Genomic DNA, 144,179 nt, shown 5'->3' with positions numbered 1-144,179 from the left:
CTTCCTTCTTTATCTCAGGGAGAAAGAAAAACTGGCAGTCTCTACCATTAAAGGCTATAAAAGTATGCTGTCGGCAGTCTTCCGACACAGGGGCCTTGACTTAGTTTTAACAACAAGGATCTTCACGATCTCTTGAGATCCTTTGAAACTGTTAAGGTTCCTAGGCCCATGACTTCCTCCTTGGAACCTAGATGTGGTCCTAAAATTTCTTATGTCAAGTCCTTTTGAACCTATGTCTTCTGCTTCTCTCAAGAACGTGACTAGAAAGGCTTTTTTATAACTCTCTGGCGACAGAATGAAGAGGGTTAGTGAAGTTCAGGCTATTAGCAAGCACATTGGCTTTAGGGGTCCTAATGCTGTTTGCTCCCTAAGTCCATTTTTCTTGCCAAAAATGAAAATCCTTCAAACCCGTGGCCCAAGACGTTTGAAATCAAAGGTTTGACGGAGATTCTTGGACAAGAATCAGAGAGAGTCTTGTGCCCTGTCAGGGCTCTCAAATTCTACTTAGCCAGGACGAAAGAAAGCCGAGGCCGTGCGGACAATCTGTGGTGTTCGGTTAGAAGACCTGACTTGCCTATGTCCAAGAATGCTCTGTCATTCTTTTTAAGAAGTACCATCAAAGAGGCTCATTCTTCCTGCCAAGAAGAGTGACATGAGGCTTCTTAAAAGTGAAAGCTCACGAAGTGAGAGCCATCGCGACTTCGGTGGCTTTCAAAAGAATATGTCTCTAACGATCTTCTGGGTACCACCTTCTGGCGGAGTAATTCAGTTTTAAGCCATTACTTACGAGATGTGAAGTCAACTTTTGAGGACTGTTCTTCGCTGGGACCATACGTTTCATGAGACACAATGTTGGGAGAAGAGGGCAATACTCATCCTATCCTTTAGGTTAGGTGGTATTTTTAATCTTGGTTTTTGTATTCTCGGTTGTTGGGTGGCCACCGATGTGGACGTCCCAATCTTTAGCCTATATTAGGTTCAATGGCTTAGTTAGGCTCGGTCAGGTGGTTGGTTGTTGCTCTTTTTCCCTCTCAGTATGGTCATATGATCTAGTCCCATTGTGGTCTCGCCCCCGTGGACAGGTCATCTAGATCTCACCAGCTTTATAGGTCCCTACCTTGCTGGAGAATCTAGTAAAGCAGAAGCAGGCTTGGGTGACAGTAACCTCGAAGTCAGCTATGCTAACAGGTAAGGAACCAAGGCGTCAATCGCCTACATTTATTTGTTTCCTAAATCCTATTCTGTCTCTACCCACCTCCAATGGTGGGATTCAGCTGTATATATATCTGACAGGTAAGTTTCATGAACAAAATGATATTTTAATGATAAAATAAAGTTTGTTCATACTTACCTGGCAGATATATATAATTATAGTGCCCACCCACCTCCCCTCAGGAGACAGTGGCACTAGAAAATCTGAATAGAAAATGGGAATGGTTCCCGATTCCCGCCACCCAGCGGCGGGAATGAGTACTAACCACCTGGCCACACTGCGTGTGCCGCAAGTTTTTGAATTCTGTCGGATTTCGGAGAAATACAGCTGTATATATATCTGCCAGGTAAGTATGAACAAACTTTATTTTATCATTAAAATATCATGTTAATGAGGTGAAGTGTGCCAATAATTCAGCAATCTCTTTTCACTTCATTCAGGCAGTTTCTGTATTTTTTTTTCTTTTACCTCTCAGTATCAACTCTGCAAGGTAACAAAATATTCTCTTTAAAAGTTTGTTTTTCTACCACATGATCCTCTTCCTCATTTCTTTACATTAACTGTTAGTGATGCAATGAAAATTATTTACTCCAGTGGCAATTTGCCATCCACAGTGTATCTCAGGGCAATCTACTTTGCTCCCTTTGATAAAAATTATGAAATGGTGTAGACATTGCCTACACATTTTAAGCTTTTGCTGAGCTTTGAAGAGTAGCTAGGCTGTCGTTGTAGGTGGTCGACTGTTAATTCCACTGGATTAAATATTGACTGTCTCTGATGAATGTTCATGAGTTTAAGTATGATTATATGTGTTGATTCTCATGTATTGTGCTGTATACTTGAGGAAGTAATTCAAAATATTTCAAAAATACGTTGTGGTATTAGTCTTAGTTTTGTGACAATACAACAAAAAATCTCTTATTTTACATATGTTGTAATACCTGATTTTTGGAGTTAATAGAGTTGTGAATACAGTTCGGCACAAAGGTAGTCATTCAAAACTAGAGGAAACTTCATACCTTCTTGGTTAGTCCATTGTGCCACCTTCAACACCAGTTTTCTTTCATTAGGTGCTTCTTCATTTTTTACTGTACTGGAATGTTGATGTTATCAGACATCTTATATACCTTGGTGAACTACTCAACCACACTCTTAACTACCCTTGTACTGTGGCATACCATTCATAATCCCAGAAACTGGTCTTTCCATTTTCCACCAACTACCTTAACAGTTGCTTCCACAAGGATTCTCAGACATACACAAATCCCTTCCACTGCCTTTTTTTTCTCCTCCTTATTCAGCAAATCTTACTCAGTCATCTGAACAGTCTACATTTTTATCTTTTATTCTTATAACCATGTGCTTATTAATCTTTTCTTTGCATTAACTTCCTTATATAGAAAAGAATTTTACTCTCCTGAAAGTACTTTCTCTCCCTTTTTTATTACATGTCTCTTATATATACATATATATACTGTATGAAGGGTAGCCAAGGTTGGACAATTATGGGGCACTTTAAACGTTCAATTTAGCATCATTGCTCCGTTACTGACATGAAGTGAATTAGGTAATTATTCATCTGTGATATGTCATACTAAGGTGAAGAAGGTTATGGGTCTAGCAAGCTCAAGATATTTGCTTTAAACCAGAAATGTGGCAAATTTCTGGGGCTATCTAATGGGACAGAGCCGACATAGAAATATTCAGTATTCAAGTGTGGGCATTAAGCTACATTTTACCTAGAGAGAGAGAGAGAGAGAGAGAGAGAGAGAGAGAGAGAGAGAGAGAGAGAGAGAGAGAGAGAGAGAGAGAGAGAGAATGTTACTGAACTGAAAAAAGGAACATGTGTTTACAAGACTTTCTGTCATTTTTCAGTTTATTGTTGACTTGGAATTTTATCATGTCTTTTTAAATTGTTGAGACATGATAGTGTTCTGTCAGTGACAAGGGAAACTGATGTTGTATTACAATAAATTTGTAAATCATCCATTTGAAAGGCTGGTTTTCATTGTGAAGTTGGTCTGATAATGTTCAGCTCACTGGTTTCGAAGTATTCTAAACCAGTGGGCTGTACACTGACAGATATAATAGATGTGTCTCAGTGCCTTATTTAATGTTTTTTTTATTTCTCATCAGGTGAAGTTTTTTAAAACATGACCATGGCAAAGAATATTTGCAAACTACCTTTGGAGTTTTGCCAGTTTTCATCCCCAGTTGGGACCATAAAGGTATCATCTTGCCCAGTTGGTCTTCATGAAATGGGGTTGGACAGCAGTCTTTCTGATGAAAACTTTGCACCAAATGGATTGTAAGTGTGTTCAAGTTAATTTTTCATTTCCAGTATTTAACAATGGAATGGCATTCAAGTACCTTGATGATAAATTCATTGTGTATATTCTAATATATGAGAACAATACCACTAGATTTTGCACATGCATGAATTTTTCTACATACCTGTTAATTTATTATGCCAGATCAGAAGTGGTACTCAAATGTTAAACTGCTTGTGATTAAAAGTAAAATGATAATTGGATTTTACATCTGTATAACAGGGAGTCCTCATTTCACCTTAACTTTCTTCTTTCCCATTTGGTTATTGACAAACTTGCTCTTCAACTGACATATGTTATCTGCTTTCATCTTTGGGGCCTGCCTGTGTAGAATTTGCATTCATATTGATAGAAGTGCTTTATAAAAAAAAACTGCTCCTAAAGTACTTGGGTATTGTTTTACTTGTGTGTAACCCCTATAAAGTTATTTAGGCAAATGATAGAATTTTGGATTAATGTTCTCTTAATAAATGTTCTCTCATCATTAGTGGAAACGACTTGCAGCATAATTGTCATTTGGTACTTAGGTGCCTTCAGTTCCATTTTAAGTAAGAGGTTTGGATAAATAGGACATAAAAATTATGTTGATTATGTTATATTATGTCTGAAAAGTTTGTCAAACTTTTCATTTTAATTATGCTAAATTATTGATAAGATGGGGGATGATGCTATGAATCATTACTCCCTTTTTTCCATATTGGAGAGGAAAACTGGTAATAGGTATATGCTATCCCTACGGAATCGTTTAGGGTCTGAGAACAGTCTTGCCAATGCTTTCATTTTTTTAAGTTATAAAATGAGAATTCAGACTGCAAACCCCTGCTGAGGCTAAGCAATACACTGCCAAAAGCTCCATGTTCTCCCAAAATTACATTTCTTTCTCTTCTAGAATCTAATCACCTGTTGCCATTATAAGACCTGCCTTTGGTAAAATTTTCCTAAAATGTACACAAAACTTTGCATAATCCTGCTAACAAATAGACCACAAACATAGAAACCAAACCAAAAACATATAATGGAATCCCATTACCTACCATTACCAGAATGGTGCTTTTACCTTGGGAAGTTCAGATTAGCCAATAGATACTCAGTGATTAAGAGGAAGGTACTGAAAGGAAATGATGTTGATGATTGAGTTAGCCTGCTTGCAACTACTGGCCTTATTGAGAATGTGTCATGAATTGTTAGATGACAGCCCTAACAAAGAGTCTGTCAGTAAGGACTCTTACGCAAAGGAATCTCTCAGCCAGGACCTACGTTTGCAGGTTTGGTTATACAGGATTCAGTTACATAGACCTGGCCAGATAAGTATAGGCTTTTACGATAATGTCTGTTAATGCAATAAATTTTCTCTGATATCTTTGACAACATCGCAACCAGGAGTATACTGCTTCATTTCTACAGTACTTTATAATTATGATTGCTATTGCAGGAGGTATATTTACATCATGGTCACTATTTTTTTGATAGATAGCTTAATTTTTCAGGAGAATAATTAATTGGTTGCGACAGTAAGTGCATATTGAGTATCTCTGTATGTTCTGACTTTGAGATGCAATTTTATCATTATCCTCAGGCACTAGAGATTTTATTAAAAACTTGCAAAAAGAACTGGGTATGGTGATCCATCCTTAAAAGTGAAATGTCACTGTAGTCTTGCTTATCATGATTTAAGTCCCTTGTGAAAGTTCAGCTGTGTTGTTGAAGGATTTTCTCCTTACAGTTTCCCTGTTTGCCTTTGTATTGACAAAGAGAGTATGCTGTGGTAATTGCTCATGAATTTACTTGGACTAAAGATGAATTTGGAGTTGAATGTATAGCTTGTAGCAAAATGGGGCAGTATGATAGGACTCTTAGCAGTTCCTTTACAAGTAGATTTTGTAGATCAGTTTTAAGGGGATGCAGTTTTTATATAAATAACTTACTAAGTAATTACAGTACATAGCTATTGGTTCCCTAACCTACGGCAGCTTAAAAATTCAAAATTTGCGCGGTGGCACTGTTATCATTAATGTGTAGGTGACAAGGTTCTGCCCACCATCCGGGACTTGAGGAAACAACCCAGCGGAGAGTTCAATTCATTTTCTGCCGGCTTCCGGTTAACATTGGAAATTTTCACACAGCTGCTTCTTCGCTTTTCGGCTTTTCTCTACATGAATTTGGTTAAGTATTCAGAGTTTGTTGCTTTGTGGCTTGCTGCCATTGTCGAATTGTTGTTCGAGGTATTATTTAGTTAATGATGTCGGATTCCAGTTCATCTAGCATTCACTTTTGTTCTGAGGGTTGTAGAACTAGGCTAACTAAGCTTTCTTACGATTCTCATACAAAATGCACTAAATGTAGGGGGTAAGAATGTAGTAAGGATAATACTTGCATAGAGTGTCAGGATTGGGAGGATAAGAAATGGAAAACCTTGAAATCTCATCTAGAGAAATTAGAAAGAGATAAGAAGAGGAAAGCAGCCATTAGGGCTGAAAGTAGGGCCAATGTAGATTCCATTCCTTTGGATAATGTAGGGGATGACAGAACTACCACCCCTCCAATTCCTCCTCCTTCTCCTATCCTAAGTCTCCTACTTTACCATCTATTCCTGTTCCAGGTTCCATGATTCCGTTCTTAGTGCCATTGCCAGCCTCGAATCTAGGTTCGATCAGAAATTTAGTGTATTATTTAGTACAGTACTATTATGGAAATGGGATCAGCTATTAAATCTCTAATGGAAAAAATGTAAGTATTGAAAGTGCAGTGAGACATGAGAGCTGTGTATATTGAAGAGGTGGCTGTCTGTCCAACCAGTGTTCTTAGACGAAGGTCACTGTCCCACTCCCCCGCACCGGGGAGAAGATATTCCAGAAGTCCAAGGGAGGCTGGAGGGGTTTGCCCACGGGCAGTTGCCCCCTCTGTCGAGCCTGTCGTGCACTCCCAGGCTTCGACTAAATGCCATTGGAAAGGCATTTCTGTGCATCATTCTTCTGATTCAGAATCTTCCAGTCTGCACAAGAAGCTCCCATATTGCTACTCTACTTCTTCATGACTGCTCAAGAGACATGCAGATATTAGCGACTCTTCTCCCCTGGCTGTTAAGAAGTACAGGGAGACTAGCCCACAGCCTTCCTGCAGCTTTCTAGTCCAGCCTGATTCTCCTGCTCATCGTCGTCATTTCTTCAGAGACAGTCCTGAACGCTATAAGCATTCTAAGCGCCCGACTTCTTCCAAATGCCAAGCACCCACCGACTCACGCCAGACTTCCACTGAGGACCGCCCGGCACCCGCCGTCTCGCGCCAGAACACCACTAATGAGTGTCCGGTGCTCACTGTCTTGTGCTAGACTTCCACTTTAGAGCGCCTAGCACCAACTCCTGAACTTCTGACGCCAACAGCCAAACTCCCAGCTTCTGCTTCTGGATCCCATGCACCTTCTTCTGTTATTCTGTCTTCCTCATCGGTCCAGGAAGATTCTTTAGCCCACTCAAGCGCCAATTGACCAAGCTCATGGGCTTTTTTGAAGAAATCCTCTTCTGCTCCAGAGTCCAAGGATAAATCATTGTCTCCTATTTCTTTGGAGGAGGAAGAGATTGTTCAGGATATGGTTCCCTCTTCTGCTTACTTGTCTCTTCTGCGTTTCCTCCTGGATAATTTCGCTGATTTCTTCGTGCTTCTACCTTCCTCTTGAAATAGCATTTGTCAAAGGTACCAGGTTACCCAAGCTAGTTCTTTCGTCATCCGTGAAGAAGGCTCTCAAAGAAGTTCATGCCTGACTGGCTTCTAAGAGAGAACAGGGCAAAGCAACATTCACCTCTCCCCCTAGCAAATTGTTGAAGATGAGGTACTCTCACTATGCCACCGGGGAAGCTCCTTCCTTGGGAGTTCCTGCCTCCTCCCAAGGGGACTTCTCTGGTCTGGTGGATTCATCTCGTAGAACAGCCTTTTTGTCGGCCAAGATAATGTTTTCATCAGCTGAACTGGATCACCTTATCAAGAATATATTTAAGCTGTTTGAGATATTTAGTTTCCTCGATTGGGCCATCAAGAAGATAGAAGACTGTCCTGATCTAGCTGAAGATTTTGCCTCCGATTGATTAGGAGTTCTTTCATGCTCAGACAGAGCAATTAGAGGTGGCTCTTTAGAATTGCCTCCCTATTTTCTGTGGGCATCCTTAAGAAGAGGGAGCTCTGGTGTTCGTTCACCTAGAAAGGAGTCTCGCCAACTCAGAAGTTAGCTCTACTTTTCGCTCCTTTAAACAAGTCTCACCTCTTTCCTCAAAACACAGTAAAGGAGATTCTTTCGGAATTGCAGAGTAAGTCCACCACTGACTTGTTGCCACAGTCCACTAGACGTCCGAAGGAGCCTGTGCCCTCCACATCAAGATCATTCTTCCCTCTTCAGTCTCAACCCTTTCGTGGAGGGAGAGCTAAGACCCAGCCCCAACCTAGATCAAACTTGTGACCTCCTAGGAAGTCCATTAAGAGGTCTTCCTTCAAATCCAACCCCAAGAAGTGAGAAGTTAGTCCTCCGTGCCCAGGTAGGAGCCAGACTACTACTTTATTGGAAAGAATGGGAGAGCAGAGGAACAGATCCCTGGGTGTTTAAGGGTCTCAAGGAGGGCTGCTCCATTCCTTTCGTAAAGATTCCTCCTTTAGTTACATCTCCAATTGCCTTGACAGCGTATTCAAAAGGTTCCACAAAGTTTTTGGTTCTCTCCCTTCTTTCCAAAGGAGCAGTGGAAGAAGTGCTAGATCGCCATTCAGAGGGTTTCTACAATCGCCTTTTCGTGGTTCCGAAGGCCTCAGGGTGCTGGAGGCCCGTTCTGGATGTCAGCGCCTTGAATTTGTTCGTACTGAAGACGAAGTTTCACATGGAGACCGTTCGCCCAGTTATGTCCTCAGTACAACAGGGGGACTGGATGGTCACCCTGGATATGCAGGATGCGTATTTTCATGTCCCTGTTCATCCAGACTTGTGAAGATTTGTGCGCTTCGTTTTTCAGGACAGGATACTGCAGTTCCGGGCCCTATGCTTCTGCTTATCAACAGCTCCTCAAGTTTTTACACGAATCCTTGCTCCTCTGGGGAATTGGCTTCACCTTCTGGGAATCAACATAACTTATACCTAGACAATTGGCTTCTCTGCTTGTGCACGGAGGACTTGAGAAAAACTCTTCGCCTGACACAGGAGTTAGGCATTCTCATAAACAAAAAGAAATCCCTTCTGACACTGACTCAGGAGATTCCCTATTTAGGGATGATACTGTTGCCCAAAAGAGTCGAGAACTGCCTTCAAACTGTCAATCTGTTCCTTGCTCTTCGTTCCTGCTCGGCAGTGCAATGGATGAGTCTTTTGGGGATCCTCGCTTCAGTAGAGCAGTTTGTAAATCTAGGCAGACTGCGCATGATACCCCTTCGGTTTTTCCACAAAGCGAATTGGTGCAGAAAAACCCAACCAGACTCTTTCATCTTCCCGATTAAGTCGGAAATCAAAGAGGATCTCCAGTGGTGGTCATGCTGAGAAAGACTTCAGGAAGGGAAGTCTCTTCTCCCAGTGCCCCCAGACCTTTTATTTTGATGCCTCCGACCTAGGCTGGGGCACCCTTCTGGACAGCCGGGATGTCTCCGGAACTGGACTACAGTGCAACAGAATTCTCACATCAACATAAAGGTACTGAGAGCAATTCACCTGGGCCTTCAGTCCTTCTCGGATCTGGTCCGCGGCAAGAAGATTGTAGTACATGCAGACAGCACCACGGCTCTTGCTTGCATTTGCAAACAGGGCACTCATTCCTTCTCTTTGTACGAGACGGCGAGGGATCTCCTTCTGTGGGTGGAGGAGAACCAAGTCTCTCTTGTCACCCGGTTCATTCAAGGGAGAATGAACATGACTGCGGACGAATTAAGCCGCCTCAAACAGGTCCTTCCAACGGAATGGACCTTAGACCCAGTAGTCTGCGACAACCTGTGGAAACTTTGGGGCAAACCCACAGTGGATCTTTTCGCAACGTCGGGAAACCACCGTCTTCCCCTCTTTTGCTCTCTGGTCCTGGATCCTCAAGCATGGAGCACGGACGCCATGCTGTTGGACTGGACAAACTTAGATGTGTACGCCTTCCCTCCTTTCGGAATGATCAGGGAAGTAATCAACAAGTTGTCGATGCATCAGAACACCTCCATGACCCTAGTAGCCCCATTTTGGCCGAACAAGGAATGGTTTCCAGACGTGATTCGACTCCTGGTAGACTACCCAAGACTCCTTCCACAAAAACGGTCTCTGCTCAGACAACCCCACTTTCTCAGATTCCACCAAGGGTTATCCGCTCTGGCCCTGACAGGCTTCAGACTGTCAAGCGCCTTGTCAGAGCAAAAGGGTTTTCGAGACAGGCTGCAGAGGCAATTGTGAGATGCAGACGAGCTTCTTCTACAAAGCTCTACCAATCAAAATGGGCAGTCTTCAGAAGGTGGTGCAGCCGCCATAACATCTCTTCTTCTGAGACATCTATAAGCCAAATAGCCGACTTTTTGATATTCGTAAAGTCCGTCAGGAAGCTATCGACCTCTACCATCAAAGGGTATAGGTCGATTCTCAGCTCAGTCTTTAAGCACAGAGGAATGGACCTGTCTTCTAATCAAGATATCACTGACTTGATCAAATCCAAGAAAGAAGTTCTTCCAACGTCTCTTGGAACTTAGACGTACTGAAGTGGCTTTCAGGTCCTCAGTTTGAACCTCTTCATTCTGTTTTCCTCAGGAATCTCACGAAAAAGACTCTCCTTTTAGTGGCTCTTGCTACTGCCAAACGTATTAGCTAGTTACAGGCAATAGACAAGAGTAGGTTTTGCATAAGAGGATACAGTCTGCACTCTATCTCTTGGTTTCCTCTCAAAGAATGAGGACCCTTCTAAACCCTGGCCTAGACCCTTCGTCATCAAGAACCTTATGGATGTCTTAGGACCTGAAGAAGAAGAAAGACTCCTCTGTCTAGTGAGGTGCCTCTGGTGCTCTGTAAAAAACCCAGTTCGCCTGCTTTCCAAAAATGCCATATCCTTTTTTCTGAGAGAGTTAATATGGGAAGCCCACTCTCAGATCCAAGAAGAAGCCTTTCCATTACTTAAGGTTAAGGCTAACAAAATTAGGGCAGTCGCAACTCCCCTTGCTTTTAAATACAACTTGTCTCTTTCCTCAATCCTACAGTCGATGTTCTGGAGATGCAAGTCCATTTTTGCCTCACACTACCTCAAGGACATAGAAACCATGTTTGAAAATTGTAGCACTTGAGGACCTTTATCCGTGGCTGGCATGGTGCTGGGAGAGGAAGCATAGGGAATATCTCTGTTCCTTTGCTGTCCACTCGCCTTGACTTAAGGTTTTGAATCGATGGGAAGCCTGGGGGTACACTGTACCTGGAGTACCCACCAGTTCGTATTTTATTATTGATTAAGGTTGGGTTTTGGTGTTATTCTGTGGTATAAGTGATAGTATTGTCATTTTGTATTCTGGTCTTCGCCAAGGGCAAGGGCATCTTTTAAAACTTTGTCAGCACATGGTGTACTTCGTCCGCTGCAATGTTCCCACTAATGTAGTGGCGACCCTTGACTATACTGCCATGTCCACTACAAGTTGAGAGAAGCGCTGACCAGAGGCAGTACCTACCTGCAGCAGCTCTCTCAACAGGTAAGGAAACAACAAACATTTATTCAGTGTTAGCAACCTTTCTATTTCAAATTGATTACTTACTTAATGCTTTGGAGTAGAATATGTCCATGCTCTTTCCCACCTCCTAACAATGTGGAATCAGCTATGTAATTACTTGGTAAGTTACTTATATAAAAATGACATTTTTATGATAAAATTAAGTTTTATATATATACTTATCAAGTAATTACATGGTTGGAACCCGCCCTCCTCCCCTTGCATGGACATTAGAGCATAAAACGAATTGAGCTCTCTGCTGGGCTGTTTCCTTGAGTCCTGGATGATGGGCGGGACCTTGTCACATACACACTAATGATAACAGCGCCACCATGCGAATTTTGAATTTTTAAGCTGCCGTAGGTTAGGGAACCAATAGCCATGTAATTATTGGTAAATATATAAAAATTTTATTTTATCATAAAAATGTCATTTTTATCTTACTATATTTCAAGGGAACATAATCCTCTCATTTCAGAAGCTCATAGTTCTTCATGTTAAGAGGTCCAGTTTAGCAAGCAGCCTAGGTGTGTCAAGTGTACAAGTCAGTTATGGTATGAGTCTTTTTGTAGAGTAGTATAATTAAGGAACAGAAGTTACGAAGCAATCCTTGTAAGTGGTAGGGGACTGAAGTGCTCTGTGATAGTGAAAGTTTGAGTGGTTTTGAATTTATTTTATCACCATAAGTGCCTTTCTTCTGAGTTTACAAACTTGAACATCATTTGGCAAGTCAGGAAAAAACTTGCTGGAAGTAAGAGGTGCTTTCCTGTAGGTCAGTCAGTGAGAGCTGACAAATACTTCATCAAATACTCTGACCAGATTATTAATGTAAGAGCAGCCGACTCTTGTAAAACAAACAGGTTGTTTTAAAATTTGCATATTTTTTATTTTACAGTTTATAACATTTTCATACTAGGGTATAGGTTGTGAGATTTAGGACAGACCAATAACGTTTGGGGAATCAGGAGTATAAGGAATCTTTTGACCACTGATGCTGATAACAAACTCAATTCACAATTCATTTACTCGAAACTACTTGTATCATCATTGTGTAAGCTTTTTTTTAGCATGAAACTAAATTAAAGATTGAAAATTGATTTAATTTCTAATGATTAGACATATTTTCACTTTTATCATGAAATATAGAGTACATACCGCACTTTAGAATAATTCTGACTTTGTGATCATATGTAACGGATTTTTATATTTTACAGAACTGATGTTCTTGTTTTGGGAGCAAAGGAAAAAAATCTGTCAACAATTATGAAATTGTGCCATAAATGGTTACAGCAGTACTTTAGAGATCCTAAGCTGATTTCTCAAATTCCAAGACCAGATATTTGTGCTCTCAAACAGGAAAAAAAGGGTATGTAACAGAGTGTTGAACTCTGCATTAGATTTGCTGGTTTAATGGCACTGTTTTAAAACTAAAATGTATGAAGACTTTGATGTGATATTATCCAACAAGAAGGGATGCTAGTCCGAAACAAGTCTTATATTTTTTCAAATAAAATTTTTTCCTTTAATGTAAACTGATTAATTTAGTTTTGTCTAATTTTGATAGTTGCTAACTGCAGGTTTAGGCAATATTGAATTGATGGGGTTATTTCAAAGTAAATGAAATTAAAAACAATTGAGTTAATTATTGCATGATCCAGCAGTCAGCATCCTGTATGATTAGGCACTAGTAAATAGATGAGGTTGTTTTACAACAAAACTGAAATTCCCATTCAGTCAGCTGTATATACTCTTGCCAAGTGTAATTGCATAAAAGGGTTAGCTCTAAGTAGTGTAAGGAAGGCTCTGGAGATGGGTAAAAGATTACAGATATTTCGGTGTGTGGGCATGCTTAAAAGAGTATTGGTACAAGATTACAGTTATGTCAGTCCACATACTGTATGAGTAATTTTGACTGTGGCAGGAGAAAATTTTCTCTTGGTGAGTGTAGGGCTATGATTCAGAAGTGAAAATGATGTAAAATGAAAGAGAATATGTTTAGCAGTGCAAATGTAAAAACCACATACCTTCTTAACTTCCTGAATTCTTCACTCTTTTTGGGTATGCTTGTCACTACAAAGTCTCAAATCCAAATGGAAGAATATGGAGATATTCTGATGTCCGTAGAAGGATTCAGATACATATATTCTGATGTCCGTAGCAGGATCCAGATGCATATCCAGGGTATTAGAGCTCATGCTATTGACCTGATCATGAGAAAGATGCAAGTCGATTGCCATGGTCAGATTAGTAGTACAGTAATGTGATCTTGTTCTGATAAATTTGAATGCAGGTTTGCATCCAGCTACAGATGTCGGAATTTCTTTATACAGTATTCTTCCATTTAGACCTGAGGCTTTGTGGTAATCAGCATACCCAAAAAGTTGGAAGAATTTGGGAAGTTAGGGGTTACTGTGCCTACTATAGCTACACTTGTATCTATTAAGTAGTGATCAGTAGACTCTATAGACAGTACTGTATATGTACAGTATTTGATAGTTTCAGTCTATGTATGGCTGGGATTGCAAATATAAAAGGTTAGTTGTATTAGGTTATTTCAACGCAAAGTTAGGTGACATAGAGGGTGTTGTTGATACGTTTGGAGTTCACATGGAGTATATGAGAATGGAGGGACATGTTAGGTTATTGTCAGGACACATAGTTTTCATATGTTTTTTTTTTATGTCATGAGTAATTTTGAGTTATGATTATATACTTGAGAAGTGAAAAAGGGAAGGAAAAGTTTGCCAGATTATCTCTTAGTAAAGAGTAGATGGAAGTGCAGTTTTGTTTACATAATGATATACACAGGAGTGGTTATAGGTACATTACTTGGTTGAAATGTAAGTCAAGATTTGGTGTAAGTTTAAGTGGGCCAGGAATTTGTGAAAATATGGCTGTAAAGGAAATAAAAAGACCTGAGTTTGACAAGAAGGAAGTGAGAAGAGAATATAAGGTGAAAATGGATTATGTGGGCTACTTTTAAAGATACAGAGGTGTAAGAGGTAGAATAGGAGTTTGGAAAATTCCTTGATGGGGTCATAGGGCCAGCACAGAGCATTTGCAATCATATGAGGAAGGAAGAGGAAATAGAAATGGTCAGATAGGTAAGTGCATTAAGTGTATTTTCATTTTGTTGAATGAAGATAGAAGAATGCTAGAGCAAAATAATATGGTAGTGGAAATATTATACTAAGTGTAAGTTTGAGAATACTTGGTATGACTGTTAAGGATGTAAGGAAAACAATTAAAAAGTTGAAGAATGGTAAGAATGAGGGAAGGTAATGGGATTACAGGTTAGATGATGTGGTATGATGGTGATAGTGTGAGTGACTGTAAATTAAGTCTGAATAAGGGAAAAGTTCTGAAGAAATGCACGAGAGGAATGAAGGCTCCACAGAACAAATGAGGAGACCGTAAGAATTGTTTTTGATAGAAAGAAAGTATGTGTTAGAATATAAGGATGAAAGAGATACTGGTTTGGTGTAAAATTGGGTCTGAAACAAGGGTACTGTTTATAGTATTAAGCATTCATGGCTGTGCTGTATCTTTATGGATAGAGTGAGGCAAGAAGTCTTGAGGAAAAACAGTAGAAGCAGTTGCAAAGTTGTGGGATAAGAAAATGGTCATTAATGGTGTGTGGAGTGGCAGATGTTTGCAGATGATTCAGTAATGATTGGGATTAGTGAAGAGAAATTGCAAAAACTAGTGAAAGAGGAGAAATGGGAGCAAGATGAAGGTTTTAAAGATAAAGAAATTAGGAAGATGGAGCAATGGATGTTAATATGGAAGTTGGAAGAATGGAAATGGTTGATTTTTACAGATATTCTTGAATAATTATAGCAGATAGAGAGAGAGAGAGAAGAGGTGAGACAGAGAATGGGTGAAGGTAGGCATGTTGCAGGTAGGTTGTTAAAGATTGAGAATAATGGCAGCCAAGTTAAGAATATATGAAGGGATTGTTGAGCTAACCCCATTATAGAAGTGAAGTGGAAATGTGAAGTATGAATTAAAGAAAAGGGCTGAAGATGTTGAGATGAGCTGTTTGTATAAGGTGTTGAGATGGGCTGTTTGTATAGTACTGCATATGTGGCTTAAGAACTGAAAGGGTGAAAAATTTAGATATGCATAAGAAGTCATAGAAAGGTTGGCTCACGTGGAAGGATGGATCAGAATGATTTGAAATGTTTTAGTCTTGTGGAAGGAGTAGAGATTGATAGGAAACTGAAGAGTATGTAACTTAGAAGTATTAGGAGGGAGGCGAGGAATGCATATGAATGAATAGAAGTGATGGAATATGCACTGGAAAGGAAGAGTCTTAGAGAATGCAAGTGCATGTGGTGACTTTCAGATAGTTAATGGTAAGGAATCTTTCTGCTCATAGTGTTCACCCATTTTTCAGCAGTTAAAATATGAATGTGGGAGAAACCATTGTCTTGTTTCCTTTAATTTGGAGCCAACCTCTGTTAGGGGAACAGCATAATGTGAAAAAATTCTATACAAGTATATATAAAATATACATACTATTACAATTGTGTTGTTTTGTACATTATTGTATTATGCAGTGTACTGCAATTGGAAATTTTTTGCATTATTGTTATTATATTCTAAGTACTGTATGTAAGTCAGTTCCTGTTTTATATTTAATTTATTACTGTGTTGATTTTGTACGTTTTGATTATATTTTTCCTGAATTATCACAAGTCATACTTGCTGATCAACTTAGTGTAATAGGGCATAAGTATGGTACATTTTGTAATTAAAGCATATTTTTTACAAATTATGGAAATGGAAATATATATGGGTATCATCTTAATTTTTTAAATGTCTTTTAAGTAATTTGAAATCTCTATCCTGTTTAGAAAAATTTGTGAGTAATAATTTACATTTTTTCAGGGTTTCGTACACAAGTTTGGCAGATACTTGCAGATACAGTAGGACCTGGAGAGGTTATTACATATGGTGCTTTAGCATCGAAACTTAACAATCCTGGTATGATATTCTTTGATTTTTAGGTATTTCCAGTTTTTATTTAAGCTATTCATCTAAGAGGTATCTATTTTGATTTGTTTTGTGAATTATTGCATATTATTGTCAAAAAAAGAATCCTTGAACTGGAAGTTGTTTCCATTGAGTTTCAGTTACCTATCCACCAGCTTTCTGTCACGGATTTTTGGGAATTTGGTTACAGTACAGTACTGTATTTGTTGAAATTTTGTCTCATCAGTTAAAAAGAGATGTTGATGTTCATGTTTGGGTGCATGTCAAAAACTACAAATTCATGGGCAGATTGTGATCCACATAACAATATTGGATGAAATGGTTATTCTTATTAATGCTTCTTTGGTAAAACTGTTTAAGGAAATTAGAAAGTGGATTACATAAATAGGTTTTGTTGTACATATATCAAGACGAGGATAAGGGATGGCTTATTATTTTCACGCCAAGTGAATAATTTTAGTAACAAGGTTGCTCACATTTTTGCCTTATTTTCTTGATGCTGTCCTGTTAGAAAAACGCTTGGTGTTGACATTTACAAATCAGCTCTTATTTATGCCACTGGTAGAGAATTGGACTTAAGGAATATTAAGCATTGTTAAACCTTTATTACACTGTGAGGGAAGAGTTGGGACAACCAGCTTGGACTCTAAGGATATTACTTGTGGTCTTGTGGTTTGGATAGGGGTATTGCACTTTATATATGTATGGGCCAAATGGGAGATGCTGGTCCTAGGTTGGGCATAGCAAGGCTAAACCTGGAGTTAACCAGCAAGTCTAAACATAGAGGTCACTGCCTGTAGACTATTGTTGTTAAATGCACAAGATTAAACATGAGAAGAGAGCAAAAGAAATAGCTGAATAGTAAAAGGGAAAAGTATTTCAACAGGAAGCTAAGGGAATGTTTTAAAGAAGCATTATCAGTTTTTTGGTATGCCATGTAAGCAGAACCCACTTGCATTGGTAACATAGATATAATTATAGTTCTGCAAAGGTTATTGTTATTACTGAAGCAAGAATTTGCTTTGGTTTTACTGTATATGTTTTTAGATTTTACATTGTCCATTTACAGGACACCAACACTATGCCTAGAAATGAGGATATGTCTTTCAAGGATAAACAGTCCTAAGTGATGTTCAGTGTAATATTCAAAGGGCTTGTAGCAGTGTAATATTCTTTTAATTTTTGTCCCTCTGTAATTTCATCTAGATTATTTTCTTGTCAAGTCTTGCAGGTACCATATTCTTGAAAGATCATGATTGAAAACGTAGGTTGAGTCTTGTCTGTAAAATTTGAGGTTGTCGTTAGAAGACATCTTTAGTTGTACAGTGACATCTTTCATTGACAGGTGCAGTGAGAGCTGTTGGGTCAGCTATGCGTAACAATCCGACAGGCATCATTGTTCCATGTCACAGGGTTGTGCGTTCAAATGACATGGGTCTCTATCATGGTGGAAAAAGACAATCAGTCAAGTTGTGGTTACTCAAACATGAAGGAGTTGATAAATACTGAATTCATGAGAAAATTAATGAAGTTGTTGTATATCTATGCAAGAATGACACATAGTTTAATTTTTTATTGAGTCATTTAAATCTGTTTAGTACTAAGGTAAAAGAACTAAAAATTTGCTTTTAAACATATAAAGGATAGTCTTGGTGTAAAGTATAGTAAGATGAAATTAATTTTTTTACAACTTGAGATATGATATGCAATGTATTTTTTAATAAAAGGAATTTTTTGGTTAATTGATTTTGATATAATCCTAACATGAAGCTGATGAAGCTGCACCTTTTTCGATGTTGTGAAGGATTTTTAAGCAGTAAGTGAAGTAACTTACTCAGACCATAAGTAACATCTAGACTCCTTAGGATTGGCCTGAAGGATGTACAGTATTTGGGAGTGTGGGGTTGGAGGGAAATACTGTAGATGAGTAATTTTGTGGCTGAATAGTTAATCACATCCACTCTTTCTTTTCATATTTTTTGAGGAAAAATTAACCGAGTTGTAATTTTTATTGAAATAATGATATACAGTATCTTGAATTATATAGTGCAATAAACTAGTATACACTATGTGTAGCATGTACTGTATTAATGGAAAAAAAATGCTACTTATTCCTTTCATCATCATTATTACTAGCAAAATGCCACAGAACCATCCAAGCTGAAAAGTAGCTATAAGTTTCCCAGAATTTTTCTTGAGGGAATATTAAGCATAAGGAAACACATGAGATTCACCTTGAAAGTTATCTTTAATGTTAGAAATGAAATAGTTTACCAAGATGTTTATAGAAGTCTGGTATCCAGTGAACTTAGGTAGAGACATCTTTGATTTGAAAAGTATGTTAGCAATGTAATTGTGTAAATAACATACTGTGTGGCTATTTCATCCGTTGCAAAAAAGAACAGGACTGAATGAATGTTAGAAGTTTTATTTCCTTTGAGGTTATTTTCAAACAAAGTGTTTTATAATCAATTAAGGTTTAGAAGTACTGTTAAAATTAGTGGAAATTAATTAATTTTTCAGCCCAGATCCTGTTGCAGTTGCCAACTCATCTCCTAATTATAAGGGTTGTCTCTGAAAAATGCAGTTCTATCTTTAAAAAACAGGTTTTGAGTTAGGAAAAACTATTTTTGGTAGCCACTGTTGGTCCTAAAAGGAGTTACACTCTCATGGTCCCGCGAGGCCTCCATAAGACAGATAAAAAAATTGTCTTTGTAAAGAACATGGCATGTGTTGCTGGAGGGACACTTGCATAAATAGCAAGCTGTTATTTTTTACAGTTTTGTGAGATAAATGGTCATAGCCTTCCCACACAGAATCATTTCTGTGTCTGCAAATCATTAAAATTTTGGCCTGCATGACTAAGACTTGGCAGTCTGTAATGCATTAGTGCTTAAAGTCTGCGAGAAGTTCTCATATGTAAACCACTTTCAGCTAGACGGGAGCATCTTTTTTGGAAGAAAAGATGGACACAGGTATAGAATCATTCTTAAATGTATATTATTATTTTAGTATTATTATTATTACTTGAAAATATTAAAATGATGGTGCAATGGCAAATTTTGTTAGAGTAATGAGAGACAGTGAGAGCATGATTATAAATCGTAAGAATGAGAGTGGATAGGAACAGCACTTGATTAAAAAAGGAGAATATTGCTGCACTCTAAACACCCAAATTTTACAGTTTCTTGGCATGAAAACCATGCAAGATTAACTGAGCACTAACATAAATGGTCACTTAAAGAGTTTTACTTATCTAGAGTTTTACTTAATCACTGGAATATTTGAAAATTATTTTTAGACTGGCTTGTCTCTTCCAGGCACCTTTAAAAATAACATTAAATGTACAACTTACATATGATTAGTTGAATCTGCAGGAGATAATGATGGCAGCTGCACCCATATGTTGCCATTCATCAATTGTAATTTTCTTTTTTAGGAATGTCCATTTCTTCACTGTGCTGATGTAGTTTTTTGTATTGCTGATAAGAATGATTATTACTGGTAATACAAAAATTTCAGTTATGGTGAAGAAAATTCTGGTTCGAAAGAAGAAACATTCAATTCAACTGGGTGTTGAGAGAGAGAGAGAGAGAGAGAAAGGCAACATCACTTGAAAAAAAATTTTTTTTTGCTCCATTCACTTACATCCTTTATTTGAGAATAATGTCATTTGATTGACTAGCTTATTTAGAATTTAATTTTGATTGTGATTTGATAATACAGAATACATAAGTGCTACATTACATTGTTTTTTATTGATATTACAGAATCAGCAAAAATTTCAACTGGATCCCTAAATTTGGTTAAACTATTTAACAGTGCCATAATAATAATACTGTACAATAATAATAATAATAATAATAATAATAATAATAATAATAATAAAAGGATTTTGACAAAGGAAAATCTATTTCTGGAGAGGGGCCCGTTAAAAGTCCATTCAGCACTTATTTCTAGGTAATTCCGTTGCTAGATACCAGAGAAAGCTAAATGAAATGCTGGAGTTACTACCCCCAGAGCGAGCTCCACTAGATGGAGTCGTGTATGGAAAAGGGTGAACTACAAAAACACGGAACCTTATCCTATAGAGATTCCCAATGTCAAAAGTCCCAACTAGAGAGGTGCCGATACAAGCCCATGCACTACTCAACTGTATACAAGGCAACACTAGTCGCATTCCATGTTAGCACCCACCCCACTAGAATGATGTTTACCATGGGAGGGAGAGAATGGAAAACAGGTGGGTCACCCAGGTGACACGGGCCCCTCTCCAGAAATAGATTTTTCCTTTGTCAAAATCCTTTTTCTGGATCGGGTCCCGTGTCAGCCGGTGAAATACTAACAGAGAAATAAACATCATTCTTATGCTATTAAAGACTTAAATAGAGACGTTGAAAACTAGGAGAATTCTACCCTAACATTAGTAATCCTCTAAATTCATGTAATGAAAATAATGTAAGTGGTCAAAGATCATGAGCAAATTGAACCTGAATATGCTTGTATTAAGAAAATACTTTCTGCCTAATAGCAGACCCAATGACAGTAATAATAAACAACTTCTGTCTCTAAGGGGAGATAAACTCGACGTTAACTTAATGATTTACTATTTGCAAAATAATCAAAGGGTGGATGGGAGGAGACAAGACTAAGCAAAGAGGGTTACAGGCTAAGATACTGGCTCAGAACTGAACAATATTACAGTCAAACTTTTAATAATATTAAGTAACCTAATGATTTGTTTCAATTACATTATTAAGATCTACAATGCCTGTAATTTTTTTAACAGGATTTAGACAGGCGACGTAACAATATATGCAGATAAACTTTTAAAGCCAGTCTAATGCCAGGATTATTACAGTAGTCAAAGAATTAATTCGAATGAATCTACATAAAAAAAAAAAAAAACACTGCAGGGTCGGATTTCACAATGAGGATCACTTGCTTTGGCGACAGATGAAGGACACAATGTTCATGTGTGCAGGTCTAAGAACAAAGGAAGGTAGGATATCTGGTGGTTACAATAACTTTAAGTTGATAACTTTCTGCTAGTACAGTGCAGGGGGAACAGGCAAAGACGGCAGATTTAAAGACGAAAGTGGGGGTATCCTTAATGCCTGCTGCCTCAAATAATTTTGATACCCTAAAACATAAAAAGGGGTTGACTTGCGGAGGCCCAAGAGCTGTTATCCTCCACCCCCAAGCCAAAATGAAAGAGGATATAGGATACTCTTAAAGCATCTTGTGAGGTTCTTTCATTACAGTACACTATAATAAAATTCCACTGAAATACAAGTATGATGTTTAATACTTTAATAGGAACGAACAGCCGAATGCAGGAAGACTATTTGTAAAAGAGACACTTAAATGAGAACCGTTAGAATAAATTTTTTTACGTATGTAAGGTCGTCTACAATGGTGAATAAAAAAGGAAAAGGACCTGTGTGACTATGTCACAGCGTCTTTCCCGTTCCTTTGCTTGCATTTGAATTGCATCCTTGTTTTGTCACTTGATTTATCTCCTGTCATTTTCACTTTGTTTGGTTTTATGTACAGCCCTCCACAGGGATAATTCCCTCTCTGGCAGGCCCTTGTACGTTTTCAAAATAAGGTGCTACTTATACTTTATAATTGTCTTTCAGTGTTTTCTCGTCAGTATCGTAGTTCCTGCAGAATAGGAGAGTCTTTAGTTCTTTTTTAAATTTGCTTTCTTCTTGTATTAAATTGCATGTAAGATTACAGTATTAGTCAAAGCCATGATCCGTATCATTTTTCACCTTTGACACATTCTTTATATACTGTGCAGTTATTGCCATCATATGTTTTATATTTAGTATCACTATGACCTTTCTTTACACAATTTTTACACTTGAAGATGTTGCTACCACATTCATCTGATTTGTGATTTTCACCACATCTAGGGCAAACTTGGTCATTTCTACAATTTGTTGCATTGTGACCAAATTCCTGACATTTACAGCATTGATTGATAGGGCATGTAACATTCGAATACTTTGCAACGGCTATGCAGTGTACACAACTTGTCACCTCTATCATAGATAGCCTTTCGTATTTGTGGTGTGCATTTGATGATATATATAGTGTTTATATTTGTCATCTTTGGCTATCATTTTCTTTACAATTTTCAGGTCGTCATTTTCAGAAATGAGGCTACCAACCCATGGGTTTTTCTTTACAATGTTATCGACAATGTCATCATCCTTCAGGGCGTAGACTACTTTTATTTTTGGTTTAAGTTTACCCTTCTCGTTTATTGATATAGTGGTGATTTTCTGAATCTCCATTTTTGCCTTTTCTAAGTTTTTCTTGTCTGGAAATCTTCTTACAAATAAGTGTCCATTTCTTGTTGTTTTAACCTGTTCAACGGCGCCGTTATTTTACTCATAATTTGTCTCATTTCATTAGCTACTGTGCTCTCTTCATTTGTAGATTTGATCAGAAGCACTTTTTTTTGTCTTTACTGATTCAGCATAAGTTTTGTCCATGTTTGTCATGGTCTTTGCATCTTTATCAACATTATCAATTTTGTTTTGGATTTCATCCATGTTGATCATTACATCACTAATTTTCTGAGCCGAATCCTGAATCAACTTTGTTAATATCTCTGTGTTTTCTTTTATTTCTTTAAGTTCATCTTCAATGAGTTTTTTGTGTGTTCTTTGTTCAGGCCTCTTGCAATTGTTACAGATGTACAATATGTTATCACTACAAAGTATAGGTGTGTATCTAACCTCAATACCTGAACATTCATAATGGAACCATATGTCACACATTTCACAGCAAGTTCCTTCCTCATCAACTTCCCCAGAGCAATGTCCTTCTTCAGTATTTTCTTTAGTGTTCCATCTTTAAGTGCTTCTTCAATAATTATGAGGTAATGTTCGTATGATAGTTTGATCTTCCCTTTACTTGATTTAATTTCTGCAGTATTTATTTTCTCTTTTTCTTCCTCTTCTTCGTATTCACTTTGAACATCGAGCAAGTCAGGCACTTTTCACAGAGCCCTTCACAGACACGTCCTACCCGCACGAAAGATACTTTATATATCTCATATTTAGTGCCAAATTGTTTTCAATCTTCCCATCCTCTTGTATTTTTTTCTTTGGGACTTCTTTCCCTGTTCTCTCATCCTCTCTGTTTTCCATTTCCCCCTTTCTCGCCATGTTATACTTTTCATAATTTTTTCTTCCCCATATTTTTCCTTTTATTTTTTAGTATACCTACAAATTTCTCCAAACCCCCATCCTGACGAGAAGGGCAGACCTAACAAAAGCAATTGCCGCCTTTGGATTTAAATTATGATGCAAGCCGTCGTCATGGTGACAGTGTAGGAGAGGCGAAACTTTTTAGACGACTATGGCAATCTATTTACATTAAATCAAAACCAATAAAATAACAAATTAAACCACTAAAATACTTTGACATAACCTGTAATTTGTTTAACTTGTCATAGCTTGAAATCTAATGCAGGTCTTCCCCTCGCGCTCTGCTGTACCCATTTTTTAAAATATTACAGATAGTTTTTTCTTTTTACAAATAAATATGAGTTTAAATAATAAAATGAATAATTTTAAAATGTCTCTCGACTTTGTTACCTGCACTTCAAGTCTTCGTAGTCATCTTTTCACCTAATAATGACAAGTAGATTATCAATCCAACTTCCGAAGTACGTAGTTGACGTGTTACGAACAGTCTCCTCGTCCAACGATGGAAAAGCCGCAAATTTTGGTCTACTCTGAACAATCTCTAAACTACAACGCATTCGATGTGAAATGGATTCCACGGTCAGCGAAATTAGTCGTTATAGGGAGTCATCCACGAGGCACTGGGGCACTGCAGGTGAGAAATAGGAGGCAATGCCACTTAAAAATTGTCAAGTACCACGACTTGTGTATCCCAACTGAGAAAGTCTCTAGAACTTTCTAAGTTTCTATTCGTTAACCCATCATTAAAGGAACAGTGTGATTAGTGTAATTTTGTAATTGAATTGTGACAAGTAGCCTAGGCTCGAAATCCGTAAGCGACAAGTAGCCTAAAGCTAGTTTTCTTAGCTTAACCTACCGTAGGGCTTGGGTAAGTAGCGTAGGCCAGTTCAGTCAGTGGCGATTTTAGGCCAAACTATACCCAGTTTAGTTTACTAATGTACATAAATATTAATGGATTGACTTGGTTCTTTTGGTATATTAGTTGACATTAGGAAATTATTCTTCCATTGTTCTTATTGGGCAAAAGATAATTTACTTAAAATTTTCTGAGTCCCAATAATGGATGTACAGGTAGGCTAGGCTGTAATCCGTGTGTTAGGCTAGTCTGACATACGGCTGATCAGTATAGGGTAACTCATTAATATAGAAATAGGCCTATTAGGCCTAGTATGACACTTTCGAGAGTCGGGGCAGAACACAGGCGCAGATTCTGGCAGTGAAAAACCTAAACTTATTTTAGAATGCTATATCATGACCTAATTCGACCTTCCTAACCCACGTGGGAGTAGCAACTGAATACCGGAAACATGGATTAAGCATCCGCTCGGAGGTAGTGTTCAAGCCTGCTCCTGTCGTTCTCAAAACTACCCCAGTTTTGACTGACATGGGATAGTTCTAGAGGAGATCCCCGCATGAAGTTTTTAGTGTTTGAGGAGGGATAAAGGATAAAATCTAGAAATAGGTGGAAACATATTAATAGTAGCCTATGCAATGGTTAGTTATTGTTCTGCCGCTTCCCTTAAAACTGGTAATTCTGGGGGCTCACAGGGGGAAATGAGAAATGGTTTTTTTTTGGTTTGGGAAAACACTTTATCCCTTGCCTGATGAAGCACATCGTATCCCTAACCTGTCAGTTTGTCTTTCTGAAATGTGAAGAAGATGCCTGCACAAAAATTTTTTTACCAGTATCATATGTAAAAGATTTTAGTACATGACATAAGCAATATCATTGGATGTAAATATGCTTACCTAGTGTATATCCATTCTATTATAAAATTGATTGGATCTGATTATGCATACCTATAGGCTATACACTCCTTTTATTATGTAATAATTAATTGGATGTAAATATACATACCTGTTGTAGTGTACACCCCTTTTATTTTGTAATTGGATGTAAATATGCATACCTATTGTACACTTTTTTTTTTGTAATTAATTGGTTGTAAATATGCATGCCTATTGTACACCCCTTGTATTTTATAATTAATTGGATGTAAATTTGCATACCTATTATATGCCCCTTTTGTTTTGTAATTAATGGGATGTAAATATGCATTTCTATTATACTGTGCACCCCTTTTATTTCATAAGTACTGTACATTGATGTTGTCTTAATGATAAACTGCCTGAAATGAGGCTTAACTTACTTTGGTAGTTCTAAAGATGGTAGATTTAGCATAGGCTGATTAGGCTTCTTGGATGATTTTTTTTTTTTTTTTTAAACCTTTAGTGAGGCCTTATTATTATTCAGAAGATTAAACCTATTTATATGAAACAAGCTAACAGGGCCCATTGACTTGAAATTCAAGCTTCCAAAAAATATGGTGTTCAGTAGGAAGAGGAGGTAAAGGGAAATACAAAAAGAAGAGATTCCACTTATCAAAAACAAAAATGGATTAGTAAATAGATAAAATGTATTAAAATGCAAGGAGAATATTAAAATAGTAATGCATTGCATCTTCACTTGAACCTGAAGTTCAGTTGCACGACATCCTCCTTAAGTTCCAGTTGCACGACATCCTCCTGAAGTACCAATAGCACAACATCCTCTTGGAGGTTGTTCCACAGTCCAACTATGTGAGGAATAGAGAACCTCTGGAGCTGAGACGATTGACAGCGAGGCACATTTACTGCATATTGGTGCTGCTGTTCAGTGAATCTGGTTGCTCCTGGTGAAATACAACTTATGAAAAAGTGACTAACGAGATCATTCGTCGATGGTCCAAGTCATAACCGCTACTATTAGGAAACAGAAACCTACCACCATGAATCACTCTATCTAAAAGAGATAACTCTCAGGCAGAAGCAAACATCCACACCGGAGAACAGTATTCTAGTAAAGGAAGGACAAATAACCTAAAACAGCTTGCATTGATTTTATCACTGTTATAAAAATATGAGGCGTTACAAACAATACACTACTAAACTTTCTTGTATTTGCTGAAACTTTCATTAGATGTTTCTCAAAAGTAAGATGCGAATCAAAAGTTACACAGCAGTTAAAGCTTCAGGCTCATTCAGTAAAGTTCCATCCACCTGAGGGGGAGGATGGGATGGGAAATCTTTAGGAAATCTGCTAATCAATAGTGTTTTCATTTTACTAGAGTTCAGCCTCACATCCCACTGACTACACCATTCACTGATCCAGTCCATGTCCCAATTGATGACAAGGGCCACTTCATTTCTCATAAGTGGAGACTTGACTACACCCACAAGTGTTGCATCATCGGCATACTTAATCTTGTTTTTCAGGCCAACATGCATGTCACTTGTATACACTGAAAATAACAGTGGACCAAGAACACAAACCTGTGAAACTCCAGGTATAATAGGTCTTGGTTCACTGAAGATCCCATCCACAGCAACTCGCTGCTGCCTACCTATAAGGAAATCTTGAAGAAACCCACTCCAAGATTTTGAAGTGTATAAGTAAGTGCCTTGTGATTTACTAAATGAATGCAGCACTAAAATCTATTTCAATTGCTCTGCACTCAAAATCCTAATAAGGGTTCCCTTGTAAATGGCATGTCAAGTCTAAAAGAGCATCACAGGTACCTAACTGCTTCCTGTATGCATATTGACTATTAACTAACAATCCTTTAGATTCCACATATAGTGGCTTAGAAAAAACTTTTTCAGCAACTTTGGAGAGCACAGGTAGAGTAGAAATTGGCCTGTAGTTACTGTAGTTTGCAGATATGCCACTCTTTGGAATAAGCATGTGTGCTCGTCCACAAAGATACTACATCAACATAAAAATTATAGAATCTACTAATTTTGGGAGACAACATACTAGAAACTTTTTTAAAAAGCAAAGGGAAGAAACCGTCGGGATCATTTCCACCCCAGCTATCAAGATTATCCAGAATTTTCATAGCAACCCTGGGGCAAATTTTGTAAGAAATAGGTTCAGGATGACAAGTATCAGGGAGAGGGACATCCTCAGCTGATTGCTTAGCTTCAAAAGCTCAATGAAGCAGTTCAGCCTTTTCCCCAGGTCCAGTAACCAATCCACGATCATCTGTTAGTGGTGGAATGGAAGACAAGTCTGCCCAAAGATAGATGATGCCAATTTGGTCCACCACAGATAAAGTTGAGTAATTCCTTCCAAGTTTCCTCTTCAAGGATTTCTCTCAGCTGTATGGTAAGTTCTATTCACAGCACGGTGACTCAACAAAAATGGTGTAATTTTCATTTGAATGATTTTGTTTCCATGCTTTGAGTTTGGTCTGTTTGTCTTGGTAGGCTTGTGTATATGTATCATCAAACCATGGCTGGTCAGTTGTCCTAAATTTGATGACCTTTGTAGGGACATATGTTATTAAAATAGCCATTACATATCGTATTAAAATAGCCATCAGCATTTCATGCAACTACTACTTGGGATCAGGATGTAATATAACTTCTGAAATATTAAGTTCCTTATAAGCTTCAGTAATACGATCCCAATTGGCTCTGGATTTCAGCCAGATCGTTTTTCCAAAGGTGGCATTAGGAATATTGTATACTGTTTGACAGGTATGTCCATCTCAGTGCCGCAGTAATCAGAAGTGCCTATATATTCACAGACCTTGGACTTAACAATAGCTGGAACATCTGTGAATATGAGGTCTAATCTATTACCAGAAATATGCGTGGCTTCCTCTATTAGCTGGATAAATCAGAGGATACAGAACTCTAGGGCTAAATCAGAGGATACAGAACTCTAGAGCAGACTGGCCATGTTGATCTGTAGAATTTGAATTTAACCACTCGCTGTGCCTTGCATTACAGTCTCCACAAATAAGGAATGAAGCTTATGAATCTTGTGACTAAGCCATACTAATCCTTTCCAAAAGAGTCATATATAGAATTGTCAATATTTGGATTTTGGTAAACAGCAAATACGTAAACATTGTAGGACTTAGTTAAGATTTTGAAACACAAGAACTCCAAAATTTTTTTGATGATAAATAGGTTGTCCGGACTTAGGGTTTACAGCCATGCCTTGCGTATGTGGGATGTTACGACGATAAATAAAATCAGGGCCATCAAACTCTGGGATTAAAAACTCAACCTTTGACTTGTTACTGTTTACAAGAAAATTCGACCATAAGCCCCGGATATTTGAGGAAAGTACTTTCTAACTTTTCTTACTACAATGAGTCACAGGCCCAGGTTCAACTCGGTGTCTCCTGAAAAGATTAAAATTTACAACATAAAATCAGTATCAGACTAATAAGTAGACCCAATAATAACGTTGTAAAAATCAACAGAACAGTAAACAACAGTATATACCATCAACAACAACTGTATTTACATCATTTACAAAAATTCTGTTGAAAGTATAAATAAACATGTCCAAATGTCATTGAAAAAACTGCCGGGAGCAACTGGTCGACAAGGTGGGGCCAGCACACCTTGTAAGGCAAATGAAATCTGCCAGGTTCGCCTCAACAGTGGGGTTATGACAGTCAGGATAGATTTAAAAATAGGTGCTCAGTAGGAAAAGATTAGGTTAAGATGAAGGCATTTTCCTGATACTAATCCATCAAGCAACTTTTGCTTTCTTAGCAGCCTGTCTCACACACTTTTCAAAAAAACAGGAAAGTGAATAAAAAAGAGGATAAATGTTTGATTATACCCTCGGGCAAGGGAACTCAAACCCAAGACCATGGAAGGCCACGGTACAATGGCTATGGCACAGTCCAAGGTTGGAGAACATGGTTTGAATTCAGAGTAGCCTTCTCTTAGAAGGGTTCCCTACCAAGGGTAGAATCACTGCACTGGTTTGATTTCAGTGTGTCCTTCTCCTAGAAGAGTTTCTTGCCAAGGCTAAAGAGTCTCTTCTACCTTGATACAAAAATAGACGCTGTGCAAAATCAATGAAGTCTTCTATCCTGGTTTAAGTGTATATAGCTTCGATTTAATACTTTAATTGCTGTAAAGAACTCGATATGCTATATATAGGATAAATATATTTTAATATCAGTGTGCAAATTTAACCATCTGTAAAGTATTTTAGGTATATTTTTAACTTAAAAATCATTAAAAGAACTTTTAAAATGGCCTAATTGTATGTATGTGTAAAATGAGGATTAGTTTTATTCGAAATGTGGTAATGGGTTAAAGCAAGTTTATACAATATGAATGTTACTGTAAATTAAGTTTTTGGGAAATTGCATCTCAAGTTAATTATTCACTTGGTAAGTTATCAGATAATTATGCTTATATAATATTTTTAAAGTGCTAAGTTTTTATTTTTTCCAGATTTTTGAAATGAATGAAGGATCTTTGAATTTACTGCACAATGTAGAACGTCCTAAAGCCCTCAAATGTGGTATGTACAACATATGGTTACTGTATTTTTATTTGTCTGGTAGTTGCACAGTACAGTAAGAAGGGATCATGTCAGCATTTCCTGGATCCTCTCAGGGGGTATCTTGCAATGTGTCTTGTGCTTGGCAAGCAGAAGGCAGTAATAAGGTTCTTTGCACCATCCCTTTGTGTTAAAAAGCCTGTGCTGAAACCCTGTGAAATGCAGGAGGTTTAATATGCTGGTTTAGTTAAACTAATATATCTTGATAACTGGGTAGCCTATCAAGACTTCTGAAAGAGATTTTATAAGTTGAAAAATTAAAATAATCCATGTTAGTTTACATCAACTGATTCTTTAGATCTATAATTGCTGTTCAGCAGTGTATGGAAGACATTGAATACTGACTACTTTGCTCATTTATGTGGTCATCACAACCTCCAAAACTCATGACACTTTGATGCAGTTGCGAGTTGTGGGGGAGGGCGGCACTAATAAATTGAAAGATTTGATTTTTATAGTCATTCTGCTGTCTCAAAATGAGTTGAGCCTTAAATTATCTTACTAACCTTGCTTTTTGATAGTTTGTGATTATCTGATAATGAACTTCACTCTTGAATGACTTTTTTTTTTTATTTAACTGAATTGTAAGAGGGTGCAGACGCATATCTTTATGCTAGATGTAGAGTACTGATTTAATTAAGCAAGGAGAAATTGTGTTGTCGAACATGACCCAAGTGCCAAACTTGGGAAAGGTTGCAAGTCAAGAGTCAATTGTAAACCAAGAAGCTGTCTTAAATCAGTAACTGATTCAGTGTTCACTCCATAAGTCCTTATGTTGGGTGGAAGTCTGTTCTAGATGAAATTTATTAATGTAAAGTAATACTAATATAGTACTTCAGTTTACACATTGATTATGACAGTTTCACAGAATTAGACATGTTTAGAAAAACTAAGTTTCCATAGTAATAATTGACACTTATTTCCTTGATCCAAACCAGTCAGGATCTGGAAGAAATGTTAATAGGTTCTTGATACTTTCAATAGAAGGCAGCAAAATAGAACATTGTTATTTTTCAGGTTTATGTTGTCTTAGTGCCACAGAAAAATCTCAGTTGCTGAGGGAAATTTTTATTGTTTTTATGTAAATATAAACCATAGCTTGTTATGTAGAAGTATTCTTCGGAGTGACTTGAAACTTGATAACAAGGTAGTTAATTTAAAGTAGATGGGCTAGTGGGGGAGTCCTCTGCTTACCTGCTCTAACCCACCACGTTCTTTGGTGTCATTGGGTGTTTACATGTGTGCTGTCCTGCTTTCCATGCCTAAGCTTCTCATTCTCCTCAGGTTTAGTCTGGAGTGGGATTGTTTGTGAATGTAGTTACCCTTCCTGTGCAATGTAAGGTAAAGTATATACCTATACTGGGCTAAAATTGACCATTGCTGATTCAAGAAATATAAGTTTGAAAGGAAAGGAAATGGCATGTGCATGGAACAAAAAAAAAAACTCTAAGCAATTTTCTGCACTCGCCACATCGAGTTGATTATAAAATTTTCTACAGGCGATAAGTGGTGACACAGTTGGTTGTAGTACTTTGGTCCAGGACGGGCTTCTTCTCCTACATAATGGCAAATCAACGTGTCCTAAATGTTTCCAGTTGTATACAGCAAATAGGCTAATCTAAATTATTATTTTTATCCAAAGACAAAATACAGAAATGCGAAAAAAAAGTTTACTCACAAAAAAACCCCCAGAAACTATCGAAATCTATCCAATTGAAAAAATTTCTCTCTCTCTCTCTCTCTCTCTCTCTCTCTCTCTCTCTCTCTCTCTCTCTCTCTCTCTCTCTCTCTCTCTCATGTAACATGCTGTACATTATAATTACATTACTGTACACAGGTGAAATTTACCTATACTGTAATATGAAAAAGCTTGTAAAAAGTTTACACACAAAAAAAGTATGGAAGCTCTCCCTTGTACATATTTCTCTCTCTCTCTCTCTCTCTCTCTCTCTCTCTCTCTCTCTCTCTCTCTCTCTCTCTCTCTCTCTCTCTCTCTCTCTCTCTCTCTCTCTCTCTCTCATCTAGAATAGCAAGGCATCAGTAAAGTAGAGCAAGAAAAAGTCATCTCTCACAGGCAAACATCAACCCATTTCTTCATTTTCCCCATTGTTGAAGGTCTATCAGCAGTTTGATGCGAATGATACAGATTGGTTTTGTTGGTGTCTTGCACTACTTCACCATCTATAAACAAGCAAAAATTGTCAGATTCTTGGCTGTTTGGATTCAATTCAAAATCATGTTTGTTTTGATACAGATACTCCTACACCTTCATATATAGGAGATTCCCACTGCACTCTGCATGTCTTGGCTAAATGTACTCGTCATTCTACTGAAATCTACTGGCTTCCTGTTTGCCCTAGCCTGCCCTGGTCTGAGCCTGCTACGCATGGTCAATTGCTTTCCAGCCAAGTGTGTGATACGGTGTACACAGACGCTCCTGCGTTTCATAGTCTCTCGCTAACGTGTGTTTTTATGGGGTTCTTTTCCCCTTACGTACTACTGAACTTGTATTTTGTCTGTCTTGACAAAGTGTCTTCTCTAGCTTACAGATTGAGTCTCTTTCAGCAAGATAGAAAGATACCCACAAGTGACTTGATCACATAATCAAATGTTGGCATAGGAGTGTTGTTGTTCAGTCTTGCCCATCTTTCAACTAAGATTTTGTCTGTGTGCTTTATTCAATTCTTTGTGAGGTGTTGTGGCGGGATTTTAAAACACAAAAAACAATACACAACACAGATACACTGAACATATAACCACATACAATACTCACTATGATCCTCGGTTGCTGGGAGATGGTTGAGGATGTCCACGGTCGCCAACACAGTAGACAAAATTACACAAACAAACCCGGAAAACAGACTTCCAACCAAAAAAAACCAGCAAAAAGAAAGAGACACATGCACAGACAACAATAACATCCAACAGAAAACACTCGACTCACGGAACATACAACAATCTACCACCAATATCCGCCTTGCACAGAACTCAGCTCAAGACTCACTCTAAAACCGAAAAATCCTCACATATATTCCATAGACAGACAGCGCCGTAAACAAACTAACGACCTCATCCCTCTTCCAACAACTTTGAGCACTCACTAACGACAATTACACACTCTCTCTCTCTCTCTCTCTCTCTCTCTCTCTCTCTCTCTCTCTCTCTCTCTCTCTCTCTCTCTCTCTCTCTCTCTCTCTCACACAAAACGTTGGGAAATGCTAAATAAAACAAATTTATTCATCCTCTATATTTCTCCCCCTTTTTTTAGCATTTCCCAACCAACACCTTTCACACCTCTTTCAAATCGCCTTCACATAACACCCATGGATGCTCACTAGCAGGTCCTCTAGATCGCGTTCGCGGGCACGCAATCATTCTCTCAGAATCATTCTCTCTTCTAGCAACATTCAAATCCACATCTTCTCCTCCATTCTCTCTCAGATTCACGCTATCTTCTTCACTATTCCCACTCTCAATTTCATCCACAATCTCATCTATACCCTCTAACTCGTTCCCGAATACCTCCCCCAATTCTTCAACTAACCCATCCCATTCGCTCATTGACCTTTCCAATTCTTGCAATGATTCATTCATGCTTTCAATCACTCGTCTATCACTGCTACGCTCTCTTACTCTTACACTTTCGCCCACTTTCGCCCACCTCCAACCGCTCACCAACCCCTACACGTTCAGTCAACTCAGTTATATCAAACCCGCATATGCTATAGGTTCTATTCATACCATCCCATTCATCCGTATTACATGCTTTATCACTCATTTCCACTTTGCACTCACACCCTATCACACAACTTACGACCATTCAGTTTACTTACGTTCTTCCCTTTCTTACTTTTTCTACCATACTCTATCAAAACAAATTGCTGATCCTCATGCAACAACCCCTCACGTACATGCATCACACGCACCGCTTGCATCCTGGAGGATCCACCCATTTGAACCCCCTTCACACTCAGTTTCCCGAATTCGCTGTCACAGTCACCCTCTTTCGTCTACATACACTTGATACATGCCCTTCCATTCCACATTCGACACACTTCGCTCTCGGTTCTGAACACATTCTCGCATAATGCCCATTCTTACCACAGTTGCCACATATTACATTCACTCGGGTACCCCTACAACCATTAGCAATATGTCCCACCTGTCCGCACCTGTAGCATTTAACCCCTATCTTTCAGACACTCCCTTACCAAATGTCCCGGTTGCCCACACCCGAAACACACTCCCAAAGACCACCTACACTCATTCTTTGTATGTCCTTCCTTTCCACATCTAAAACACTTCGCTCGACTTCCACTCATCGACCTTCCCCTTTGTACACTACTATCCCTAACCCGTTCAACCCGTTGTTCCCTTACAAACCCACCATTCATCCTCACTGGCACCTCCACATTACTTGCTCTTACACTCCTATCTATTACACTATCTGCCATTCTCATTGGGCCCCTCAACACTGCATCCCTAAAGCTTCCAAACTCTGGCACCCTCTCTCATCTACCCCAGCCCTTACACTTACACTTCTGCTCTCTTTTATAACCCTGTCAAGCTCATAATCTTCTACAATTTCCAAAATTTCTCCCCAAGTCAACCTTTCATTCGTCCATCTTTTCTTCTCCTTCCGCTTCAAGTTCACAAATTCTCTAACTCCATCTGGCACTGTCCCTAACAACTTCATTACTAACTCCTTACATTCATCTATCCCATCATCCCCAAACTTCTTCCTTGCCAACATCTCAGCCTACAAGCATACAGTGACAAGGTTTCCCCAGCTTTCATTCTTGCCTCATCAAATCCATTCTTCCTCTTATACTTAACACTCGCTTTCATACGCCTCGCTTGCTCAACTAGTCTAGCTTTCACCTTGTCATACTCAACATCCCCACACTCATAATAACCCTATACATATCAAGTAAAACCAGTCAAATACTCTCCTAATTCTCGTGCCCACACTCTCTTACTCTCCCCATACTTATCCTGACAAAACCTTTCATACTCCTAAAGAAATCATGCACATCCCTACTTCCATACTCATTATACCTTTCACATCAGGGTACCTCCCTCACATACATAGCCTTTCTCACTTCTTTCTCACTTTCTTTCTCACTTTCGCTTACTTTCGCTCTGTCCTTTCATACCCTCTTCCGAATACAAAGAGTCCACTTCTGCACTTACATTCATCTTACTCATTACACTCTTCTTCCCCTCTTTTTATCCACTTTTATCCATTCACCTCCATCCACCTCACTAATCAGTACTGCCTTCACCCTCTCCCTTCTTTCCTGCCTTTCCCACTTCCTTACCCTTCTTACCAGTTTCCTTTCCTTTTCCCTTCTTCCCTTTTTCTTCCCCTGACTTATCCTTACTTTCCCTCTGTTCCTTCCCTTGCTTTTCATTCCCCTTTTCCTTACCCTGCCTCTCATTCCCTCGTTTCTTACTTCCTATTTCCATATCACTTTCATCACTCACGCTTCCATTCACTTCTTCCTCCTTTTCTTTCTCTCTTGCCCCTTCACACGTTCCAGAGAACCTGCCTCCAACAGCCCCTTCTCCAAAAACACCCTTGAACATACCTTTCATCATTTCTTCCACACTTTTCATCATTCTCTCCAACTTTTTATCCATCTCTCTTCTCTGACTCTTTCATCTCCCCTTTCATTTCTTCTTTTGCACTTCTTAGCATTCCCCCCATCTCCTCCAACTGACTCCTCAATTCTCATTCTCACCCCTCCCATTCTTCTCCTCCAGCCTCCCTGGAGTTCCTCTTCCATCCTTCTCTCTCAGTCACACTCCAGCCAACAATCTCAATAACAGCTGAAATACAACAGTCCCACGTTGGGCGCCAAATATTATGTGGCGGAATTTTAAAACACAAAAAACAAAAAACAGATACACAACATATAACCACATGAATACCTATGATTGCTGGAAGATGGGAGATGGTTGAGGATGTCCACGGTCGCCAACACAGTAGACAAAACCACACAAACAAACCAAGGAAAACAGAAAAAACCAAAAAAACCAGCAAAAACAAAAGAACATGCACACTAACAAGAAAAAAACAACTCTCAAAACATACAAAAATCTACCAAGACCAAACAACCGACCTTGCACAGAACTCAGACTCAAGACTCACTCAAAACCGAAAAATCCTTCATATATTCCACAGACAGACAGCGCCGTAAACAAACTAATGACCTCATCCCTCTTCCAACAACCTGAAGCACTCACTAACGACAATTACACACACACACTCTCTCTCTCTCTCTCTCTCTCTCTCTCTCTCTCTCTCTCTCTCTCTCTCTCTCTCTCTCTCTCTCTCTCTCTCTCTCTCTCTCTCTCTCTCTCACAAAAGAACGGGGAAATGCTAAATAAAAACAAATTTATTCATCCCTCTATTAAAAAAGTGTTTAGAAGTTTCCAACTTGTTTGGTAATCAGTCAAATTAAAAACTGTAGTAGAAACGTTAGGTAATTTTGATTGTCGTTTTAAGTTTCTGCCTTCACTAAATGAAAACGTTTATTTGTTTTAGACTGAAGCAACATTGATGCATGGGCTCAAAATCAATATGGGATGATAGTTCATCTTATCCTGTGTTAGTCGACCCCCCATGCACTTTGTTTTTTTAATTCAAAATTGGACTTAATATTACTTCTCAGTGGGAGAAATATAAGACAAGGCATGCATTTTCACGGCATCCTTTCTCTTAGCTTAGTGCTTTGTCCATTTACAGTAACTCTGTTAATGATGTCATTTCATTTGGTCCAATCTTTTCCTATTCTTCCTTCCCCTGCATCTTTTTCAAGTTCCACCTGTTGGTAATAGACTTGTGCTGATGTGTCACTGATTAATCCATTCCAAAAAGATGTGCCAGTGCATAGCACAACTAGCTGGAGTTAAACCAAATAGTAAAGAGAAAGATCTCCGTTCTACATTTGATGAAACAATGGGAGATGAGAAAAATAGCAGAAGAATCGTCCTGCAAAATCATTTTCAATATTTTTGGGACAACATGGATGTATGATGTAGTCCCCAAATATCAGCGATCCGGTTTTAAAGTGCTTGTCTAGCGGCAAAATCCACAATGCTTTGCAGCAAAATCCCAATTTCCACTGATCAGTGCCAATAATCGGGTTGTTGGTTTGGCAATATTTAGTGTTGATAATCTTGTTCTTTTTATCTACATTTATTTTGCAAGGTGCCAATTGAACTAAAATTATTTCTGTTGATTATCAAAAGGAAACATTTTAGTTATCCATTGAAATAAAATCATAATACACCTCTTGCTAAAAATGGAAAAACCAATAACCAGGGACAGCCTGTAGTCATTTTCCCCATTCAGCCAGATCTTTTTTGGTAATAAACAGGTTGTTCATCTGAATACAGGGTCTGACATGGGATTGGTACCTCAAAGTGGCTCTTGAATAAGCAGAAATGATAAATGCAGATCTTGTCCACCTGCTATTCTAAATTCCAAACACAAAGCCTTTCTAACCCACAGATCTGTTGAGGATTGCTCAACAAAAGGTTTTACAACGAGCTGTAGCTGCCTCAACTTTGCAGATGGAGACTATCTCAACTGGTTAGAAATAAAGACTTTTCAAAAGAAGTTGTTCAAAATTGCCAGCTCTTGTTAGACTGTCCTACTTCATCCGTATCAATTGGAAGTGGATTCTTCCTGGATTGGTGCAGTGACAGGATGTCCCCTCAAAACCACTCTAGAAAGATCTCAGGTTTGTTTCGAGGACAGAGTTTTTTTTTTGGGCCCTGTGTTGAACCTCTCTACAGCTCAGCAATTTTTATGCAAGTGCTGCCTCTCTTGCAAAGTGTTAAATCTTTTCGCGTCAACATGTGCGTACTTGGGAAGAGCTAGGAATTCTGGGATATTTTGAAAAAGGTTGTCACCCTGACTTTGAAAACCACCTGGAGTGCAGTGTTTATTTTGGGATGAGGATTGAGTTGTCAGACAAAGTCTCCCCATGAACCAATCAGGACTGCTTCTACCGAGACTTGACTTTAAAACTGTTCTCTCTTCCGCTTGTTTGGCAAAGAAGGTGGAGGATGAGCCTTTTGTGAACTCACCTCCATCAAAGTTTGGATGGAGATTAGGCTTTATTCCTCCTGGAGTTCAATTGGAAAGACAAACAGAACCCCTCACACATGACCCAAGGTTTGATGGTTTTAGATTTCCTCTCCTGCAAAGGACTTTGTGGGAAAGATCAAGAGGGTATGCTACTATGTCCAGTCAGCCATGAAAGCCTTTTTGAAACACAGCCTCAAGACCAGTGAAACCCTGGCTGAGACATGGTGATAAAAGGACTTGGTTCAGAAGGTACCTGCAATCATGTCCCTACCACCCCTTGACAGGACTCATTGGTCTTGTCTTTTTGACCCTCTCATTTGGGCAGACCAGAGGAGCTAGTAAAACTGGTCACACGTTTCATTATGGAAGATGAACGTGTTCAGGTAGGAGAGTTCTCTATCTTCCTTCCCCCCAGGGTTTTCCCTGGACCCTGGATGGTCTGCAGTCAGTCCTTCAGCAGGTAGAAGGGTTCCTATTCGTCCAGCAGGAACAGCTGGTACCAGCTTGGAGAAGCCTCTTAGGGAGAATGTCTCTCTTTTTAATTCCCGGGTCTCAGTCTCCCAGAAATAGCAGTTTTCAGGTATGTCTCAGGAATCCCCTGGGATTAAGGGATACAGAGCCATGTTAGAATTCCATCAGTTTGTCCTCTAACCAGGTTTGTTGGACCTCATGGATCGTCTGTGGTGGTCAAATGGAAAGAAACGCATCTGACTCCTGGAAGGCTCTAAACTTCCCTCTTGGAGAACCATCTGAGAACTATGCCTCAGATCAAGATGGTTATCCAACCTTGGAGAAACCCAGGCCTTGGGCCTCTTGGGGGGGTTCTTACCAGATGAGCTATTCTTGGTCAAGGCTGTAGGGAAGCATCAGTTGTTTTCAGTGAGATACATGCCTTGGATAAAAGGCTATGTTTTCCCAGTGTAATGCAGTGTGCTCCTTTTCTGAAGATTCTTGGCAGAGAATGAGACATTGCTGAAACCATGAACTCAATTCTTTTAAAATTGAGAGTCCTGATAAGGTTCAGAAGAAGAGAGTGTCTCTTCTTCCCTTTATATGAGGTCTCAACATTACTGGCTGAATGAGGCATTTCGTGGGACTTGAGCAGTCTTTGGTGTTTTGGGTAAAAAGTGGACTTTGGCTCTGTCTAAGAATGGCCTCCGGTGGCCAGCAACTCAGGACTTATATCCAAAGTGCACTAAACCATGGTTTTCCAGTTTATTTCCCTCATGTAAACGTGAAACCTCATGAAATAGGCACCGATGTGACGTTCTACAAATCTTGAATTGACATTTTGGTGTATGTCAGTTTTTGCCATCCAGTCATTATTCATCAGATAATAAAACAGTTTATGAGTGTCAAGACATATGGGTCTGTTTTATGTGGCTGGCATGGTGTTGGGGAGGAACTCCTAGAGCAATATTCCTTCCTATTTCTGATGTCCCTACCCATGGTAAAGTTCTGAGAGACCTGGGATTCTCACCATTTGGAGTACCCAAACCCTCCATTCCTTTTAAATTGTTTAGTATTGGTGTCTTTTATAGTGTTTTGGTGGTTTAGTCTGGACTCCATAAAGTTGTGTCTGGTTATTTTTCTCTTAGCTTGAGAAAGTCAACTTGTATTCTTTGCTAGCCATCAGGTTCAGTCTGGATCAAAAGTATATAAAGTTAGTGGCATAAGGAAGGCTATTCCATCTCTATACCTTCCAGCAAAAATAGCTGATTTTCTTTTATTCCTTCTGCAAGTCAGCTCTCTTATCAGGTATTCAAATAACAATCATTGAATCAATGATTAGCTTTTTCAATTTTCAAATTCACCTTCATTTATTAATGTTTTGTAGTAAGATATGTCCATGATTTACCTCCTTCAATTAATCATTGCAATTACTGTTAAGTTACTTATATAAAAATGACCCCTCCGTAATAAAATAAAGTTTTATGTATACTTCAATATTTTCTTGCATTCCCCTGCCTTTCCCCCCATGGACATAAGGGTATAAACAAATGGAACCCATTGCTAGTTGTTTTTCTCTTTCCCTTTGGGTGGGGCTAGAGGGTTGGGCAAACTACTCAGGCAGTTTCAAAATTTTAGTTGCCAATAAGTGAAACTAATAGCTATGTAATTACTGTATTTATATAAAACTTCCTGAATTTTATAAAAATGTCATTTTACTAAAAATAATGCCTTGTTGGGACTTAAAGTTCTTTATCTGCAGAAAGAAATGTTTGTTTACATAAGAGGACATTTAGATGGAACATCTTTTTGTCCTTTGAATTAAAGTCTTGTATCAAAGGTTGCAGTATTGGCAGTTAAAATAAAGAAGAACTTCCTGGTAATAATCAAAGCATGGAAAAAATCAACTTTTGGAGGGAGGTGATTGCTCAGAAGAACAGCTTCTTCGGTGGTTTTACCTCTGTATTTCCAACATACCTGAAATATAAGAGGTTTATCATTCATCTTCCTTTCTGGAAGTCTTCAGTGCCTTCTATTCAGGAGGCAGCTTACCTGGAAGTCCGTCTCAGGTTTATTACCTTGCAAACCCCAGATAATAGTTTAATCGCCTTACTGATCAGTTCTGTAAGTTTATGTCCAACTTTAAGATTAATAATTTATCTGAACAGTGGTATTAAATCTTTTGTTGTGATAGATATGTTCTCATTTTAAAATTTTCTTAATCCATGTGTGCCATCAGAAATATCTTTATCTTTTTGGTCAATAAAGATCAACATATCCTCCCATAATTTATTAGTTTCAGTGACAATAACTGTACATTTACTTAGGTTTAGAATCAAGATTAAATAACAATGATTTTCAGAATGTCTTTGTAAGAGTATAAAAATTCTTAAAATATGTCTCAATCTGCAATCCTTAATACTAATCTTGGCAGCAACAAAAATAAGGAAGATTTCTTTTTTTAAAACAATTAACCTTATCCTGAAAAGCAACAGTTTTCTTGATGGCCATTCCTCCCCATAATCAGCATCATCATCATTATATTATTATGGTATAGTAGTTCAACAGGACTTGATCACACCACTACATTCTCACATGGCTGGCCCAAATGGGAGTTTGATGGACCGAGACATGGATTTTTATTCCTGCACGGCATGATCTCAAGAAAGTTTTCTCTTGTCCCGTCACCAAAAGCATCGATTGATAAAGTCAGGTGTATAACTAAATAGATATACTACCTTTGAACAGATCAATGGACTGCCATCTCTGAGTTGTCAAAAGCAAGGGCAAGTGATAACACAGAAATAGCTGGAAAGACGGGTAGCTCTGCATCTGCCTCATTCTCTTCCACAAATGAAAGGCAGAAAGAAAAGTATGTCGATAGTTTGACGCCAAGACTACTGCTGACTGTACCTCTATCAAAGTATTCTCCAACATACTGCAAAACTGAAACATTGATTGATATGGTGAGTGTATAAGATTTTGAGATAAATGAGTCAATCTTATGATCAGTTGCTGAGTCTTTGCTATTTATCTTGATTGTCATAAGCTACAATAGAATTGATCCCTCCTTCTCTAAATGTGACTGGGGAGGAAGCAATTCAAAGGTGTTCAGGTAGTATTTGCAATATGAAGTTTTCATAATAAAACTGATATTGAATGCACCTGAACACCTGAATGTTCAGGGTCACAAAATATAAATGGCATAAGTTTTAACCTAAATCAAATAAAGCAGTTGATGAAAGTGGGGAAGCGTTTGAAAACCCTGCTGTGATAATGTCCAGGTTTGTTATGTAGCAATAGATTTTACCTGCAAGAGTGTGGATGAAATGGAGATAACTAAATTACTGTTAACAGAAAATGTCCCATAAGACAGTTATACAAGGCCTGTACTATAAAAACAGAGGGAAAATGGTGATTTCGAAAGGGTTTGACTGTAGAATGTCAACATTTATGACTTTATTACCTCCCCTCTTATATTAATCTCTGAAAAATCTGTGGAGGGAGGTGGCATCAAGAGACAGGGAAAAAGATAAAGATGTTTTGGACAAGTGATGAGAACAGTTGGTCAGAAAAGCAGCAGACACAGAAGTATCAGGAAACAGACCTTTCTACAGGTCCTGTAGGAAAGTCCAGGAAATCATAGAGAAAGGGGACACAGAAGACCTGGCTTGACTGGCATTCAGGCAGAGAGAGAAGAAAGCAAAATCTCATTTCACATGTGATTAGAGGAGATGAGGAACTGTTAATCAGAAAAGCAATGTACTGTATATGGAAGTAGGTATCAGGATAAAGACCCATAGGAAGGCCCAGGAAATCATGAGTAAAGGAGAAAGATGAAACCTAGACCTGATTAGTGTTCAGACTAAAAGAACAAACAACAGACAAGAGTACTAGAACTCATTTAACATCTAACCCAGTAGAGGGAAAAGCTGATGTAAAAATATTTGAGATGATCAATGCTTTCATAAAGAAAATACGTCCTTATTTGGATTTACAATATTGCACACATCTTACAAAATATTTGATACATAAAGGTCATTACCAGTATAGTGTCACTAGTCCCAGTATCACTGATTACAATTGAGTTACCTGTTTGTTACTGATTACATTATAAAAAGAGACCAGCCTAAAAAAAGAAACCTTAAACAGTCCATTCCAAGCACCATTTGAGCTAAGACTTCCTTGTGAATCTTGGTGATAAACAATAACCCTGAAGGATGTCCTTGGTTAAAACATTGGGGAAAAAAAGAATGACACTTGCACATGGAAAACCACTGTATTAAATGCAATTTCAAACTGATAAAAATAACACTCTTGTCAACTAGTTGTTAGAAAAATGCTGACTTGCTGATTATGGGACTTTCTGACCCTTTCAACTATCTACAACTTAAAATGTAGCAGATGTTTCTTAATCACTGGATTCTCACATGAAAAGCAGAATATCATAGTACATGGGCACTGGAGAATCATTATTTTATTGTGTTATTAGGAGACCAATTTCTCTGAGTCTTCCTGTTTCAGTGACATGACTAAATTAGTATTTCCATAAATTTTATAAGGAAGAGAAAAGATGATAATAAAAAGGAGAAACTGGTAAAAAAATCTTCAGTAGTGATACATTTATGAATATAAATGTTTATCATTAGACTGCTGAATCATGTTGGAACTTAAGAGGTCACTTAGTGCTGGAAGGGAAATTTGAGAAGTGAATCTTGGTTTAGATTATAGGAGAACCTGGAAAATGACATCCAAATGCCAAAAGCAACCTTGGGGTACTACAAAACTGTCATTCATTCCTGAAAGGGAAATTCTCATTGGTAACAAAGGTGGTTTTAAATGATTATTTTTGGGAGACAAAATTTCATTAGGACGCTGATATGAAAGCACACATCAGAAAGCAAGTGCTACTCATTAGTAGAATCTTGGCTATTCTTAACATTGGTTTATTGGAAATGTGTAATAAGCAAACAAAAATATTACTATTTCTAATTTGAATATGGCTGATACAAAAAACAAATACTGATTACAAGTTAATACTGAATTACCATTATGCATACAACACCCTTAGTTGTTAACGTCCCAAAACTAAAAGAAAAAAATTTTTGGAGAGTTACACAGATTAGATTACATAACAAGAGTACAAGTTACACACATCACTTTTGTTTAAAAACAACTAACGATTTATAAAGTTTGTAATTGATACCAAGAAAATCTCCTACATGCATTTTGCAAAAAACATTCTCAAGAATTAGATTATCATATTTGAACAAATCAGTAACAGCAGGAACAATGGAATTTGCTTTCAATCAAAGACAAATGGTCAAAACTCTTTTGAATTTATTGCATATAAAAGTACAGGTTGCACTGGAATATTATGGGAAATACAAACCTTTCTGCAGATACACTGTATGATGTATAGTCTGTCAAGATCAGCCAATGAAGCTCATTTGTCTTTCCATGCCATTTTTAGAAAACAATGCTCCCCTTACTTAGCCTTTTCTACTTTCCTAAAAACTTCAACAAATAGATCAAACAGGTAATTTTCAAGTTTCCATTTTCAGGAACTTGATTTTATACATTGTAGTTTCAATAGTATCAAATACTTTCTATAATCATGTACAATAACATTTCCAAAATCAAGGTTATGCACAATATCAATATCTAATTTGCAACTGCCAAACAATTTTTCAGAATTGTATCATTAACCTTGTTTACTTTTAGAACACAATGGACTAGTATTTAGTAAAATCTTGAAAAAGAAATAACAAAAATCTTTTACTGTAAACTTTTCAACCATCCCTATATACAGTAATGCTGGATGACTACACTTTCAATTAACATTCACAATTTACAAAATATTTCTGGAAAAAATATAAAAACCATCAGATAATCTTTTCTTGCCAATTACACATTTATCCAATCACTGTATATATATATAAAGTCATTCCTAAGATGAACCGGAGTAACAATTTACAGTACCAACAAATTAAAATGTAAATCAACCCTAGAATACCCTTCTACTGTAACTACACAAGAACTCTGCTATAATAAGAAAAACTGGGGTTTTTACCTTAACATGTTCACCAAACCCGACAGTAGTATATTTCGTACATTTTTAAATGATGCATCCCCAAAAACACACATGCCATTCTCATTTTGTATGAGTTTTATTAGCAATGGAAGCATGAAAATCTTGTCAGTTTGAAACTTAGTACAATAAGCTTTCAAAATACCATTCTCAAGAAAATTTGAAACAAATTGTTTTAAAGTAAATGTCTTCCTGCAAAACCCTGGATGGTGTTTGTACAATGAAGTAAGTTTAACAAAACAAAAATGGTGAAAATAAGATTTCTAAGGGTTTAATAAATTAAAAAGATTAGAATATAACAAACATCATTTACTATGTTGAAGTTATTAGTTTCTTCATTTAAACTTGACTTTCTTGTTGGTGAATAAGTAAATAGCCACCAATTTGTGGCATTTATCTGAAAACACAAATTTATACTTTTGTATGTATAATTTGCCTTTATGATAACATGTTCAGTTTCACATAACAAAAATCACAAAAAACCAAAATCACAGTTCTTGCATAGCAGAGGATGCATACCACACCCCGATCAAACCTCAGTGAGACTTCACTTTCTGAATAGTAAAATCCATAAATGCATAAACCATGGGGAAACATTGAACTGAATAAAAATAGTTCAAATTTTATTATAAAAAGTTAATCAATTCAAACAAAAACCAGCTAAAAATAGTTCTTCATCAATTGGTATTTTAAAAGTTTATCACAAAAAGTGCATTTATCTGTACAAAATTTTATTGAAAAGACAAGAATTATTGAATATTTCCAGCTAAAAATCTCATATTCTTTCAATTTCAGTGATCATAAAGTTTCTATATGTCTTTCATAAATCTAAAAGGTAGGTAATGTTATGACCTTAAAGTCACAATAATACCTAAGCATAAAGTCTTCCTTTCATATAAGTAACTTACTAAGTAATTACATAGCTGTAGTTTCTAACTCGCATGGCAGCCTTTTATTTAAAAATTGCTGTAGCACTTGAATAGTTTAGTGTAGGTGACAAGCCCCGCTCACAACAGCAACAGGAGTACTGGACTGGAAATGACTTAGCAGAAAAACTCATTCTGTTTCTGCTGGCTCACAAGTAAACATTGGGGGTTTGCAGCAGCTGTGTTCATTGGTTTTCAGTTGAATAACTGGATTTTGGCGAGGTGGTATCGCTTATTTTGAGTAACCTTCAAGTTGGATAGCTTTCAGGATCAGTTTTCTAGTTTTTGATATTGTTCTCTCTGATTCAGGTTCATCTAGTTTTCTCTATTCTAGCAAAGGTTGCAAAAACAGATTGATCATATCTTCATATGACTCATATAATTTGCAGAAAGTGTAGGGTGCCGTAATGTAGTAAGGAGAGAAATTGTGCTGAATGTAAGGATTGTCAACTGCTTGGTGCCTCACAAGCGCCTGGCCAGATGAGCATAAGTGGAAGATGCTTAAATCTCTCCTAGACAGGTTAGCATAGGAAGAAGAATGCGGCCTCGGCGCCGAGAAAAGTATTTCTGTTAGCCTAAAATCCATACCTAAGCCTAGGGTAAAAGATAACCCTGCTATTCCTTCTTCCCTCCCTTCCCGCTTCCTCTCCTGTTACTAGCCCTCCTACTTTTAATCCACCTACTCCCATGCCTGGCTCCCTTGCTTCAGACCCTTGCCATTGCCAGTCTCGAGTCTTAGGTTTAACAAGAAATTTAACCTAGTAGTGAATACTGTACAGTGAAGTGGAGGAGGTGGCTACTTGCCCTGCCAGTTCTCCTAGATGAAGGTCACTGTCCTGCTCCCCTGAACCTGGGAGAAGACATACTGGATGTCCAATGGAGGACAATGGGGTTGGCCCATGGGTAGCTGCCCCTCAGTCGAAGCTGTTGCATGTTTCAGGTACTGGAGACAGCCACTGGAAAGGAGACAGTCTTGGATGGAGGAGGTGGCACCAGTTGTTGTCTAAATGACTCTCAGGACTCCTGCCTCGACTGGGAGAAGACATGCCACAAGTCCAAAGGATTTTGGACTTTGCCCATGGGTATTTGTCCCTCATCCACTGAAGAGGTTTCGACAGACAGCGCTGGAAAGGTGTCTCGACAATGCTGGCCACTCTTCTCCGCTGCCCAGATAGCTTTTTAATGAGCTGGGTAGCAGCCCTCAACCTTCCTGCAGCGCACAGGACGGTCCAGAGTATTTCTCTCCTGAGTTTCCCTCTGTTGGGCACCAGTATTTGGCTCCCAAGTGCCCAACAATCCTGCTATGCCCCCGTCATCTTCGTCCAAGAGACCATCTCCTCACGAGCACCTGCTGCCAGCTCCCAAGTGCTCGGTGCCAGCTCCCGAGCGCCCAGTGCCAGCTCCCGAGCGCCCAGCACCAGCTCCCGAGCACCCGGCTCCAGCTCCTGAGTGCCCGGCGCCAGCTTTTCAGTACCAGTCTCCTGCTCAGAGCACCAAGCACCCGTTTCCGATCGCAGGTCTCCTAGCCTGTGCAGCTCTCCTAGCCTATGCAGCACTCCTTCAATATTTGCTGGCATGCTTTCCTACCCTTTTTGGCTCAGCTAGCCCTGGTCTCGCCTGCCTTGAGCCTTCCTGATGAGGAGCCATCCAAATGACAGACCTAGTCTTCCCACAATGGTGATTTCCTTGTCTTGTAGAAAGGCACTCGAAATTGAAGATTGGTTTTCTGCTAAGAGGGAGCATGGTAAGGCTTCCTTCGCCTTTCCTCCCTCGTGCGTAATCTGAAGGAGGTATCTTTCCTACTCCATCAGGTAAGCTCTTTCTTCCCGTTTTTCGTCAGCAGAACTTGACCACCTTGTCAAAGACCTCTTTGAGTTGTCTGAAGTTTTCAGTTTTTCGGACTGGACAGTGGGAGTGCTAGCCAAGAAGATCGAAGATTGCAGTGATTTAGTCGGAGACTTCACCTCGGACTGGTTAGCAGTCCTTTCTTGTGTAGACAAGACTGTCAGGGATGGCTCTGTGAACTTGCGACTCTTTTCTCTTTTGAGGTTTTGAAGAAGAGATTTGTGGTGCTCCCTTTCCACTAAAGGAGTCACCCAGGCCCAGAAGTCTGACCTCCAGTAGAAGTCGACTTTGGATCTTCTGACACACTCTCCCAAATGCCCCAAGGATTCGTCCATGTTTGTTCCTAAGACGGTCTCTCCTCTCCAGGAACATCCATTTTGTGGGAGTAAGCGCAAGTCCAGTCCAGTATCCGCTCCAATGCCCACTTCGTGGCCAAAACTATCAAGAGGAGCTCAGGTCCTTGCCCAAGAATTGAAGAGGTCCTCTGTGCACAAGTGGGAGCCAGTCTTCTCAAGTTTTGGGAGAAGTGTAGCATCGGAGGGACAGAAGAGTGGATTGTCAAGGTTCTGAGGGAGGGCTACTCCATTCTGTACATGGAGAGTCCACCTTAGTCCCTTCTTGCATGGCTTTGACGGCCTACTCAAGAGGCTCGGAAATACATCGGCACTTGTGGAGGTGGTCTCCTCTCTCCTTCAAAAGAGAGCCATAGGAGAAATCGAGGACATCAACCCAGAGGGCTCCTACTACCGTCTGTTTGTGGTCCCCAAATCATCGGGGTTTGGAGACCAGTCCTCAACGTAAGCACCCTCAATCTCTCTGTCCAGAAGATGAAGTTCATGCTGGAGATGAACCAGTCAGTCCTTTCATCCATTCACCAGGGCAATTGAATGATAACCATAGATATTCAGGATGCATGCTTCCACTTCCCCATCCATCCGAACTTCAGGAAGTTTCTGAGGTTCATCTTCCAGGACACACTCAGGTGCCCCACGTCAGCGTCTAAACACCTGTCTCCTCTCGGAGCGCACGGCACCACCTGAGCACCATCCAATTGCCCGGCACTGCCCGAGCACCCAGCGCCAGCTAAATCTTCCAGTTTCAGGCTCTGCTTCAGCCTTTCTATGGCACCTGAAGTGTCCACTTGAGTCCTCGCTCCTCAAGCAAATGACTTCATTTAATAGGCATAAATGTCAGTCTGTATCTAGACGACTTATCTCTTCGATCCCCTTTGAGGGAAAAGTGAGCAAAGGATTTGAATATCTCCTCTCTCAGAAACTGGGAATTATCATCTACCTTCAGAAGTCCCAGTTGGCCCCGTCGCAAGAGTGCGCCTATTTGCGGATGAGTCTCAACTCCCGAACTTTTTGGGCTTTTCCATCTGCCAAGAGAATCGCCAGCTGCCTTCAGAATGTCCACAAGTTTGTAGCCCTTTCTTCTTCCTTGCCCCATCAGTAGATGAGCGTACTGGGGACTCTGTCGTCTATCAAGACGTTCATCAAGGTAGGCAAACTTATTATGAGAGTTTAGCAATTCTACCTCAAGGCCAAGTGGGATAGGGAAACTCAACTGGACACCTAATCGTTTTCCATAAACCTGGAGATCACCGCCAAACGTAGACTTTCAGAAGGAAAGCCCTTCATCCTCTGAACCCAGACGTAGACTTCTATTCAGACTCCTCGGTTCTAGGTTGGGGAGTCCTCTCAAGGAACTGGAAAGTTTCTGGGATTTTGTCGCTGGAAGAACAGAACCTTCACATCAATGTCAGAGAGCTGAAAGCAATTCACCTAGGGTTTCGGTGCTTCTCGACCCTAGTTCACAACAAAACTGGTAGTCCATTCAAACAATACCACAGCCCTAACCCACATACGAAAATGAGGTGGCACTCAACCATTTTCTCTCTCAGACAGCAAGAGACCTGCTACTGTGGACAGATCAAAATCGAGTGACACTAGACTCAGTCGATTTATTCAGGACAGACTAAATATTCTGGCTGACGAACTGAGCTATCGCAAAACCAGGTCTTTCCCACTGAGTGGACCTTGGATCCCTTGGTCTATCGGAATTTGTGAAACTATGGGGCAGGCCGACATTGGACCTGTTTGCCACCTCAAGGACCCATTGCCTTCCTCTCTTTTGTTCTCTGGCTCCAGACCCTTTAGCATGGGCAACAAATGCCATACTGCAAGATTGGTCTTACTTAGACCTCTACGCCTTTCCGCATTTCAACATAGTTAGGGAAGTGCTGAACAAGTCTTGGGCTCATTGCAACTTTACAGTGACCCTTATAGCCCCTTTCTGGCCCACGAAAGAATGGTTCCAGGAGCTGGTATGGTTGTGAGTGGACTTTCTGAGGCTCCGTCCCCAAAAAAACTCTGTCTACTCGGGCAACCTCACTCTAGAAGATATGAAAGGGTTGTCCGTTGTTGCCCTGACAAGCTTCAGATTGTCCATGAGCTTGTCAGAGCGTAAGGGTTTTCAAGATGCGCTGCAGAGGCTATAGCAAGATGTAGGCATCGATTTCCTAGCCATGTGTACCAGTCTAAGTGGGCGAGTTTCCGAAGCTAGCATCTCAGACTCAACATCTCTTCTTCTGAGACATCTGTTACCCACATTGCGGATTTCCTCCTTTATCCGAGGAGGCCTAGGATTGTTGTACCGAGCTATGTTTAGCTCAGTGTTTAAACACAGGGGTCCTGAATCTTGCATCATTCCCAGATCTTGACCTCATCAAGTTCTTTGATATGTCTAAGGAAAGAAAGGAAGATCTGGTCTCTTGTAAGCTGGATGTAGTGTTGAAGTGGCTGACAGGTCCCTCTTTTGAACCCCTTTGTTCTTCTTCTTGGAGAAACCTTACTTGGAAGATTCTCTTCCTCGTGGCCATGGCTACTGCTAACATATTAGCGAGATCCAAGCCATTGATAAAAGGATAGGTTTTTTCACAAGGATACGCAGTTTGCTAATTTTCCCTTGGATTTTTAGCCAAGAATGAGGACCCATCCAAGCCATGGCCCTGTTCTTTCTCCGTTAAGAACTTAAGAACACCTTGGCTCTGAGGAAGCATAGAGAGTTCTGTCCTACTAGGGCTTTAAGATAATACCTGAGCAGGACTGAGAGGATCAGAGGGCCATCCAGTAACCTCTAGTGCTTTGTCAAGAAAACCCATCTTTCCCTCTTACTAAGAACGCATTGTCCTTTGTGAAAGACTTAATTTCTGAGGCTCACTCTGATTCAATAGGACATTTTGCCTACTTTTAAAAGTGAAAGCTCATGACATCCGGGCAGTCTCTACCTCATTAGCTTTCAGGCACAACATGTCCCTTACTTCCACTTTGCAGCCGGCCTACTAGAAGTGCGAACCGACCTTTGTGTCTCACTGTTTGAAATTAGTTGAAAAGTGTTTGAAAAATGCAGTACCTTGGGGCCATTATCAGTGGCTGGCATGGTATTTTGGGGGAGGAAGCATATGAATCTCTCTCTTTCTCCTATTATCTCTTCGCCTTGAAGTAAGGTGTCGGAATTTTCTGGAACCAGAGGGTACAATATACCTGGAGTACCCACCAGTCTCAGTGGATGGGTGGTGGTGTTTTCAGTGTAGGTGGAAGTGTTGTCTGGTGTTTTTTTTTGTATATTGGTACTGTGCCCAGGGCAAGGGCACTTTTGTATGCTTTGCCAGCATTCAGGACTATCCTCCGCTGCAAAGCTCCCACTTAAGTAGAGGCAACCCATGGCTCAACTGCCATACCACTACAGGTTAAGATGATGACCAACCAGAGGCAGTATCCACCTGCAGTAGCTCTTATCAGGTAAGAAAACGACAAGCATTGTTTCAGTGCTAGCCATCTTTTCCATTTCAAAGTCATTACCATACCTTGATGTTTTGGAATGGAATATGTCCATGTATCCCACCCCCATTTAATGTGGATTCAGCTGTGTAATTACTTGGCAAGATACTTGTATGAAAATGGCATTTTCACGATAAAATTAAGTATCATATATACTTACCAAGTAATTACAGAATCAGAGCCCCTCCTCCTCCCCTCTCATGGACGTAAGGGCACAAACAGAATGAGTTTTTCTGCTAAGTCATTTCCAGTACGCCTGTTAGTGGGCGGGGCTTGTCACCTATGCTGAACTATCAAAGGGCTACTGCGATTTTTTAAATTAAGGTTGCCGCGCGAGTTAGAAACTATAGCTATGTGATTACTAGGTAAGTTTATATGAAACTTTTATTTTATTATGAAAATTTTATTTTTATCTTACTGGATGACAGGTGGAGAGGTGTTAGTAATGCCCGATAAAGCCTTAGTTGGTATATTCTTTTCCATTTTAATTATGGTGTCATCAGTAATGCTATAGTTGTAAAGTCGTTTAATAAGACCAGTTAGTTGCCCTTTTGAAATCAGTTGCATTTTTAAAATTGTAAGCCTTCTGCCTCTTGATTAGTGTTCTGTGTTTTATACACAGAACACTAATTTATTGTGTTTTATATAGTTGTAGACCTGTTCTTCCTTTCTTAAGTTTATGTGCAATACCCAGAGTGATAATGCACTAAGTTATAAGATTTGAAAACTTACAGGAACATTTGGTGCATCTACATTTGAAGACAGACACTTGGCAATTGGTGACTTCGAAGGAAAGTTGGAAATAATTGATATGAAGGCACCAGAAACGCCTTTGTATTCTGTCAAAGCACACAGTGAAATAATAAATGCAATTGATGCAGTAGGAGGGCTCAACATAGGTAAAGGTATGTTGTAGTTAATTGTATTATCCATCAGCAATCTACTTTTTATAATGTTGAGAGGTACCAAGTGTAACTATGGCATATGAGACTTATAGTTATAGGATCAATCCAATAAGCTCAGTTTAGTTAACAGTATCTTTTTCCATAATTATATAGTTGTTTTCATTAATTAGTTATTTCTTTGTTTCATTAAGTATTTTTTAGTAGATTCCTACTTGTCTTAGTTTTGCTGTAATTTATTACTATAGGTGCTTTCACTAATACTGTCCAGGCATACTGGAAAACATTGTGTATATTAAAGGTATACTGTTCTAAATGACAAAAGGACTTTTAATTTACAACTGGGAATAGAAGATTATATTTAGGTGCATTTTCTCAAAATCTGGCCATCGATAATGTGGTTCCTTCAGATTTCCTGCATGGATTTCAGAGTGCATTTTCAAATTTAGTGCGTTGGTGTACCACGTTTCTGAAGGTGCCATGTATATTCTGATGGTGCTGTACTCCAAAATCAGCTGTTAGGTCTTGCTTGCATGTGGTAACAGGCATTCCTGCTCATTCCTTCTCATGTTGCTATTCAACTTCTGTGACCAGTACTTCAAGGTGATGAAATAAGGTACTACCTGATGTAAATAACGTGGATATTTCCACATTCATTGAAAATTACTGCTGAGATGAATGGGAGACAATATCATGGTTGGAAAGTGTTTTGCATTTGAAACTAACTTGAAAGCTCTAGATGATGTCAGCCATCCCAAAAAGGGTTTGGATATCTTTGGTAGAACTCTTCACAAGGGTTGGTTCATTGGAATCCCAGGGAGCTAATCCTTGGATTAGGAATCGTGGCTCCAGTATTGTTTGCTATGTTGCTTCATACAGAGCAGATGGTCCAGCTTCATAGGAGCATCTGAATATCACTAAACATCCCATTTCAGATCATACCATGCTATGGAAAGAACATTTTAGTCAAGGCAGGGAATGATACACAGCTATAGTACCTGAATAACTTGAAACCTGCAGAAGGAAGCATTGAAGCAGTTACTACTCATAGATGAACACCAGAAAATGAATAGTTTTTAGAAAAGACCATTATGATTTTTTGGAGGAAGAAATTGTGAAGTAGATGACCTCAAATGTATTCAGTTAGGAAACCAGGTGGGAGCAGCATCATCTTATTGAACTGCTCTTTCAAGATGTTGCCTGACTACATATTATGGAAAATCTGCCCATCAGACTTAGGAATTTGAAAGTAGACATAGCCAGTGCTTCAAGTGTTTTGAATATTTAAACAGAATTAAAATGTCTGAGCTAATAGGAATGCTGTGTCATGTAGGTCAGCATCCTGCTGACAGATTTAAAATTTGGCTCAACAAGATCTTGAAATTTCAACTGTCTACCTTTCTGGTAATATATAACAACAAATTCTCAACCTGTCCAAAGGACTTTGCCTCTAGCCTAGTTTTCCTGCTGCATTTGACTTTGCCTCTATATGTGCTGCCCTGCGGAGGTATTTGTTGGCGAATTTTTCTGCTTTTTTGCCCCAGCTGCTGCTCCTTTGCCTGCCTTGAAGTTCTTGATGAGAAATAAGCCAGATGATAGGATGTGCCTCCCCAAGATGGTCCTTTCATTCTCCTCTCTCAAGTCTTTCAAGGGAATGGGAGACTGGCTTTCTGCCAAAAGAAAGCAAGGTAAAGCATCTTTCGCCTTTCCTCCTCCTCGTCTGGTACGCAGGAGGTAGTAATTGTCCTACGTGACTGGGGAAGCTCCCTCTTAGGGAATCGCTGCCTCCTCCCAAGGGGATTTCTCTGGTCTTATCGACTCGTCTTGTCGATCTGCTTTCTTGTCAGCCAAGATCATGTTTACGTCTGCAGAATTGGACCATCTGGTTAAGGACATATTCAAGGTATTTGAAGTCTCCAGTTTCCATGATTGAGTCGTGGGTATATTTGGTCAAGAAAGTTGAGGACCATCAAGATCTCGCTTCATATATCTCCTCTGACTGGTTTGGAGTTCTGTCCTGTGCGGACAAGGCTGTTAAGAGATAGTTCTCTAAAGCTCTCTGCCCTTGTTACTTTTGGGGTGCTGAAGAAACGAGAGCCTTGGTGTTCCTTTGTTTCTAAGGGGGTTACCCAGACCCAAATGTTCTCGCCTCTGGACAAGAATCATCTTTCCCTCAGGACAGTGAAAGAGATAGCATCAGACCTACAGTAAAAGGTTACTCAAGACTTGCTGACAGTCATCTAGGTGTCCCAAGGATTCTTCTCTTTCTCAAGCTAGAGCCACCTCCCCTCCAGTAACAGCCTTTTCATGAAGGGAGATCTTGGATGCCATTCAAGTCCTGTTTAATGTCCGCTTTCCATCCAGAGCCATCAAGAAGATCTCTTTCAAGCCAGCACAGAGGAAGTGAGACAGAAGTCTTCATGCACCTGTAGGAGCCAGACTTCTTGAGTTTGGGAGAGGTGGCTGATAAGAGGAGCGGAGCCCTGGATTATCAACGTTTTGAAAGAGGGCTACTTCATTCCATTCTTGAAGAGCCCCCTTTAGTCACCTCTCCCATCACATTGACAGCCTACTTGGTAGGCTCTGAGAAATGCTTGGCCCTATTGGAGGAAATCTCCTCCCTCATTCAGAAAAGGGCCATAGAGGAGGTGCAGGACTCCAGCTTTGAGGGATTTTACAATCGTCTCTGTGGTACCAAAGACATTGTGGGTTTAGAGACCAGTCCACGATGTAAGCGCCCTTAATCACTTTGTCCTGAAGAGTTTAAGATGGAGACAAACCACTCAGTCCTTGTATCCCTTCACCAGGGCGACTGGATGGTAACCTTAAATACGCAAGATGCTTACCTTCAATTCCCATTCATCCAAGCTCCAGAAAGTATCCAAGGTTTGTCTTCCAAGACAAGGTTACCAGTTTCGGGCTCTTTGCTTTGGTTTTTCAACAGCCCCTCAAGTGTTCACTTGAGTCCTGTCTCCGCTTTTGAAATGGCTCCACATGTAGGGGATCAACGTCAGTCTTTACCCAGACGACTGGCTGCTCCGATCCCCGTCGAAGGACAGGTGCATAAAGGACACACGCAAGATTCTTCTTCTGACCCAGGAGCTGAGCCTTCTTATAAAACCCCAGAAGTCCCAGTTGAGCCCTTCTCAAGAAATTCTGTATCTGAGGATGACACTGAACCCTTCGAGCTTTTCAGGCTTTTCTGTCCCCAAGAGGATTTCCAGCTGCCTTCAAACAGCCCAGGAGTTTCTAGCCCTATCGTCTTGTTCAGCTGTACAATGGACGAGCCTATTGGGGACTCTGGCCTCCATGGAAATGTTCACCAGATTGGGCAGGTTACATATGAGAGTACAGTCATACCCCAAACTTACGTGAGGTTAGGTTCCAGAACCCCTCGCGCAAGGGGAATTTTCGCTCAAGTTTGGCACAGTCTATAAAAATGCTAATAAATGCTTACTTCTAAAGTTTAAACACTAAATATGACCCTAATCATGCTCCCAAATTATTAAGCCAAGTTTTAAATGAAGTTAAAGTTGCTGTAATTTCATTTAAAAGTTAGCTTAATACATTACCCTTAAAAAAAGAGATAAATGGGTGACATAAAAATAGAGAGTTGGAAGAGAATTTCTGTCTCTCTCCCCTTCCGACTGATCTATTTTTAAGTCTTCTCAGCCTCTTTTTAATAACTTCTTTATTCTGTCTCTTTCTCTTTGTTCTGAAGTGCTTTTTCATGAACAGTGTTTTTTATTTGGAGACTAATACAACTCTTAGATATTAAGTGTCTGTGTTTTAGAACGTATTTGCCACACTAGCGTATTTACACTTTGTAGACGGTAGAGGTAAAATTATATCAGTTTAAACTATGCTGTACAGGTAAAGATGCACAGAGAAATAATAAGTTGTAAAAATGTGTGAATGCTTACTATGAGAGAGAGAGAGAGAGAGAGAGAGAGAGAGAGAGAGAGAGAGAGAGAGAGAGAGAGAGAGAGAGAGAGAGAGAGAGAGAGAGAGAGAATTTATTTATCAATTATAATGGAGACAGAGAGAATAACAAATGAGAGAGAGAGAGAGAGAGAGAGAGAGAGAGAGAGAGAGAGAGAGATTGTCCTCCCTTAAAATATCAAATTAAATTATTTATGAATTATTACAGAGAGAGAGAGAGAGAGAGTTATTCTTACGTTAGATATCAAAAGAAGGAAATTCTGTATTAAACTAACTTTTAAATGAAATTAAAGGTTGTGTAATTTCATTTAAAAGTTAGCTTAATACATTACCCATAAAAAAAGAAATAAATGGTTGACTTAAAAATATAGGAGTATGAAGATTAGTATACTATTTTTCTCTATCTCCCCATTCCACTGGTCTATTTTTAGAAGTGTTCTCAACCTCGTTTTTAAAAACTTCATTATTCTGTCTCTTTCTCTTTGTTCTGAAATGCTCTGTGTCTCTATGTTTTAAAGTGGCGCATTTACAGTTTGTAGATGGTATCAGCAACTCTCTCCCTTCTTTTCATGTATGTCTGACAGCTTTGCCTTCGAGCTTCTAACAAAAGATGAGGGAAAGATGTTTGTTTAATGTATGTATCACCTACGAATTTTGTGATTACAGTTATAGTATTATTATCAATCTTATTAATATTTGAAAATTGGTACTTATTATTAGGTAAATTTATTTATACAAAACAAATATATACAAGTGCCATAAAAATTCTCTCATCTCAGTACAGTGAGAGAGAGAGAGAGAGAGATTATTACTTTTATTATTTAATGTTATTTAATTTACACATAAAAACTTGAAAACTTATAAATTACATAAAAAATTAAACAAACACTTTTGCAGGATTTCCCAGTATTTTCTCTAATGTTTGCATGTCTGTGAAGAACTCATGTATGACAATTAGTTAGATTCCAATGAAAAGTTTGTGTGTCTGTGAATTCGTGCTTCTCGAATAGCACAAGTTCAAGGTATTACTGTACTGTACTCCAGTTTTACCTGAAGGCCAACTGGAACAGGAAGACACATCCAGACAGTCATGTCTTTCTGATCACCCCGGAGATAAAATCGGACCTGCAGTGGTGGCTGTCAGAAGAAGGCTGTTGGAAGTCCCTTCATCTTCTGAACCTTGATGTAGACTTATATTTAAATGCCTTGGACATAGGTTGGGGAGCCATGCTAAACAATCAAGAGATCTAGGGGACATGGTCTCCAGAACAACAGAACTTGCATATCAATGTAAGAGAGCTGAAGGCAGTTCAGCTGGGCCTTCAGAATTTTACGCACCTAGTCTGCAACAACACCACACCCTTAGCTTACATCTGCACATAAGGTGGTACCCTTTTTCTCTCTCTCTGTCAAACTTCAAGAGAATTACAGTCATACCACGAACTTATGTCATAGGTTCCAGAACCCCTTGTGCAAGGTGAATTTTTCCCTGAGTTTGACACTGTCTCAAAAACTGCTTATAAATGTTTGCAGGCAGTCCCCTGTTATTGGTGGACTCGGTCATCGGTGATCCGGTTTTGTGGCACTTGTCTAGCGACAAAAATTGGCAATTTTTGGTGCCGAAAATTGGGTATTGGCGCCAATATATACCAAACTGAGGTGCCGATGACCAAAAATCACCAATTTTCGGTTATCGCCGATTTTCAGTTATTGTCACACCATCAGAACAGAACCCCTGTCAATAACCGGGCGTTGCCTGTATTTCTAAAGTTTCAACACTTAATATGACCCTAATCATGCTCCCTAATTTATTAAGCTAACTTTTAAATAAAGTTAAAGTGACTGTAATTTCACTTAAAAGTTAGCTTAATACATTACCCTGAAAAAAAGAAATAAATGCTTGACATAAAAATAGGGAGTTGGAAGAGAATTTCTCTCTTCCTTCCGACCTATCTATTTTTAGAAGTCGTCTCAACCACTATTTAATAACTTCTCTATTCTACGTCTCTTTCTCTTTGTTTTGAAATGCTTTTTCATGAACAAACAGTGTTTTTTATTTGGAATAATTCAACTCTTGGTTATTATGTTTCTATGTTTTAGAAATATTTGCCACTAGCGTATTTACATTTCGTAGACGGTAAGAGGTAAAATTAAAACCAAAATTTGTTGAAATTAACACCATCTCTCCCAGATTTTGATAAAATTTGGTTTATAGGGAAATCATAGGCCCTGTGTTCATTTCTGAAATTTTTAGACCAATCCGACAAACGGTTCAAAAGATATGACCTCGGGAAATTTGAGGTCACGTATGATGTCACATATTTTCACCTACCCATAACTTGGTTAATAATGATCAGAATTGCATGAATGTATGTATATTTAGAATCAGAAAGAGCCAAGGAATTTAAATATACAGGTTTTAAAACTCTAGGTTGAAAAATAAAAAAGTTGTACAAAAAACAAAATTTGAGGTCACAATTTGACTTCTGGGGTATCAAATGAGAAATTTTTTTATAGATGTAAAAAGGATATAAGCTCTTAGAATCAGCAAAAAAAAGTTTGTGTATGTAAGTATTTTTCATGAAACTAACCTATAAGTGAACACCATATAAAGTCAAATCAGTGAACTACCTATTTTTTCACACTTATGCTCATATTTTGACATATAGATTTTTTTATAGATATAAAAACAAAGACAGTGTTCTTAGCTATGAGAAACAATCATAAAAAGCAAAGTGTATGTTGGTAAGCTATGAGAAATAATCAACAGTGTTGTTAAACAACCTGTTGAAACAAGGAGCTACTTGTCTGATTTCAGCATCCTTGTCCACAGGTTAGTACAGTTGCAGCTGTATAACTGGTTGGCTGGTGGGTATGGTGCTCTGATCCTCAGAGACTATCAAGGCTCAAAACATCAAGTGTACATTGGTATATTTCTAAAAATTTGTTATCTAATTGATATTCCTGTGTTCATATTCTTAGAGATTACATCACAATGGTTCGACATTTGAAATACTGCCAGGACCCAATTAAAAAACACAAAAAATGCATAACAGTCAATCTTAGAAAAGTGACAGATACACTTGCTGAAAAATGTGATGGTAGACTGAAAAAAGACTCATTGTTGTGTGTGAACTGTTGGAAAATTGTAATGAAAAACCCCAATATACTTAGTACCACTGAAAACAAGTCTGATCAAGATTCAAGTTAATCATGTACTATTGATAGTGATTTGAGTAACATTTCTCCAATTAAAGATGTGAAGAATGATAGTGGTTGCTTCATAGTGGAAAATCCTTCAACCTCACTTGAACCAGTTCTTGCACTCCAAGACCAAACACCAATTACAAAAGGTAAGTACTATATCAACAATATAACATATTTAATACTAGCTTATATCTACAATATACTTGGTAAAAAAAAAAAGCCGTTTATTGAATTCAGAACATGGAATCCTTCCAAAAGTTCCAACAGTGAGCAAAGGAAGAGTAATAACTGAAGAGGACAAAGATATACAGTAGTTAGAAGATTCTATGAGTCGGATGATGTTAGTCGTATGTGTCCTTGACAAAAGGATTGCATTAAAGTTATCAGTGCTGAAGGTCCAACAAAGGTGCAAAAATTATTGATCCTGGAAATTTAAGAGAGATTTTTGAACTATACAAAAATTATGAAAAGAATCCCAAAGTTAGATTTTCCACATTTGCAAAAATTACAGCCATCATATTTAAAGGCTTGCTGGTTAGTGGTGGGACTCATTATGTCTGTCTGCACTTATCATCAAAATCCAAAATTACAGCTAGCTGCAATGGGGAGAAAGAGGTTTTCTTATAAGGATCTTTCTGGATTACAGTGTCTGCAGCACAGAGAGAGAGAGAGAAATTGCTTGATGCAACTTTTGCATTGATTGCCCAGGGGAAGAAGGTGTCTTGAATTTTCAGTGAGTTGCTTGACAGTGTGAAATCAGCTCAAAATGAAGTATTATAAGCAATGGTGACTGCATGACCATTGTAAATGGTTGATAAGGTGGAACCACTCCATGAATTCTTATTATCCCTAAGCATGAAAATCTGTTGGTTGGTTATCATCGTTGTTGCTCAGCAACAATCCCAGCACTATAAGCAGTTGAAGGAATGCCAAGTACCACCTGAGAGCCGCTCTAGTTGTGTAGGGGATTTCTCTGAGAATTATTCAAGATTGTCCATGATGCTGCCCACTTTTTTCACTGGGACAATGATCACAGGAGGACAGTTCACCCTTTTGTCATCTGTTACAGATAATCTGTAGACCAGGAACTTTGCCATTTTAGTGTGTGTTTTTATCGCATCATTACAACACGACACTATAGTGGTTTCACATTCATAATGAAGTTATGACCTATGTTAAATTCAGATGCCCACAATTAAAGAAGGTGCATTATTTCTCAGATGGCATGGTGCTGGCCAATATAAGAACAGATATAATTTCACAAACCTCTGTTACCATGAAGAGGGTCTTTCATCTTATGGCCTTAAAAAGATGGTATTTTCTATGTAACATCCCAAACAAAAAATGCCTAGATGGGATTGAGAGACAGTAAAAGAGCTGCTGCTCGGTCATTTGCAGAGAACTATGATATCAAATTTTACTCCAGAACATGTTTCAGTTTTGTGAAGAAAACTTGAACAAGAAGATGAAGCCTTTCAGTGTTACTACAGCAGAAAGAAAGAGGCAGAAAAGAATGTTGGACCATCGCATTAAGGAAAGTAGGGCATTCCTGGAACTCGAAATATCAAGATTTGTTCCTCTGAAAAGGAAGAGCTGACAAGGTGTATCCCATCTCAATGGCATTGGATAAAAGAAAAGAATAAGGAAAAACTCACATTTCTAATGAACCTACAATGTTTTTTTAGAAATAAGTGGATCAAACCAGGAGAGTATGTTGGATCCATTTACAACAAGGAGGTTTAAATGGAATTGTGGTGGAATACTGTGAAGAGTTTGATGATTTCACAGTGGACTTTCTGCACCCTTTTGGGTCATCAGGAGGAAGTTCATTATTATCCATCAAACAAGGATTCATGTGTTGTGCCTGGACATCATATGTTAAAAAGTAATGAGTTGTACTAGCCTAAGAGATAGTGAGAGAACAATACATTTTTCCAAAAAAGAAATTGATGAAAGCATTGCAAATGCAAAACTTATGTTACCAGCACATGAATCCATAAAGTAGGTGTTTTTTCTTTTTATAACTATTATTTAAAGTGCAGATTAGCAGTAATAGTTTTATTTCTTATATTCTTAGTTATTTGCCAAGCTCAAATTTATATCTAGGACTAAGATATTACAATTGGAATATATAATAATTTATAAATATGGTGTTTACTTATGACATGAAAAACACCAACAATGATTTTTTTTTGTTCACTTGTATTAGTTACATAAAAAGTACCAACATTACCAAACATTTTTGTAATTGTTCCTCATAACTAAGAATCCTGTCTTTGTTTTTATATCTATAAAAAAATCTGTCAAAATATGAACTTAAGTGTGGAAAAATAGGTAGAACTGACGCCCGACTTATGAGTATGGTGTTCACTTATAGGTTAGTTTTATGAAAAATACTTACATACACAAACTTTTTTTTCTTTGCTGATTCTAATAGCTAATGCCCCTTTCCTTCATTTTTTACATTATAAAAAAATTCTCATTTGATACGCCGGAGGTCAAATTGTGACCAAATTTTTTTTTTATAACTTTTTTATTTTTCAACCTAGAGTTTTAAAACCTGTATATTTGAATGCCTTGGCTCTGTCTGATTCTAAATACATGTACATTTATGCAATTGTGTTCATTATTGACCAAATTACGGGTCGGTGAAAATGTGATCTCATGCATGACCTCAAATTTCCCGAGGTCATATCTTTTGAACCATTTGTCAGATTGGTGTAAAAATTTCAGAGATGGATTCAGGGCCTATGATTTCCCTTTAAACCAAATTTTAGCAAAATCTGAGAGATGAGGGTGTTAAGCACTGGTTGATCTGACAGAGAATACCCCTTCTACTGTACAGGTAAAGACGTACAGAGAAATAATAAGTTGTAAAAATGTGAGAGTGCTAACTATGAACGAGAGAGAGAGAGAGAGAGAGAACCAACCAGAAATCCTTTGACATGCTGGGTGCAACAATTGACATTTTTGACAGCTTTGCCCCAGCCCCTGTCTTCAAATGTTTCACGAAAGATCGGGAAATATTTGTTTAAAATATCACATAATTTACTATAGAAATGTATAAATTTTGTAATTACAGTTATATTAAATGTTATGGTCGAATTCAGCAGAGAGAAAACTCTGCCTTTCTTGGACTACATAATTTACTGTAGAATTGTATAAATTTTGTAATTACAGTTATATTAAATTTTATGGTGGAATTCAGCAGAGAGAAAACTCTGCCTTTCTTGGACATCCTCGTAACCCAAAATGGGAACGGTTTGACACCAGTCTGCATGAAGACAACAAACACTGGGCAGTGTCTCAGTGCATGTGGGGAGTGCTCTAATATTAGCCTACAAGCTGTTAGTGGTTGATGTTTATATCAAGAGAGCTGTAACCCACTGCTCCACGTGGCGGGAGACACACCTGGAAATCGAGCGAGTCCAGCAACTCCTGACCAACAACAGGTTTCAGGATAAACTCAACAAGATGTGATAAAAGAGAAAAATTGGAACAATTCTACAACAGTGAAACCAGAACAACAGTGACGAAACCAAAACATCATAATTTATCATCGGACTGAATATAGTGAAAGATTTGAAGAGGAGAAGAAGGGACTTACCAGCATAATCAGCAGAGTGAAACGCCAAAGCCCCCAAACAATGGGCTCAAGTTTGCCACAGGAAGTCCCCATATTACTGATGGGCCGCCAGGTTTTACAGCTTTTGATGAGCAACGGAAATCGCAAAACTTTTTGGTGCCAAAATCCATGGTTTCAGCCAGTGCAGATTAGGTCTTGGTTTTGTTTCATACCTTAGAGACGCCAGCAAAAATCTAGGCTAAGATATTACAAATAAGCCCCGAAAATCTGATTTTCGGTTAGCTGGATTTTTGTTTATCATCACAAATTAGAACAGAACCAACCGCCAGTAACTGGTGACTCCTGTAACTAAGAAACCTAATTTGACTTATTCTATAAAAAATGAGGAATAACACCAACTTAGAACCGGAAAAATAGAAGACCTGCGCAATGTTGTTTACTGTTTTACTTAGCCCTGAGAGAATGTTCCAGTCCTCCAAAAACATACGCTTTGCACACTTCTAAGCGCTAAAGACATCTACGCCATTTTACATAATGGAGCCATCCACCAACACTCATTTGTCGATCGGTTCCCTGTCAATCGAAACAGAATTTTTTTAAACTCAGAACTTTTGGAGAAACCTAAGTTTCAGCATTATGGAGCAAAGTCTTTGGCCTGACTAATCAAATACATGTATCAGTCTGCATTTTATTACAAAGAACCAAATCTGGAAGCAGAAAATTTTCTTGTAGGCAAATTTCCCGTATCATCCAACACCGGAAGAGCAAATAACTGAAATAGTGACAACAACATTATCATCTCTCCTCATCCTTTCCCACAGGTAATCAGAACCCCTATTGAAAATGTGAGAGTTTGTTGCCAAAAACAACCAGCAACTGGTTTTTGACATCCATTATAGTTCATTTAAACATTGTTGATTATTGTAAATCTTTTTTCAAATGTTTTATTTTTGTTCAACTTATATTCAGTTAAAATAATTTTTGTACTTTAATTTGAATGTATTTTATTTGAATGTATTTATTGTATTTAGTTATAATTTTTCTACTTTAATTTTATTGTATTTTATTTAAATGTATTTATTGTTAATTTTTTTTATGCTGGAATTCAGCAGTGTAATACAACAAATCAAAGAAAATGTAGTACACTTTGAAGAGGTCATGACAAGTGATGAAACAGCCATGGTGCTGTGTTCCCAGTGAATGGAACAAATAGTTAATCTTTGTTTCTTTATTCAACAATTATACCGTGAAGAACGTAGGTGATGTAGAAAGTACTGTGAAACTAATAAAAAGTTGATCAACAACCAAAAAGCCTTTGAACTCAAGAAAATTTGCATATAAGAAAAAACTTTGCCCAAAAATATTATTTAATATTATTAATATGAAAATTAGTACTTATTAGTGAAATTTGAAAATTAGTACTTATTATTAAACAAATAATTTATCAACAAAACAAATAAATATGAAACATAAAGAAAAATTCTCTCTAATCTCAGTAAGAGATGAGAGAATTTTTATGGTTACATGTGTATGTTTGTTTTGTTGATAAATAAAAGATTTACCTAATAATTATTGATAAATGATTTACCTAACAAGTACTGTACTAATTTTCAAATAAGATTAAGATTAAATAATAATAATAAAAATAATAATAATAATAATAATAATAATAATAATAATAATAATAATAATAATAACTGTTATTACAAAATTTATACATGTCTGTAGTAAATTGTGATATTTTAAACAAATATAATTTCCCGATCTTTCATGAAACCTTTGAAGAGAAGGGCAAGGGGCAAGGGTAAAGCTGTCAATTATGTCAATCGTTGCCCCCAGCTTGTCAGAGGATTCTCTCTCTCTCTTTCCTTCCTTTTTCCTTCGTAAATCATGAATTTGCATTTCTTGATATCTAACATAAGAATAACTTATTCTCTCTCTCTCCCTCTCTATATCTCATGTTATTCTCTCTGTCCCTGTAATAATTCATAAAAATTTAACATGGTATTTCAAGTTTAACAACTCTCTCTCTCTCTCTCTCTCTCTCTCTCTCTCTCTCTCTTTTTTCCTTCAGTAAATCATGAATTTCCATCTCTTGATATCTAACGTAAGAATAACTTATTCTCTCTCTCCCTCTCTCTCTCATGTTATTCTCTCTGTCCCCGTAATAATTCAAAAATAATTTAACATGGTATTTCAAGTAAGGACAATTTCTCTCTCTCTCTCTCTCTCTCTCTCTCTCTCTCTCTCTCTCTCTCTGTCTCCGTAATAATTGACAAATATTTTCACTCTTGTAAGTAAGGACAGCCCTTATCTCTCTCACTCTCTCTCTCTCCCTCCTCTCTCGAGGATTTGCAAATGTTGCAAGTCTGAAATCACATATGACAGTTAGTTAGGTTCCAGTGAAAAGTTTGCATGTCTGTGAATTCGAATTGTGTAAGATCGAGGTATTACTGTATTGTGAGGGTGGACCTAAATCAATTTACTCTTCTCACTCGCTTTATCCAAGGAAAGTTGAATGTAGTGGTGGATGAGCTGAGCCGTCAAAAGCCGGTCCTTCACAGAGTGGACCCTGGATCCCATGGAACCATCCCAGGGACCATCGTTTTCCTCTGTTTTGCTCGCCAGGCCCGGACCCCTCTTGCATGGGCCATGGACGTCATGTTACAGGATTGGTCGAATCTAGACCTGTACACCTTCCCACCCTTCAGCATGATACCTTCCCACCCTTCAGCATGATCTGGGAGGTATTGAACAAGTTCGAAATAACACTACAATGAGACCATGATCCTCATAGGCCCAATTTGGCCTCTGAGGGACTGGTTCCCACACCACCTACATCTGTTGGTGGACTACCCAGTGCTGCTTCCCCAAAAAGTATCGCTACTCAGACAACCCCACTTCAGAAGACACCACCAAGGGTTGTCCGCTCTTCCCCTGACAGGCTCAGGCTGTCTGTAAGCTTGTCAGAGTGAAGGGTTTTTCAAGGGAAGCTTCATAGAATATGGCAGAGTGCAGAAGGAAGTCTTCTAGCCTTGTCTATCAGTCCAAGTGGTCAGTCTTTAGACGGTGCCACAACTGCAGTGTCTCATCTTCTGAGACCACTTTAAAGCAAATTGCAGATTTTCTCCTTTTTCTTAGGAATACCAAGAACTTGTCTTCCTCCAGCATTAAAGGCTATTGGGCAATGCTTAGCTCCGTTTTCAAGCAAGAGGCCTGGATCTCTCTTCAAACACTGACATTAAAGACCTGGTAAAGTCGTTTGATACGATGAAACAGAAAAAGGAGGGGAGTGCGAAGTCATGCCCGCGCACGTGCCCATAGAAGGTCACATTGTTGCGGCAGCCTAGGTGAAGGCCGTTCGTCTGAAAGTGTTGAGGGGTGGTTGGAGGACCCCACCCCACCTGACATGCACCCATTCACGGCAGTACCTGGACTGATCGTCCCTGTGCCTCTCACTGCACTGGGGTTCATTCAGCTCTTCCTTACACAGGAATTGCTGGAATACCTCGTTGCAGAGACGGTGGATTACGCTTGGTACTGCTGTGAGGAACTGCAGACAACGTTGTTATATCGATGGCGGGGCTGCAACCTCATGGACATGGCACATTTTTTGAGGCTCCACATTTTTTTTGGAGTGATGCCTGCTGCCGACGTCAGGCAATATTGGAGGCAGAATTTTTTTTAAGTATGCCCAATGTGCCCAGCATTAGGCCCCGTGATAGTTTCCTGGCGTTGGACAGGTATTTCAACGCCAACCAACCGAAGGGCCATACCCTGAATAACCTAGATCGCCTCATCTTAGTCCGCCCAGTGTTGGAGTACATTCGTGAACGGTGCCAGTTTCTCGTGGTTCCTTCCAAGAACATTTCTTTGGATGAGGGGATGATGCCATACAAAGGACATCTAAGCATAAAAGTGTACAACCCCAAGAAGCCAATGAAATATGGTGTGAAGTTCTTTTTTATTACGGAATCCAACACTGGATATGTCGTTGACTTCTCTGTGTATTCCGGGGTCTTCACGCTGACACTGTGACACTGTCTTCGGTCTTGTGGATCGTTTCCGTAACCAGGATACCCACCTGTTTATGGATAATTATTATAACTTGGTATCCCTGGCCCAGGAACTGTATGAAGGTGTGCATGTCAGTGAACCAGGAGGTACCCTTCGTTGGTTCCGTGGGGCCCTGAATGTCAGACACCTCAAGAGTTTCTCAGGTGGCCGCTAAACCACCCAGAGGAGTGGCCTTCCAAACATCTGGCAAGAGGAGAGACAGAGTGGCCAACCTCGCGGAAGGAGATGTCTTCGATCATCTGTTAGAAGGGTCCGACATTCCAATGTCCCGTCGGTGCCCATGATTACGACCAGTCATGAGCCCATCCAAGAAGGGGTCGTTCAGCGGAAGAAGAAACGTTGGCAGGGCCAAGTTACATATGAGGAGTTTCGTGTCCAATGGCCTACTGTCATCGGGCACTACAATAGTCACATGGGAGGAGTTGATCTCTTTGATCAACTCATCCAGTATTATCCCTTCGGCAGGAGAACCAGGAGGTGGACACAGAAGCTCCTCAAATACCTCCTTCAGTTGGCCTTCCAGAATGCCTACATCCTCTACTGTGGGTACAATTCAGACACCCGGAGATTGTCCCACATCCAGTTTCTCGAGGTGGCCGGGAATGCCCTCATAAACTTCAATCCAGAGGAGTGGCCTTCCAACACAGCCCCCCCTGCCCTGAGCTCCTGATCTGCCTCGAGAGGATAGGGCAGATGTCGGTAGGAGGGCCAACCTCGGTTGTCCTGCTCCTGCCGACGCCGACCCTGCTGCCGCCGCCCTTGATGATGCCGCCCCTGCTGTCCCTGTCCCTGCTGCCGCCCGTCCTGACATTCCAATGTCCTGTTATATATAGTGGATCCTGTGTGTATATATATGCAGGCAGGGATCACACACTGGAGCCCCTAGAAGGGCATAAGCAGAAGAGACACCCGGTTTGTCTGTCGCACCTGCAAGGTAGCACTTTGCAGGATCGGGAGTGTGACCGCAAATACCACACTGCGTTTATATTGGAGTATATATACCAAAGGGACACTGGAGGGCGCAGCATACTGCTGAAGGGCGGCCCATCTGCAGTATATATATATATCTCCCTCCTCCACCTGTACCTCGTCATGTCTAGAGGAAAAAATGCAAGACTCTTCAATGGAGGAGGGAGAAAACAAGATTAGAACGAAGAGTCAGGATTACGAGTGAGTATTCTGCATTGATTTTATGTTTAATTTTATATTTATTACAAGTTTTTATATATCTGTATTTATTGGTGTTTTGTATATTATTTTGTTTTATGCAAAAAAAAATTTTTTTCACCTGCATTCCACCAAAATAAAAAATATATATATATGTGTGTGTATGTATATATATATATATATATATATATATATATATATATATATATATATATATATATATATATATATATATATATATATATATATATATATGTATATATATGTATATATATATATATATATATGTATATATATATATATATATATATATATATATATATATATATATATATATATATATATATATATATATATATATATATATATATATATATATATATATATATATATATATATATATATATATATATATATATATATATATTATATATATATATATATATATATTTTTTTTTATATAAGCAAAAAATCTTACACTATTGATATTCAATCATTTACCTTCATTTTGCAACAAATATATAAGTCTCTAGCACAATATTTCGATTTATGGTGAATTTTTAAAAAACTTTTTCCTTATATCCACGTATATATAACTCTACTAAAAAAAATCTGAAAATTCTTTAGTCACTTTATCGTAATTTTTGCACCGTTTTCTATTAGCGTTACATAAAGTTTTATATATGAAAATAAGCGCAATTTCATGTAAAATACAACAAAAATAACTCATGGTTATAGCTGTTATCCCAGTTTTGAAATATTTTCATATAAATCATGATAAGTGCCAAAATTTCAACCTTCGGTCAACTTTGACTCGACCGAAATGGTAAAAAAATGCAATTGTAAGCTAAAACACTTACATTGTAGTGATATTCAATCATTTATCTTCATTTTGCAACAAACAGGAAGTCTCTAGCACAATATTTCGATTTATGGTGAATTTTTGAAAAAAAAATTTTCCTTACGTCCGTGCGTGCTAACTCTGCTGAAAATCTCAGAAATTCTTGTCACTTTGTCGTAATTTTTGCACCGTTTTCTATTAGCTGTTACATAAAGTTTTATATATGAAAATGTGCAATTTCATGTAAAATACAACAAAAAATAAGTCATGGTTGTAGCTTTTATCAGTTTTGAAGTATTTTCATATAAATCATGATGTGCCAAAATTTCAACGTTTTATCAACTTTGACTCGACAGAAATGGTTGAAAAATGCAATTGTAAGCTAAAACTCTTACATCCTAGTAATATTCAATCATTTACCTACATTTTGCAACAAACGAGAAGTCTCTAGCACAACATTTCAATTTTGGTGAATTTTTAAAAATAAATTTTTCCTTATGTCCGCTCGCTAACTCTGCTGAAAATCTCAGAAATTCTGTAGTCACTTTGTCGTAATTTTTGCACTGTTTTCTATTAGCCATTACATAAAGCTTTACATATGAAAATGTGCGCAATTTCATGTAGAATACAACAAAAAATAACTCATGTTTGTAGCTTTTATCAGTTTTGAAATATTTTCATGTAAATCACGATAAGTGCCAAAATTTCAACCTTCGGTCAACTTTGACTCAACCGAAATGGTCGAAAACTGCAATTGTACGCTAAAACTCTTACATTCTAGTAATATTCAATCATTTACCTTCATTTTGCAGCAAACGGGAAGTCTAGCATGATACTTCGATTTATGGTGAATTTTTGAAAAAAACTTTTTCCTTTCGTCCGGTGTGCTAACTGCTGAAAATCTCAGAAATTCTTTAGTCACTTTGTCATAATTTTTGCACCATTTTCTATTAGCTGTTACATAAAGGTTTATATATAAAATGTGTAATTTCATGTAGAATACAACAAAAAATAACTCATGGTTGTAGCTTTTATCAGTTTTGAAATATTTTCATATAAATCATGATGTGCCAAAATTTCAACCTTCCGGTCAACTTTGACTCAACCGAAATGGTCGAAAACTGCTATTGTAAGCTAAAACTCATACATTCTAGTAATATTCAATCATTTACCTTCGTTTTGCAACAAACGGGAAGTCTCTAGCACAATATTTCGATTTATGGTGAATTTTTGAAAAAAACGTTTTTTTTATGTCCGTGGGTTACGAATTCATGCATCATTTTGTTATAATATTTTCTCTGTGTTGCTTTGATCGTTTTACAATATGTTATACACCAAAATCATCGCAATTTAGTATACAATACAATGAAAAAAAATATAACTAACTTTAACTGTTTTGCTCACAGCGCGATTTGTATCCAATTATATATGAAATTTTTTTAGTAATGTCATATATTCCACTATTTATATATGATAATGATATTTTTTTAATTTCTGATGGTTGCATACTAAACTTCAGGCAGTGACAAAAAAGGAGCCAAAAATGAACTCTTAATCTTAAAAACTAAGCGTACTGTGATTTTTTGAAAAAAACTTTCTTTCCGCTTCGGCGCTAACTCTCAAACCCTGCCAGCATACGGGAGACACTTTTGTAAATAGACACTCGGCGTTTAAGGGTTAAATGGCTGACGGGCCCATCTTTTTTTAGCTCTTTTGCTGTGCTTTTCTTCGAAATCTGATGCGTAAAACTCTCTTCCTCTTCGCCTTATCTATGGCTAAGCGTATCAGCAAAATAAAAGTTATTGACAAAATAGTAGGCTTTTCTCAAGGGGTTGCCTTTTGCTCCTTCACCTTAGGCTTTCTGGCCAAGAACGAGGACCTGTCCAAGCCCTGGCCTTGTTCATTCACTGTGAAAAACTTGATGAAAAATCTTGGTCATGAGGAGGAAGAGAGAGTACTGTGTCTGGTCAGAGCATTGAGATACTACCTGAAGAGGACAGAAAAGATCAGGGGCCCATCTAGTAATCTCTGGTCTTCAGTAAGGAACGCATCTCATCCTCTATCAGAGAACGCCTTGTTCTTCTTAAGAGACTTAATTAGAGAAGTACATTGTTGGGTTAATTAGAAAAGCACATTCCCAGATCCAGGAGGACATTTTACCAAACCTTAAAGTGAGAGCACACGATATCAGAGCGGTGTTTACTTCCTTAGCTGTTAGACATAACATATCCTTGATCTCCATTATCCAGTCTACCTACTGGAGGTGAAGGTCCATTCTTGCTTCTCAATGCTTGAAGGAAATAGAAACAGTGTTTAACGACTGCAGTACCTTGGGTCCGTTATCAGTAGCTGGCTTGGTATTGGGTGAAGAATTATAGGAAGCACTTTTTGTCCTACTATCCTTTCATCGTGATGTAGGTTTTCGAGGTGTGGGGAGCCTGGGGGTACAAGTTACCTGGAGAATCCACCAGTCTTAGTGGATAGTTTGTGGTTTTTAACAAGTTTTTCAGAGTAGGTGACAGCATTGTCTGGTTTTTTAATGTTGGTACTGCACCCAGGGCAAGGGCATCGTATTGTATACTTTGTTAGCCATCAGGCATATCCTCAACTACAAAGCTCCCACTTAGTAGAGGCGCTCCACTGCTCAACAACCATGCTACTATGGGTTAAGATGAGCGCCAACCAGAGGAAGTATTCACCAGCAGTAGTGCTTTTACCAGGTAAGGAAACAACAAGCATTGCATACAGTGCTGACAGAATTTTTCTATTTCAAATTCATTATCTTGCTTTTATGTTTTGGAGTAGACCATGTCAGTGTATCCCACCTCCACGCAATGTGGGATTCAGCTATGTAATTAATGTACTTGGTAAGTTACTTATATAAAAATGACATTTTCATAATAAAATTGTTTTATATATACTTACCCAGTAATTAAAGAATCAGAGCCCACCCTCCTCCTCTCTTACGGACATCAGGACACAAACAAATTGAAGATGGCGGCCAGTACTGTCACCTACATTTAAACAAAAGAAGCGCCACTGCTAAATTAAAAAAAGTTGCTGCATGAGGTAGATACATTAACTATGCAGTTACCTGGTAAGTATATATAAAACTTGATTTTTATTATGAAAATGTCATATTTAGATACCAGCAAGGAAAATATTAGCTGTGAACTCACAAACTTATCAACATAGTGACTTCTGAAATGAGAAAAATTAAACACTTACTTAGCAGCGTGTGACATTTTACTATGCAACAGATTATGGAAGATACAAGAAGAATTATGTCAGTTTTGAGCATGAATGTACAGGCTTGTCAAAGCATGATATAAACTTAATACAAAGCTTCCCAGCTAACCAAAACTTCTTTGCTCTGGTATTACAGTACCAAAAATGATGAGCAAATTATAAAAAAAAAAGCACACAAATACCATTTTTTTTTTTCTTATATAGTGCTAGACATGGTTTTCATACAAATCCATTCCCCTTGTAACAGAGCTCATTTGCACCAACTTGTACTTATCAAAATCTAAATGCTCTCAATGTACAGAACTGGTCCTTGTAAGATGCCTCAGTTACTTATTATTCTGTCATGAGAGACACTGGAAAATACAGTGGTGTTGTGCTCTCAGGATTTAGCGTCCAAGTGATTATCACCATTATGCCTTTTCTTTTCATAATTCATGAAATTTCTATACAGTATTTTCATTTTTTAATTTGTGAAATGTTGATTTAATTAAATTTTTAAATTTAGTAGTGTTTTATGAATAGGGATGTTTGCACTGCATGTCATCCTCAGCATTACTGCGAGTATCTAGCTTTTGCATGGGTTTGGGTATTCATTCTAATATTTTTGCGGTTTAGTGTCCAAAATCTGCAGAAGGCATAATAGTTGTCTGTGAAACACATTTACTCAGTGCAGAGGACATGATAATCCAATACACAAAAATATCAGCGGAATAATAGACAAAATATGGTATTACCAAATGAATATGTTGATGCTAAGCTGAAAAAGAAAAGCAGAATGTGGGAAATAGAGGAAGAATAGACTTAATTTTAAAAGAATGCATGATAGTTAATCTGAACAGTTTAAGTAGCAAAAAGTTCCAAGTTAGCAAAAAACTGACTGCTTGCTAGCTTACAAATGGCTAGCCAACTACTTTAATGATGTTAACCATTAGCCCTTACCAATACTGATGTAATACAACAAAGTTAAAAAGTTCAAAATGCCTTGGATGTACTGAAAATGTACTGTACAGTGCTTAAACAAGCTAATACTAGTTGAAAAATACAATTTTCTGAACCCTTAATGACAGCAATTGCCTGAAGTGAAAAATTAAGCTTTATTCAAATATACATTAAATATACTTCATTTTCTAATACTAGCTGAAAAAAGTTCTCCTTTTGAACTAAAGGAAAACAGTAAAATACTAAATGGGTAATGCTGAAAATCACCTGGTTTAGTGCAAGTCACACAATTACTCTAGTAATTAGCATTAACTTGTAGATTTCTTCCATATTTGAAATATTTATGTTACTTAGGGTATATTGGACAAAGGGAATGACCAGGTGCTATAGCAATGATATACATTACTCCCATAAGAACTTTTGTACCTAAAATGCAAATCTATGATATGTGAAGCATTCTGTCAATCATATTCTTAGGCTGTCAGTATGTGAAGTAAAAATCTGTATTTATGAACTATTGAAAAATTTAATTTTTTATGCATTAGAAAATATGTTAGAGATGTAGTGCAATATTAATAATCTTTTGTTTTTAATTTTTGCAGGAGCTCCTGAGATTGTTACCGGAAGTCGTGATGGATTAGTAAAAGTTTGGGATCCACGCCAGAAGGACAAGCCTGTCATTAATATAGAACCAGAAGATGGACAGGAAAAACGAGACTGTTGGAGTGTAGCGTTTGGAAATTCTTATTCTATGGAGGAGCGAGTGTTGTGTGCAGGATTTGATAATGGTGATGTTAAAATGTTTGATTTACGTAAAATGAATATTTGTTGGGAGACTAACTTGAGGAATGGTGTATGTTCAGTAGAGTTTGATCGTAAAGACATTAATATGAATAAGTTATTAGCAACAACATTAGAGTCCAAGTTCTTTGTTTTTGATCTTCGAACATTCCATGAGGAGAAAGGTTTTACTGGGTGTATAGAAAAAGGTCATAAATCAACTATATGGTGTGGGAGACATCTACCACAGAATCGAGAAATTTTTGTAACCACAGGTGGGAATGGATCTATAATGCTATGGAAATATTCTTATCCTTCCTCAAGATCAAAAAAGCTTAATGATGGGTCAGAGGTTGGAGTTGCTGGAAAAAATGAGTTACTTCAAAACGCAACAATCTCCGATCAACCCATAGTAAGTTTTGAATGGTGTGCTGATAAAATTGGATTGAGTGCTTGTGCTGGACTTGACCAAATGCTGAGGGTCATCATTACTACTAAGCTCAATAAATTATAGTAGTATATTTATCATTTTTATTAGAACTTCATCAGGGATGTTAATAGAAATTTATGGTGGTTGAAGGCATTTTAGTTTTAAGGTACATTCGAAACCAACTCAGGAACTTGTATGCTTCTAAGAATCACAAGATTATTTTATAATTATTACTGTAATTTCTGTATTTCCATCTAAAGATTATAAACCACGCAGGTCTGAAATGCCTGATAAATGAGATGGATTCATGTCTAACATCATCATGGAAAAATATGATGTCAGAACATCAGTGTTGATGATGTAATGGTAAATAAGAGGAAAAAGTTTAAAGCACCCAAACCTTATCAGTGTTATTGTATAACAGTATTGAAAGGGAGGTCATTAAGCCACTGTACTGAAAATTAGACAGTTTGTTTTGAGGCTGCTTTAAATGTAAACCTCAGTTTGTTTTGAGGCTGCTTTAAATGTAAATATCTTTCTTGGTGAAATACATAACTGTATTTTACACAAAGGGCTCTATAAATTTGGGAAGTTCTCATACCTAAAGTCTTTATTACATCAGCCTCTGACTGCTTTTGTGACTTTGGGGTATTTAGCCAGAAAGTGTGCAAGACAAAAAGAGTAAAGAACTCATTAGACATCTAACCCTGTAATGGAAAAATCTGGCATATAAAATGATGATGATTTAGCTTGTGTGGTTATCAATCATATATCACAATTAGAAAGTTAATTTCACTGTACTTAGGATAGCACAGCTATGTAACTTTTTTGTTGACAATAGGTTTGAATCGTTACCCCAACTGCTTGCAATATGTACTGTTAACAGATTGCTACAGTTTGGAATACTGTGTGCATAAAACTGCTTTAAATAAAAAAAAAAGTATGTACAATAGCAGCCATATGGTATACAATAATAGTCATGTAGTAAGATCGTTTTATGACTGGCAAAAACTGAAAAGCTTAAAAAGTTAGACTCCCAAAACATTATACTTGGCATACTATGCTATGGATAACCAATAAATAAGGCTCATGAATTCACAGGTTACAATTGATTATTCTATTCTGAGAATTCTTTGCTAAACCTGGAGACTTTCCCAAGAGAAGGCAAATTAATTATGAATTATTTGTGAGCCATAACCATGTATTTTCTTTTACAATCAGGAGAATACTCGTTCACTGCCCTAAAGTATCCCTAATTATTTTATGATCCTGATTGTACTCAGTCTTTGATACATTTCCATTTTCTATCCTTCCTATCCTATTAGCAAGTATTTAGTGTGATTTGCCATATTAAATGGTGGTGTATTTTCAATTTTACGAAAAAGCAATAGGTAACAAATGCCATAAGTGCTGGCTGAAATTATTTCATTCTTTTTTCTGCTTCATGACCCCTCCACAAACAGAATGAATGACAAACTAGTAATAATTATGAGAACGTAATGAATTCAGTGAATGTTTATTCTTAAATTCAGAAGAAAGTTCAGAATTTTACAACCAAGTTAACTTGGGAAAGCAAATGTCATATTTCAGTTGAATAACTTCCAAAAATACTGATAATTAAAAAAAAACTATGCACCACATATTATACTAGGTAGGACATATAAAAGTAAATAAAAAAAACCTGTTTGGTTTTTGTTTATTTGGAAAAACGCCTGAAAGTTTAGGGGGTAATACCATGTGGAGATGAGATTATCTATTACTATAAAATAGCTGTACAGTACTATAGCAATATACTAAACTGCATACTATCTACTGAAACTTCATGCAGAGTGGACATATCTGAATAGTCATAGGTAATACTTTTCCAATATTGTTGACTTAGAAAATTAAAAAAAATTGTTCATGGATACATTTTATACAGCTTTCAATGTATGACATTTGTTGTGCACTCTCACGACTGCTGTAATGAGAGAGATCCGGACTTCAGTGCAGTTGACTATATAAAAAAAGCTTATGGTTTCATAGAGACCACCTCCCTTGTTCCTGTCATACTAAACTCTCTAAACTTAAAGTTTGTTACCTCAGTTTGGAAGGTAATGTTGCATATTTGAATAAAGATGCTTGAAATTTAAAAAAATCTACAACATGAGGTGCAGATAAATAATGCTGTTATACAAGATGTGTATGTCAGAACTAAATGGTATGGGAGATAAATATATGAATCTATTGCGAACTCAGCCTTTGATTCTCACAAAAATACTGTAAACACTTGAATAAAACATGTAAGGTTGACTGTGAATCAGAATTCTTTAAAATAGACTTTTCCTTCTGTGTTACACACATTATACTCTGGTGACTTAATACAGTATCTATTTTTTTTTTATTCTTTTGCTCATTGAAGGTATCATTATGTGGAAATGTAAAATTTAGTGCATATTTTCATGCGTCTGTGTTTCAGTTGCAGAATTGTTTCAGTATGGTATGGTTACTTAATGAGAAAGATTATCAAGTAAGTAGTTTTGTGTAACTATAATTCATTATACTGTCTTGAAAATTCTTTTTGTGATTGAGATTTACTTTTATGCTTGAAAACTTTGTTTCTAAAATAACTGAAAAATATTTTGAGAACTTGAAGGTAACTGTGCTGTATTCTGACAACTTACAGCAGTAAGCATTTGGTGTTGACCAGTTGGCCTGTTGAATACAATTGGCTGGTGAGGAATAAAATGCAAAGCTGTATCCCATGCATACTTTCAGAGGGGACAGAAGACCCTTCTTTAAATCTTAAGGTAAGTGCTCCTTGGTCAGGTAGGACTTTCTGCCCTATTTGTTTAGGTTTGTATGTTGTCCCTTATGTTGAAACTGTTAGTTTTTTGTGTTAATGTGTGTGTATACACTCATAAATGGTTTTCTTAAGTTAGTTCACTATGTGCACAGCATTTTTATTATGGAACAGCCCCTGTGATGTTTGTGATCTGCTTTGTTCTGGTTGGTGGTCGTGGCATGCGTAAGGAACTTGCAGGTTTTATTACCTCATAAGCAGTTTCTGATCACTGTTAGTGAGGATTTGTTTGTTTTACCTGGTGTCATCATACCAGTCCTCAAGATTGTCAGTGCTTGTTCTAATTTCATACTATTGTTTGCCTTCATTATGTATTGACTACTGTTACTTCCAGTATTTTGCTTGATTATTTTTACAGTATTTGACCTGTTACATTACTGTGTTAGAGTTACTTAGGTATCTCAAAGCACAGTTATGAACCTTAAATCACGGCTTCCATTGTTGGTTGAAAAGGTATCCTATGAATACTGTCACATTGGAGAAGGGAGGTTCTGTAGTGGCAAAATTTGACATTTGGTATGGAGGTCTTTATGGAAGAGCACATTTGTTATATTTAGTCAGCTCATATGTCCATTGAAGAGCAGTGATATACCAGTAGATAATTAATACATATTCTTCATGTCAGGGCATTAATATATTGCCATAAATAGATGATAATGAGGATGCCATTTAATATGGCAAGTGATGGAGAGTATGAAATGACTCTCTGCTGTAGTAATGATGGTAATGTGGCTGCAGGAGTAGGTCTATATCTATTTTGAATAAAAGAATTTAAATTTACCATGAAATTCAAGTGAAGTTACAACTGGTGTTGTTGCTCATGATAGTAAAACTAATGGTCAGTATGACGATTACTATACAATATAAAGAAAGACTGACAGTGAAACTGAGTGGAGAGGCGCAAATGAGTATATTGAGGTTCTAATGGTGAATAATTTTGATGAGGTAAGGGAATCTACAAAAGCTGAGGTGTAAATTTGAACTGGTGTTGATGTTTTCGAGGAAGTGCATAACAGTGGAAAAGGATTCTGAGTGTGAGATGGGTAGTAACTGAGAAGATAGTCAGGTTAGTGGAAAGTGAAAGCTAGGGTAGTTGCTAGGGAATATGAGGAAGATAGTTTCAACATTGTCACTTGTTCTTCTACTAGATTAAAGGAATGTTGGCATTTGCCTTTGATATTAAGGTGATATTATTACAAGGATATATCAACTGATGTTTTATGTTGCCCCACCTAAAGGAGGATTTTTTAATGGTAGGCTATGGAAGTTGAAGAGGCTGTATATGGTCACAATGATACTGCTAGAGATTGGTATATGTGCATTAAATGGAAAAAAAAAAATTCAGATGATTTTTGTTAGACATGCGCAAGAAAAATTGAAACAAAAAATATACAGATTAAAAGAATTTTTTTTAAATGGTTAATTCTCAGATGTAATGAATTCAAATATGTTAATATTGATATAGAAAATGTGGTTGGGAAAATTATGATGGCATCAAGTAAGCATACAAAAAGAACAGCAGCATTAACAAACATTATTGGGAGAAGAGGATACTGCAGTCACTGCCATACTTACGAACATTCAGAGATACGAATAAACGGTCACTAGTTAAAATTGTGTTCAGAGTGCTCCCCTTTGCCACCTGTAAGTTCAGATTTTGCTCTGCGTGCCTACTCTGCCTTGTAAGAATTTTTGCAAGGAACAGAAGAACACGAGGAAGAAAAAGAACCTGTTCCTTTAATCCCTTCCCTGATTACCCCGCGTATTCTTGTGATTAACTACCATGTACTGTATTCTTCTTACTTTCATGAGAATACTTGTTCTCGTAAAATATTCCTAATTTCTATCTTCCCGATTTACCTCATTCTTTAATGAATTCTCATTTTCTGTATTTACTCTCTCATTAGGAAACATTTAGTATGTATTTTTGTCAGAAGATGGCCGTGTGCATAGTTTATTTTAAAAGCTTCCAGTGTCAGATGCTGCTCCTGCTAAATTCTTAATTTCATAACTTTCAAAGCATGGAAAAAATACTAAATTTTGAATGTTGTTTGAATCCAATATTTATTTTCATTTTACCATTCTAACATCCAAAGAAATTCTTTATAATACTGCATAATTTAAAAATATTGTGAAAAAAGTATAATCAGTGACTCCTGTATTGTTCGGAAGGCCTCATATATGTATAAGTGATAAAATCAGTGCAGTCTGTTTTAGGTTATTTGTACTTCCTTTACTGGAATACTGTTCTCCAGTTTGGATGTATGCTTCTGCCAGAGATTTCTCTCTCTTAGATAGAGTGGTTGTGGTGGTAGGTTTCTGTTTCCTAATAGCAGCAGTTATGACTTGGACCATCGACGGATGATCTCTTGTTTGTCACTTTTTCATAAGTTGTATTTCAACAGAGTTCTTTCATTTTCACAGTTGTTGTATTTCAACAGAGATCTTTCACATTCACAATTGATCCCTGATCCCCTTCATCTGCTGAGAGCAACCAGATTCACTGAACGGCAGCACCAATATGCAGTTAATATGCGTCGCTGTTGAACTAAGTTCAAGAGGTCCTTTATTCCTCACACAGTTGGACTGTGGAACAGCCTCCCATAGGATGTTGTGCAGTTGGAACTATAGAAGTTCAAGCAAAAATGCAATGCATTACTACCTTAATACTATTCTTCTTGCATTTTAATACATTTTTATGTATTTATCTATTTATTAATTTATTTTTTCCTTTTTTAATAAGTGGCATCTATTCTTTCTGTAGTTCCCTTTACTTCCTCTTGCTTCTTCCTAATCTTTGGAAGCTTGAATTAGGTCCCCGTGGGCTTGTTCCATCTGAATAGGTTTCATCTACTGAATAATAATAATAATAATCCCGAGTTAACTTAGGAATGTAAACATCAACGAAAATTATGCACTAATTATTAAAAGCCAACTTGCGAACAATTCACGATATGAACGCCTGTTTGGAACATAACTCGCTAGTAAATTGGGTAGTGACTGTGTAAGCAACTAAGCGTTCATCACCCAGCAGTTCCTAAAGCAAGAGTAGTAGTTGGTCTACCCTTGCTAAAACACTGACTGTTGTCGATTTTGCTGAAATGATGGTTTTATTATTTGTCAGTTTTGCTGGTATTTTTGGTATTCCAGCCTTGCATATGAATCAGTTTGCTGATTCTGAAGAAGTACATCAGTGCTTAGAGGATCATTTCATTGTAACAGCAAACTCTCCTGTAAAGGAATGGGCTGATAGTAAAAAAGTAAAAACTTGGAATGTTGTGAATATATTATTTACAAATACTTAGGTGTATTAACAATTTTTAATGGAACAGGGCTTCAGTGCTGGCACAGTATGCTTTCCTGGTTGATGATTGGATGTCGCTTGCTACAGTTGTCACTCTGTTTTTAATTATCTGATGGAGTTTGACTGGTCCTCTGCCTTTACTTTGGATGTTTTTTCTAATATTTTTAGTATTATTGCATCAGTCAGTTAGTACTATTACATCTTCTGGTTTTAAGTTTGAAATACCAGTTGCACTTCTTGGATAAAGCTGTGCTATTTTGCTCTTTTGGACAATAAAATGCTTTGTACATAATTTTTTTACTCTTCTTATACAGTGTCGCATATCATTTTTAAGAAGTGAGGACAGTTGACTCCTAATTTATTTTTATGTTTACTTATTATTTGCATTGTATAATAGCCAATGTAATAAGCTTATCTGTTCATTATTTGCTTTGTATAATAGCCAGTATAGTAAGCTTATGAGAACAGATATCACTAATTGCAGTTGTTCAATATTTTTCCTGGCATTGGAAAAATAAAGCTTTATGGAAATATATGGGCTCAGTTAACAAGGGCTTGTATATTGTGTGTCTTTCTTGTGAAAGAATGTCCAGGGCAGAAACTAAAAGGAGAAGAAATCATCTTACATAGTACAGTATTAAAAAAGGAGGGAGGCTACTTATTCTTACTCCAACAAAAGAGGGAGGATACTTATCCTTATATCTTTAACATGAAAACGTACAACTCGCTTCGCTGCCATTGGTCCATTACTGGTCTCTTTCCCACGTTGGCAGTCCAGTTGTCAGTACTACCAAGCCAAACAGAAAATGACCATGAAATGTGGACGTTCTGGCAGATTTTGACCGAAGGTGATATGCAACGGATGGCTCTTTAACTGGGACAAGTACTTGGAATGTTTTCTGGTGACTTACGGGCAGTAATGACAATTGTGCAATAATGTGCTGGCCAGCAAGGAGGGAAAATTGATAATGGAAAAACAGGCAAAAACTTCTCCTGAAAACATTTAATTTAAAAGTTGCCCAGCAAACCACTTGGCCTGGTAGAGGTTGTTGAAGTTCTGCAAGACCTTACAGTGATGTGGATGTGGCCTATGAAAACCTCCACCTGTGAGGCCTTGCTGAATAACCATTCATGAAGATGAAGTGTGTTCAAGTTGTTGTGGATTTTATGAAAGTGGGTGCTTAAAACTAAGGTGTTAGACCAATGGGAATGCCTGCCACCATGGACAGTGGATTTGTAAACCAATTTTGCAGCATCTTGTTCTTGGAGAATCAGAACTTCTCAAACAACTTATTATGTCATGCACAGTTCATGTTTAGTTTGTGGTTCAGACATGTTGCAAACAGATCTAATAGTGTTGTACCCCATAGATGCTAAAGGGCTTCACAGATCTTGAGAGTTAAGTGACCATTCCAAGTGTAGGAACTGCTAACCCCTGTTGAGACTACTAACATCTTTTTCCTTCTCAAGATGAACTTGTGAATTATGCCAACCTTGTTTGCCACTGCCAGCTGACACTAAATATCTGATCATGTGCCACTTTTTTTTTTTTTTTTTTTTTAATGTGGTACTGTTGTACTTTCTGCAAAAGTTTGGAGGCCTTGAAGTTTATGAACTCAGTGGTCACATCCCTTTTCTGCGTCATCCAAGTTTCTTTTGCTTGATGATCCAACACTACATTCTAAAAGTTTATCCACTGCATTTATAACATCGGTATCTCAGGAGAGGACTTACCAGTAATTGACTGGGGTTTTGCTACCATTAAAGGTCATTCAGGACTTAGTAGTCTTTTAGTAGAGTTGCTGCCAGCCATTATTTCATTGGTAGTAGCTGTGTGGAACTAGATTCTCCAATGACAAAGGTGCCTTATCTGTGCTGCATAGGCCTGATTGCACAAGATCTGATTTATCCCTGTTGATATAGTCCTAGGACTGGAAAAGCTCAACATATGAGAACCATATTCCATCTCAGTTCAGCCTTGCTATCACCAGTCAGTCATGCAGGTATCTGCAAAGTCTTACCCTGATCCAATGCTCCTGTACTGTTACTGGTGCCAAGATTTTGATAAAGACTTGTGGAGCAGTTTTCAGGCTAAAACACAGGATTCAAAACTAACAAGTGTTTGAGTCTAGGGTTGGTAGAGTCCTTTTTACTGATGAAATGCTGCCCCAACTCCACTATCTTCATCATTCTTAAAGGGTTTTGTTGCAAAAACTCACCCAGCAGGCTGAGGTCAATGATAATTTTCCATTCCCCTGTTGCCTTCAGAACCAGAAACAACTTTAGTCCAGGCAGTCTGTCACACACCAACATCAACCTCACCTCACTGTCCAAAGCTTGGAACCGTTAAGTGTTACTGTTTTACATCCAGTATCCCACTAGCTGTGAATTTGGGGCCTATCACCAGAAAATGGAATCAGTAATTGACTGACAAATTGTACTACCCATGGCTCTGTTCAGTCTCATTGCCACAATCTCCAGTATTTTATCAGTAGGGAAATTCTGACCACCTTACCAAGGACTTCGTGAAAGGCTGGCCACCATTTTTGAGCTGAAATGCAGTTGGTTCCCCCTTGCTGGAGTTGACTCCTTTGGGGCTAGAGGGAAAAGATCTCCCCTGAGGAGTGTCTGGCATCCTCTGCTGCTGGGGTCCTTCCGCTAGGTGTTGATTGCTGTCTCGAAAATGATGGCCTACTGCCAAATGTGAAAATTGCCTCTTGGTCCCACAATCAAAATACTTGTGAACCAGGAAACATCCAGGATATAAATACATTATTAGGCTTATACCATGCAGTATATGATAGATGGTGTTGTAATAGTGATAATGTAAAGCACAGTCTGTGGTAAAATCCTTAGGTAGTGTAAGTAGTGTAAAGCCCACTTTTTGTATGTAGTCTTATGGGCCAAAGTTAAGTGCAAATTATAAAAATATCAAGTTTTTTTGTAATTTCGTGGCCCATTAACTAATTAAATTAATGAATTTGCATTAGAAACTAGATGTCTAGTAGTGGTTGAAGTAAAGATTTAGGTACAGTATTAAAATCCTGAAGTTAGGTTAGCAGAAATTGTCAGGAATAAAATGATGTATATCAGTTCAAATAAGATTTTAATATAAGACTATTTACAAATAGCAATGACACATAATTCTGTACAATACAAAAGTTGGAAGATTAAAATTCCACTAGTTTAATTAGGAAATACCAGACTCTAAGATATGGTGTTGTGACCTTTTGGGAAGCGCACTATTGATATCAGAAATAATACTGTACTTACAGAAGTCCATTATGAATGTTTATAAGGAATTCAAATGAAAATTATAAGTTCACTCATATTTTAAGAGCTTGTGTAATAATTTCATGGTTAAATAGTCTTAAAAAAGTGTATGGAGAAGCTTTACTGTAAGAAACTTCATACAAAGCTCAGTTGAAGATATAATTTGGATTGGAAAGTGGTAATGACCATAGTTACAATATGCAGCTAAAAACAGCTACAGGTGAACTTATATCAAAACAAAATTAATATCAAAATTAAATAAAAATTCTAATGCCAAAAAATTATTTTTGAAAGGTAAATGCAGATATATAAGAACACATGTAAAAAAGAGATATATATTTATATATACCTTTTACAGGAACAATAATTACAGTATATATGATCACAACAAGGAAGAATTTGAATTGGCATGATAATTTGCACTCCACATTACACATTTCTCACCAACTATATTACAAATTCAAATCTAAATACAAGTACAATCTTTGAGATTGTTTACAATATTATGGTAATATTTGATAATTCAGTAATCTATAAAATGATATGGTATTGGATATAATTCTTTTTTTAAGACAAAGTGAAAGACAGGCTATACAAATTGGTTGTTTATTCCTCCCAGCCATATATTCCTATGAACAGGAACGTCTAGAAAAACCCTTGAGACTAAAGAACAGGAACTGCACTGCACCACTCATTACTTGGGAAACTTCTGAAAATAGGAATATAAGTACGAATTCCCTTGTTATTTCTAGCTACCTGACAGTACAAGCTACACAGAGGAATTTGTCTTGATTCAGATAGGTTCCACATCACAGGAGTCACTAATATAAATAGGGTCTAATACATAAATACTGTGTTTAATATCTATCACTGACTTTGACTTTTTCTCCCTGCACTGGTGGCCTCATATTTAGAGTAAGTACTTCTTACTGAGGACTTTGCTATTGTTAATGTAAAGCAGATAAAATTAATCAGCAATGTACCAATGACTATTTAAAGCAGGTAAAATTAATTTGCAATGCACCAAAGACTAAAATTTTTGTTTCCAGTATTTTTAAATTAGAGTGGGGTAGCAGAGCCACACTGAACGTGATACTAAGAGCTCTCTTTACTTAGAGCTCTAAATTATAGTCAAAGGGTTTAAGGACCAATGTTTTTGAGGAGGAAGTACTTCTTGAGTCAGACACTGCATTTTGATCATTACTTTCCTATTGGTTATTTTCAAGGGGAAGCCTCTTCTGCTACGGCTACGCTTGAATCCTCACTTTTTTCCTCATTTTCTATTTCCTCTGTTGGAGACTGAGATTCTGAATTACGTTTAGGAGAGCGTACTGTAAATGGTACCTCTCGTTTCAGTACCTCTTTTTCAAAAACACTGCGAGCTGTAACATACTTTGCTTCGTAGTCCACTTGGGAATCCTGCTTCTGCTTATGATCTTGCTGTTGACGTAGTTTTGCTCTTGGGCTGGCAGGTAGGACGGTAGCAAGGTGGGCACGATATGAATGGGGTTCAGAGTGTGGTCCAGGTTGACCTGTACCACTTGTAGGGGCTGATTCAGAAGAAGGTGAATCAAGAGCAGAACTGTGATCATCCCTAGATGTTAAAGTGGCTTCCCCTAGTGGAATGTTATAAGCACCCCGGGAATGATAACCAGATGATGTGTCAGTTGAAGGTGTGGATTGTCTTGTGTCTAAATTATTTTCATCTAAGGTTACAACAGCAGTACTTCGATGGTCTGTGTAACAACCTGAATCTCTACCATGGTCACCTCTGCGTAAGGCTACCTCAGTCGTTTCTAAGGTTTCTGGTAAATCCTGTTCAGGTTCTGAATCTGCATCATGGAGGAGTGCCACAGCAGTCAAAATTTTGGCACAAGTTTCTGGATCAGTTATTCCAAGGCAGTCTAGATCTGCTTTTTCCACATCCCGAAATTGCTCAAGGTCTTCATAGCCGTTGAGAACAAATACCTGGAAAACAAAAACAGATTACAGCATTGAGTAGCAATGGAAATTTATAATAAGTATTAAGAACTACACTAAAGTAAGTTTTTGTTCAAAAAATATACAATACTAACAATTTATATCTTCTGTTATGAGTTTTAACTTATTATGTGGACTAAAGTATTCCCCATATGGATGGGGGTCATCTCCTTGAAGGATCCACTATAAGCATCATTAAAGGGTTTGTCTAAGTGCTTCTTTGATTCCCAACTACATTCTTGATTCCAGTGGAAATCCAAAACATTGCCTTTATATTGGAGTATCCTTCAGTGTGAACTGAAAATGGTGGTTACGGGATGGTGAATGGGGAATACCCCTCGGTAACAGGATAGTTAACTCGTGATTACGGGATGGTGAATGGGGAATACCCCTCCCTCACTTGCCATCTCCATGCATTTTTTCTTTGGCTTCCATCAAGTGAGGATGTCTTCTTGCACTCCTTCTGACTACCAAGTTGAACTTGTGTGTATTCCTAGTAAATCACAAGGCTTTAACTATTCTAGGTGTAACTTTCACTCACATCTTACTTTTGAGAAACATCAAATGAAAGCAAATGCTGCACGAAAGTAAGGTATTGTTCGTAAGGCCCCATATAATTATAACAGTGATAAAATCGGTGCAACCTGTTTTAGGTCATTTGTCCTTCCCTTACTAGAATACTGTTCTCTGGTGTGGCTGTCTGCTTCTGCCAGAGATTATCTCTTTTAGAGTGGTTTGTGGTGGTAGGTTTCTGTTTCCTACTATTAGCAGTTATGACTTGAACTATTGATGGATGGTCTCTTGTTTATCACTTTTTCACAAGTTGTATGTTAACACAGATCTTTCACATTCACAGTGGATCCCTGATAACCCTTTTCTTGCTTGGAGCAACCAGATTCGCTGAACAGCAAGCACTAGTATGCAGTAAATGTGTCTCACTGTCAAACTTCTGTTTCAGAGGTCCTTTATTCCTCCACCACTGGACTGTGGAACATCCTCCCAGAGGATGTTGTGCAGTTGGAACTTAAGAAGTTCAAGCGAAGATGCAATACATTACCACCCTAATACAGTTCAACTTTTATTTTAATGTTTTACATACATTTTAATTTATTTATTAATTTGTTCATTTATGTTTTTTCTAATAACTGATCTCCTCTTTCTGTATTTCCCATTACTTTCTGTTCCTTCTTTTGAATGGACACCTTATTCTCTGGAAGCTTGAATTTCAAGTCATTTACCCCTGTGGGCTTGTTCCATATGAATAAGGGTTGTTGTCTTCTGAATAATAATAATAATAATAATAATAAATAATAATAATGATAATAATAATAATATAATAATAATAATACTTATCTACAAATTGTAGATAATATAATCTATATGTAACATATATTTGTCATTGTATAACATATTCTCGCCTCCCATGTATATAACGTGTATTGATAAGGCAATTGTATTCTTGTCTCACATGTATATTGAGAAGTGGCAATCAAACACATTCAAATCCAATGCCTGGCAGTACTCCACTTCCCCTCTCCGAGTTTGGTTGCTCACGCGTTGTCTTTGTTGCATTATAACCTTACATAATAAAGAATCTACATTTTAGATGAGCTTGTTTCACGTCTCATCCCAACCAATACAGCGCAGTGAGGTATTACAGGAAGAAGTCACAAGAAGTAAGCGAGGATACAGGAGACTTACAGAGAACCGGAAGAAAGGCGCAGTGAGGTATTACAGGAAGGAGTTACAAGAAGTAAGCGAAGATACAGTGGACTTACAGCGAACCAGAAGAAAACCAACAGTTACCTGCTTCTTTCTCTAGCTGCAGCAGACTTTATTGCTAGTATGTACAGCGTATCATGTGTTCAGTGTTAGGTGGTGCTAATGAGCCAACAAGTGCCAGTATTTCATGCACTGCACTTGAAATACTGATACTGTACCTTTCTGTTAAATTCTGTTTTAAGTCTGTGTGGGGTTAAAACAGAACATTATTCACAATGGATTCTCCATGTTCTCAGGACGAATGTGATGACACCCGACTCGCCCAGCATTCACAAGATCCTGTCTACTGTCCAGTCCCCACCTGCTCTCCATCCTCAGATGACGATACCCCAATCAGCTAATTTCCTTTCACTCATACAATACCTGGAGAAATCATGGATTGAGGATCATGCCAAGATGAGGCAAGAGGGGGGGGAAAGGAGGAGACAAAACGAGGCAGAGAGACGAAGAAAACAAGAAGAATTAAGGGTCCAATGACAGAGAGAGTAGGACAGAATTCGTAGGCAACAGAAAGTTGACCACTACAGCGCCTTTTTGCAAATGCTAGCCTCCCTCATACAGCAAGCAACCATAGGAAGCCCCAGCACGACTCCTTCAACACTTGCGGCTACTATCTCACCACCAGAGGGGCAGCGACCCCGTCAGTACCCCCTCCACAGACACCAGTTGCCCAGAACCCACCTCCCCCCTTTGCCCAGATGCAACTTTTCAAATTTTTTGGGAATGGCAATGTCGATGGGATGATTATTCAGTCATGGTGGATCTGCCCAAGTTACCCAGAGAGAAACAAGTTAATCCAGATGAGGATGTGTCTTGCCTTGGAGAGACAAAGGATCCTCGAGCACACCCAAGACATAACCTCCAGACACTGGATTAAGCATTGACGGAGTCTTGGATGCCCTTCAAGAACACATCAAGAGCCTTTGCAACGAGAATTTATGTCGTAGGGAGCTGCTCACCTGCAAAAAGTCAGAGGGAGAGTCTTTTTCAGACTTCTACATAAGATTCAAGAACATTGCAGAGGAAGTAGATCATCCTCATGGGAGTCGGGGATGAACTGACTGAGAAACTCATAACCCTCGACACCAACACCTCTCTACAGGATATTATCAACATGTGTCGCACCCATGAGGCCACCAGGAAGGCCACTTCTGCAATTTGTGCTTTGCCCTCTCAACCTGCAGGAAGCTGAAGAAACATGGAAAGGGTGCCCCCCACTATCACACCATCACGGTGTTTCATGCCAGTCGTGCAACCGCACGCATGGATCCACAGAACTGTCCAGCAGCAGACAGCACCTGCAGCAACTGTGCCCACAGAGGGGCACTGGGCCAAAGTACAGAGGTGCCCCACCAGACTGGTCCAGTGGACACACTGCAACTGACATGGACATTACCACAAGTGCTGCCGGAAGAAGACAAGGGATGCTAAACAGGGTGCCACTTCCAGTGCCAAGCCTACATTACCCTCTCTGGGCAAGAACCCCAGCTGTCGTCAGATGGGAAGACCCACTTCTATCAAGACACCACAGCCAATCTCAGTTTCCCTCTTGTATGGTGACATCACATCCAGGATTCAGATGTTGCCAGACACAGGTGCCGATGTCTGTTATGGGCCCTCAGCATCTTGACCTGTACATTTCCCAGGAGTGCACTACAGCCCCCAGCGAGTTACCCCAGTGTTCACTGCAGATGGCTCTATGATGACACCTGCTTTAGGATCCTTTACAGCCACTCTCACCTTTGCTAAGAAATCCTGTTCAGCAAGGATGCAAGTCCATGAAGGTGTCCAAATGCCACTGCTGTCATACAGCCATTGCAGAGTTGGCTATTATTCCGCTAGAGTTTCCCAGACCTATTCTGGATGTTACCTATGTCAATAGGTGTTCAGAGCTGCCTCTTCATGTCATCATGTCACCTGCTGAAACCAGGGACTTTTTTTCTATGAGAGTTCCAAGGACATGCTGATCTCCAAGGGAGAACTGGAGAAAGCCCAACTCAAGGACCCCTAATTTGAATTCACCTCAAGAAGATGCCATACCTTTTGCCCTCAACACTCTCGCCACATAACATACGCCTTCCCGGAACAAGTCAAGAGCTTGAGTTCATGGTAGATCAGGGTATCATTAAGCCCGCCAGTGATGAACCCTTAGACTGGTGTCACCTGCTCGTCGTTGTAACCAAGGACAAAGGCATTCGAATCACTGTTGACCTCAAGCACCTCAACAGCTAAGTAAAACTCCCAGCCCACCTGTCACCCTCACCATTGATCTGAAGGCCAACTTCATCACTACTGCAGATGCCTGCATGGGTACTGGCAAATGCAACTTGCAGAGGAGGCTCAAAAGTTAACCACATTCATCACACACTATGGCCGATTCCTGCATTGCAGAGGTCCAATGGGATTTGAGGCCAGAGGAGATGCCTACTGCCTTCGTGGAGACAAGGCTCTGGAATGTGTTGAGAATAGCATCAAGGTAGTCGATGACATCCTGCTGCTTGACGAGAATTTCCCCAGCCATCTATGCTGAATCAATGAGATGTTGACAAGGTGCCGCAAGATTGGCATCGTCACCAAGGACAAGTTTGTGGTTGCCACCTCCAGCGTTACTGTCTGAGGATTTCAGATCTCCAAAGATGGCATTTCAGCGGACCCCAGCAAAGTAACAGCAATCAAGGACTCCCCCTACACCAACAAACTTGACAGATCTTCATTCATTCATGGGGTTAGTGAACCAACTGGCCGACTTTACGCCTGAAGTAGTTTATACAGCTTAGCCTCTCAGACCCCTTATGAGTCCCCAAGCGTGCATTTGTATGGACCGAGATCAGGACAGAGCATTTCGCCAAGTGAAGACCTCCCTGGCTAGCCCACCGGTCCTGGCCTCCTTTGATCAAGCCCTCCAAGTTATCCTACAGAGAGACGCTTCTCAACTCAACGGACTAGGCTATGCCGTTCTACAGGACCACGGCAGTGGAAAACTCCACTTACTACAGTGTGGCTCTCGTTTCCTCGCAGATGCCAAGACATGCTATGCCACAATCAAGTTGGAGATGTTAGCTGTAACCTGGGATATGTCCAAGTGCAAACTGTACCTGATAGGCCTCCAACATTTTACATTGATGACAGACCATCACCCACTGGTGCCAATTACACAATGGATGCAGTTGAGAATCCATTTACAGCGTCTCAAGGAGAAAATCTCACCATATCTGTTCACAGCCATGTGGCGTGCTCACAAGCAGCTTGGCATGCCCGATGCCCTGTTGCACTCCTCCATCAGCCAGCTCACACCACAGGATGAAACCTACTGTGTTGAGGCTGGGACATACATCAAGACCATTGCCACTGCTCATACAGAGCAGCCCAAGAGGATGACGCCTGACCCCAGGATGCTGACAGGATTATTCAAGATTTTCGTACATCAGCGAGAAAAGACCCGTTGTAAATCTGTCTTCGAAACTGCATGCTCACAGGATTTCCTACCAATCATTACAACTTAATTTGTTGCTCCCATTCTGGAAGCCTTGGGGCAGCCTCTCAGTCAACGCTGAACTCGTACTTTATGGAGCAAGGATTGTAGTTCCTGCCGCACTCTATCACAACTCCATGAGGGTCACAGAGGAATAGAAGTTATAAAGTGACAGGCACGACAGACTGTTTACTGGCCAGGAATTCACTGACACTGCATGTACGCTCCAAGCCTATGAGCCTTGCCAGGTCTTACTACCGCCTCCAGCAGGAACCTCTTTCAAAATAACAACCACCCTACTAGGCCCTTCAAATCTGTGTCAGTGGACTTCTTCAACATTGTAGGGAAGTTATTCTTCATCGTGACTGACAGGCTTTCTGGTTGGCTTGTGGTTGTCCCATGCTACAGTGACACTACCGCCTCTGCAACGATCAGGATCTTCTGCAGATATTTCAGGGAAGTCGGTGTCCCACTTCGCCTCAGGACCGATGGTGGACCTCAATTCACCAGCTGTGAAGCATCTTATACTGAAGACAGCGCCTTCCGGCAGCATCGACAATGGAGACTTCGACCGTGGCCTCTTGGAGTTATGGAACACTTCAAACTTCACAAGCTGCTCCCCTGCACAAATCTTATATGGCCACCCTCTTTGCTCCTGTGTGCCTGCTCATCCTCAGTCAAGCTGAGGACTGCAATCGCTGTGCTGCTGCCAGAGCTGAACTTGTACAGAGGTCACATACAATCAACAAGTATGTCCACTACCCAGGCTAGAAGTTGGACTGTCAGTTAGGATCCAACTGCTCACTGCTGGGACAAGGTCTGGATTGTCATGGGCCATGGCAAGTCAAGGGATTATGAGTATATCTCCCCATCGGATGAGTATTGGAGAAACTGACGCTTCCTGTACCCAGTGTTGAACCTCTACCTCACACCCGTGGACCTTCGCATGGAGACACAGAGTCCTCCAACAGCCCTCATACAGCTCCACATAGATCTCCCAGATTTTCCAGAAGAAGAACCCACTCGAGATGGGACTATTGAGTGTGAAGGGGGGAGGGAGGTGTAGATACTATAATCTATACATAACATGTATATGTCATTGTACTCTTGTATTCACCTACTCCCATAATGAGGAAGCAACTGTATGCATTCAAATTCAATGCCTAACCAGTGCTGCTTCCCTCTCGAGTTCCAACGTCTCATCCAAACCAATACAAACCATGGCCTTTTGTACAGGGATACCCTTCAGTGCAAGCTGGATGAGGTCAATGGACCTGTTAACACAGTAGTTAACTAATTGTGGGGTGGAGTAGGGGGAATACCCCTCACTCACATATAGTCACTAAGCAATTTTTTTCCTTTTGTCATGTTTGAGATGTCTTGCTGCACTTCTAACTACTAAGCTGAACTTGTTTGAATTTTTATTTTTGAAATTTACTGTCAGCAAATGGAACCTTTAACCTATTTTCTCTGATGAATCCCCACTGTTTATATTTTCATTTTTTCAGATTCAGAAATATTGCCTTGGTAGGAGAAATTGACTGCTGTTGGGAATTTTTTGGTAGGAGGTAGCCTTCAAGTATTAACTACTTCTTCCTCCTCTCTGGTGAGCCTCATTTCTCCTTCCCCAGGTATACACCTTCAGGTGAGATATGGGTATCTTCAGGTTCAGTAACTTGTGTTTCCAGTAGCAGTCCTACCTTCTGGACAACTACAACTTGCCCAGAGTATGGCACCTAAGTGAGGAGGGAAGTGCAAGGTTCTGATTTTTATTGCCAAGTCTGTTAATTTCCTTCTGTGACCACCTCATGCAGGAGGAGGAAGACTGGGAAATCCAGAGGCTTCTTGCAAGAAGTCCCACTGGGCTTTGAGTGTGCGCTCTCCTGAGTCTTGGGATATGTATGTGTCTGGGCTGACATGGGCCTCACTGAGTTGACTCAGTACCATCTTGGTTCACCAGGACATGAGGACTGCCCTGGCTCTTCCTCTTGTGTTTCTCCAGAAACTCCTGGTCAAGCCATCACAGTCTACTGTCTATGTATTCCACATCTCAGGTTTCTTCAGAAACACACTGGGCAGAGTCTGTGCAACGCTGCACATACTTGACTTGCAGACTGTGTGTAAGTCAACAGTAGGTTTGTTCATGACATCCCCTCTTGATATACACCAGCAGTGGGACTGCAAGGCCGTGTGCAATCCTTGTTACCTGTAGACGCAATACTGGTAACAGGTTCAGAAAGAGATCGATCTCCCTGTGTGTGGAGAGTGCAATGACCTTCATCTCTGCTTCTCGGAGCGCGTGGTGGCTCCTCGGACTGGACACACACACAACTGGAGTTTGCTTGTGTTAAACCTTTTACAGTACTTGAGTTATATCAGAAGTATCTGTTCTTATAGGACTATGTTTCATCCACAGACATGGATATATTTTTTATACAAAAGCAGCTCACTAACTAGAGCAGCTGTATTTAGTTTAAGAAACTCGTATGATTGAGTCACACTATCATTTATTTTGGTGGGCACACACTGGTTTGTGTTACAGTTCCATTTAGTATGACACTCATGTGTTCTAGTGTTGACTAGTACTTGCATATTGCATGTGAACATGTTTGCAGCACTAGTTCATGCTCAACCTATCACACAGAAATTAATGGATCTTCTACCATGATTTTGAGTCATTACAAATTAGCCTAAAATTATCATTCAAAAGTTTATGGATTGCATGACCAAGATTTTGAGTGTTTGTCTGCTATAATTCTCTAGTTTAGGCAATTGGCTGCATTGTTCTGATTCATCAACTACAATGAAAAATTATAAGGTTATTGAAGCACATTAGCTTCCTTATAGAGATTCAGTAACTTACTTTAGGGTAACTGGCTGTTCCTGGAGTTTTGCCTCTTTTTCAGAACCCCCTTGGCAATGTTGCTGCGAAGTTGTTTGGCTCTGAAGTGATCTTTAGGAGTAACCACAGCCTTCATTGTTGAATCCTATTATCAGTGGAGCTTTCTATGGGGTCCATTTAGTTGTTCCAGCTGCTATGGTTGTGATTGCTTGTGGTTCTTTGGATAAGGCTAAAAAGCTGATCTGCGGATCTTTTCCTTAGTCCTTTTTTTGCAGAATGCCTTCCTGTCCTTCTCATTTAGAAAGGATGAAGAAACCCCATAAGACCTCTTACAGGAACAGTTACTCCTTCTTTTCCAAGAGTAATGAGGAGGTAGTGCTGGAGAAGAGAAAGCAGGGGCAAGGACACCTAAAGTCAAACTGGTGTGGCTGGAACTTAGTTGTGGTTGAGAGGAAGTCTGGTTGTGTCTGGTTTTGGAGGAGCAACCTTTATTCTCTAGCTCTAGAAAGGGGAAGGCAGGGGAAAAAGAGAGGAGGGGACAAATTTGCTGCCATGAGTAGAGGGAGGTCTGTCTGCCATTAGGCTAATTGGCAGAGACAGGGAGCAGAGCCCTGGATAATTTTAGACCTCTGGGGTGGCCACTGTATTCCTTTCAAGGACTGCTGCTCTCCCCTCTCTGACACCAATCCTGCTTCATTCTTTCCCTCCAGATCCTCAAAATCTCCGGCCTCAATGGCTGATAAGGCACTGGTGGAGAAAGGCAGCGATGTATTAGAGGACTAGCCTCCTGGGTGTTGTACAGTTGCCTCAGTGGAGAGAATTTGACTGGGACCTGGACACCATCACTTACTGCTGCTGACCAAGTTTGTATTGCAGATCCACTTTTAGATGGTTACAGCATGCTCTATGCATACATCAAGAATGGGGAATTTAATGCTTTGGACAGATCTGAAAATTCACATACTTCCAATGACCCATCCATCAGAACTCTTGGAGGAAGTACTTCACTTTATCTGCTGCAGGGCTATCCCTACCACTTCAAAGCTCTATGTATCAAGAGTTATGACAGTCCACCGTTTTCCTGAGGTTCTCACCTTGGTTTTGGCAGGCCCATTTGCAAGGTATCTCGCTCTACTTTACCTGGATAATTTGTAAGATTTTCTGATGAGTTAATCCTTTTGTCCTCTGGATGGTTTGCTCCAGGACAGGTCTTCCCTACTCTCTTTTTGGCCAATAGAAATTCAGGATTTGTGTGCGAGTGGGGATCATGGTAAACTGGGATTGGATCACGCGGCAGCCCAGACAAAGTACCTAGATTGTACTCTTAAACTCAGCAGCAACAAGGGATATTCTGTCAGACTTTCATGTGAGTAGGCACAGGAGGTACTAGTGCTGGTTCCTGTCTTGGCAGGAAACACAGCCAACTTAGTTTGGCTGTTGTCCTCAGCCACCTGTCATTTTGGAGTACCTCATTTCACTTGGGCACATCCACCTGCTCTGCCAATGGGCAGCTCCAGGCAACCTTTCCTCTTAATTTGTGCTACTGAGTTACGGAAGAGGGAGATTCTAGCATGGTGACAGGACAATGGAAACCCTTAGTGAGTTTCCCAAAACTTTCCTCCTGAAACACAACTGTTCACCAATGGATGATGGCAAACAAAAGGGGGTCAGCCTTCTCCTGTGAAGTTTTCCAGGAAGCACCACGTGGACAGTTCACCACACCACAAAGGTGTTTTCAGATACAGCCCGGACAGGTTAAATATTCTGGCAAACCAGCTTGGTCACTGGGGGTCAGTTTTCAGGGATGGAGTGGTCCTTACTTCCTTGAATGGCAAGAGGCCCTTCAGCCCTTGCCCTAGTCACTCATGATAGATCACCTCTTGTTATACACTAGCACTAGGATCATCTGTTCACAAGTGACCATGCCTGTTCCTCTATATCTTCTCCAAGCTTAGCAGCCACTGAGTAGATGGCCCTGACTTGGAACATCGTTCTGGGTGTGAGCCTTCCTCGCCTCGTTTGTTTATGTGAAAATACAAATCATTGTCCTTTTTATATAGGAGTATCTTTCAGTGCAATATGGAATTAGTTGCTGACAATTTGACAAAAAGGTAATTAATTGGTGGAGATGGGGGTGACTGGGGGCTCACAAGCCAACAATCATACTCGCTTTTCTTTTGGCTGCATGTGATACAGATGTGCTGCGACTGTCCGTACTTGGTTGAGAACCTGGATGAGTAGCTGTACATTGCTCTCAAAATGTGTTCTTTGCTGTAGTTGTTGCCTTGCTTTTTGTTTTTGCTGTAAGGAGAAAAAAAGCATAGAGCAACATCATTGCAAGGAGTTTGGCCATCCACAAGCAGATGGGTAAATTTGTCTGTAATAACTAATCCTCACTCTTAATGTGCAGGGGGGACGACTTGAATTTGGGCTTCTCCGTACAGAAAATATGCTGTTTGGGATTTGCCCCAGTGAGTTAGGTTAGGGAAGAGGAGAAGGTTGAGGCATTCACCAGGTTTGCTGGAGAAGAATATGCCTTGGGAAGAGAAGATTGAGGCATTCACCAGGTTTGCTGGAGAAGAACATGCCTTCTTTCTCCCTCCTTTTCTATATCTCTCCCACATCCTCATTAGTGCACTACCATTATAGGTCTGTTCAACCTGCTGCGTGAACCTTTGGTCTAGATATGGAAGGAGATGCTCTTCAACTACCTCACCATTTTTCTCATCTGATAATGATACTCCAGATAACATAGGTGGTGGTGTTACATAGTACCTGCAGAACAAACACCTTGAATATTCCAGATAATCCATCATTTGTAGCCTTCCTCAACAATCTGGCAGGAAAAGACTTGACATTTGAACCTCTTCTCTGATCATTACTGATGTAATGCTGTTGCTGTGTATATAGCAGCCACAGTTTTGTTAGCAGCTGCAATGGAGGATCCTGTTGCATAGACCTCTAGTGTGGAGTTGGGTGTTTTGTCGTCTTTGGTTCCAGCCTCAACCCAGCATTTCAGTGTAAGGCAAGTTGGACCAGTGAGGAGGAAGGAAGAAACACGCTCTGCATTCTTCTTTGTCACTGTCAAGATCATGTTCCACTGGTAGAGTGAAAGAAAGGGATTACAGCCTGCGTGTAAGAAGTCCAGGCAGGTTCCTTCCTTGTACTCTTCTATTTAGAGGAAGCAAGTGCCAGATCATTCTAATTGTGATGTCTTATCTCTAGTAAAAATGGCACTTCAGCACCAACTCGCTTAGACTTTAGGTCTGCTCCCACCTCATACTTCCATGAGCTCTTGGGACCACACCAAAATGCTCTGCTCAACCTCTGTCAGATGACTGGGGAAGGGCAGTTGCAAGAGATTTAACCCTTCTCCCCCATGTCTCCAAGGAATCACATTCTGAAGGGCTCATTTTAAGGATTGGATTTGTTCTGGTGGCATGGGAAGTTCTTCTAGACTTCCTCCAAGAGGATATAGGAGGAAACCTGCACAGTTTCCTCACTCACCACCACTACGATCTCCAGTAAGTACACAACCTAGGCCATTTTGCTATAGGGAGAGTTCTTTGATCTCTGCCTCCTGTGCCCGGTTCATCACATGGGAGGGAGGAATGGGACTGTCTGTACAAGTGCATTCTTCCCCACTGTCTACTGGCTTGAGTGGCTACAAAGTCCTACAAAGCGGGGCAGCAGTGTCTGATTTGGAACTCCTTTCTGTTAGTGACTCTGCTAAGTCCCATACCTTTTCTCTGGTGAGAGGCTTGCTTGGTTTGGTGTGGGACTGCTAAGGGAGCAGAGGTGTGATGTGATTCCTCCTTTGTCTGTTGCAGATTACCTTTCACAGATTACTTAGGGGATCCAAGGGACCTGGCGGCCCTGCTCCAAGAACCCCTGCAGGCAGAGTTGGATCAGCTCTTCCAGAGGAAATTATTTCACCTGGCTGTAGGCAGAACAACCTTGGCTTCTTACCCCTACCACCAACCATTTTGTCTGATGGGCTGACCTTTGGGAATGTTCTAGAGGCGTGTGGTCTTCAATTAGGTTGCCGCTTTCTCAGGTAGCTCATGGGATCTTGGAGGTGGTGAACATCGTGATCTGCAGGTTGGGGAGGTCTCTTGTCTAGCAGATCAAACAAACTCTTCCCCTGCTGCTTTCATATCAGAGGATGTGGAGGCTACTCCATAGGTGTTGAACTCGCTAGTCTGTTGGCTAACGAATTTCTCCCTGCTGTAGAAACTTTGTCAGGAGGGGTTGTGTTCTCTGGTGCAGAGGCTAAAGTCTTGGAGACAGTCTCCATGACCTCTCACAAGACCATCACGTGGCTTGACTTTTAAACATGTTGATAGACTTCGTTGTGTTTGGGTATCTTGTCATGGAGTGAAGTGGTGGTGTTTAGGAGGTTGCTAGTGTCTGGAGGTTAGGCCCTTACCTTGTGGCTCACCAGAATGACAACCAGGGGCCAGACTTAGTCCTTTGAAAGACGTACAAGGTTGTGCCTCTTTTCTCAAAGCAGGTGTTGCATGAAGTTGCTTTGGAACACTGTAGTTTGGTGTTGGGCTTGTCACTATTCTTCCTTAATAATAGTGAGGTGGTGGTGGTTGAGCACAAAATTTCAAGAGGTCCAAGATTCCCTGATCTTCTGTGCCATTTCAAACTTTTAGGTGCAAAGCAGCTAAACCTGTAAGTCTACTTGGAACTTTGACATCTGGATCTATGAAGAACTGCTCATCAGAGCCCAGACCGTAGTCTAGCCTTCATCCTCTAAGGAAGGGGCAAAGAGTCTTCCGGCCCTTTTTGTCCTCTCTCTCAGCTAATATCAAGAAGGGAGTAAGATGGAAGAAGGAAGGGGGGTCACTGAGGATGGTCATCCCCTTCCTCCATGGCCACAAGCAGGGGGTTACCAGTCTTGCTCCTAGGCCAACTAGTAGGAGCCAGGAGTGGGGCCTTGGGTCGTATATGTCCTTCGAGATGGAAACAGGCTTTATTCAAGGATATTCATCCTTCCCTATTGGATACACCAAACTCATTCTAATTCTACTCTAGATTTGTGATGTCTCTGGCCCTGCTGGTAGAGTTGGAAGTGATGATGGTGCAAGTGCCATAAAACTGTAGGCGTAATCTCTGTGGTTTCACAGGTGTTTTACTTGTGGAAGGCAACTGGAGGTTGAAGACTGGTAGCTAAGCCTCTCTTTCTCTGAACAAGTTTGGTACAGAATCTATTTAAGATGGAGAAGCAAGGACTGTGTTAATGAAGCAAAGGCCCTTTGTTGAACCTATCTCATCAATTACATTTCCTTTGTTTAGACTAATAAATAGTTACATTTAACATTTACAACACAGTACAACATTCCACCTGTACATCTCTCCTGCAGCATCCATATGTTCATTTTCCCACCTGAACTTTTTCTTCCAGTAAGTGCTGTCAATCCATTCTCTGTTCTACTCTTCCATCTTTGCTTGCAACATTTTGCAATAATGATGTGCATGCATATCTACATGAAGCAGCTAAGAAGGCCTTACTTTTCTTGCATGCCTTTGTAGCTTTCTTTTATAAGAATAAAGGAATCATTGCTTAGCTTGAATAAACACCAACTTTTATTTTTAGTTCCACTGTTTTCACTCAGATTTTGATGTAGTGAAAAGCATTTTCACAATGCTTACCTATTATTATCTGTCAAATGTCTTAAGATTCACTAATATGAAACAATCTCTCTCATGTTGGTTCCCTGGTAATGTTTTTTTAAGACTCTTCTCAATCATCTTTCTGGCACTCATTTCAATGCAGCACATTCATATTGTGCTCTAACATTCCTCTTATAATGGGGAAGTTTATATTTTGTTTTTTAACAGTCTTTGCTCACTTCTGGTCCTTTTTCTGCCTCTATCATGTTTTCACATATCTGGTCAGCTCCTTTTTTGACTTTTTGCTACTTTTAGCAAATGATTTGCTATTCCAAATAGCCCATTATTTTTTTCTTTGCACCTTAATGTGTATATTTTGCCTTTTTTTCATTTTGGCACATACCTTAAAAGATAACCATATCTGACATAGATCAAAAACCAAATACATTATCATACTAAATACATTATTGAACAGACAAAAGAAATCATGTGGACCAAATACAAAAAACACTGTACAATATAATTAAGCTGTGAATGAAATTACTAGATAGGATGCCCAAGATGACGATGTAAGAAGTTCTCAAGTATGTGCTCTCCTCGGCGAGTGTGTTGATCCTCGCCAGGGACGACTACGACGAGTTGGGCGCTCTACTTCTTCTTCAACCAAAATAAATTTAAAATGACCTACTCGTCCATCTACACATCCCTTCCACAATCCAGAGGGATTTTTGGCAATTATATCTATTATATCACCTTTCTGTAAAATAAGTCACTCATTAATAATGCATCACATCTGGAAATGCAAAGATTCCGCTGTCCTGCATCAAATCTTAGTCATACCACATGACATCTATCCTTATTACTTTGATAAGAAAAAACAATGCAAAGTAGCTAAGCAGAGCAAACCCAATGCCTTCAAAACAAATATTTAATGATTATTAATGTATGTACATAAAGATAAAACAGCTGCTTAGCCATGCCATACATTTAAAACTAAATGTATCTATAACAGTTACATGTGAAAATTACTTTATAAAATTTTCAATGCAAGAAGAAAATTTAGCTATGAAACGTGCATCTTCAAACATAATAACAAACAAATATAGTATTCTTTTTTCAAAATCAATGATAAGCAAGCCAATAAAATAATCATTAAAAAACAAAATGCCGAAACTAGCACCTGTACAGCAAACAGATCACTGTAGTTCATACACTCTTTAGATCCATTGTATGAAAAAGGCATTTCGGAGTGAGTCAACAGTACCTGAATCAGCACATTTAGTTGTAATTTTAATATAAGGACTGAAATCCAATGTGAAGTGGATTGAAATAGATAATGCTTCTGTTTGACTGGTGAATAAATATGAAATATTACTCTTGAAATTAAAGAAACAGATTTGTGGATGAATTTAAAGTTTATTTGTGAAAATATCATATAAAACAACCAAAGCTTTCTCTGAGCTACCATTGGTTATGTGAGTGACATGAAAATAACATTTACTCTACCTTAAACTTAAGAGCATCTCTATCATATGGTGATGGCTGACAGTCTACTAATGCCTTACTCTACCAATAAATGGCCAGTGTATGGTTCTGCTTCTTCCCCAGATAAGAAGATCTGTTACTGCCTAAAGCTGTAGTTGATGCTCAAACAAAATTTAAACAGTACAATTAAAAAGCAGAATATCTTTGGAGAAAGATTCAATGCACTGTTATGTTTTTTTGGAGTGTAGCAGGAACTGTTTCAAATTATAGTTTAAAGATCTATTCAAAAATACAGTAACTGTTGAAAATGAAAGTTTTCAGCAATATTACCATTATTTGTTACATGATACAAAGAACAAATACATGGTCCCAGGTCTCCATCATGTTGACACTCTGAGTTGGTGTACAAGTCCCCAGAGGAAACTACATAACAACTAAAGCATCTGGATAATTTTTGATTTGTAAGACAGTCAATTGGGGCTAATTGTCTGCCTGAATGTTTTCAATGTAGGTATTTGACCAATGGATGGATACTTGGAACACCTCCAGCTGGGCCAAATTGCCCTACTACTCTCACAACAGACCATTTTAAAGTGTAGCATGAAAAATGCAAATCTTGCCATCTTAAAAATGTAGAGGTTGTGGATTTCTTATTTTTAACACTGTTGATCACTTGGTTTCTAGATATCTCTGTGCGTTCTTAATGGTTGCCATTTTCATGTATGCTGTGGCATGAAATTCCTTTCTCTTTGAAAGGTTTTTATGCTACAAGTACATATTTGTAATGCTGTAATTAAAATCTGGTTTTGCCTCTGAGGCTTATGATATATCAGTTTGTTCCAATTAATTTTGTAAACACTGTCACATTTCATTTTTGGGATGTTCAACTAGACTTTAGTGTTAAATGCTGAATCATACCATGAGGTGTAGAAGAAGTAGACTTATGTTAGATACCTACTGTACTGGTAGCTTGTGTATGCAGTGCGGGTGCTTGTTAATATCAAATAAGCTGACTCTGTAGGGGGTAGGGCTGCCAGGTTTGTAGCGTGCCTTTGGCCCCTAGCTGCAACCCCTTTCGTCCCTTTTACTGTACCTCTTTTCATATTACTTTCTTCCATCTTACTTTCAACCCTCTCCTAACAACAGATTCATAGTGCAACTGCCAAGTTTTCCTCCTGTTACACCTTTCAAACTTTTACTGTCAATTTCTGTTTCAGCTCTGAATGACCTCATGGGTCCCAGTGCTTGGCCTTTGGCCTAAATTCTATATTCAGTTCAATTCAAATAAGCTGAGTTTGTAAGTAGTTTTTGTGAACCTTACTACTATAAGTTCCCATTATCCAAGTTCACTTGACAATCATAATGATGATAATAGTATCCTCTTCCCTCCTGAAAAGTGTCTGTACTGTTTCCTGGACATACTAGAGTTTTCAACCAATTAGAAGGAGCTGCGCTGGCTCATGTATGGGAATTAACAGTGTGAAGAGATGAATAAAATTTTGTAGGGCCAAGATCACCAATCTTGATTAGAAAATGGAGCCTGGTTGTGGGAAAACTGCCACTTTCAGGTTTTAATGCAAATGGAAAAGGCACTTTTACCAAGAAGTCTGTTAAAATTATGAAATAATGGGCTGAATTTACTGAATATCTACTTACACATGTTAAAAATTCTTTGCACTTTGAAAAACGGAGAAATCCATTACAAGAACCTTTCCTGTCAATTATGTATATCAGAACACCGTGATGAGCACAATATTAGAAATGTTATTTCCTTACACAGGGCTGATGAGGAAGTTTCAAATGATGAAGCTGCAGGTTGCTGCTGTTGCTGTGGATGACCTGACAATGGCAAACCCAGAACCAGCCTTGTCTCAGGTAAAGGTCAGGAGGCTGAAGTACTGCCTCTTGGGCTCTTCAAGCGAAATTTTCTTCTGCATATCACGCCAGAAGTCGCATACGTCAACCAAGGAGCTGATCCGACCGCTGGAAATATGAATACTGTATTACTTCTCACAATAAATACAGATAAACACCACTTTTCTTTTCAAAGAAATGTAAACCTTTCTATTAACTGAAATCCGACCGGCCAATGAAGAATAAGAGGAATTTATTTCTGGTGATGGAAACTGATTTCTCGCTATAATGTGGTTCGGATTCCACAATAAGCTGTAGGTCCCGTTGCTAGGTAACCACTGGGTTCTTAGCCACGTAAAATAAGTCTAATCCTTCGGGCCAGCCCTAGGAGAGCTGTTAATCAGCTCAGTGGTCTGGATTAAACTAAAGTATGTAACTTTATTAACTGAAATACTATATTGACATATCAAGTGATGCCATTTCTGTTATATACATTCCAGCAATTTCAACATTTCATGAATGATTAAACATTTAATCTTAAAATGAACAAGACAATAAAATATTACAGTGAAATGGTATAAAATTACTATCTGGAGGTGTCCAGCTGTTCATCAATACAAAATGTAACTTTCACTTGTTTATAACAAAGAAAAGTTGTCGTACACAACAGGAGGTATAACGTATCAGTAGTAATTCTTGGGATTAATAATAATTCTAATGGGAGAATTTAGTTAGAATTTTGCTTGCAATATACAGTAGAGCTTCTATAATGAGATTCTAATAGTATCCTTCTTACCTGTCAACCAGCACTAAAGCAATACATAAATTTAATTATTATATTCTTGCTGTACTGTAGAGATAGCTTCTTCATTGTTTCTCATTCAGGCTTGCAGAGGAAAGTGTACTTCAATAATTGTGAGGGAATTGAGAAGTTTGAAGTTAATGGGGCAATTAGCACATCAACAGCAGACTTCTTTATAACAGCTACATTATTATAATTTTTTTTCTAGGCAGCCATTTTAGACCAATGCATTTTCAAAATAGATCTCTTAAAGTGTATGCTACTGTCAAGAACAATTTGGTTTAGGCTAGAAATGATGTAGAATTACTGTTAATGGTAACAGCGGTATTTTGAGAATAATCTTTGTACTATAGGAACTTAGTTTATCAAAAGGCCAGGCCCTCCACAGCATATGATAGCTTCTACTGTATACAGATCAAATTTACTGTAATGCGATGTTTTTATAATGAACCTTTTTGCTCCCTTAGGAATTGGTGCCAGGTGTTAGCCTTTCCTTTATCAGCCAGACTTTCGAGATGAGGTTGCTACTTCACTTTTCTTTTTCCCTCCTTGTGACACAATAATCATCTAACCAGGTACATATTTGACCATAGGTCTACAAGGCACATTTGTTTTACCCCAATGCTGTGCCCATTGGCTATTAAGAACTGAAGTGAATTTACATGTTAAGTGCTGGTGAAGGGAAAAGGAGACTAACTAAAGAAGTGTAGCTGTATAAATATATGAATTTGTGACAACTATCATAAATAACTGTACCAACCCAGCAATCCTGGTGGAGATTTTATTTCAGTTTTAAATACAGAACGAATCTGATACCTGAATGTGTAAGTCGTTGTGTCTTTATCAAACCAAAATGCATAGGACTGAATCTTGGCCGATCCGGTGCCCATTTCTATTTAAAGTAACTTATTCCAAGATGGCGTGTATTCAATATTACTGAGTGTTTGTGGCATAATATCTTGAAGTATGACGGGTCACATATGAATTAGTGACAAAATTATCACACCAGATGTATAATTTTTGCTGTATACATGCATTGTCTTGAAATATAGCAAGAAATAGCGGTACAATTTACTGCACAATATAGCATACAATACCAAAATAAGACAATAAACTTGGATTTTGACCAGTTTTTGCTGTCCAAATCATAATTAGCTTTTTCCTCGATTTCACATATTTCGGTTTTCGTACGCAAATAACAGCTTGTGTGTGTGTGTGTGTGTGTAATTGCGTATAGAATGTTGATAAATGGACTGTGAAACTAGCTAAAATTACAAAGCTTTTTCTTAACAGTATTATTACAGTGTGGTCATTTGCCTCTTTATTAGTTTGGAGTTTAACTTATAACTACAAATTACATGTACTATAGACTATGCATTAAACTACCTTCCTTCAAGTTGAGAGCAAATAATTATGATACTGCTGTGAATCAATGTGCATCAAAAATTAATGTACCCCAAACATATAAGCATACAAGGTATATTTCAAAGTAAACTTGACCAGCCCCGGTAAACCCTTTAAAAACAATAAAATGCATTACTATGAATAAAATGCAACATAACGATCTTAATAACAATGTCAATAATACAATAATAATAATAGCAATAAAAACAACAATACTAAATGTCAGCGTAGTCTATTGCAAACAATAAGCTTTGAAATGGGACAAAAATTGTATGTCAACTGTAGATATTAATTTGAATATATTGATGGAAGTAGCTGTGGGAGCTATGAAAAGGTTAAAAGAATAAAAAACCGCACCATGCGTTTTCTGTAATTAAAATTATTGGTCGTATGCTGACAGCAGAATCTGAGAACATTGTGTTGTATATATTTGACTAAAGGGAAGTTGCTCTGAAGATTAAAGGAAAATGTTTCTTTGCATACAACAATATTAGAGTGAAAACAGCACAACACTATTGAATTATACACTTCCTTGGCATACCACTGAAGGTGTTGAGTACAAGTCCAAGATGTGATTATTACATGAACGGAAGTGCGACAGGTTAAATCAAGGAAAATGTATATAAAAATATGGTGACATGTTAAACTGACGAAATTTGGAGCGTTAGAGAAAAAGAAACCCTGTTTAGATAGTAGCGTTACAATAAAAAGTTGAACATGCAACAGAGTAGACACAGAGACTGGTTAACGACGACAGCAGGTCTGAGAGATGGGGAGAAGATAATACGGATGGAAAACCAGCAAGAAAATGGTTGTACAGATGAAGCTGGATTAAAAAGATAAAATTAAAGATGTAACATGAAAAACGGTACATCCTCGTCTTGTAAAATGGGTTGGCACAGAAAGAGATAAATTTAATGTGGTTGAGAAAAAAATCAAAGAATACTTTTGGTAAGAGGATCGGATGTAACTGTAACTGTTAAGACTGATGGAGTAGTGAAGATAAGTCAAACCGTACATTTTATTTCACAAGAAGCAATTTTGCTTGAACTGTGAAAACTGGCAGTATTTTCTCTAATATCTCATGCCACCCACAATAAATGAATTATTTAGCCGAATGTGCTTTTTTTAAAATACTAATGAACAAAAGTGTAATAACAGTAATGACTAAAAGTCTGAGTCTTGTTTTACTAACCTCATTATCATCCTGATCCTCATAATCTGAGAAAGTGAGACAGGGTGGCCATCCTCACTTCCACCACTCATACTACTGCGGCTCTGGAAAAGAAAAAACATTGCTCAGGTTCCTGTTAAATAACAACAGCTTACAACTCTGCGAGTGCAGTATCAATATTACAAATATCACTATAACAAGAAGTATAGTAGGTTGCATTTTGGATATGATTTCAGCTTTCAACGAAATATATAAGATGTTTAAGTGTACCGCTGGACGGATACTACAGAGAAAGAGACTCTTGGGTCTTTATTAAAAAGGATAAAAGCACTTTAACTAAGCCAAGTCTTCATGGGTAAAAATGCTGTGTGTAACATGCTCATACAGTTATTTTCCAGAGCATTAAACAGGCGGAATAGATACATTACGTCTCAAAACGTAGCTATATTTACACTCAAATAAAATACTGTATATTGCAATACATAGTATTATTTTTAAGTTCTCTGGCCGAGCTGGGAATGCATTGTTTTTGAGCAGGCTCACGTGTCATTTCAAGTTTGTTTCATCTCATTTGTTTTGTTTATTTCACTTACATAACTGATTCCTTCCTCCTGTCTCTTTTTCGCATGGGGCTTCAGTCCCTGTTAGAGTCCTCGGGACTGCAGCATTATGTATTTTTAACTATGGTTGCAACTAGGCTGATAATTATAGTAGGACAAATCTGTACCACCCATGGAGTAAATAGCATTCATTTTTTGAGCTTTTAAAGGAAAGCATCAACCTAACCTTAAATGTTATTCATGTGGGTAACTTATCAATACAGAAGACAGACTATTTAGGGTCTCAGTTCTACAAAAGATCCCTGAGAACTGGCAGTTATCACATTTCCAGTGAGACACATACATAAAGCTTATAGACACAGCAGCTTCTTGTTTCAATTAAGCTTATATACACGGCAGTTTCTTGTTTCAATTAATCAGCAATGTATAACATTACAGCTTTATTGGAAAAATGAGTAAAAAACGAACAGAAATTGTACAAGTCGTTAAAGATTAAGACAAAAGTTCATGTTTCAATAACCTCAGAACTCTCAATAATTACATAATACACAAGTCTCGTAATGGAACATGTCAATGTAATGATACGACTTAAAAAAAAATTTGTTCTCTGTTAATCATTAATTGTAATCCTTAGTAGGTGTACTGTACATATATTCGTCACGCCAGATCTTTACTATAATATCGCTTTAATACCTTTTTTTTTATATTACAACCGCTATGAATTTCATCTTTCTTAATGATTACAATGGAAAATAACTCATAATTTAAGTAAAAATATATATTAACCTACTATACTAAAAGCGCTCTCCAAATTACAAATGTCCATCACCAAATACATTTGAAGGTAGAAGGGTGCCGAGAGACAGAAAATGGCTTTAACAAGAAAAAGTGCGATTATATTTGATGGTTTTCTAAATTTCAAAAATCTGCAGAGTGAACAGACAGATTCTATCCTTTCCCGTCACGCAATCGAGAAAACCTGGAATGCTCATCAATAGTAAACATAAGATCCAGGATGATGATGGCAGTAACCATTAATGCAAATATTGCCGCATGAATAGCCTATTAACATCACAAGAACGAAAAAACAACCTTAGATGATCCTCTTAGCATTCATTCATCATGCTGCAATCGACAGGAGCTCACTACTCGAACAACGACCTCATCACCGTCATTTTCAAATCTATCTTCGACGATTTTCTCATAAAATTGCTCTGCTAACTATAACAGGATGTCATTCAAGATCTAATCTGTACTCTACGTAAATATATACATATATGCATACATTTCCTATTTGGCTCCTTAAAAAGATTACTAAGAACTTCATTTGATAGGAAATGGTGACATATCCTTCATGATGTACGTCGTTATTACACATTCGCTTAGGAAACATGGTCGGTTATAAACCACACACAGCTGGCAAGTAGCATGCTTATAATTAACTTCTACATTTTCCTATTATTAAGTTATTTTTCTGAAGTGACATATTACTGTGATTAAAAATAACAGAGGGCTGAAACGGCCACATTTCCCGGCATCTTTTTGGCATCCTGGAAGCCACGGTTACCCAAAGCAGTCAGTAGAGGTGGCAAAAGCGGAAGGTGCCCAGTGTCGTCTTACAGCCAAAGCTCCAGTGCAGTACATATGTTCTGCAAGATCAACTAAGCCATGTTCCCAATCGAAGGCAACCAATTTCAAATCAGTACAATAGAAATACGGTTAACTCGGTGTTAGTTATGTTGTATGAAATATTCCCCAAAGGAATTATATCATTACTTTGTTGTAAAACAAGTTATCAGTTTTTGCATAAGCTAGGCCTATAGCATGTAGGCTACATTTGTTGTTTTTAGCCAAAACTACAGAAACCTGGCAATTAACCTGTAAGAATAACTTTAAATTATAAAATTATAAAGGAAATATACAGTAATAAGTATATTATTTAGTTAAAACACACTGACTGCTAAATGAATTAAGTAAAATTACTATTGACGTCATCAGCTAGTGTGACAACATAAGCACCGTTTGGTGCCCCTACTGATAATAGGCATCACCAGATACTGTACCTCATCTTTCATGCATGGCCGAGGAGGTGTAATACTTACACTTGCGCTATACTACAACAAAAGACGAATAACGGGCGTCAGGACGAACGCTCAGAAGACTTAGGTACGTAATCACACATCACATACGTAAACAGATTCAACTAGTCTCTCAGGTTTTGACGCCGAACTTCAGGAAAAACTCCGTAATTTATTTGCCGTTTTATTTGAACGTGCCTGGTGGTCAACAATAAATACCGTACCCCACTACTTCACAGTGACCAATGCTACGCTTGCTCCATACATGGATAGTTAACTTTCTAAAGAGGTGCTAATTCCAATACAAGATGAAGGATGAGAGGTGTTATTGTGCCTTGAATAAAAAAAAAAGATGCTAAGGAAAAGACATCAGTCATGACATCTGTGAGGACATCTAAAGTTTACTTGTTAATGGGGAACAAGGAATGCTGAATTAAAAATTAATTTTGCAAAATATACCAAAGAGTTTGCGGTAAGGAAAAGCAATTTCACATACCTAGACTGTGGTTGCCAAAATCTTTTCTAAGAACGACGCATCTAAAATCTGACTTAAAAGAAATCACAGCAGCACAAATGGCAACGTCCTATTCGCGAAAATGCAGTTAATATAATGTTATTAAGATTTCTTAAGGCAGAAATTAGGAAACGTAGTGGATATGAACTTTATGAGCGTGTGAAGAGTGTGGCGCTAGCCACTCAGAGACTCAAAGTTGAGTAAGAAGACGCTGATAAGAAGACTCCCTTTTTCAGGACTGGAATGCTCGTAATAACACTATATTTTGACAATTATGACTATTTTTGTGGCGAGAAGAAGGAATATAAAGCAACCCGTTTAATATTTTACATCCACATTATTGGATAAAAGTATCTGCTATTGCAATCAGTGATACAAGATATATTCATAACTGACGAATTCAGTTGGCCTTTCACAATCATGGAATGGCAGACTGACCTGATAACCTCGCGAGTAAATTGCTCATCGGATTAGACCTTAACCTCTAAAGTAATTAAAAAATTAGTTGGACAAATTTTAAACTAACCATTACACAATTAAAAAGATTCAACGTATATATAATTTTTAATGTAACTTGGTAAACGTGCAACAAAAATATGGCGGATTACGACTACGTAATATCACGTTCTTATCCCATTTTTATGGAGCTACTCGATCTTCTATTTATTAATCCATTTGTATATTTCCGACGGCCCGGTTTACAGATCTGGTCTCCCGACTGGTGGTGTTTGGTAGCAACCGCGAATGCCAGCATAAGGCCCAGCAACATTAGGTTTGGTCAATCGAGGTGGCTGACCGTTAACTGAACCATTACACCTTTCACAAATAAACACAGAACTTTGAATACAAACGTATAGAATATATCATCAGCTTAGAAACTTTTGGCAGGCTTTACAAGTCCAGTGCTTGAACGTCAGGGGGTGGCAGTGAAGAGTCAAGGGCGGCCTTTATTTGAAACTGAGGTTGTTTAACATTACTGTTCTCAGGTGATCATTTTTGGAGACAAACAAAATTCTACCTGTCGAAGCTTATCCACAATTACAATGTTTCTTTTACTAACTAACTAACTGAACATATTTTACACATTCATAACTGTAGAGGAGTACAACTGAGAGTACGAGTGGAAAAGAGTTAATCGACGTACCACCTATTTAAAATCACAGATTTCTTGAAATCCAAAATAATTATCTGAAGCATAAACAAAACGTGGCAACAATTAAAAATATGATTGAAAAGTAATGAAAACGGATTGGCAGGGTTTATATTATACCCTAAGGACCAGTAAGAACAAACAGAAATGGCTCTATATTTGAAAAAAAAAAAATGAAAAAAAAAAGAGGAAAAAAGGCGAAGAGGAAAAAAGAGGCCTATACAAAACATTCACAGGCTTTATGAGTGCATGAAATTTTCTCTAAAACTATTTACCTTGAAACGCCGTAGTTCAAGCGGAACATAACACTGTAGTTGAAGTTCTATCTTGATAGACAAAATGAAGAAAATTCAACGACTCAAATGGTACGTTAAAACACACGCTTACTGAACATATTATAAGGTAATGACAGCAGAAATATAATGTTTATGCCTTTATATTTAAGCTACTCTACGTAAACCATGACAAAAATATCACTATTCATATTAAACAAATCAACAATCAGAAGAATAAATGTAAAAACTGTATTGCCTCTGGTATTGTATAATATGCATGGATACAACGACAAAGCACTCCAATTTAATTGCAGAATATCACTTTTTTAAAAGCAAAGCAATGCAAATAAATATCAATCAAAGTGCAGCAATACTTGTTACTTTGAGTCACGACTCTTAACGCTTAACTATATAATTTAGAATGGAAAAAGGAAACATATAAATCAGATCCACAAAGAAACCTGTTTCTAGCTACCACTTCATCAGACCCCTTGGGCACTGGGAGAATCATTCAATACACGGTGACATTACCACTGAAAACAACACCAATACATTTCTAGATTTGCTTCTGAATTCAAATGGGCCAGCAGTGACAACTGTCAATATGAAGTCAAGGAAGCATCAAGGATTGCTTTGGTGCAAAGTCAAACAGTTGATCCGCATCTGCCATCGCTTGACAAGACTTGGCTCAGGTGCTCCTGATTACTCCAAGATGCTCGTGTTTCAGTAGCTCTCTGGGTGTGTGTGTGTGTGTGTGTGTGTGTGTGTGTGTCATGTGTGTGTGTGTGTGTGTGTGTGTGTGTGTGCTTAAGTCCAACAGAAATGAAGATTGCCTAATGGGCCATTTTAAGGACTGTATATGTTGCTTCATGAAGATAACTCATGATCATGTATACATATCATTTAAGCAGACCCTCCTCTTGAGATCATACACACACTATATATATATGTATATATATATACATACATATATATACAGTATATATGTATACATATGTATATATATATTATATATATATATATATATATATATATATATATATATATATATATATATATATATAAACTCGTATATGAATATATGTGTGTGAATGTATTCTGACATTAAGCCAGATAGTCAAAGTTGACTGTTTATCTTTTATCTAAACAAAGCTCTAGTTCGAATTCTGGCCGGGAAGACTGTGCCCTTCAACTAGTCTCCTTAGAGTGATATGAAACGATAACTTAGGCTTCATATTTGTGTATATACACAGAATTTATGCTTGTGTAGTAGACGAAAATTCATTTATATGTATATATATGTCTATATATATATATATATATATATATATATATATATATATATATATATATATATATATATATATATATATATATATATATATATATATATATATATATATACCATAACACAGCAGGACATAAAACAGGAACAGTTGTGAGTGCATCTCAGCGGCCAATGGCGAATACTAAATGTGCCTATCAGGGATACAGTGGCCAACTTTTTATCTGTCTGATTTATTTTGCGGCTAAAAAAAGTGGTTCTACTAGGGGCTGGATAGTTTGCTGGCAACTGCTGTTCTTTTAGATCATGCCAAAATTTAGAAGAGTGACGATAACTACCATTCAATTCTGCTAAGGCAACTAAGTCGCCAGCACACCATGAGCAATAATGCTCGATGAAGCCATTTATTAGTGTATATGCACCCGATACTTTTTTTATATTCACGCATATCAAGCCACAATATTTGTACGTAAACCGTACTTCCATCTATGACTGGTCTCTCATCTTCATGCGTTGGACAGAGGCACAGGCTTTTCTCTAAGGGATGTGAAATGTCAACAGACCACAGCCCAATGTGTTTGGCACCAAGGTGCAAATTACACCTGTCGCGCTCCGTCGCTTGGAATTCTCTTCTCTTTACACGAACAGTGACACTTGATATATGGATGTGATCACAATTAACTCTAGGGAAATCTTTGTTTTTGATGGACTGACGCAAATGGCCTGATGTAAATACCCACTCTAAACAAAGCTACATAAAAGATATCTCCGACCTTGTAAACTGCAAATGAATGTCAAAGATGCATAACCTACAGCATTCCAGTTCTTTTTTAGATTTTTTCCCGTGAAACGAACTAAAGGATATTTTCCTTACGAACGCAAAAAATGCCAAAATTTTGATACATTATAATGTGTTTCTAATAAAACCGGAAAGTACGGACACACTTTTAGACTTTCTTCTAAATTGAAAGTTAATTCAAATGGATCACATTACATTGGCTTTCTGATTGTTTCATCAGCATCTTGAAACATCAGTATGTGGTCCTCGAATCATTAACTCGTTTATCACGTACCTACACTGGAACATCGCCTGAACTAACAGCAGACAAATTGGGATAAACATACAAAGATTTTCAGCGTAACTAGTCCTCAAAATACCGGAGATTCCTCATTTTCATTAACTCTCAAACTACGTTCAGTAAAATTAAGGTCAAACTGGTCTGGATTCAATCGAGTGAAAAGGGATAAAAATTTAAAATCAAAACAAATTATAATTTCAACTATCTGAAACTCTGAACTGAAAACGTAATCAGGAACACACAATAAATAAAATTATACAATTCCAGAACAACTTTGACCTAAAAAGTCCTTCACTTCTAATATTCTAAACAAGAGTACATTAGTAGAGCTACACTCACTGAGTGCTTAATAATTCTCAATATCTAATGATACTTCATATATATAATGACACTGTGCTGTCTTCGAGTAAATGCTTTTTTCCCGCAAGACTTGAAAATATATAGTGCCGTGCTGCTCGTATGGTTTCCATGTCTAAAAATGATAACGCTAGTGCCACATACTTAATTCTTCAGCTTTTACCTATTCTGGAATATATTTCTTTTGTTTGGGTGTCTGCAGCCACTTAGGACCTTTATATTCTACAGGTAATGCTGGAACTGGTGATTTACATTCATCTTATTCTGTTTGACCGTCTTTCACACGATGGATTTTAATGGAAAATTTCCACTTTCATCTTTGGAGCCTCTAGAATTGGTAGGCTACTCGTTTGTTCACGTCCACAGCTTTATTTTGCTGAGGTGCCAAAATATCAAGCTGTCCTGGCCCAGAGATCCCTATAATAAAACTGTCGAACAATTTTTCTGGCAATTATTACTGATGTAATACTGCATAATAGGGCAGTCAATGTAGTTACCACTGCATAAGTTCTTTGCATTATACAGTTTACCGCTGTATACATGTTATTTCTTTTGTAAAACCAATCTGTCAATACTGTAAATTTTGTCCCGAATCTTTGTGAATTCACTTTCCCTTACTGGGGTAGAAAATTATATTGATAATAATTTGCACACTTGCACATGATAAAGGAGAGCCATGGCAATAATAAAAAGAAATAAAAATAACAAAAAAAAATTAATAAATAGGGAATATACATATTTACGAAAAGAACGATATACCGACATGTAGCTTTATGATAAAACAGGCTTCGTAAAAATCGACATGTTTTAACTAATGACCAAGCAGAAAAAAGCACTAGTTAACTATCCTTCACACTGAACATAGGTAATAAGGAGTAGTTTTCAAGCTATGAGGTTTTCTATTAACTAATAAGATAATAATGAATGATGAACTCACAGATGCAAATGATCGGCTGGTGGAGAGAGAGCGAGCTCTGATGCGCCGGAAGAGCTTTCCAAGAACGCCACCTTTTTGCTGCTGGAGCGGATGAAGGAAAACGCTTCCTTCTGTAGAAACGTCGTCATCCTCTGAGACAAATGCCTCGTCTTCGTTATCAGCCTCTGTGACATGGATGGAGGGAGCACATTCTTCTCCATAATTACTGGTATTTTCAAATGCTTCCTCATCGCTTCCCCGACCACCATCACATTCTGATATCTTTGGCTCAATTGATTAAGTTGTTTCTCTTCAGACTATTTCCAGGTGAAGGATCCCTGCCTTTGAAATGCCGTTCGATCTTCGCACTTTTCCGTCTTTTGACGAGACGAGATGCGAGACCTGATTTCAGTTCAAGATAGAAGGCAGGTTTGCTTGTCCTCCTGACTTAATTTTAAGTAGATGTCCGTGGTCCATGCTCACCATTCTTGTTAAAAGCAAGTGAGAGAACTTACGCACTTGAAGCGGCAGCGCTTTGGCTTTCAAAGAAAGTCCTTCGTTTACTCTGCTCACTACCACTGCCACCCACATTTTTAAGATTTTCTATTGACTCAGTAAATTTGGAAATACGATCTCCAGATTATACTTCTGTCTGAGGCTCTCGAAAGCATTTTGAAAGTAATTTGAATCCTTCTTTTACGCAAAGTGACCTCTTCCTTGGGTTCCTCTACCCTCCGGGGAAGAGTACTGCAGGAAATAACGTTCTGAGTATCACAACAAGGCAGGAATTTCTTCGAAGGGGAACCGACCCGTTGATCATATGAAAGAACATCTGGGGGAGGGACAACGACACTGGAATCCTGAGAAGGGTCGGTAGGTTGTACATTTTCATTAGGTTTCTCCTCATACGGTGAACTTTCTCTGACTTCTCCATATGGGCGGTTATTTGTCGGAGAAAACCTCCGCTTTGGAGAGTTACCACCTCTACTAACCGATGCTCTACGAGGAGTCAGGAAAGGGCGAGATCTCCTCCTACACGAAACTCGCCGAGAGGGCCGTCGACGAACCGGGCCGATCTCGTTGGCGATCGTGTTTCCCTACCCAAGATACTTACCGATAAATCAGGAGGAGCCAATTCTGGAGGGTTCGGTTTTTGAGCGATTATCCCTGGCCGTCTTAGAAGGTGCGACAGGACCTGGAACACGGCGAGCTTTGCGTCCAGGTCGTCCGAGTGTGGTACTCTGGTATTGGCCAGGTGTTGGTGCCTTCCCAAGAAGTATCATCTTTTGGTGTGACGAAGAACACTTATCGTGTGAATCCGATTTCGAAGCTGAATCAGTCTGCTTTGCTTGACTGCAGTTGGCACCAGTATGGCTCGTCCTCTTAACCTTAGTGGTGATGTCATTTGAGCATTTAACATGGGACGAGGGCTGGCAATCTTCACCAGAGATATGTGAACAACTATAAGCATCAGAAGTGGTATCTTCCGAAGAAAATTTCAATTCTTGATCAATATTTGAATTCTTTACAACCTCCTGAGAATCACTTACTCTTGATAAGATAATTTCCCTTTTCATGCTCCCGTATCTGAATCCAAATCTTGGCTCACAACTACCTCACAGTCCACAGTTTCTTCTACTTCTTTCTCAGCTTCCGTTTCCACTCCCTCTAATTCAATCTCTTCTTCTTGGCTTGACATTAAATCCGCCACTAGACTTAAACTTGACCTTGCATCGTGATACGACGTTGATTCAGAATCATGATCGCGAAACGATATTTGCGATTCTTGCTTCTCCGTCGTACATTCGCTCTCGTTGGCACATTCTTCCTCGCATTCCAGCAAGTCGATGATTTCTGCTCCCGCTGCTTGCTCGGTTTCTCTAGAACATGGAATTGTCCCGGGACACTCGAGATCTGTTTCTTGAGGGTCCGTTTCATGCAATTCTATAGCTGGTGTACCCGGAACAGTAGAGGAGGTCATGTTAGTTTTATTTGTCTCTTGACCCTCACTCCAAAACGTTTCATCATAAAAACGTTCGCTACTCACTAAAGAATGATACATGCAAAGAATAGTTAACATTGACAATAACTACAACATATTTCTCACTTCCATGTTTCCTTTGCCTAAGTCTACGAAGAATCCAAGCAATTTTAACATACTCGTATTTTCATAGATTCAGGTATTAAAATGTACGTGATTAACGGCCCCAGTTTGAAAATAAATCTGGGTATATCATAATTTTGCCAAACCAGAACAGTCGACGTTGTTTTACTTAATACGTCACGAACACTAAACCGGATCTCTAACAAGTCACACAGGTGTCAACGCAGGTGTGCACTATTTCTACAGTATCCTCGGTTACACATACACAGAAAAAAAAGAAAACACTGTCACTTTCTACATAGTAAATCTAAGTTGTCTTCCCATACTTTCCCGCATTATCCTCCCACTATCTTCAACAGCGAAACTGGGACATCTCCAGCAAACAAATAAATGTGACAAAAGAGTCCTGGCATCCACTTGGCGCTCACCAAAATACTTTCATACAAGCGACACTCGCTATTTTAAGAGTAGCTTCCTAGCTCTTCTTGCTAATTTGCTGCGATAGCTGAAAAGGAGCAACAATCATATGCAAGGGTGGAGAAGTGCATCTTCATCTTCGCCCCTGTTCAACCCATCACGCCCACTGACAATGGCAACAGCACGAGTCTCTCAAGAACACAAAAACGATAAAAAAGGAACGAAGACATTTGCATTTTTTGTTTGATTTTATTTTAAACACTTCACCTGCACCACTCAGAAAACAGTACACCCTAAGCAAAAAGATGGACGTGGGTTGCCTCCTTCACGCGATTCACAGTGCAGAGGTTTTTAAGACAAAATACACAGACGTTACGTCTTAAAAGGTTTTTAAGGTAACATCTCCACAAGAGCAATAGTATCACCGAATCACAGCTACGTGGAATCACTTAATACACGAACCCCTCGCTACATCGAATGCCAGAGTGCCACTGGCTTCCCTCACACCGAAGAGTGAGAGGTGTATGTGCGTGTCTTGCTCTCCTTTCCCCACCCCCCATCTCTCTCTCTCTCTCTCTCTCTCTCTCTCTCTCTCTCTCTGGCACTCTCCCACCTGGCCGTAAGTCCCCGCACCTCATTGTGATGATTTTTTTTTTTTTACCATAAACAACTCTCCTAAAGGTAAAATACTTTATTCACTCTCCGCCGCTGCTGCTACCTTGGTTAATGACACTTCTCCATTCATCGCTGCAGGACCTGAAACAAACTTTCGGTGGCCCTCCCGCTGTCTCAACTCAAGCACTTCTCTGTCTGTCTGTCTGTCTGTCTGTCTGTCTGTCTGTCTCTCTCTCTCTCTCTCTCTCTCTCTCTCTCAAAAACACACATACACCTTTTCTCAAAACTGTTTACTTCCGCTTTTGAATTTCAGTATGAATAGCCAAGATGCACTCAAAGTGCAACTGTACCGTTAGTGCATTCCTTTCATACACATCATCGTTATCATCACCAACGAAAACATCTTCACTACGCAGGCACCTCCCAGACACTTTCATTATTGACCAAATAGTTCACATTCTTATGATTACATGACTACTAGCCTCAGTTTTAAAGCTCATTCGGGATCACGTTCTGTCACTCTATTATGTTATAACTGGCCGAAGGTCAAATCATGGGTAATCTCCTTCTGCCGGGGAGTGAGAGAGAGATTTATAGAATACCAACGTGCTCAAGATTAGCGATCTCAGCTGACTTCCTTTCTTCCGTATATCAAGGCGTTGGGGCATCGTCGTCCCTCAGATCGCCCAGACAAATTTAGACACTAGGCAGACATGAAGTGTCGCTCACAAGCCCTTCGCATATATATATATATATATATATATATATATATATATATATATATATATATATATATATATATATATATATATATATATATAAAGACTGCGCTCCAAGGAGGAATAGAGAAAGAAATATTCCTCTACAAACGGGCGTATGTGGCGCATTCAATTAACTAATTCCGAGAAAACATAAGGGCGGATGGGGAACTCTGACCCTTTCATTATATTTCTTTACAAATGTGAGGAAAAATAAGACTCGTTTGAAAGAAGACCCATCGACGTAATTCTCTTTCCCTCTGTAAAGGTTCTCCCCATTACCACTATTATTAAAGTTCAACGTATATTCAAGAGAACACTTTAATCGCTCATACACGTAAATTAATGACAAAAACCCAAACATCAGTGGGTTGCTAAATACCCAAATACACCTGTACGTTTGAACTTTCAAGTACACGCAAACACATACATACACATATATATATTATATATATATATATATATATATATATATATATATATATATATATATATACACACATATATATATATATAATTAGGCGTGTGTATGTGTCGTGTTTGCGCGATCATATGCGTTTATGGTGCAGCCGTTTGATAGGATTGCGCATGCGTGTTTACAGTAAGAATGAGAGAGGTTCTACTTGTATATCTGCGAACATATTCAGTACATGTTTAGCTCTATACTAGCATGAGGAATACAGTAAATGTCACCCTGTCCCTTAAGAACAGTATCATAAGACTTGCTCCCTTAACTAACGATAAAATCAGCCATAAAAATAAGGATATGTTTTAAGAATCTTACTTTCGTGATCATAATCTCCATAAAGAACCGGATGCCAGTTTTTCGGAGAAATAAAATTATTTACAATCAGGTGGAAAAAATTATTAATACCGAAAAGGCGTTTTTTAACGACGTCACAGGACGTTGTGAATAAGCGAGAACGAGCAGGGAAGGATGGGGCAAACCGGAAGAAAACGAAAGAGAGGGAGACAGAGAGAGGATGAGACCAATATGAAGCAGGCTTGACAACCTTCCCTCCCTCGTGCATGCAAGTGAACAACAGCAGAATTCATTATGTCTCCCAGATGCTATGTTGTGTTGACACCACTGAAAAATCAAGTATTTTAAAAATGCCCTTATACAGAGAGCGTTTACACTTGCCTTCAGAAACAAAATTGGAAGATTGCGGTTTTCAGATACATGATTATCTTTACAAATGTATCGCTGAATACAAACAACTCCGATAAAGAAACATCATGAAAAATCTTGCATCACAATTATCCTTAATATAGTCTGCTCGCGTTAAAAACACGAACTAAATCTCGAATTTTCGTGACCCGAAAAACATCTTTCGACTAAACAGCATCAAGTGTACATTTACATATGCATTTACATATGCAGCCTCACGAAATGCGTCCTACATTTTACCACTAAATGAGATATTTTCGGCTTTGCTGTGTTTTACAAGACGTTACAAAAATTATATATATTTTTTTCCTCACATACTTTTCCCTTGCGAAGGAATGACTCCAGAATGTGTCAACTTTCAAATTCCCTGGAAATCTCTTGAGATGGGGATCCTGGCCTTGTGCCCAGTTCATCCTTCTTGTGACCTAAAAGTCGACTGACAGTCGAACACCTAATTCGCTGCTTAGGTCAGCAGAGCAGCAGACGGGTTATAAGGCTGTATGTTCATTCACCCGATTCGTTGAGGATTTGTACTAGAAAGACCTCTACAAGAGGCCCTATTTATAAATAAATAAATAAATAAATAAATAAATAAATAAATAAAAAATATAAATATATATATATATATATATATATATATATATATATATATATATATATACATATACATATATATATATATATATATATATATATATATATATATATATATAATTTCAAAAACATAAAAAGGATTGTACATCGATACTTTAATTTTTTGTAAGAGAGAAAATCCACAGGTAATTAATTCCACGTTTAACTATTAAAAAATCTTAAACAAGCTCTCTCAGAGCAATATAGCGTACTTGATGTACTATAAGCATAACTCATTGGACTATTGCAGGTCCACAAAAATATTACTGTATACTATATATATATATATATATATATATATATATATATATATATATATATATATATATATATATATATATATATATATATATATACCTACCTTCGTTAATCAAAAGAATCAAGTAAACAAACGAATCATCTATATATGTGTGGAGGTTATAAGGGCATATATGAAATTTCATATAAACACCAGCAATGAATTAAAATAAAATTTTCATTTGAATCCAGGAAAGACTTGACTGCAACTACTCGTGACGAAGCTCTTCAGTGTTTTTCCAATCCCCTCTCCCTCGCACGCACAAATACACACATGCGTGCGCGCACACGTATAAAATGCTTATGTTCTGATCATGCTGCAAGGTTGTGAAGGAAGAATGTAAATTCATGATTCAATCAAAGCGAGGTAGTAAGTTCCACTTCTTGCGACCTTTTGTTTATTTTTTCCACTATTTGAAATTAATCCGTAGCACCAAACCACTGGTATTACGAAATGACATTTCGTCAATCTTATGTGGGTCCGCATGCGTTGGCATGATGCATTATGAAACATATCAAGATCTTCCGTCAATGTTAGTGACATAAAAATACAGTATATGGACGCAAAATGACGTCACATTAAGAGACTTACCGTTTCTTAATTGCATATCGCATCTAAATCACTTCGCCGCTTTTTTAGAAAGATTGGTGACAGGCTTACAAAAAATGATAGATTGGTGACAGGCTTACAAAAAATGACAAAGATTGGTGGACAGGCTTACAAAAAATTATAAAAGTATTTCCCGAAAAAAAGAAGCAGAAAGACCCGGTGGTTACGACTCGAAGACATGTCTCATCAATACGAGAGACAGACTGAGGAAAAGAGAGAGATTCTTTCTCCTGCTGAAAGATAAAGAGCCAGATACCATAAAGGAAGAATTTATAATTGCGGTTCAACCTCCAGCCGATGTCACCAAATGGCCTCGTTAAACTGTACCATTCTTCTGGCAACTCCTGGGGTTTTCTTTGAAAGCTCACACTGGCACCACGCGAGTAACCAGAAATGCGCCAATATGTTGGTAGTGCAGTACCAGGTATTTCACCTGTGTATTTTACATACAGTATTCAATAGTTTACGTTAAAAATAAAAGACCAGTTTAGATTTTTCTTCACACTTTCTTTCATTTATTTATACCAAAAAACCTGTGTTAAAATGAAATTAAAAAGTAATTATCATCCGTGATCTGGCTAACAATGCAGATATGCCTAAGCATTACTATGATATATGGAATTCTGATTAAAGATATACATTTTATTTCAGTTTCCTCACAGTATGAAAAGTACAAAGTGCTTTGTACTTGTCATTTAACTTACGTCAAGAACGAAAAATGATATCACGCGTAATGGTTGGTGTCTCGCGTGAGCAGGCTGCCAGGTGGAAAATCCCGATTTCTTCAACTTCGCAGCAACGCAGATTCCCAGATGCGAGGAAGCCTGACTTTTTTTCAGATGCTTCCAAATCCAGAAGCAGAAACAAATCGCGATAAAAAGTGACATCGTTAATTTAAAGGTGATGATGCCAAATAACCTTCTAATAAAAAGCATAGATAACAAGGTCTATGGTTTTTGTTTAACATCTTCACAGGCAGATAGAAAGACGGGCCAAATTAAAGCACACAACTACGACTACAATCAAAAGGAAAAGGGGAATTTGATGCAAACGGAAGCACTTCAGAAGTAAAGGCAAACAACTTTTGTTGTGAAGAGATCTGCCTCACGAACGTCAAAACCCCAAAATTACATAAAAAATAAAAAAGTAATATTTAGTTTAATCTTATAAACAGCGGTGTGATAAGAAATAATGAGTCACCTAGTATACAATACGTGAAAACAGTGAAAAACTAGCTAGTTAACATTAATGAAATCATATGCGCCACAAAACCTCAAAGACAAGGCCAGGGGATGCTCATTTGTCAAAAGCATTTTTTTATCACTAAATCTGCAAGAGCATTTGAAACCACTGTTAACTCCGTCTATGTAATGTCTAATAGTGATGTGGAGGCGGAATCTGACAAGCCACCATACACGTAATATTGAAAACAATTTCATTAACTATGTTCCAACATACGAGTTCGTAAAAACCGGAATGAACGTGCCAAAGGTACATGAACAGCTTAGATGAAACTTTGAGACAAAATAAGTCCTTAAAATTCGTTGGAAGATTTTAGCATACATCACTTTGGCACGCTTGCATTCATATTCGTGATTAGCGACCCAAAATGTTGCGTGATATCCCGCATGTTCCAGGAATAAAAACATGTAATTTGCAAGTACATGCATAATTTAAGTGTGAAAACAACAAGGTAAAACATTTTATGAAAGGAAACTTAAACCTTAGGATGCGCACTAGCTATAAAGAGATTAACATTGAAAAACAAAAATCTTCGATATTCGTACCCATGAGCCCCAAACTATTTCCCTTTGCTTTCACTTGAGGTAAACTTGAAAGTCTGAGTATAAAATTAATGTAAACATTTCTCCACGTCGAGCTTTCTGCTCCAATTATTTTGTATACATATGCTATTCCAAGTACTTTGTCCCTGATGACATGATAATTGGCAGCATATCCACAATATTTACCTTCATTGCGAATCTACGACTAAACGAACGTGATTTTCCTTTTACGAGCAAAACTTTCCTCATTAACGAGAATAAAACTAAGTACAAGAGTGATGTGAAATATATCACGCTCAGCACAAAATAAAACCTTGAAGTGTTGCAAGTTATGAACGGACCTTAAAAAGAACTCGAGCATCACAACTCCCAAAGATGATTTAAGCTAGAAAATCATCAAAGGTTAAACTCGTGTAACATTATTTTTCATTCCACTTTCCCTCTCTCCAATACACACGAACATACTAATTCGTAGTAAGTTGCCCCGACAAAGAATTGTGTCTGCTTGCAGCATGGAGATTTTTTTCCCATCTAGCGATTTCTGTTTTATCTTCATTACTCCGAGTAGTAAGTAAACTATGCGTCACCCTTGTTACTGCTAATCTGTATGACCAACAGCGAATCTGCTTTTTTTTTTCTTATTCAAAGCGTAATATCCTGCCAAGTCATTGTCTATTCTTCAACAACAATTAATTTATCATAAAAGTGGAAACGCGTTGATTAAAACACGGACACTTGAGAGGATTCTGCTACAGCTTTGACAATTCAATTTCACCATCACAATAATTGCGCTGTAAGGAAAACTAAATTCAATTCCAAAACTAATTGAGGCATATGACCCTCCACCGATTGTAAGTATCCTCAGCTGAAAATAATAATTTCTCTCAACAAACTTCATAAACAAAATAAAATGATCTTTTCTAAGAACTGGCCACCTACATGAACATGTTATGGTACTGTTATTGAATTAATCAATGGCGAACTATTATGTTTTCTCAGTTACCATCAATCTTGTTCTCTCTTCTCTCCGTTTACTTTAATCAATAGAGATCAAACCACTCCAGGCGGATGGCAACAATTTTCTGGTTCATGCAATAACCTATGTATGACTCCAAGACCGCAGAGATACTAGTCTCTAAAGTGACAAAATGCACAATTTACAATATAAAACCCTCTTTAAGGTCCTGCCTACTGTAACCAGCTACGTTAACATTCTCAGCATTCTACTGAGTCATGCATTTCTCAGTAATGGACTGGTCATCCCGGTTTGAATAGCAGTCCGTCCCCACTTAACTTCTCAATGTACATCGAATGTTAACTCTAACCCTTACCTGTGGTACAGTGTATATGCATGCATATATATATATATATATATATATATATATATATATATATATATATATATATATATAATATAATATTGATATATATAATATATATATGTATATATGTATACACATATACATATATATACATACACACACACATATAAAGAATTTTTGCAATAAATATTAAAAAAAAACAAATTTCCATTCACTTTCAGTATCACAGCATAAACGCCATGCCACAATATTACTAGCTATTTTTATAACATCCTGCTTCAAACGTGCGCAGGTGTAGTACGTTACCCGTGAACACCTGAACCCAGAACACGTGTGATTAACATAATGGAAATGGGCTCAAACTCTGTCGTCCCATCCAGCGTGGTGACCCGACTAACAGCATAAGAGTATAAGAAACATCATTTACAGAAACGATGACAAGCCTTTGTAAAAGCAACTAATTATGATATCAACAATAAAATGGGCAATCCTATCAACGTCTCCAACGGTCAATCGGAGTAATATACTCAATCAATCGACAAGAAAGCAGCCTGTTACCCAGCCAACTAATAAAATTATATAGGCATCCAATTCTAAAAACACACTGAGTACAGTGAAACATACTTGCAGTTAACGTATTCACAGTAGCAAGAAACGACTCATCAACAGACTGAAAGCTGTGCGTGATCACAGCCAGAATATATCTATAAGGATAAATGGGATTCGACGCCCAACAAAACAAGTATTGAATTACGACAACAACAAATGCCCATTCGATGCGCACGGTCGTGGATTTTTATACGGAAAGGAATTCTCTTTGAAATTTCTGTGCAATGATTGTACTCTGCGTGAATGATACGTTTTTATCTTGCAGATACAGCATGCTCGCGAATGGCTGCGTAATTCTTACATCTATCCCTAAACTAAGGGGAAAAATAATCTAATCGAATCATACTGGATTCAAAATTTTTGTAACAAAAATACATAGGCTGGCCTTACAAGACGGATTTGCGTAGTCAACATAGCGGTACCTGGCAAGTGTCGCATAAAATGTAAATACAGGTACATATGTGCATTCAGATGTGAGAGATTGGAAATTAATTCCGTAATAACCACAATTACCACTTCATTTCATATTTTAAATTCTGCCTCCATGCATCATATTCAAGTAAAATAAAAATTTAGAAATCAGGAAAAGAGTGAAAAACTTTACTCGGGCCAATGAACTTTCTGTATAGAACACATGAATGTACTATATCTGTCTTCATTCAATCTTCTATTAAAATCTTATGAATAATGACAGTAAAAATTGGGTAGATATTCTATCTAAACGGTATATTGTTTAATACCATTCACACACAAACCTTAACTAATCAGTATAGTATAGCATTACATTGTACATTATATATATGTACACATACAGATATATAATTATATATACAGTATATATATATATATATATATATATATATATATATATATATATATATATATATATATATATATATATATATATATACATACAGACACAAAGTAAACAAACTCCCAACAGAGAAGAGGTAAAATGAAAGGTCTGGCCATTGTTCTTTTTCGCCTGCCTTCAACCGGGAAGCGCAGCGATTAAAAGGGAAGAGCTGGAGAGACAGACAATGGAGGGAGACAGACGGTCGGTTGGACACAGCGATGAAATGGCTGAAGGACGAGAGCTTCGAAGAAGTGGAAGGAAGGAGAAAATCACTTGGGCGCTCACATTTCTTACATAACAGCAACCTCCATTAGGAGGCCGAAAGGTTCTGCTCTGGACCTGTTTTCGCAGGTCACTTTTAAAACGCATTACAATCTGATACAAATATAGGACCTAATAACACTACATAATAATCTCGTCGCAAAGAGACCAACATGTTGAAAAACATATACACATATCTACAGTGTTAGCCGGTGCATCACACATCACCACTGGTGGAAAAATAAGAGAATGTGTTGTAGGTCCTAACCGGTTTCGACTTTCTTTCCAAGCCGTTGACAAAGGACTGATACACAGAGGTAGAAATCACTATATATATATATATATATATATATATATATATATATATATATATATATATATATATATATATATATATACTATATGAGACTAGGGATTTGTTCATCTGTGGTGATGTGTGATAGGCGAATCACGTTTAATGTGATTACAATAAATAAATATATATATATATATATATATATATATATATATATATATATATATATATATATATATATGTATATATATATACATATATATATCTATATATATATATTATATACCATATATATATGTCTCCCCTTAGAAATGTGAGTTCCTCGTTGGACGGGTCGGTATAGTTCTCGGCTAGCACTCTGCTGGGCCCGAGTTCGAGTCCCCGGCCGGCCAATGAAGAATTAGAGGAATTTATTTCTGGTGATAGAAATTCATTTCTCGCTATAATGTGGTTCGGATTCCAAAATAAGCTGTAGGTCCCGTTGCTAGGTAACCAACTGGTTCTTAGCCACGTAAAAATAAGTCTAATCCTTCGGGCCAGCCGTAAGAGAGCTGTTAATCAGCTCAGTGGTCTGGTTAAACTAAGGTATACTTAGAAAGGTGAGGGCTCCCGTCTCCGTGAGGTGTTGACCTTCCGGTTTCAAGCAAATCTTTTCATGCGAGGCTGCTGGTCCAATGCCCTTTTCCACAATGGTTGTTACCAACAACAGTCGACTAACCATCAGGCACTTTATATACTATTAGAGTTTCGTGATGAGAGGTTCGTGACCAATAGGCCACAAACTAAATAATAATCATCAACCAAATGTCACTACTTCCGATGTATCCTACATCTAATTGCTTCCTGCAACTGTGAGAGAGAGAGAGAGAGAGAGAGAGAGAGAGAGAGAGAATCAAATTTGCAATAACTCAAGCACTACTTGTGTTGAGAGAAGAATATAAAAGCCAAATTAATAACATTAACAAAGTTAATAATAATAATAATAATAATAATAATAATAATAATAATAATAATAATAATAATAATAATAATAATGCGACGAGAAGTTTTCTTTTACTAGCCACCTTACTGGCAATGACATCCTCCTTCTTAAGCGGGGGTAAAAAAATGTGACAGGCTTCGATTATTGTAACCTCTCTACCCCTGGTATATTATTTCTTCAACTGGCTTGTTGACACCAGGCCTATAAAAACAAGCTCCAGTCCAAAGCCGATTGATTTCTCCTTACTTAGATATTTAACATGGAATTGCAATGTAAAGGGCGAAAACATTAAAAATATCTGATCAATTGTTACTTTGAAAAAATGAGTTAGTATTTATTTCATCAAAGCGAATCGCTCTCCAATCCATGATGAAAAGATTCGCCAAGCCAATGACGAACGTACATCGACGGGGGATCCAATCAATTACTGAAGCGTGATAATCAAAGAGATTCATCCTTTGCATATTCATCCAAGCCAAAATTGCCTTGTCTGAATGTAGATGAGTCACTTTGACGAAGCAAAACATTCTGGCATGAAAATAACGCACATCAAAGGGTGGCAGGAAGGCCAGTTCTGTAAACAAAGTTAATAGAAAATCGTAAACAGTCACCAGTTGTAACCTAGATGGATCCACTTTGTTCTCGACTGCCACTGCACACAAGCGTAACGATTTTGCTTAAAATACAGCGGCCATGAACATGCTAGCACATGAAGACCACGTGCCTCTTCACGTTAAAGGCAGGTGACATCATTTGATACTTAGTACTTCTCAAGTTGCTAGCAAATAGCATACACAAAACCCTACGCTATGAAATCTCCAACTTTCATGTTTCGATGAGCGTCCCATACTCGTTAAAAAAAATGAGCGCACGCACTGGCATTGAATTTTTGTTATATTTTAAAATTTTACGTAAGCTTGTGCGAGGCTCAAATTAAAAAGTTTACAAAATGTTTAAAATAAACAAATTTATACATATTTCAAGAATTCATGATACAAGCACCTTGGAACAAACACTTACAAACTTTAAGTAGTTTTTTTTTTTTTTAAAGAAAGAGAAAGTTTAACAAATACTTTTGAGGTACAGAACAAAGTTCCATATACGACAAAAAGTGACAGGAAGATTAAGAGTTATGAATCGGCTAAAATTTAGTACCTCAATATGTAGTTTTTATATGGAATAAAAAAAAAAAAAAAAGACACTAACTGCATTTTACCCCCTTTTATAATAAAAATTAGACCGTGAACAAAACGAAGTCGCCATCGACATCTTATATAAAGATCAAAGCATTTAAAACATTACTTACATGCTGGCACAACCGACTTGCCGACATAGTCCAAAGTTAAAAATTATATAATCCGTCTTACATTTAAAATATCTCTGAGGAATTCATATCACTTCACACTGGAAAATTTAAACTAAAGGTTCAAGAATTATGCAGAAACTCTCAAACACAACTTGTGAAACTCGTGAACTTTTACAACTAAGATACAATAACTAGAGCAAAAAGAACTAATAGGAATGCTGATATTGGACGTTCATTGGACGAGTAACTGCCATTACACGAGTGTTCATTTTAACGCAAGTGAATAATAAAGCATTTTATAGCTGGTAAGTCTATTTTGAGAGACAGGACGCACATTTACATCATGTATGTTATTAACGTGTACCGCATACATTATTATAGACGACAGACATACGCGTCTTTCATGCATGATGCTTATATTTTTTTATCACATTCACTATCTTCATTGCTGCTGTGAATAAATAACTGTATAACCAAGAAAGCAATACAGATTCCAAATATTAGTCAGAATTATCAAACCGTGCTCATAAGTTAAAAAAAAAATAAGCCCAAAAGTTAGCTCTGCATATGCAGAAGTGAGTTTCAACCCTTTTCAAAAATGTTTGTAAATCTTCGCGTAAATAATGTGGAACAAAAAAACCTATATCATATTACAGTTTGTGTTCTAGAAGCAAAAATATTTTAAACACACAATAAATGAGAAGTTATGGAGTACGAAAACAGAGTACCGTACCACTGGATGTGAAAGTCATTGCAGCTATAATTTAATGCCTAGCGCACGAATGTCGCGTAACTTTTGATCTGAAGATGCCCCAGGGAAATGAAGGAATCCCTTGAGTACCTTCTTGGGAGACAATGAAAACAAGTCTAATGACAAATGCACACTTGGGTCTCCTGGTGTTTTTTGTAAAATAAAACATACTTTAAGAGGATCGTAAAGAAGGCGTGGGAACGAACTTTAACGCTCCTATTAGGTGTAAAAAAAATATCCTAATTAACGTTCTTTGAGATCTGTTACGATGACGGCGTCAGTTTTAGAACCCTTCTCTAAACATTCCTAATGTACGACAAATAATGGTAGCACTAGATACCAAACCTAGTCATAAATCATAATGATAAAGTCTTATAAAATTAAATTATACTCATTGATAAAAGATTCTCTACAAAAATTAAGGAACTTATTAACAACTATTCATTAGCATATAGCTAGATAGAAGGACTAGCTAGATCGATGGACAGATACACAGCCTACTTCTTCGTCGAACCAGGGACCTCTGGTAGGTGAAGTGAGCGTGGTATCATTAACCCTAAAAGATTAGGGTGGGAGAGGAAAGAAAGGTATTTTGATGCACAAATAAGAACTAAAATTGTCGAGCATTTAATACCATGAACATCGAAATTTTCTAAAATTTATTTGAATAATTGGTTCTTATCTCTAATACGTTGCCCATTTACTATAATAAACAGGCAAGAAATCATATCTCTGGCATGTTCGAGCACATTTATGTGAAATGTACACAACAGTATTTCAAAAGCATAATCTAAACCCTGTCAGTCCAGCACTAACATTAACGGTCTTCAATTCAAACACGCTAGTGCACCTAACTGACGCCTACGAAGAAAAAATAAACACTTGTACATCTGAAAAGTATATCTGTACTTTCTAATGCGTCTGTTCCTACATTTTCATGACAATCGCCACACTCATAATTACCACATCTAAAACTACTGTCAAAGTAAATTCGGTCTCATCGGCCGCCGTTTCTACTTAAACAATTGTTCATTTTGCTTTCCGACAAGAAATTCCTAAAACAACAAACTCCTCCTAAGGAAACAAAAGACCTAACAGGTTTCCTTTCTTTACTATGATGAAGAGGTTGGCCGAAAAGTTGGACACTAACCATAATATCACAACGAAGTTACAATGTTCACTCATAAGCCAGAACTGATCTAAGTTCGGCTTGCACTGTGGTTGATATGGTTAAGGAGGCTTCCTGGAGTAAGTGGCTTCTCAGTTTGGTGTATCTCAAACACGTTTTGTACATCAACCCAGACACAAGTACACATTCACAGGATCTCTTATGAATGGTCCCACAAGAAAAAGTTTTTCGAGGCTCTTCCGGTATTTGACTTATTAGGAATTGTGTGGCGTCATCCAACCAAGGTCACCGCCGTCTTGCCATTATTAATTATGACTTACGCCTTTTTTTTTCTTTGTCTCCTCACCACTCCCACCACGCGACCTAGGTCGCCTCATTCTTGCCCGAGATCGAAAAAAGGACCTGTCGCCAGTGAAGCGAGTGTGCTACCACTTAACCACAAGAGATTGGGCTACCTGTAGGCTGATTCCATCCTTGAAGGGACGAGGGATTACCTCAAAGCCTCCTCTAATGAAGAGAGAGAGAGAGACGTAAGTTATATGAAGCGCGTTTCTCATCATTTAACTTACAATGCATAACGATGTTATTGCAAACTCTGGGTAAATAAGCAATCCAATACACAAAATTAAATATGGCTGGAAACGAAAAAAAAAAGAGTAAAAATCACGTCAACTATAGCCCCTTTAAAAAAAAAGTCCATCTATAACACTCAAATGCACAACACAATCATAATCAATCATGTAAGAGATTAACAGGTGCTAAAGTACAAGCAAATTTTCACCTTGAAAAGAATCACAGGGTTTGTCGCTGACTCTGCATTTTGATAAGAAGCACACGAAGCAACACCAAAAATTCCAGATCCCTTTTTAGAATAAAAAAAAAATGCAGTGAAGTCTTTGTCTTTGCAGTGTCCCTGACCTTTAACATGTCTTCCTTTTTTTTTTAATCTTGACATCGCAAGCGGCATTTATATCTTATAATATACAAAAGATTAAATACCTCTGAGATATGTTACGAACGAATGATACAATAGGAAATAGTTATTTCTAAACTAATATTTACAATACGCTTGCCAGGTTATAAATCCGTTATTGTTAGTTGGTATACAACCAGCGTCATGAATTGCAACACGGCATATTTAAATTAATAATTAACAAATTTCACCACGTACAGCGAGAACCCTTAATTGCAAGAATAAACCAGCATTTCTTAACACGACAAAGGGAGGAGTTGTTTCACCAGAAGTTCTAAAACTTTCAAGGGATAACATCATTGTACAATCTATTTTGCTTTTATTACACCTACTCCTACTAACATCAAGTCGTACTATTTTTCTTATTCATTCCATCTTTACTTGAGCGTTCTTGTAGAAGAATACATATTAAGTGTATTCACACAACTTCTGGGTAGCATTTGTGTTCTTGTTAATTTTTATCATGACCTTTGTGCTTTTCCTGACGGTCTACGTAAATCGTCCTTCTGTTTGCTGTATTATACAAATATATGCACATGAACACACGACAACATTAAAAATTTCTTCCGACGCTTACTGCAGGCTCCTTTAATTGTATATTTTTAAGTTTCTCAACAGGCCTTGGTTATAAATATGGACATATTAAAGGCCCTTGTTTCATGATTGAATTCCGCGCTCCCATAAACAAATTCTTACATATTATATTTCCTTACTACTACTTCGAGCCTCAAGTTAACTTTAACCATTTTATTCAGCAGCTGATCTAAAACAACCTCGTATAAGTAAGTAAATGGCGAAGTTCCTTAGAAAAATTACACTATTATGAAGTTACATCTAAGTACCATCTATGCCTCCACACGGAACTTGTCCATTGTAGTATCAAGTCGTTTTCCACCATTGTATCATTAAGCTTTCTTTTCTCTTTTCTTGAAATCGTAGAATCACAAGACAGCGTAGAATCACAAGCAATCCGTCTTAATTTTGGCTCTTTCGTCATCTCCAACTGTGAGAGGAAGCGGCTTCCCTGAGATTTTCCTACGGCAGCTCGTATGCTGGTGACTCTCCCTTCGTCACAAGGGGGTCATCAGGCTCCACTCACACACGTGCCGTCTGAGAATGTGGCAGTAACTTGAATTACTCCCTTTCTTCGCTCACATACAAATTTAGGCGGGCTTTCATTTTCTTGTCTTCGAATGCCTCCAGGTTTTCCCAGATGAAGAAAAGTTGTTTGTTTTGTGTACGTTATTTTTTTCTGCAGAGCAAAACCGGATATTCTAAACTCGATTTCCTTCCCATTAACAGCCATTACTTAAGCAGAGCATACCTGTTAGTATTCACAAGCTACTTTATACAGGTAGACTGTTCATTATATATGATAATACACTACTGACGTTATATATATTGCTACAGAAACGTGATACTGTCCTGAATACCGGTCAGGTAAGTTGCCTTATACGCTTATACATAAGAAGCCCGTTGGGAGAAAACTTCTACATCAGTCGCTTCATATATATTCACAGATGGCTCAGAAGGAGAGCACAGATCCTCATACGCACAGTAATCAAGGACGTACTCTTGCGCCTCCTAGATAACAATGTTCTGCCGTTCCAATAACCCTTTAACCCAAATCCAGGTAACACATTCTCGGTGTCCCTTTCCTCTTTCCAAAACTTCTGGTCCTTAAAACGCCGACCCTTCTTGTCTCCGTCTTCCTCACCACCCTGCACAGGGCATCTGAGTCAATTATAACGATTCTTTCCGGAGTTCTATGTATGACGCATCGAGCTCTGTCTCTGCTCTTAAACTTCTCACGCAACAATTCGACGAAAAACACTTGCTCCACCCATCCTCTTTCTCGTCTTAACTCTTCATTATTCTTTGCCCATCAATCCCCGTACTTTTAACGGTTACCAAATAATGCCATGCCCTTATATGAGTCTTACAATCACCTACGTCACTTTTCCTTTGATATACATACATACATTCATACATACATACATACATATATATATGTATGTATGTAAATGTATATGACAGAAAATGTTGACTTTGGTATGTAACAATTAAACATTTCAGGAAATACCATACATAAACTCTGGAAGCAGACATGAGCAATCTTGTGCCATATCTAGAACAAGCATAAGGGTAAATTGTACAAACGAAGGCAGAACATTAATAAATGAGACTAGAAAGGCCCTGGGGAGCAAAAGATTGGCTTTGACAAATAGGGCAGGTTACAGAAAACACGAGGAACTGACGCACAAAAAGAAATCTACTTTTTAATGAAAAATATTATGATAAAACAAAACAAAACCTATGTATCCATCAGCGGCAACAAAAAGCAGAAGCAATATTAAAACGAATCTCGGATTATTTCACTCCCATCTTTCTTGTAAGCTTTCGTTTTCCTCACTTCCTCATTTTTCTCCTTTATTCCATCACCTTACAAAGCCCAACCCTCCCCATGGGAAAATTAATTTAAGAAAAAAGAAAAATCCGGCTTCTCGATCAGACAAGACTGCTCGGCAAGCATCCAAATGTCGTATTTATCAGAGGCGACAAGAAATCAGGAGTTGGCGTCTTTTGTATGTTCCCTTCCGGTGGGCTGATTATCTCGAACGGAAAGACACGAAAGCAAAATAAAAGACGTAGTTACGCAATATGGGAAAAATACAAAAACTTTACCTCTAGTAATTAACAAAATGCTTTAAAGATATATAAAATTTTCATTACAATTAGATTTTCACCATGCCCACGTTAATTTCCATACGATACATGAAACATTACCAGTCAAATGGTTGGTAAGATACTACAATAAAACTACATATTTTAAATAACTACAATATTTCACGAATCTATAAAAAGCAGAAAACACAAATCTCCCAAAAACGCCCAACATTCTACAGCAGAACCGGAAGGGGGAAAATAATCGTTACATCACAGCCACTGCGCGCCACATTTAAAGATGCACCAGACCCAAAATTGAAGAGCTCTTGAGGACAAAGAAAGCACTACTGCGTGCCTCCACCCGGGTACTCAAACCCGGCCAGAAACTCCTCTGTACCGCGTACCTACACCTTCATAATAGTTGCTGAGGGAGGGTCAGGCATGGCTATAGCAGGGGAGAGAAAGTTAACGGCACGAGACACTAAGAAACGAGCAGTTCTCTCAGGTTTTGTCTCACTGACAAGTCCGTCATAAGTCGTACAAGTTCAAGCGTACGGAAATGGGTGAAAAAGTTAGCAGTGATTTTCCATTGTCTCATATATACAGTATATATATACATTATATACACACACACACACATATATATATATATATATATATATATGTACAGAAAAGCATATATATTTACTGTCAGAAAAGCTGTTTACTCCATCTTGGATAATGAGGAAATACCGTAATTACAATTCATGCAGGGTCCCGAACGACGTTAAGTATACTTTTTTACGGTAAGAAAGAAAATTAAATCGATTTAACATTCTGAATTGTGAAAAGAGCTGTAGTAAAGGACAGAATATACTTCCAGTGATAGGTGGTAAAACTTGAAAGATTAGAAATATATTCTGGGAATCCTAGAAATAACGCCAGATTAATAACTTTAATAGTAATTAATGATCATGATGGATCAATTATAAATTTCCATGTAACTCAGGGAACTAGTGTATAGGCATACATCATGATGATAAAAAATACACAAAAGAAAAAAAGTAACACAGTATGGTTTGAAAAACTAAAATAAAAGATGGCCCCGCATACCTAGACAAAATACTTTTCAAAAAAGCGCACTGGAAAGAATTTATACCAAAACACATTGGTTTCGAAATAACCACAAGGACCTCTTTAATGTTCAGTTCCCTCACTGTTTTTGGATGCGCTTTCCACTGAAAGCCTTAAATCCGAATATGAAGTCAACAAAGAGGCTCTTCTTTCCCGGTGGCATCCGCAACCAACGCGCCCCCCGCCCCCTCACCTACACACACACACACACACATATACCATTAAGAGTAAGGTTAGCGCTTAACCAGTCATGCTATAAAAATCCCTTCATTAGTAGATGGCCCGATATTTGACAGAAAATGCACAAATAAGTTTACAATTCTAAAAATATACAGACTTCGAAAATTCACTCGTTAGTAAATATAGTAGATATAGATGAGAACAATCCGATGTAATTTCCAGAATCACAAAGTGCAGGTTTCATTAGTCGGTCGTTTGGCAGCAGCTCTGTTATGGCACTGACAAAAACAAGAGGCACAGCAAGACAGATCTTATCTAAGAGCAATAGATACACAAAAAGATTTGGCAGGGAATGGACAGGGGTGCAGGTTACGGAAGGGTAATGTGCCACCCGAGGGTAGAGTTCATCATGATAAATGGCATGCCTAGGTCGGTAACACACCCCTAAGAAGTCGAAGTCATTAATTATGAACCAAAACGAAATGTCATAAATTCTCAGGGCAAAATATATTTTCTCTTGAAGTGAATAGCAGCCTATTGGAAATTATGTTACTTGTATTTATTACACAGCACCAATGCTACACCTTAATTTCAACGCTTACACAGAAAATGGAAGACCAAATACAAAATAATATGTGCTAAATGAAAACGCGACAGAGGGAGTTTCTGAATTATTACTTGATCGCCACAGTCCCTGTACCAAAGCTCTAAATCCTTCTGGTTAAAGAAGACGTAGGCAGGTGGGTAATCCTCGCAGAAGCAAGCACGCAGCAGAAGGGTAAACAGAATGCTAGCTGATGGAAAGTGTCCACAATTCGAATAACAATAAAGAGAAAGACTCCCTTACGGGTGGATGAGAGAAACGTTTGGTAAAAGTTTCGACGCACTGTGTCCGGTTGAGAGAGAGAGAGAGAGAGAGAGAGAGAGAGAGAGAGAGAGAGAGAGAGAGCTACTCATTCATTCGGTGGCATGGTTTTATGAGTATTATAATGACAGCGTCTTTAAACCAAAACCTATTCTCTAGCAGTATATCCAACTACAACTTTGCTGCTAAAGTCGGATGACCAGCTCAGAATATTTATCTGACCGTGCTTTAACTTTCAGCACCTATTTCAACAAAAACGTCTTAAAATATTATTAATTTTCACTTCCCTCAAAATTTCCACAGAAACCACTGAGTTTTTATATTTAAGTAGTCTCTTGATAATACTGAATATAGTGTACAACTATTTTCGTAAATTTTTCAGATGCCAGAATCCCTTATTTCTTTTTGTGTTTACGGTTATTGATCTCATCGAACTAGATATTCCAGTAAACACTGTTCATGCTACGATCCATTAAAATCATATAAATCCAAAATTCTTAAAAATACGACTCAATACTTGAACTGCAAAAAATAAACTATGGTCATTCTAACAAAATATGGGGAAATAACGGGGTATAAGAAATCTGTGAAGTAAAATATGGGCAAATCACTGCAATTTAACCTTTGAAGCACGGCAAGAAAAGAATATTGTAATGAAAACGAGGAATTCATAAAAACAGACGCGCAAAAGAATGAAAGAACTACGTCTCACACTGCTCGTATTATGATTTTTTTCCAACTCAACACGTCATGCACACTTTCTTCTCAACAAAACTGTCATTTGCAGGATGCAGCATACACACTTTTTAGAAAAGACATAACCTAAATAATATAAACATGTATATATATATATATAATATATATATATATATATATATATATATATATATATATATATATATATATATATATATATATATATATATATACTATATATATATAGACTACGAAACCTCACAGTCATGGAATGACATTCCTTGCTCAGCAAAATCGCAAAGCCGATAGAAAAAATTTCCTGTCTTACCAGCTCACTTCGGTTTCTATCACAACCAGCACAAGTCTTACACAGATAAATAAAAAAAAAGATGAGAACGTGCAACCGGCCTTCCAGCTTCCTCTACGACTTTCCAAGGGCATCTCGTCTCCAACCCACCACCACCACCACCCGCCCGGCCTCCCATCAGTCTCCCGCGGCAGAGCCACCACCGTCACAACAGAGAAAGCAGAAAATGAAAGTGAGGGACGCCCGAAACGGCCCCTAATCTTGCCGGGCACTGATGCCCAGCTCCAAGGGAAACTCATTTCCTGATTGAGAGTTGTTCTTGGCCAGGTGTATCTACAGTAGTCTCCCCCAGTGAGAGAGGTTTGACTTTTAGACGGAAGATGCACTGGCGGTCTCATTTCGAATTACTTGTATTTCTCATGAATATTTTGGCAACAAAACGGATAAGCAACACAATACGTTCACTGGACCACTCTACTAGTAATAAAAAAAAACTCTTTATGAAGAGAAATTTAGTAATTATTTCTAAACAATGTTTAATATTATTATTCCCAAGAGGAATAAAACTACAAAATAAATTATTCGACCTTAAAATAATCAAAAGTCCACGCAAAATTAAAATAGAGCGTGCTTGCCAGGGAGAAAGAGAGGGAGACGCTTAAAATGAACAAATGTTTAATAAAGATGTTATACAGCCTTCGAGCGTCATTACCCCTACTACTGCAAACTGGCACTGAGATCTTAAATGATATTCTTCCCGTCTATGTTACAAACTTTAATATATATCAAATCGGCAGTAGAAATCGTCAACATGTTAACGTTACTCGTAATTAAGCTTGAGAAGGACGGGTAGTCTCTGCAGTCATTACCAAGCGCAATAACACAAACCCTTAATAAAGAAAAAATGGAAAAGGAAGAAGAAAGTACAGATTTTGAAATATGGTTCAATAACCAGGGCTTAGGTTTACAAAACCATGACAGCAATGACGGTATTAATCAACTACATCACAATCACGCAACTTTGTTACTCAACGCTTCCTATTTGACGCTCGCTGCGACTTTCACCTCTCTCATTCGGTTCGTTTACGATTCGGACCAAATTAAGTTTCTTCTCGTTTTGTATGCGTAGGATGTCTTCGAACTAAAACAGCGTTAACGTTCGAAGGCTTTCTTCATTTTCAAATCAAGAAACAGATGGCATTTAAGATCATACAAATCTTCATATCCATCGCTCACTTACGAAGTAAACAGCAACGTTGTTTAATTCATCATTAAAATGAATACCGACAGATTGCTACCAATTCAGACTATCAGTTCCTATCAACCCAGGAGAATACAGCCTTTTGCCCAGCTGGGACTGGTATACGATCACAGGTGGTTCATTTGATGGGAAGTAGGCAGGGATCGAGCCAGAGACCTAGCAAACATAAGACCACACTTTATCTCTGAGCTATGGCGCATACACACAAATCAGAGAGAAAGTAAGGTGTAATGTGATAATTTCTGTTAGACAAAGTAACTAAAGATGTATGAAGACCTGGGCCTATGACCAAGTCAAAGTATAGAAAATACATTATATATATAGACATATATATATATATATATATATATATATATATATATATATATATATATATATAATATATATATATATATATATATATATATATATATATATATATATATATATATATATATATATATCAGATCATTACATCAGACGGTTTTGTTATATTCCCCTTGCAGCAATGTAAACATTAGGGCATAGGCATCCGTTTTTATGTTTAAAATGTACAAGAGCACACAATCAGATGATCTAACAGGGACATTGTGCTTTCTTTCGTGTACATTGCGGGAATAAATATAATCCAGTGTAGTATGTTCGAAAATATAAAAATACGATGGAACTGTTGATTCAATTATTATTCATGCAAGGTGAAATGATATATAAAGGAGGTTACTTTATGACGTGAGACTTGGAGAAGATCACCTGTTGCCCACAGCTTCGACAAAACTATGCCCGTCCTATTTTGTCCTCGTGGGAAACCCATGCCAAAGGTCTTGAGAACGCAGATGGTATGTGGGCAATTTGACCAGCTGAGATACAAACAGTCACGAGCCAAGACTTGCATAAGTTTATTATATTACACCGTCTGTGTTATTTTTGATAGTTTCTATGCGTTGTATTTATATTTATATGTACCCATGTACTATATATTTATATATATATCATATACTTATATATATATACACAGTATATTATACATATATATATGCATATATATACATATTATATACATACACATATACATATACATATACATATACAAGTGCATGTATGTTTGTGAGTTTGGAAGTATTACTACTACTAAGTAGTAATACTTCCAAGTCCGAGAGTTTGCCAAGTTTCTCCCTCTATTAACACGCGAACAGTCTAAACGAACGGCTAGCAAAGAGTGGAGATACTCTCCACGATTATGGCGAAATGAAGCTGCTGAGGTATACAGACTGTCAATATTGCCTGATTGCTCTTTACATGAGCACAAAGAATCAAAAGTGTTGTGCAACACTACACTTCAGCGATCTGCACATTTACTTACTGCGAATATTTTCAAAACGAACTTCGTGACAAGGGCTGTGACGCTCGGACTCCAAAAAAGATATTGTTCTTAGAGAGAGAGAGAGAGAGAGAGAGAGAGAGAGAGAGAGAGAGAGAGAGAGAGAGAGAGAGAGAGAGAGAGAGAGAGCACTTCAAACGTATGTAAATATACGTACATATATAAATAGAGTTTACCATGGAATTTAAACTTGGATGAAGGAGGACAGATGGAGTCACTCTGCACCAAAATTATTACAATTTGTAACGACTTCTCCAGTGCTCATGTCTTAAAACATTTCAAATTTATCCTTTCAGATTTTTCCTCCAAATCTTAAAATTTTCATTATACACAATAAAGACTGATTACAGATTGTGAAAACTTTTCATATAAATATATATGGAGGCAGCAAAAACAATGTTTATGAAAGAACGAGGCAATTTAGCTTTGGAAGAAAAAAGGATACAACCTATTCTAATAGCCTATTATCATAGTATACACCATCTGTTAAAAAGTCCTTACTCAAGTCATAATTGCTATGTTCATCCCTAGAACATACGAATAAATTAACCTCAAATCTGTCTTTCTCTGTATTTCTCTTTCGTTTCCAGTTTTAGTATCAGATACAGATTTACTCCCTGAGTAATTCCTCGATACTGTCTAAATTTGAGAACCGATGGGACAATGCAATTAATGGGAAACTAAGAAAAAATATGAAAAGAACCAAAGTTAACGCAAATCTATTGATGTCAACCGGCATTACATATTCCTCCATAACAAAAATAAAAATGTTGGCAACAAAAACAATTATATAAAAAATGCTAATTCTAATGGTCATCTCTTTTGACAAGGGAATCCTACACAAGGCACTTGTTACTGGGACCTTCTAAATAACGATCAGGGCAATGATCAGGGTAAGGGTGGGTCAACCATTTTAGCCAAATCGTTATTCCACTTACCTGGCTGCTTTCGGGGCAACCTGTAACCAGATGAACGTCCGCTTGACACACACTCACCTGGAGAAAAAAGAAAATTTGATGAGTCGAGCACTTCAGGCTTCGGTCTAAATTCATACACCCAATATATATACATAAAATGTCTATGTATGTGCATATATACATGTATGCATATAGATATATATATACATAATTATATATATATAATCACACACATATATATATATACAATATATATATACACACACATATATATATATATATATATATATATATATATATATATATATATATATATATATATATATATATATATATATATATATATATATATATATATATATATATATATCCAAACAGCAGTGGCCACAGCCGGATATACATCAATGAGGAGGAGACAAAGACTTTTTTCTAAAAACGGTCATTTATTCCCGACGTTTCGTAATGTCTTCATTACATTTTCGATGGCTGTACAATATAAATAATATAATTTACACAATAATTACAAAATTAAAATTAGAAAAGCACCATCAATACAAATTCATAGCACAAAAAAGGACAACTTGAATAAATAAAATATCACAAAATCCCTCAAAAGTACATTAACAAATTTAAAAACATGGTAGATACACGAAGCTGAACCTAACTTTTCAGCGGCAATGTTAAGACTGGGAAGAAAAGAAAGACAGACTGTGTCTTTCTTCTCAGTCATAACATTGCCGTGTGCCGGCAGAGGTTTGGCTATTGAACGAGGGACGAGTCGGTTAATCATCTTTGGTTCTAGAATTTCCAGTTCATGGCTGTTGGAGGCTTGCCCTAAAACTGAAAATACTTTGTTTTCGATAATGTCTTACACATAAAAGACTGTTCTTGGCAAATGTCTTTGTTTCTTCCTCCTCAATATACATATATATATATATATATATATATATATATATATATATATATATATATATATATATATATATTAATATATATATATATATATATATATATATATATATATATATATATATATATATATATATGCGTTTGTGTGACGTACACCCACTCACATACATAAGCTAGTCAGTACATATATAAAGAAGAACATATGTGATTTATATAGAATCATAAGGGGTCTAAAGTGAATCAATTATCTGCCTCAACAGTCAATACAACCAAGCATTATCACCATCAAAATCCTAATTACCAATGCCAACTTGAGGGATCTGCTTAACTTAGATATCTTATGTCATATCCGAATTTAATCAGGTTAAGCAAATACTTACATTCCCTCCGGAAATGGCAATTACAATTCTACTCTTCCCATACAACAAAAACCTAACCTGATTTTAAAAATCGTGGCTGTTCTTTTATATAGAATATTTTGTTATGAAAAACTGAACATACCGAACGACTTTATTTTCAAAAATATATTTCAACGCAAATCCGCACTGGTTCTGGGCGTTAGCAACACTGCCTGTCACAGAAACAATAGACAGTTTCCTTTGTTATTTTTTGCAAGGTGAAATACTTTAAGAGATGTCTCCTTGACAAAGAGAGAGGTATTCAGAGTTCCATAAAATAAAGTATTGTGTAATAGGAAACAAAGAAAAAGATAAGAATGATGCAACACACATTTTCATAGGATACAATATTCCTCATGCTAGCTTTCATTTAGAAATCAAATTAATCTGACCTTGAGAACATAAAATATCTCTAGTACGTTATGGATCATCTTCAAGAAGAAACCAGCGCGTGTGCACGCGCATACACCTTATATGGCAGAACCACCTGCAAGTACACCAGGAACAATATTGCTCGAACAATATTGCTATATTGAGCCATATATATATATATATATATATATATATATAATATATATATATATATATATATATATATATATATATATATATATATATATATATATATATATATATATATATATATATATATAAACACAACTACGCTGGGAAAACATCTGTCGTATATTTCGTAAGAAAGACATAAATGAAGACGAAAGCTTATTTACACAGAAATTAAGAAAAACAATTTGCATAAAACGTTCATACAAATAGAAAGAGAGCGAAGGAATTAATGAAACAGTCACAAACAAAAAAGGAGATACTTGGAAATTCTCTTTTTCGCGTCTCTGAATGCTTTTAAAAATCGGATACTGCTTCAGCAAAACTGATAAATTCCGAGAAATCACAGATGGGATAAGATAATTATTTGCTAAGAAAATATTCTAATTCCTGTTGAAGCAGTAACAGGTATGGCGTTGAGAAGAAGATACTAATTAAAAAAGAAATTCGCAAATGTAGTTATATTTTTATGGAAAGGAAAAATAACTAACTGAAAAATTAACCCCTTTCCAGTATAGCCTACATAATCAAAGTGAAATACTATATCCTCCTTATTTCTTTCTCAACGTATTTATCTAGTTTCCGTTTCATTTCATTGCGTATTTATCTAGTTTTAGTTGCATTCCACTGCAAATGCAAATTTCTACTTTGAATCACAAATCTAAATTCACTTTAACTAGAACGCAAAACAAAAAGGAAAATAGGAACAAAGATTCAGTCATTACCAGACCAAATTCTAACCTCATCGAAGAAAAGAAACCGAATAAGGTCACCTCCTGACAACGTGATCGTACAGACACGCTGTGGAGGCATTTCTCTCCGCCACACTGACATGTCCGTAGAATGTAATCGCCACGTGGACACTGGTGGAGCTACAACGAGCGCTAGGACGCAAGATATATCTTCTCAATTCCACGACCTAAATCATTCGCTTTCAACACACGCACGCTTTGTAGGGACATGCATGAACATACATGATTTCTAACAGATTTATATATACAGTAGTATATATATATATATATATATATATATATATATATATATATATATATATATATATATATATATATATAAAATGCAATCATCACTAATAATAAAATCTCGACCTATTTATATGAGGCAAAAGAAAATTTCTATTGACATGAAAAATAAATCAGACGACCTAAAAACATAAAAAGGCAAATGCACTAGATGCAGATAACTAAACTTAATCTAGTATTTATTTTGTTATTCATAATGAAGAGAGAGAGAGAGAGAGAGAGAGAGAGAGAGAGAGAGAGAGAGAGAGAGAGAGAGAGAGAGAGGACTAACCCGCCAAAGATCTTGAGGATACTGCATTTAATTAAATTTGTATATTCTTTAGTTTTCCAAATACCAGCATACTGAAATATAACATGCCTATTCGAAAAAACACTCGCACAGGGATGAATGAAATGAAAGGAAAAAGTTGCTAATATAGTTTCCAAGATAATAATATAAGTATATCTGGAATTTAAAAATCAACAACAACAATAACAATATTTACAAATAATTTCGGTCTTATGAAAAATACTAGCTCTTCTATAAAACTACCAAGCAGCTGATATCCTGATATCCTCCTATTCCTGTTCTTCTCAATTGACGGTTTCATTATACTACTGATATGAGAAAAAAAAATGCTCAGTCCCCTTTCGACTTAACGAAAGGTCTTGGCATTCATACAGTGAGACATAGTCTAAAACATTACAAATGGTCGAGAAATATTTAAAAAATGTGATCATTACCGCTCTCTAGAGCATCATCACATTCGTCGGTGATGAAAACGTGAGAGAGAGAGAGAGAGAGAGAGAGAGAGAGAGAGAG

General features: G+C 37.9%; 4 protein-coding genes across 10 annotated transcripts in view; 2 read left to right on the top strand and 2 right to left on the bottom strand.

The window, feature by feature from the left end:
- agt (O-6-alkylguanine-DNA alkyltransferase) overlaps positions 1-17,963 on the top strand; it is a 26,655-nt gene extending 8,692 nt beyond the window's left edge. For all 3 annotated transcript variants that reach the window (XM_067097734.1, XM_067097725.1, XM_067097744.1), the window contains exons 2-5: positions 3,350-3,521; positions 12,438-12,589; positions 16,117-16,212; positions 17,567-17,963. In XM_067097734.1, the coding sequence (XP_066953835.1) occupies positions 3,367-3,521; positions 12,438-12,589; positions 16,117-16,212; positions 17,567-17,730 (567 nt within the window). In that variant the 5' untranslated portion in view covers positions 3,350-3,366 and the 3' untranslated portion in view covers positions 17,731-17,963. The remainder of the gene's footprint in view (positions 1-3,349; positions 3,522-12,437; positions 12,590-16,116; positions 16,213-17,566) is intronic.
- A 5,733-nt stretch (positions 17,964-23,696) lies between these two features.
- Positions 23,697-76,416, top strand: Wdr92 (WD repeat domain 92). Of its 5 annotated transcripts, none has more exons than XM_067097657.1 (5): positions 23,804-24,081; positions 29,700-29,769; positions 51,798-51,968; positions 59,165-59,260; positions 73,576-76,416. In XM_067097657.1, exons 1-5 carry the CDS (start codon positions 23,950-23,952, stop codon positions 74,265-74,267), a joined length of 1,161 nt encoding a protein of 386 aa, XP_066953758.1. In that variant the 5' UTR covers positions 23,804-23,949; the 3' UTR covers positions 74,268-76,416. The 5 variants fall into 5 exon arrangements, with proteins under 5 accessions (XP_066953767.1, XP_066953758.1, XP_066953774.1 ...); XM_067097692.1 differs by lacking the exon at positions 23,804-24,081 and adding an exon at positions 24,192-24,315; XM_067097683.1 differs by lacking the exon at positions 23,804-24,081 and adding an exon at positions 27,479-27,594.
- A 29,596-nt stretch (positions 76,417-106,012) lies between these two features.
- Positions 106,013-144,179, bottom strand: part of LOC136837770 (uncharacterized) — a 1,038,075-nt gene continuing 999,908 nt past the window's right edge. The window contains exons 13-14 of the mRNA XM_067102702.1: positions 140,491-140,547; positions 106,013-106,123 (exon numbers count right to left, since the gene is read on the bottom strand). Coding sequence (XP_066958803.1) covers positions 106,013-106,123; positions 140,491-140,547 — 168 coding nt within the window. The remainder of the gene's footprint in view (positions 106,124-140,490; positions 140,548-144,179) is intronic.
- Positions 115,357-117,252, bottom strand: LOC136834895 (uncharacterized). Its single transcript, XM_067097718.1, has 2 exons — positions 117,217-117,252; positions 115,357-116,279 (listed from the first exon to the last, which is right to left on the bottom strand). Exon 2 carries the CDS (start codon positions 116,212-116,214, stop codon positions 115,807-115,809), a length of 408 nt encoding a protein of 135 aa, XP_066953819.1. The 5' UTR covers positions 116,215-116,279; positions 117,217-117,252; the 3' UTR covers positions 115,357-115,806.

The sequence above is a fragment of the Macrobrachium rosenbergii genome, chromosome 4 (genome assembly GCF_040412425.1).
Source record: "Macrobrachium rosenbergii isolate ZJJX-2024 chromosome 4, ASM4041242v1, whole genome shotgun sequence".
NCBI lineage: Eukaryota > Metazoa > Arthropoda > Malacostraca > Decapoda > Palaemonidae > Macrobrachium > Macrobrachium rosenbergii.
This window is presented reverse-complemented; position numbering and strand designations above follow the sequence as displayed.

What these genes read in the sequence shown, in the direction of transcription:
- Wdr92 (XM_067097657.1), top strand. Translation starts at nt 23,950, where the DNA reads ATGGAAAAGCCGCAAATTTTGGTCTACTCTGAACAATCTCTAAACTAC. An exon ending in GAGGCACTGGGGCACTGCAG is followed by an intron (nt 24,082 to 29,699) that starts GTGAGAAATAGG and finishes TATTTTTTCCAG; the next exon opens with ATTTTTGAAATGAATGAAGG. An exon ending in AGGGCTCAACATAGGTAAAG is followed by an intron (nt 51,969 to 59,164) that starts GTATGTTGTAGT and finishes CTCCAATTAAAG; the next exon opens with ATGTGAAGAATGATAGTGGT.
- LOC136834895 (XM_067097718.1), bottom strand. Translation starts at nt 116,214, where the DNA reads ATGACCTCCTCTACTGTTCCGGGTACACCAGCTATAGAATTGCATGAA.